Source organism: Aotus nancymaae, unplaced genomic scaffold, assembly GCF_030222135.1.
Source record: "Aotus nancymaae isolate 86718 unplaced genomic scaffold, 86718_ANA_hifiasm-v0.15.2.pri h1tg000072l, whole genome shotgun sequence".
Taxonomy (NCBI): Eukaryota; Metazoa; Chordata; class Mammalia; order Primates; family Aotidae; genus Aotus; species Aotus nancymaae.
The window spans coordinates 19,397,811-19,541,307 of record NW_026988487.1 but is presented as its reverse complement, the minus strand read 5'-3'; the positions used below and the strand labels follow the sequence as shown (position 1 = coordinate 19,541,307).

Here is a 143,497-nt window from a genome sequence, read left to right as displayed (position 1 = left end):
GAATTTGTTGTTGGTTGATTCTGCTGACTCTCACTCATAGTGGTTTATTTCCCTACACAGTTGTAGTCTTTGTGTATTCATGTCTGGCTGCACATGATGAGTGAGAATGTGAGGTGCCTAAATTACAGATTTTTCTTTTTTCCAGAGAAGACATTTTCTTCTTCAGGAACCAGGGGAATGTTATTGTTCTGGAAGGAGTTTAACCTTTTTGAGAATCCAGATAAAAGTAGGAGCCCTGGCTCAGTTTGTCTACCTCACCACTGCTCTTGGGTTTAATATTCCTATCAGTTGAAGCACTGATATTGGCAACTTTCCATAGGGAGGGCTTGTCCTATATATATGTATATATATATTTGTGTGTGTGTGTGTGTGTGTGTGTGTGTGTGTGTGTGGGGCAACATATAGTAACTGTGGCAAAAACTTAAAATTTGCGATTTTAATCATTTTAAGTGTATGATTTCGTAGCATCAATTACATTCACAGTGTTGCGCCAGTATCACTATCTGTAACCAACCCCCTAAACAGAAACTCTTTGCAATTAAGCAATGACTTCTCATTTTCTCCTTCATTCAGCCTTGGCAACTTCTGATCTACTTTTTGTCTCTACAAATGTACCTATTATAAAAGTTTCCTATAAATGGAACCATATAGCATTTGTTCTTTTGTGTCTGGCTTATGTCACTTAGAATAATGTTTCCAAAGTTGATCCTTGTAGTATATACCAGAACTTCATTTCCTTTTTTGGATGAATAATATTCACATTGCATGTTTATACCACATTTTACTTATCTATCTGTTGATGGACTTAGGTTGTTTCCATCTTTTGGGTATATACCTAGTAGTGAAGTTTCTGGATTGTATGGTTATTCTATGTTTAGCTTTTTGAGGAGCCAGTACAGTATTTTCCACAGTTCGCACCACTTTACATTCCTTCCAGCAATGTATGAGGGTTCCAATTTCTCTGCATTTTCAACCACACTTGCTGTTTTTCACTACTATTTTTATTATTGCCATCATGGTAGGTGTACAGTGGTATATTACTGTGGTTTTAATTTGCATTTGTGTGATGATTAGTGATACTGAGTGTATTTTCATGACCTTATTGGTTATTTGTATATGCTCTCTGGAAAAAGTCTCTTGAAATATTTTGTCCATTTTTAATTGGATCATTTGTCTTTTCACTATTGAGTGTAGGAATTCTTTATGTATTTTGGATATCAAGCCTTTATCAAATGATATGCAAATATTTTCTTACATTTAGGAGATTGTCTTCACTTTCTTGATAATGTCTTTTAATGCACAAATATTTTTAATTTTTTTTAAGTTCTCTAAATCAGCTTTTTAATTTAATTTAATTTTTTTATTATACTTTAAGTTCTGGGGTACATGTGCAGAACGTGCAGGTTTGTTATGTAGGTATACACATGCTGTGGTGGTTTGCTGCATCCATCCCCCTGTCATCTACATTATGTATTTCTCCTAATGTTATCCCTCCCCAATCCCCCCACCGCCTGCTATCCCTCCCCTAGCTCTCCCACCCTCTAGCAGGCCCCAGTGTGTGATGTTCCCCTCCCTGTGTCCATGTGTTCTCATTGTTCAACACCCACTTATGAGTTAGAACATGTGGTTTTGGTTTTCTGTTCTTGTGTCAGTTTGTTTTGATGAAGTCCAATGTGTCCATTTTTTCTTTTATTGCTTATGCTTTTGGTATCATACCCATGAATACATTGCCAAGTCCAAGGTTATGAAGATTTCCCCCCATGTTTTTTTCCAAGAGTTTCATATTTTTATTTCTAATATATAAGTTCTTGAACTACTTTGAGTTAATTTTTGTATAGTCTCTGAGATAGGAGTCCAACTTCATTCTTTTACATGTGGAAGCCAAGTTGTTCCAGCACCATTTGTTAAACAGATTCTTCTTTCTGTATTGAAAAGACTTGGCACCCTTGTAAAATAATCAGTTGGCCATAGAAATATGAGTTTATTTTCTGGACTTTCAGTTCTATCCCATTGGCCTATATGACAATCCTTATACCAGTACTCCATTCTTTTGATTACTGCAGCTTTGCAGTAAGTTTTGAGTTTGGAAAGTGCAAGCCTTCCTACTTTGTTTTTCATCAAGATTATTTTGTCTCTTCAAGGTCTCTTGCAATTCCATGTGAATTTGAGGATTGGCTTTTTACTTTCTACAAATAGAAAAAGAAAAGACATCTGTTGGATGTTTTTGATAGAGATTATATTGAATCTGAAGATCATTTCAAGTAGTGTAGGCAATTTGACAATATTGTCTTCCCAACCATGAGCATGGGATGCTTTTCCATTTATTTATTTAGGTCTTCTTTAATTTCTTTCAACAATGTTTTCTGGAGTTCACTGTGGAGGTCTTTCACTTCCTTGGTTAAATTTATTCCTAGAAGTGTTGTTGTTTTAGATGCTATTGTGAATGATATTGCCTTCTTAATTTTCCTGTCCTCATTGCAGATGTATAGAAACACAACTGATTTTTGCATATTGATCTTATACCCTGCAACATTTTTGAATTCTTTTATTAGGCCCTGTAACTTTCTTGTGGATTATCTGGGATTTTTATATATAGGGTTATATCTTCTATGAATAGAGATTGTTTTACTTCATGCTTTCCAACTGGAGGACTTTATTTTTCTTGTCTCATTGCTCTAGTACTACAGTGATGAATACCAGTGGTGAAAGTAGGTGTTCTTGTCTTGCTCCAACACCTGCATGTTGAATTGCCTTCCCACCCCCTACTCCTTTTCCTAGTTTTAATAAATTTGGGAAGATGGGTGGGATTATTATATATCTCTCTTATTTACATTGAACCAAGAGATATACTTAAGTTTCTTTTAGCAGAAGCTAGATGTTTTTAGGTAAAAAGAGCATTTAAGTTATCTAATCTACAATCACTGGAAGGAATATAAGATGACCTGTTTAAAAAATCTGACAGAAAGATAAGAGGTTAATCCTTATGGCCTGTCTTGATGGCCCCCTCTCCACCTTACCCAGAATAATAAAAACAAGCTGTGTTACTATGATAGGACTTGAGTCTCAAAGAGAATCTGGAAGTTAGTCAAACTTATAAGGGTCTAGTGAGAAGGGGGGCCCATGGGAAGCTGACTTGAAGGATGGGAGATAAATATATCTCATATCCCATATAATAACCAAGTTTTTTCTGTTTCTCAGCCAGGTGTCAACTCTAGGTGTTTAATCATCCAACATCTTAGAAATGTGTCATCAGTTGCTAGGAAACTTACTCTTGTGACATGAGTCATACTTTATCTGTGCATCTGTGTATGCATATGAGAGAGAGAAAGAGAGTGGAGAGAAAGATGGGAGAGAGATAAAGATATGGGAGAGATGCACTACTTATCCTATGTTGTGCTCTAAAGAGAGAAAGTAGAGAACACGTTTTTGGCTCTTCTTCTCTCATCTTTTGCCTACACTTTTCCATACGATTCACTTTATTTTGCTTGAACCATCCCTCATACAGAGACCTGGAAAACTGGAGTGGCAGGCATTCTCTCTCTCATCCTCAGCACTGTCTTCCATTCCCTGATCGCTGGGTGCAGCGCATCCTCAGTTCCAGTGGCCCCAGGTGTGTGAAAGCAGTGCTCTCCCCTGCCCAATGAGCTGTTGAACGCTGTGACCTCCTGCTAATGCCTGGGGGTTATGTTGCCCAGCTTTAGTTGCTGGGAGAAACTCAAGTTAGAATTTCTTCACTTTAGGATGTGTAAAATCTGAGTCACCACAGTGAATTAGCTGCTTTGTCCTGGCTAAATGTGAAACTCATATAAGTGTCAGCTCCTCAGATGATTGAAGATACAGTGTTCCTGTTTGGGCACTGTCAATCCCTTCTCCCTCACTCTCTCTAAGTGTGTTCAGCCTGCAGAGCCCATGTGGGAGTCATGGGCGACACACAGATAAACTATTGCCAGCCCTCCGAGAAGCCCCTACCAGATGACAGATACATCCAGAGGAGGCTTCTGATGATGGAATTAGTCCTGTACTGAAGAAGTGCTCAAGTTGATGGCAAAGACATAGCCTCTATCCTAATGGTGCTCCTAGTGTGATGGGGGAGACCTAGGTCCTGCTTAAAGTAAATTCCTAGTGTGATGTGGGGGACTAAGTCTCTGCCCTGGAGGAACCTCTGGGCAGATAGAGGAGGAACTCCTCCTCCATCATATGTAAACATAACAGATATGTTTTACAAATATTCCCTCCTAGTTTGTGACTAGTCATTCATTTTCTAAACTGTTTTTGATGAGAAGTTTTTAATTTTTATAAAGTCTAAATGATCATTTTTTATTTTGTAAATATTATTTGCCTCCTATCTAAGAAAACCTTGCATAAGTCATAAAGATATTCTCCTATATTTTATTCTAGAAGTTTTATAGTTTTAGCTTGATGGTGAGATACATGATTCATTTTTAAATTTTATATGTTATTTAAGATAGGGGTCAAAATTCATATTTTTCCATATGGATAACCAGTTGTTCCAGCCACATTTGTAGAAAAGATTGTTTTGCCTATAGGATTGCATTGGTTTCTTATTGAAAATCAAATAATGATGTAAATGTGGGGTCCCTATTATCTCCCATGGAATTACGTCTCCCTTTATACTACCATCCTGTCTTGGTGACAGTATACCAGCTTTACAACAAGACTTGAAATTCGTTGGTGTTAAGTCCTCCAACTTTGTTTTTCTTTGTCAAGTTTGCCTTGGATATCCCATTACTGGGTATATACCCAAAGGATTATAAATCATTCTATTATAAAGACACATATGTTTATTGTGGCACTGTTCACAATAGCAAAGACTTGGAACCAACTCAAATGCCCATCAATGATAGACTGGATAAAGAAAATGTGGCACATATACACCAAAGAATACTATGCAGCCATAAAAAAGAATGAGTCATGTCCTTTGTAGGGACATGGATAAAGCTGGAAACCATCATTCTCAGCAAACTGACACAAGAACAGAAAACCAAACACTGCATGTTCTCACTCATAAGTGGGTGTTGAACAATGAGGACACATGGACACAGGGAGGGGAACATCACACACTGGAGCCTGTCGGGAGGTGGGGGTCTAGGGGAGGGATAGCAGGGGATGAGGGGATAGAGGAGGGATAGCATTAGGAGAAATATCTAATGTAGATGACAGGGTGATGGATGCAGCAAACCACCATGGCATGTGTATACCTATGTAACACACCTGCATGTTCTGCACATGTACCCCAGAACTTAAAGTAAAATAAAATAAGTTAAATGGACATAGTGGAAGTGGACATCATTGCTTTATTTCTGATTTCAAGGGGGATGTGTATGATAGTTTATCATTAAATATGATGTTAGCTGTGGGTAGGTGTTTCATAGATGTCTTTTATCAGATTGAAGAAATTCCCAGTTTTCTGAGCTTTTCTTCCCAATTTGCTCAGTTTGTTTTTTAAAATGATGAACAAGTATTACATTTAATAAAATTAATCCATGATTTTTCTGCTGCATTAATGTAATGAATTATATTAATTAGTTTTTGGGTGTTCAAATAATCTTCTATTCCTGGGATAAACCTAGGTGATTATAATATATTATTCTTTTTATATATTGCTAGATTTGATTTGTTAATAATTTTTTATTTACATTAGTGAGAGATATTGGTCTGGCATTTTTTTCCCTATTTTTTTGTAATGTGTCCATTAGATTTTACTATCGGGTTAATCTGGCATCATAACGTTCTCTTCTATTTTCTGAGTTTGTGTAGGATGGGCATTATTTCTGTCTTAAATGTTTGATGAAATTCATAGTGAAACCATCTATTGTTGGAATTTTGTTTGTGGAAAGGTTTTTTTTTTTAATTAAAAATTTATTTAATAGATACAGGGCTATTTGAATTTTTTTTTTATCTTGTGTCAGTTTTAGTTACTTATATTTTTCAAAGAATGTGTCCAGTTTGTCTAAGTTGTTAGTATTGTTCTCTTATTATCTTTCTTATATCTCTAGGGATGGTAGTAATAATCTCTCTCTCATTCTTGACATTAGTAAGTTGTGCTCTTTCTTTCCTTCATCAACCCAGCTTGCCTGCTGTCCCTGCCCCCTCCCATTCCTTTTTTCTTCATTTTAACTAATGCCCTTGTTTCTGGCTTTTATGCAAAAGTCAAGGTGGATCACCCAGGCCTATTAGCTCCTCACTCCCTGCTTTAAACTGTCTTTATCTCTTTTTCCTTCTTTCCCTTGTACCTTAAAGAAAGCATTGTCCTTGATTTTTCCCAACTGAACTCTTCCCTTATATATTTGACTTTAAGCCCATGTCCTGAACTCTCATCTTCTTCCTCTTTAGGGGTCTAACACCCCCAACAAAATACTCTTGATCCTTCACTCTTTCATATTACAGCCCATACTGCTGTTCATGCCATGGTTCCTTTATGTATCTCCAGCCTCAGCTCCGGCTCCAACAGCCCTGAGTATCAGTGTGACTTGGAAGTTTCCAACATGTCATACTTTTTCTCTCATTGGTATTTTTCTCATGTTTTCCTCTCCATATGGAGGATATTTCCCCCCTACAATCTCCCTGGAGAACATCTGCTCAGTTCATGAGTAACTTCCTCCATGAAGCCTGGTGAAATCAATCACCTCCTTATTCTGCAGTCTACTTGGACAGATACTGTGGATAAAAGCATCTGTTATCCTTCGTTGCATGCATTTGTTGATGTCTTTGCTTCCACAAAGTCCCTGAGAGCAGGAACTATTGTCTGTTCATATTTATATCCTTATGCAACCTGATGCACTGTCGGTGCTCAGGATATGTTTATTTATTGGCTGTATAGCATTTGCATTTTGTGAAGATCAGGGTTTCCATGTGGAATCACTCAGGCTTTTCCCCATCAGTTCCCTCTTCTGTTTTCTCACTCACCCTCTCTTCCTTAAAAGTGTGGAGCCACTGGTGATTCCTTGCTCTTCCGTTAGTTACCAACTTCTCCTCTGCTAGGTCTTCCTTTGGGTTGCACTTCCTTATCTTTTTCCTTGTTTTGGTCTTTGCTGTCTCTACTACATTTTGAAGCAGCATTGCCTTGGTCATGAACCATTGTCTCTAAACCAATCTCTTGGCCTTCCCCTTTGTCCCATTCCAATCCATCTTTCCTATCACTCAACGATTACTTTCCCTGAAACATATCAGGAAAAGGCTTCCCTTGGCAAATCCCCTGGACCTGCCCAAGGTTGTGCAGTGGAATGGGGAGCTGAGGAAGTTGCAGCATTCTTGGGAAGAGATGCACAAATGTTGTGGGTCTTTCATCTCAAGTGGTTTCTGATCTGTCTGAGTGATTGCCTGGAGCCACCCCTGTTGAACATTCATTCATGAAGATTCTGGGCTGGGCTATTGCAGGAGTAAATCACCCTGCTTGCCTTCACCCCCTACCCAATCCTCAGCCCACCAGGACAAGTAGTTCCATGGTCTCTGAGGCAACAAGGACATCTGTTTCACATGGCAACCCAGGCCAGGGGAAGTTCATTCTGTCCTAACTCTAACAGGCAGTGCAGAAAGAAGTCCAAGAAGGAGGGGGGATAGAGAGAGGAGGTTGTGCTTTTATGGTTCCTTCTGGTCCCATTGTCATTTTGGGTGGTCATTGATGGAACAGCCCTCAGAGGTCTGCTGACCCAACACCTTCATTTTATGTGTAAAAAACTGGGTTCTAAGAGGAAAAATGGTAGTCATATAGCACATATAGCCTCAGAGGAAGGTTGAGTGGGAAACTGATAAACATTTGTTGAATGAATAATAGAATCATAAAGAGTTAGAGGCAGCCAACACATTGTGATAAAATTTCCATCTCATGTGGGGAAAGTATCCAGAAGTTATACTCTACAAAACATGGTCATCCAAAGTATGCCTGGATGCGTCTGGTGACAGAGAGATCATTACCTTAACTGCTTCTATTGTCGGGTACTTTGAATACAGAAAACTCTTCTACATACTTCTACAGTCAAGAGTTCCTTAATGACAGGGATATGTTCTGAGAAATGCATCATTAGGTGACTTCATCCTTGTGTGAACATCATAGAGTGTACTGACACAAACCTAGGTGGTATAGCCTACTACACGTCTAGGCTATCTGGTATAACCTATGCTTCTAGGCTACAAACCTGTACAGCATGTTACTGAATACTGTAGGCAACTGTAGCACGATGGTTAATATTTGTGTATCTAAACAGAGAAAAAGTACAGCAAAGATACTGTGCTATAATCTTATGGGACCCTGGGGTGCATGTGATCTGTCGTTGACCAATCACATGCACCACAGGAGTCCCATAAGAAATGTTGAAATGTCCTTGAAATGTCGCCTGTGGCACATGACCACACATCTTTCACAGCTTGTCTCCCTGTGATTTTACCCATCAGTCCTGGTTCTGCCCTGTGGAGCCACAGAGATTCAAGCCCTTCACATATATTGTCTTGTTGACGTCACTCTGGGAAAAGCCTGAGAAGAGATGGTTCTCCCTCTTACAGGCATCTGGAGAAATGAAGTAATTGACCAAGGCTCAGAGCTAGGTTAAGAGCCCAAGTGCCTGGGTGTCTTGGTCCATAGTTGGGGTGGGGATGGAGGAGGAATATTGTCTTAGCTCCTCTGGGTGCTCCCCGTCTCTTCCCGTCAATCATGCTGACATGGTTTGGCTGTGTCCCCACCTAAATCTTATCTTGAATTGTAGTTTCCATTATCTCACATGTTGTAGGAGGTACGCAGTGGGAGATAATTGAATCATGGGGGCAGTTTTCCTCTCATACTCTTCTTGTGGTAGTAATTCTCATGAAATCTGGTGATTTTATAAGGAGTTTACCCTTTTGCTTGGCTCTCATTCTCTCTTGCCTATTGCTGTGTAAGTCATAACTTTCACCTTCTGCCATGATTGTAGGGCCTCCCTAGCCACGTGGTACTGTGGGTCCATTAAACTTCTTTTCTTTATAAATTACCCAATCTCAAGTGTGTCTTTATCAGCAGTGTGAAAATAGACTAATACACATGCTCTAAGGGGCTCACTTAGCCCATTTCTTGCTCTGTGCCATCTGAGCTGCCCGTTTTACCTGCCCACTCCTCCCCAGCCCCTCACCATGGATCTATGTCTCTGTAAGGCAAGAAAGCAGCTCCTCTGCCCAACTTGAGGCCCAGGCCTTGTGGGTGGGCAGAGATGGTTCCTGGGCATGTCTCCCCAACGCAGCTCTTGCCTCTCATCTCCTTTATCACTGCTAGAACAGCCTCCATGTGCCTGGGGGGTATGCAGGCTGGGGAAATGAGGAAGAGCAGGGTCTCTCTGATGTCCCCACTGGGAGAAATTCCATCCTACAGCTTTGGGGAGGCTACTAAGCTTTCCACAAACATTTCTGCTTTCCATCCCCAATGCCCCTTAGTGGGTCTTGTACTTTCTACAAAATCCCCAAGTGGAAGGGGGAGGATTGTGTGGGATGGGTCACGGGCATGGTATCTAAAGTGTGGTCATCTGGAGGTACAGGGCCAGAGGAATGAAGGTTTGTCAGGGCAGGAAGCAGAGTTAGGGCTGAGAAGGGAGCAGAAGATGGTGTTTGGGAGACAGTTCTACTTTCTTCCTCTTTACCCATCTTAAACTCTGCCCCTCACTCCTTTATTCCAGTTAGGCTGAGAAACCCAGGATGGTTTTGCTCCACTCAACACACCATCCTTCCTAGTCCTCCAAATGAGCTGACTGCCTGTCACTGGGTAGATGGTCACTCGTGCCCTCTGCCTTAACTGGGAACTAGTTTTCTAGTGCAGGTTGAAGCAGTTTAGCCAATCAGTGCAGGCATGCAAATAAGAGAATCCTGAGTAGCCTTTTCCCTGACCACTCATCAGCAGAGTTTTAACCTGTCTATCAGAAGACAGCTTGGGAGTTCAGGCTCAATTATCTTCTTTAATGGGCCAGTGGGCAGGGGAGGGAATAAAAGAGTGGATGTTAGACGAAAACAACACAGTTTTCATTCACTTGGGAATGCATTATATCAAAATTTTGCATTATGTTTGACTTCAAATACTTTAACAGTTAGTTGACTCCTGCTGAGTCAGATGGTATGGGGAGTGGGAAAGCGTGTGAGAAGGGCAGACCAGGACAAACATGGATGGATGTGGTAGCTATCCCCCACAGCGGACACTTCCCCACATCATACCTTGTCTCCTTTTTGATTGGTGTCAGAGCCCTCTCTGTTGCCCCCTCTCTCAGACGTGTTCACTGGACCTCTCCAACATTTAGCATCAAGGCCCCTGGGTGTGCCCAGAGCAGGGTTCTGTGTGCACAGACCAGTCATGAAGATGGATTGTTCCCTGCAATAAATATCGACTGATTCATAAATCTGGTTGCCAGATTCGATCAAAGTTGCTGCCTGCATAATCTGGGAGCAGGAAGACGCCAGTTAATTCTGTACTGGGCTGGCTGTTACTCAGTGGAAGATGTATAAATGTCGATGCCTCTTAGCTCCCTGCAACTTGGGGGCTGCGTGATGGGGTTGGGGAGAACAAATCCTCCCAGCCGAGGGGGCAAGGCTCTGAACGGTAGTGAAGACTAGGATGATCCAGGGGACAGAAGGTTCCACAGGGCAGGATGCTGTCCTTTTCCCCTCCTCAGCCCCTGATCTCCTTCACACTTCGACCCCCACACTCAGGCTGCAAGTAGATTATGTTGAACATCTGGATGAAAAGCAGAATCAGCCAGTCCCTCATCCAGATGTTTCTAAATACCTAGAGCTTTGTACAGAGAAAAAAGTCAATGATGAGCTTCCATAGTTTATCCAGATAGTGAACATCAGGTAAATACAGTCTTGAGGGTCCTTAGTTACTCTTTCCTAGAACCCGCTCTTTTCCGCTGGGGTTCCCACAAGCCCCTAGTGAGGGAAGGCAGGAATTCTTGCTGTCACATTCCCCTTGGATGCCTTGGGGAGGTTTCTCCTTATACTGTGGCCAGCTCTGTGGCTAGAACAATAGGATTTTGTTTAAGGCAGGAGAGAGAAGGAAGCTGCCCCTCACTCTACCTCATTTCTTCTCCTCAATCCCTCTGGCCCTCATACTCATTTCCCTGCTCACCTTCTCTCTCATTCATTCTCTCAGTCATCCTTTCATTTTCCTAACAAATACTTGCTGAAGGCCAGGCACAGCGGCTAACACTTATAATCCCAGTGCTTTGGGGGGCTGAGGTGGGAGGATTGCTTGAGGCCAGGAGTTCAAAACCAGCAAGACCCCATCTCTACAAAAAAAAAAAAAAAATCTGCTGAGTGTGGTGGGGTGCACCTGTAGTCCTAGCTACCTGGGAGGCCACTGAGAAACAGCCAGCCCAGTACAGAATTAACTGATGTCTTCCTGATCCCAGGGCTCAGGATCAACAATCCAAACTGCTCCCTTCTGTAGTAGTGACTCCAAGAAACCTGGGCAGGGGGTGGAGTTCCTTATGCCGCTTAACTGAGAGGCACAGGAGCTGAGTGTGGCCAGCCTGGAGGCTTGGGGAGGGCCTGAAGTAGATCCAGCTGCTGAGGACATGGGCTCTAATATCCAGCTTTCCTATCAGCTCTGTGGCCTTCGGCAGGTCCCGAGCCACTGTATCTTTGCCAGTGGTACCAGTAGTAATAGTATCTGCCTCACAGGATTGCTGTAGGATAAAATAAGTTAATACATATAAGAGTTTGTGGGGATGTTCCCCCCTTCATCCTACTGATTCTCTAATTCTCTAATATTGACTGGATGTCTTGGAATTCAGTTCAAATCTGATGCTAACTATCTGGAGTTAGTGTCAGACTCCACAGGTTAAGGACTCAGTCCCATAAGACTGCCTGCACTTCTCCTGCCAGTCTCAAGTATCAGGTTCTCAGGTTATCCTCACTTCTGTCCAACTTGACTGCAATATGAGCCACCCAATGGGTTCATTTTGCCCACTGGCCAGATAAAGCTGATTTATCAGGATAGGGAAATTGCAACAGAGAGTGTAATGCACCTAGGGCTGGCAAAACGAGAGACCAGAGCTTTATTATTACTCAAGTCAGCATCCCTGAAAATTCAGAGGCTTGAGTTTTTCAAGGATAATTTGATGGGCAAGGGAATGGGTGCTGCTGATTTGTTGTGGATACAATCATAGGAATGTGGAAAATGGTCCTTGTGTACTGAGTTGGCTTCTGGGGTAAGGGCTACAGGACCAGTTGAGTTGTGGGTCCAGGTGAAGCTATCAAACATCAGAAATGCAGAAGCCTGAGAAGATATCTCGAAAGACCAATTTTAGATTCTACAGTAGTGATGTTATCTGCAGGAGTAGCTGGGGAAGTTGCAAATCATGTGGCCTCTGTAATAATGGCTGGTAGTTGTTTATGTCTACATCTTAGCAGAATTCAGGCTCCTCTCATCCTTCTAACATGGTGGTCTTTCATTGTTTTACAAAGGTGGTTTAGTTTTGGGGAAGGGCTATCATCATGTAAACTATAAACTAAATTTCTCCCAAAGATGGCTTGGCCCAAGCCCAGGAATGACTAAGGGTAGTTTGGAGGTCAAAGGCAAGATGGGTATTGGTTAGCTCAGATCTGTTTCACTGTCATAATTTTCTCACTGTTATAATTTTTGCAAAGGCAAAATTTTGCAAAGGGCAAATTTCAGGGGTTCCCACAATCCCTCTACCAAAAGTTCAATAATTTGCCACAATAATTCGTAGAACTCAAAAAAATGCTATACTTGCTATTACGGTATATTACAAAGGATACAAATGAACAGCCAGATGAAGAGGTTCATAAGGTGAGGTCCTGAAGGGTCCTGAGCACAGGAGACTCTGTCCCCGTAGAGTTGGGATGTACAATCTTCCTGCCATGCAGACATGTGTACCAATTTGGAAACTCTTTGAACTGCATCATTTAGACATTTCTATGGAGGTTTCATTACATAGGCATGCTTGTGACCTTTGGTGATTAACTCAATTATCAGCTCCTCTCCCCTCCCAGGAGGTTGGGAAAGGTGTTGAAAGTTCCAAATCCCTCTGGTCCCATGGCTGGTTCCTCTGGCTACCCGCTCCTATCCTGAAGCTATCTGGGGGCCCAAATATTACCTCATTAGTATAAATTCAGGTATGGTTGAAAGGGGCTCTTTATGAATAACCAAAGATGCTCTTATTACTCAGGAAATTCCAAGGACTTTAGGAGCTCTGCGCCAGGCACCAGGGACAAAGACCAAATATACTGATGGGGTTTGATTTCACAATTTTTGACTTTATGATAGTGCAAAAACAATACTCATTCAGTACATTCCTTGCCTTACCATGGAGTTGTGTCCAACAAGCCTATCATTAAGTTGAGGGTCATCTGTACTGTATTTTTCATTATACCTCAAAGCTGGAACAGTGCCCAGACAGTGGATGTGCTCCAGTGTTGATGGTTATTTCTACCCTGGACTGGAGTCCTTGACATCCCATTCTACTGAGGATATATTTTAATTTTTTAATTTTTAATTTGATTTGTAGAGATGGGGTCTCACTATGTTACTGAGGCTGGTCGCAAACTCCTGATCTCAAGCAATCCTCCTGCCTCAGCCTCCAAAAGTGCTGGCATTATAGGTGTGAACCATCATGCCTGGCTTCATTCTAACAGGGATATAAAGCACCTTCTGTGTTTTATAGGTCACTTGCTGGTGTGTGGAGGGTACAAAAATCAGTCAGAGATAACCGCTGACATGCCCCTCCCTGATGTCCACAACAAACACAGACAAAGGGCTTTGGGGCTGGACGGGGTCAAATGTTCCAATTGTTTGGAGAGTTATGGGAAGTTTACTGGAGAGAGAGGGAAATGGTCTTTGACTGGGTCATTGGAGGATGAATAGAGTAAATACTGGGGCTGGGAGGGTGTTCTAAGAGAGGCATTAGCATGAGCAAAGATATGGAGGTGGGAAAAAACTTGGTCTGGAGAAAGGGGGATGAGAAAGGGAGCTGAGGCTGGGAAAGCAGGGAAGGGTGATGTCACATCGTGGAGGGTCTCAAATGCTGTATGAGAGACTGAGGCTAATTCTCTAGGCAATAGGGAGACATGGAGGGACTTGCAGGAGGGGTAACATCATCAGAGCTGAGCTCTATGTGGTCTCTCTGGCAGTGACGTGGTGATGGTATTGAAGAGGGGCGAGACAGATGGAGAAGGCCGAGGCTACTCCTGAGTCTGAGTGAAGCTATACAGAATGGACAATGACCCCACAAAAAGTAAAGGGTAGAGTGGGACACACCAGCAGTAAAAAGAAGGGGCTGATCCCTGGGGCAAGGCGATGTGGCTGGATACACCATATCTATTCTGGTAGTACCTCAGTTTCCCTCTAGGTAAAAGGAGTAGCTACCTCCATTCAGGAAGGGGCTCGTGAATTTGGAATAAAATTCTCATAAATCCACAGAATATTAAACTTGGATACCCTCTGAGAGATGATATAGTATAAGCATTTATTTCATGGATGATAAAAATGAGATCTAAAGAAGGCAAGGGGTGTTTTCATTGACACATGTCTGGTAAGGGGTATAGCCTGGACGAGCCCACCATTGGTGCCTGAGGGAGCTCTCAAACACACCCCTTCCCCTCGCCCAGCCAACTAATGAAAACCAAGTCAATTTCTCAAAACTGTAGCGAGCACCTATTGTATACACACCAGACAACCAGTTAGGCACAGGAGGGTGAGGCACAGTTAAGCATAGAATGCCACAGTGTCTCCACCCTCAAAGAGCTGTAGCAGGTGAGAAAAAGAGACAAACACACCAATAACTACATACAATGTGACAGCGCAACAAGAATCCAACAGCATGAGTTACTGTGCTCAAACCACCCTGCAAGATACTCTAGAGAGCTCTAGCTCTCCCTCTCACCATGCTCATCTCATTTTCTGTCTGCGGCTATCTGTTGGCTCTGAGTATCTTTTTCTAATTTTTTCTTTCAACACACACACACATGCACGCACACATGCACACTCACACACACCCCTCAGCGTTAGCATAGATCCTCCTGATTGAATAGAAGCATATGCTGCAATGGAGAGAAATGTGGGGCTGTAATTGCCGTAACAGTTGGAACTACTCATTGGAAATGTCTTCCCCGGCCTGGCTTTGCATCCTGGTTTCCACTGCCCTCTCTACACACTCGATCACAGCTGGGTGGCTTACAGGTACCTGGGTGTATTCTTGCCATTTTGAAACACCTACTTGTCTATGGCCAAGGTGGTGCTAGCTGAACTGAAGACCTACCTCATTCGATGATGCACTTCTGCACTAGGCACTGCTAGAAACTGAGGATCGAGCATCGAACAAAATAGACAAAATCCTTACCCTCATGGAGCTTATGTGGAGAGACAAACAGGTACATACAAAATAGATTAGATGGCCAGAGGTATGAAGGAGGAAACGTGAGACCATGGGACTTAGGCGGTGGTAGGGCTGATTTGAAATTCTAGTGTTGCTGGGGCAGTCTCTCTAGTCTCTCTGAGAAAGTGATATCTGAGTAAAGACCCAAAGAAAGTAAGCCAAGCATGAGATATTGGTAGGGGGTTGGGGGTGATGCGAAGGCAGAGGGAGATGCAATTGCAAAAGCTGGGAGGTAGGATAGTGCCTGTGGCCTTTGAGGAACAGCAAAGCTGCTGATGTGGGCTGGAGAGGAGTCTGCACTGAGGACAGACGCAGGAGGTGACATCAGTGAGATCAGAGGGCCCGGGTCACACAGGGCCCTGACAGTCATGGCAAGAATGTTGGTTTTACTCTGGGTGAGCACCAATCCCATAGGAAATCCTCCTAAGACTCAAGCTTAAAGGAGAGAGCAGCTTCAATTTTTCATTCTTGGCTGTGTCAGGAATGGGTGCAGGTGGGCCTCCATGGCCCTGCCTAGTCAGCTTTCATGCAGCCCCACTCTGATGCCACCCATGGGCCAGGGTCACATCCTTTGTCCTGGGAGCTTACTGCTGTCTTGGCCTTGGAATGGCTGGTTTGTCCTCTTGGGCAGAGCCAACCTCAGAGGGAAGTGAAGACAGGTCTGTTCCCCATTGAGCATCTAAGCTGCTAGTGTTACCAATGGGCCTAGCGAGGCTGGCAATGAAAGCAGCCATCTGCTGACTTGCTGGCCTCTGGCACTCCTGACAGCATCCTCCAGCTCCCAGCCATGTATATAACATTCCCTCAGACCTTCTCATGTCTCCCTATCAGGCTCCTTTCCAACCTGCAAAATTAAAAAAAAAATCTCATCTAAGGGCAGTATTGGGAAGAGCTTGGGCTTTTGGGCTAGATGGCTTCTGATCCTAGATCTGCTGTGTGATCTTTAACAAGTTGCTGAATTCTTCTGAGCCTCAGTTTCCTCACCCATAGAGTGGGCCTAGTGGCACTAGTGCTTACCTCATGGGGTTGTTGGCAAGACTGGATGTGATGATGCATGCAAAGGTCCTGGCATGTCACCTGTCACCAGCCCTCAGTGAACCTGGGCTTCTATTATGGGAGCAGCCACAATGCTGGGTAGATCCTGGGATCCCTGCCTCCCTGGGTGTCAGGGGGCCAGAGGCCCCAGAGCCTCTATTTCTCATGTCCAAGTCCCGGTTCAGGGCCCAGGGATCTCTGGAGGCAGCTGTGGTTCCGGCCCTGCACTCTGGGCCCAGCCCCTAGTTTTGCAGTCACACAGGGACTGTCCTCATAATTTTGCCAGTCTATGTTGGAATCAGTTTGGCTTTGATTCTCTCTAAGGTGATATTTGCTGGTCCAATCCTTTCCTGTTTTTCTCTTTGAGTGCATGGTTTCTGCAAGTATTAAAATATGACCATGTGCAGCAGAGTGAGGGGGGTGCAAACAAGGGAGTCAGGAAATATGGGCTCTCACCCTGCTTGAGCTGGGGACCTGGGGCAGGCCACTTCTCCTCCCTAGGTCTGAGCAATCATTTCTGTAAAAGCTCCAGTTTGGCCCAGAGGATCAGGGGGTCCCGCTGGCTGGGAAAAAAAATCTATTCTGAGGATCAAAAAAACCCCTAAATCAAACCCAGATTCTGGTGCCAAAGTCAAAAGCTTCTCATCTGTGAAAAGAGGGTTTAAATTACCCTGTGTTTAAACAGAAGGAGAGAAGGAAAATATTAATGGAGTTTTAGAATGGAAAGTCCAAATGAGACCCTGCTCTTCCAGCAAATGAATCGAGGGAGGGCGTGATTATTATCTTCAGCCTTGGAGCATTTTGATGTAATCTCTGATTTAAAAGGTTTTGCAGGTGTGTGTCGGGGGGTGGGTAGAGGAATAACTCCCCCTCCCCAATCTGGAGATTCGGAGTAGGTGTCAGGAAGGGGAGGGGAAGATGGGTCCCCAGAGTGGGACTCTGGGGAGGATGGTGGGGCAACTGGGGATATCTGGCCTAAAAGCGTGATTTGAGGGTGGGGGCTGTCCTAGAGACTGAGTTGGGGAGTAGTCAGAAGAGGGAAAAGAAATTTTTCAAATCTAGAGACAGTCACTTTTGCTTTGGAAAGCCTGGCATCACCAGGCCCATGGGGTCTTCAGAATTTACACTTGCTTTTTCCTTGTCAATGTGTTTGAGCATCAGTGCTGGATACTGGGGTGGGGGTGGGGGAAGTATGTTGTGCCAGTGCAAATTGGGGCTGGGCAGGACCAAATCAAGGTGTACCAGGGGAAGGGCCTGAGCAGGCCATGAGAGCATCATTGGATGGGGAAAGAGGTGGGGAAGGGGCCGTCTAAAGGCATTTGGAGGGTGGGAATTGTTACCCAGTTGGAGGCCTGGAGAAATCAAATGTGGACAGAGTGTTCCAGGTAGAGGGGCAGCATCTCAGAGACTGGCAAGTAGGGATTGGCTTGCAGGACAAGAGGTGCAATGGCAACCACGGCTTCTAGGCCCACTGTTCATTCTTAGAGACCCAGGGCACTTAGAAAAGGCAGTCCCATGTGCAAGGAACTCCATTCCTTGAAGGCACAGCTGATTGGACCAGAGTGAACCTCTAACCTATGCTGAGCCAATCACAGTCCTGCTTCTCATAATTGCAAATTTGAATCCTGAGAACTAGTCAGATGGATGACAGTGAGCAGGTGAGGTGACAGGAGACATAGCGTGAGAGTGGGAATTGGTGCCAGACAAGGCAGAGCCACCTGCCACCTTGGCGATGGGGCTGTGAGCAGGGAAAGCTGGTGTGCAGCAAGGAACAGGAGAAGGAAGTGGGGCTGGGGAAAGCCCTTGGGACCTGGTATGAGTTGTCCTGTTGGGTCCTTATGTTAGCACGAGTGGGTTTCTATTCCTGGCCACCCAAAATCCCTGGGCTAAGATGCCTGGCTTGCTACAGGAGCGAGCATGTGTGCTGGGGTGGTGTCAGGTCTTTAGAAATAAACCTGAGGAGTTTAGAGCCAGATTGGGCCAGGCTTTGAGATCACATGTACATTTGTAGGTAGTGACGGGTGGGGAGGAGTGAGTCACTGAAGTTTTTGAGAAGATCTGGAAGCCCAAACGTAGAAAGAAAGGGGTCTAACCCTGAAGTTTAGGCTCCAAGTATCCCCAGCCAGAGAACCCAGGGGCTGGGTGACAGTTCAGTCTTCTCGGTGCTCCATGCAAGGTGTGGACCTGGGGCTCCATGGATGAAGGAGGCACCTTCTGCCAGAGTCCCTATGACACCCCCTCCTCCAGGATTATCAGTCTTGAGTAACCTCCCACCACCCCATTCCCTCACCACATACCCAATATCACCAGCCATCCACAAGTTCATCCCAACCCAGCTCATGAAAACAAGATCCTTCTGGAGCTCCCAGCATGGTGGCATCAAAAGAGCCCAGGATTTGAATTCTGATAGATCTGGGTTCAAATTCTGACTCACATTTACAGCTGCATGACTTTGAGCAAATCTCTCAACCTCTCCAAGGCCTAGGGTCCTCATCTCTAAACCATGCATAATGGTTTCCTCCTTGGTTTGTTGTGAGGATTAGCCAGTGTGATGAATACGAGAGACCTATTGCATGCCTGGCACATCGTGCAGACTCAGGGAGTTCACATCCTCCCACGAGAAGGTGGGTCTGGTCAAGTCTACACTCCTCTCACGTCCAAGAGGGTAGGATTCAAGTGTATCTTGGCCACTTTTCTATTTCCAGTGTTGATGCCATGCCTGGTACCTTGTGGGTGTTTAACGGTGTTTAATGCATGCTCACTGAATAAATGAATGAATACATAAGTGACTCCGAGTGGCCCAGGTCCTGGACTCCAGAGGCTAAAGCCTCTTACCTAACTTTCCCTTCCCCCACCATGAGCATCCAATCTGTAGAGCTGGTCCCTCCACACATGTCCTGGGATCCCAGTTTCTTGTCAAGGTTTTCAGGGCCTTTCCTGACCTGGCAGACTGATCCAGTCTTCTTAGGGTCCCCTGGGACCAGACAAAGGCTTCCAGCAACTCATCTTCCTGCCCAGTGGCCTCTTCCATCGGCTTCTAAATATCCCTTCCCCTGGCCCCACCCCAGGCATCTGGCTGAAGCCTTCTGCCTTCCCAGTGCTGGGCCCCTCTGAGCCTGTGAGTGGCCCCGGGTCTGCCTCCCACTCTTGTACCGTGATGTCCGCCTTGCTGTCCCCAGTCCCTCATCCTTTCTTCTTTCACCCTGCAGCACTCTCTCTTAGGGATAACCACCAATTAGAGTATAGCAGGTATCCTTTCAGACCTTTCTCTACACAAAGCTTAAAATCCTCCCATAACATCCCCTTATATGTAACATAAAATCCAAATTCCATTCCATAGTTGACAAAGCATTTTGTGATCTGGCCCTGCTTTCCTCTCTGACCTCTTCCTCCCCACGCACACCCCAGGCTTCTGTCTGGTCTTCAAACACTGCAAGCTCAGGGCCTTTGCACAGGTCATTCTGTTTGCCTGACACAGTCTTGCCCTGATTCTGACTAACTCCTCATCACTCAGGTTTCAACAAAATGCCACCTTCTTGGAGAGGTCTTCCCTGGCCACATCATTGAATGTTATGCCTTATATTTTTCACAGCACATAGTATTATTTAAAATTGCCACTTGCTGATTTTCTCACATGTGATCATCTCTCCCTCTGGAATGCAAGGCCCATGAGGACAGGACCGTCTCTTTTCCGCCACCGCATCATCCCTATAACTAGACGAGAAACAGGCACACAAAGCTCTCAGTAAATATTTGTTGAAGGAATGAATCTTTCCATATATGTGAATAGATAGTGTTGATTTACTGGAAAACGGGTTGCACTGTAGGGTTTTGTGGCTTTTTCCCCTGGTCGTGTGGCAGGGTCATTTTCTCCTTTCCGTGTTTACTGATCACTGTCGGCTTACTTGTCCTTCACTGCTGTGCTCTGAGAGTTCCCAGAGGGCAGGGCTCTCGCACAGAAAAGGGAATGGTCTGTCCTTTGTGTCTGACAGATCTGACTTCCTGTCCTGCCCCATGCTGGCTCTGAGGCTGCAGGCAAGCTCCCTGCAGTTCCTGTTGCCCCAGCTGGGATATTAATGGCTCCCACTTAGAGGCTGCTGGGAGTGAGTGATGGTGTGTGTACAAGCCTCTGCCCTGTCAGCTCCAGGCACCAGTGCCGCAGACAAGAAGTTTAACTGGGTCTTTAGCAGCCAGATCGTGGCTGTGAGCACTATGGGTGTTCCTCTCCTTGGCCCCTACAGACCTGACCTGGGGCTTCGAGCTGTGGCAGCCTATGGACCCCAGCTTCTATCTCCTGTAGGGTGACAGGTGGGAAGGGGATCCAAGGGCCCAGATGGGAGATTAGACAGTCCTGAGCGGCCACCCTGGTCCACTCCGCAGCACCCACCCCTTTTCTGAGAAGGAAGAGAGCAAAAATAAACTTCACTGTCATCAAGCAATTAAGTGGAAATGAAATAATCCCAAGGACAGAAAAGGCAATTAATAAAGGAGCAATGAAAACTAACAGAACTGCGGGGGCTGCGAGGAAATGCTAAGCAAACACAAACAGGGGCAGCGGTGGGAGGCTGTTGGGAGAGTGCTCTGGGCTGCAGCTTCTGAGTGCAAGGAAGAGGCCCCTGCAGGCTGGGAGAAGTTGGAAAGGGGCATCTGCTAGTCTGATGGGGGAGACACAGCTTAGCATGAGGGACTCCTAGACAGACTGAGGATGCAAAGCTCCTGCCCTGGAGGATTCGGGATGGAAGTGTTTTAAACCACTGTTGCACGTCAGGCCTTGCACCAGGTGTCTTCACACAACATCAGTTCCCAAGAAGTTACTATTTTCAACTTGACCATCCCATCCAGCACCAAACCCAAAGTCTTCCCTTCCTATGGCTCGTAAGGACTTAATATGGCTCCCATCACCTTCGAAGTGTTCATCTATAACCTGCTTCCTCCCCCAATTCTGATCACCCTCCTGCTTCTCAAACACTGCAGGCACACTGCTGCCTCAGGGCCTTTGCTGTGACGGCAGGCCTGCCTGGAACGTCCCTCCCTTAGAAATCCACAGGCCTTGATTCACTCCCTTCCTTTTGCTGGAATGTTACCTCTTCAGAGAGACCTTTCGTGACCACTCTTCCTAAAACAGCAAGCTGCCCTGTCCTTTGGGCCTCATATCCTTTTCCTGATTATTTTTCTCCATGACAGTTATCCCCCACACTGGACATTTTATATGTTCATTTGGGTTTTTCCCCGTCTTCTTCTTGCTAGGATGTAATGTCCATGAGAGACATTATCCTTCTCACGTCTGCTTTGTCAGTTTCTAGGCATAGTTGTCGAATGACTAAAACAACTCAGCACAGAGAGGTTAAGTCACTTGCCTAAGGTCACCCCAGCCTTAAGTGACGGGACAAGAGATGAGCTCAGGCCTCCTTTCCCCCAACTCATGTCCTTTCATACTCATCACGCCCCTGGCTTCCCTGGCATAATGTGCTACGCAGAACAATAGCCTCCTAGAGATGCCCGTGTCCTAAGTCCCAGAAGCTGTGACTCTGTTGGGTTGCATGCAAAGGGGAATGAAGGTTGCAGATGGAATTACGTTTGTTCATCAGCTAACCTTAAGATAGGGAGAGTATCCTATATGGTCCAGGTGGGCCCAAAGTAATCAGAAGCGTCCTTAGACATGGAAGAGGAAGGCATGGAAGGCAGAGAGGATGTGATAGCAGAAGCAAGGTGGGAATGATGCAATGTGAGGAGTGATGCAAAGCCAGCTGCCTCTGCTGGCTTTGAAGGTGGAGGAAGGGACCTCTAGAGGCTGGAAAAGTCAAGGACAGATTCTCCTCTGTAGCCTCCTGAGGGAACACAGCCCTGCCGATTTTAGCCCAGTGATACCCATTTTGGACTATGGTCCCCAGAGCTATAAAATGATAAATGTATATCATTTAAGCTGCCATGTTTGTGAATTTGTTATAGCAGTGATGGAAGACTGATACCTATGATGTTTGGAAGCTGCTTGATCTCTGAGTAGAAGCCCTGGCCCAGGACATCTTCACAACAGAGGGGTGGCTGGACTTGGGGAGAGTACAATGCACAGGCCCTCAGTATCCTGGACTCGAGACTTGGGGTCTAGAGAGGATGGATAACCTGTGGACTGGGTTCAGCAGGAAGGACCTGGTCATGGGGAAAGTTGGAAGGGGAGGAAGTCTCAGGTCTGTGCCCTTGGCAATGGGCAAGGTTTCCCCTGCTAAGGTCAGGGCAAGGTCTGGGGCTAGTGGTAGGGTGTTGGGTAGAGAGCTTTTGCCAGAGTACCATAAAGTCACACCCCTGACCCACAGTCCCTCCGCCAGTGCCCTGCAATTCTGCTCCCTCCATGCCTGCCTTTGGCTCACAATAAGCATGCATATACCCCCACAAGTACCAAGGTTCGGCCTGTTGGCTCAGGCTGTAGTGGATCTTTGATTTTGATCCCTTAGTGAGGTCTGGAAGATGAGGGGCTGTCCAGGGAAAGGGTCTAGGCTGGAAAGAGAAGCCAGCTAAAAAGGGAGGGAGGAGCTACAAGGGCAAATCCTGTGTTCCCGAGAAAGTCACTCTCCAATCTAGAATTTAATGCCTCATTCATAGAAACCAAACCTTCCCTGTTTGTCCCTCAGGGATTACAAGGATCAAAGTAGAGACTGAACATAAAAGCACTGGGTAGCAGGCAAGAGGCAAATCTTATACTGAGTGGCCAGGTAAAGGCTCAGGTCTTGGATGCAGGCAGACAGACAGACTTCAGCTCCAACTCCGCCCTGTTCAAACTTGCTGGGGGTTCTTGGGCACATTGCCTAAGCCCTCTTGGCTTCCGTTGCCTCATCCATAAAATGGGGACAATAACTCAAGGTCCACATCTCTTACCTGCAATTCAGAAAACAATCCCCCAAAACCAAACTTTTTCAAAACTCATTTGCTGACAAAACTTGACTTGAATGGACACGAGGCTGTAAACATATAGGGTTTATTTGTTTTGCTTTGTGTGCCGCCACGTATTTCACTGCAGATACATTCATGCCTTCGATTACGGGGTGCACCCATGGAGGCATTATGAAATAAACAGAATATGCACTGAATTACCTTTCAAAAATCTGGTTGCAAGAGCTTCTGAAGATGGATGTGGACCTATAGCACCTGCTCTATGGGGCTGAAATGAAGCAGTCCTCCTGTGACTCCCTAGACACAGTCGCCAGATGGCCAGATGCGCCTGTAAGGAGGCAGTAGTGTTCCCATATTACACATCAGAAAATAAAGGCTCAGAAAGGTTAGGTAACTTTCTCAGGATCACCCAGGAGGCAAGTGGCAGAACTGCATCCAAACACACAATTCACAGTCTTAGTCACTATATGGGTCACTAAATAAAAATATCCAACGTCAGGTGCTTTGTTTTTCCCAGAGTCAATCCAGGATGAATTCTATTCATGACTTGTTCCCCTCCCGCCTCCAGCTTGGCCCTGGCCTCTGCTGGACACAGGACTCAGGGAAAGGCTGGCAGAGTCCTGGGCTCTTTCTCTCTCGATTTAATGCAGGTGGAGTTTGGGAAGCCACAACTACCACGTCTCTGGGCAATCTTTGGCCTTGCACAGAGAGCTGGGTTTTGTTTTGTTTTGTTTCATTTTTAGAGAAGGGATCTTGCTTTGTCACCCAGTGTTGTGACAATAGCCCACTGCAGACTCAGCCTCCTGAGCTCAAACCATTCTCTCGACTCAGCCTCCTGAGTACCTGGGACTACAGGTGTGAGCCACTGCGCCTGGCTTACGGAGCTGTTATATGTCAGCACTGGGAAATGGATGTCCAGCCATTATCCTTCCCTCCTCCCCTGGGTTATTCCCACCAAGGCCTCTGGGCATCGGAGGGGCAGGATCTTGCTTAATTGCACCTGGAGCTGGCAGGCATTCAGGCCCCCTCTTTGCTATGTGCAGCCTTCATGGGTGGGTTTAACCTAAGCCCTAAGGTCAAGGAACTGTGGGGCTTGGGTGGGTGGGGGGTCAAGGAATGCTGACTAGGGGAGCCCCAGCACCACTGGACCACTTTGGTGTGGGAACATGGCCCATGAAGCTGGGGAGCCCAGTGGGACTCTCTATGCAGCTGGGCGATTGTGTGCAGCATGAATAGAGGGCTTGGTGGCAGCCCACAAGGGGATCAGCCCTGAAGAGTCAGGGCAGACAAGAGTCCCCTGTCCCCAACAACACTAGTGTCCCCAGCAATGCTCTGGAGCCCAGCCACCAAAGGCTGCTTAGGAACCAGAGGGGTGGTGAATAAGCCCAATGATAGAATCAGGATCCAAGAGGATCTTGGTGATTGGAGCAAAGTCCAGCATCTAAGATGAAGCTTAACAGGAATGAAAGGCAAGTCCTGCTTTGGGGGTCTCATGAGTCAAGGCTGGGATCAGCAGGAATGACACAGACCTGGGGGCTTCAGCAAACATGGCTGACATTAGGCAGCAGTTATTTTTTGGAGGGGGAGATATAGATAACCAAATAACTGATATTTTCCTGGGCTCTATTAATACAGCAGCCAAAATAAAAGGTAAGAAAAGAACAATCTTGCCTTTTATTTTGGCTCCTGTATTAACAGCATTTGGAAGGACATTGACAAAATGGAATGTGTCAAGGGGATGGCCAGGAGGGGCCCTGAAAGTATCACATTTGGAATAAGGGCCTGGGGCCAGCTCTGAAAGTTGGGTTTAGAGTCAATGATTTGAAACTCCTTATTTGGGAGGCTGCCCAGTCTATTTTAATTGCTTATTTAAAAAATTTTTGAGACAGGGTCTTGATCTGTCTCCCAGATTGGAGTATAGTGGCACAATCAAGGCTCACTGCAACCTCCACCTCCTGGGCTCAAGTGATCCTCCCACCTAAGCCTCCTGAGTAGCTGGGACTTCAGGCACATACCACCATGCCTGGTTAATTGTTGTATTTTTTTTTTTTTTTGGAGATGGAGTCTCACTCTGTTGCCCAAGGTGGAGTACAGTGGTGCAATCTCGGCTCACTGCAATCTTCGCCTCCCGGGTTCAAGTGATTCTCCTGCCTCAGCCTCCTGAGTAGCTGGGATTACAGACATGTGCCACCATGTCCAGCTAATTTTTGTATTTTTAGTAGAGACAGGGTTTCATCATGTTGGACAGCCTGGTCTTGAACTACCGACCTCAGGCAATCCACTTGCCTCAGCCTCCCAAAGTGCTGGGATTACAAGTGTGAGCCACTGTGGCCAACCTAATTTTTGTATTTTTTGTAGAGATGGGGTTTTGCCATGTTGCCCAGGCTGGTCTCGAACGCCTGGGCTCAAGCAATCCTCCACTTCAGCCTCCCAAAGTACTAGGATGACAGGGTGAGCCACCCTGCCCAGCCCTAGTCTGTTTTCACACAGCTGTAACTGGTGAAATGGCAGGTCTAAAGGCTGAAGGACATGGAAGCATGAGGAACTCTCGCTAGAGATGAAGAAGAACTTCCTAAATGCTTAGGAATATCAGCTAAGATTTCACCCTCTCTCAGGTTTCTGTTAAGAAAAAGACCCTCACTCACTGTGGGATCAGAGCAGGGGAAAATGGCTGAGATGCCCCAGGGTGTCCCTCCCAGCTCCACTGAGCAGGGAAGAGAGGAATATTGGGGGGAGTGGGGTGAAGGGGTCCCAGCAATCTCATCAGCGGGATCCGTGGCCCCAGGTGGGAAGGAGGCAGCAGGGCTAGCCCGTGCACATATTCTCCGTTTTAATTATCCCCACCGCCTAATTGGTCTTCCAGCCTCCTCTCTTCCTGGTAGGGAGAGGCCTTGTTTGCTGCCTGCATATTTACCAAGCAAATGGTTTTTAAAAGCTTTCACAGACACAGAGAACCCATTTAGGAGCCTAGGTTGGTAAAATTATTTATAGAGATTAATGGTTATCACTCTCGCGCCTCTAGGAATCAGGAGCCATATGCCGCAGCGTGTGATGGGGCTGCGTGCGGGTGGGGGTGCTGGGCCCCTCTGCTTCGGCTCCCTCCAGGCCCCACCTCCTCCTGCGGTCCCCCCTCAGCTTCCTCTCTCCTTTCTTCCTCACCACCCCCTGGCTCTGTCCCTTCTCCCCTGCACCTGGTCTCTACGTTTAGTTTGGAATTTCGCTTTCTGTCAGATTCCCCGCCACACTCCTTCCCATCTTCTTCCCTTTTTCTTTATCTGTTCATTTCCCTGTTTTCTCACTGCCTGTCTTCCTCAAGGTCTATATTTGGATTTGTGGATTTGTTTCTCTGCGTGGTTATTGGCCTTTGGGACATCCTCTGGCTCTCTCTCTATCTTTTCCTCTCGTTCTGTCTTGGTAACACCCCCTACATCTCTCTGTCATTTATCTCTCTCCCATTTCTCGATCTCCGTCTCTCTCCCATGTGTCCTTTGACCTTCCTCCAGACAATGCCCTCGGGCAGCAGCGGGTGGCCTTCCTCATGAGCCTTCCACACTTTCACCCTATGCCAGTGCAGGGCCATGTGCGTGGGGATGGGTTTCTGAGTGTCCTAGGCCTGGCTGTCTCCATCTGGTGGGGACTCTCCTGGCTCCATGTGTGCGGAGACTTGAGGTGGGACCCTCTGCTCCCCTCACACATACAAGGTGATATGTGTAAGGGTTATTGCCGAGTTTAAAATGAGGAAACTGAGGCCAGCACAAGAAGATCCAATGCGAATTTATTCAGCTCCCAGGCAAGGTTCTGTGGTCCGACAGGAGGGGCCAGAGAAGTCACACGGACTCCTCTCAGACGTGGGGTTTTATAGGGAGTGGAGGCGTTCCGATTGGCTGTGGGAGAGCAGGATGTGGGTGGGGCACGCTGCCATTGGCAGGTAAGCAGGATGCACAATACTATTGGGCAGATTTACAAGGCTTCTTTTGCATTTTGGGCGGGGTTCAACGGCTGGCTAGGTGCTGAGTGCAAAGCCTAGTGCCGAATGCAGAAGTGGGCGCGGGGTGATGACGTAGTTTCTAGACGTGGAGAGGGATGGGCGTGGCCGAGCTCCCGGAGTGGGGGGCGTGCCCGAGATCCTGGGGAGGCGACCGGCCTTACAATATGGTTTACAGAATTGTCCCCTCCAGTCCTCAGGTTGAAATGTGGCCCCCAGTGTTGGAGGTGGGGCCTGGGGGTGGTGTTGTGTCATGGGGTGAATCCCTCATGAATGGCTTGGTGGCTTCTCCAAGGGTACTGAGGGAATTGTCTCTCTGTTAGTTCACATGAGAGCTGGTTGTTTAAAGGAGCCTGGCACCTCCTCCTCTCTCTCTTGCTTCCTCTTTCACCATGTGACACTCCCGTTCCCCCTTCACCTTCCGCCATGGTGGAAGCTTCCTGAGATCCTGGCCAGAAGAAGATGTGGCCACCATGCTTGTATGCCCGGCAGAGCCATGAGCCAAAGAAACCTCTTTTGTTTATAAAGCACCCAGCCCCAGCTGCTCCTTGATAGCAGTGCAAGATGGATGAACACACAAGGACACACAAGGCCCAGGGTGGAAGGGCCCTCCGTCCAGGGCCACCCAGTGCTGGAGAAGGGGAACAGGGGAGTCAAGACTGGGAACCAGTGTGCCACGCAGGTCTCTTGTCCTCCTCAGGCTGAGGGCCCCAGGACAGGGGGTAGGTCCCAAGGGAACAAGCAGGGCTCCCAAGAGTCAAGGATTCCTTGGGAAGCTCTTGGGAACTGGATGGAATTTGAAGTTTCTCTGACATCAGGTCCACCAAGGCCCTCTCAAAACAGGTCCCCACCCACCAGCAAGCCCACCAAGTGCCCCGGGGCCCTCCAGTCTCTGATGCAGGCCTTCCAGGGAGGGATTTTCTACCTGTGAAGTGCTGAGTCTGCTTTTAGACAGCTGTGCTCGAGGAGGCATCTTCTTACAGTGAGCAGACACCTAGCTGGAGACGGTAGATGTTCTGGAAATAGAGAGTCCCTTATTCTGGAGGTGCCTGGCCTGATGCGGAAGATGTAGCCTCCCATGTGTGGAAGGAGTGTGTGGTGTCCTGGAATGTGGAGACAGACAGGCTGCGCTCCAGTCCTGATGAACGTGGCCGTGGTTACTAGCCATGTGCCCTGGGCGAGTCACTTCACTCCTTGGCTTCTTCCTCTGGAAAATGGGATTGGTGATCATGCACCTTCATTTCAGGGTTGATGGCAATGTGACATGGTGATCATGAACTCAAACTTGTGGGGAGGGTGACTAAAGAGCCCCTGTGTTCTAATTCATACTCTTCTACTTTTTCTTTTCCTTTCTTTTTTCTTTTCTTTCCTTTTTTTTTTTTGTTGGCGTCTCACTCTATTGCCCAGGCTGGAGTGCAATAGTGTGATGTCAGCTTACTGCAACTTCCGCCTCCTGGGTTCAAGTGATTCTCCTGCCTCAGCCTCCCAAGTAGCTTGGCTTATAGGCACCTGCCACTACGCCCAGCTAATTAAAAAAAATTTTTTTTGTATTTTTCATAGAGACAGGGTTTTGCAGTGTTAGTCAGGATGGTCTCGATCTCCTGACCTTGTGATTTGCCCACCTTGGCCTCCCAAAGTGCTGGGATTACAGGTGTGAGCCACTGCACCCAGCCCATACTGTCCTACTTTCTAGCTGTGTGACCTTGTACAAGTTACTTAACCCCTCTGAGCCACATTTTCTTTCTCTGTAAAATAGTGATAGAGATAGTCCCTTATACCACATAGAGTTGTTGTGAGAATAATTCAGTGAGGTTCTGTACACACAGTGCTTGGCTTCAACAAGTTACTTAACCTGTCTGTGCTTCAGTCTCCTAATCAGTAAAATGAGGATGATAAGAGTGCTCCCTTCTAATGGTTATGAGGACTCAAGGAAATAATAGCACAGTAAAGCATTTGGACCAGAGCCTGGTACAGAGGAAGCATCACATGAAGGTCACCTATTGTCATTGGCACAGTGCCTGGTTGAGAATAGGATGTGATCTACCTAAGCCGCACCCCCTTGGACTCTGATCTTCTCCTCCTTCGGATCCCTTCACCCTGATCCCTGCCAGGTCCACCAGGCCTGAAAGAAGAGAGTGTCTTGGTTATCATAAATGCCTTCCTGTTCCTCCTCTCTTCCAAAACTACATACAGAAAAGTGAGGGTACAGCCTGGGCCACAGCAGGGGGAGGTGGGGCTGTGGTCTCCTGGGAAGATCCCCCTCCACTCTCCTGTTCATCCATCCGTCCATCTGCAGGGCTGCAGTGGAGCCTCTCATAGCTCTTTAATGAGCTTCCATGAAGTCTTTCACATTACCTGCCTCCCAGGACACCTGCTTGCTGCTCCCTGTTGGCTGGTGAAGCCCAGAGAGTATGGGATAGGGACAGAGATGGGGAACTCCACATGGAGAGACCTCTCACCCCTCATATCCCCTGGTGGGAGTGCCTGGAGCTCCAAGCTGCAGTCCCAGGAGGACTGTGCTGCCTATGTGACCCCTCAACTATTCCAAGAGGGATACAGCAAACTGGGCATAGGACTCCTGGGATTTGGGGTGCCCAGGCCTTTGTGGCCAGCCTCATCCTCCTGCCCCAACTGCCCATTCAGTGGTCCTATCCTTTTATCTTCCCCAGGAATTGGTGAGGGGAATTCAAATTGGTGGTAGTGGTAGGGGTAGAGGTGGGGTGTCCCCAGGTTCTTACTTTCTGACTTTGCACTTGACCTTACATTAGAGACATTTTGGAATCTCCTTGTCATCTTGACCTCAATTTACTAGTTCATGAGACATTTAACAGCCCTGACCTCAGCCAATCTGCTGGGCGGGCGGATTACTAATTAATAATCTCTATAATAGCAGCCAGCGTTTATTCAGAGTTTTCTGTGTGCCGGGCCCATGCTCAGATGTTTCACGTGGACCCAGTGAATGTTCACAGCCTTATGAGGTAGGGGTTATTGTATCGTGGTCCCCATCCTCCATATGGGAAATTGGAGTGGTCACACAGCGAGTAATTGGTGGAAGAGGCAGGATTCCAACTTTGTTCCCACCCAGTTACTGAATTATTATGGGAGACTATAAAGACCCAGGAGCTTTGCTGAAAAATAAAAAGCTCATCAGAGTTAGTGGGGAAGCAAATGGAAGGCCAGGTCTAGGAGGCTGGGGATGGAGAAGGGGGAGGAGCCCTGGTGGTGGTGGAAGGGTGGGAATCTCCTATGGGTGGTTCTAGTAGCAGGCAGGGGAGAGGGGAGAGAGGAAAGGTTTGCAGAGAGTGAAGGAGAACAGGGAGAAGAGGCAAAGAAGGGAGGAAAGGGGGAAAAACAGAAAAGCAGCTCGATCTGAGAGCGGAAGTCCCAACCCGGCAACCTGGCCTTGGTGGGTGGAGCCCTCCTGGGCCTCAGCCTCTTACTTGTAAAGAAAAGGTGAGATGAGAAAATGTGCATATTTCCCATTAATTCTAGCTTCTCCGTGGGTCTGCCCGTACGTAAGAGCCTGGTGTTCCTCAGACCCACCAGGCACTCCTATGCCTCTCTGCCTTTGCACCTGCCTGAGCCCTGAGAGTAATACCCTTCATCCATTTCATCACCAAGCTCCAGGCTTGGGGCCTATTTCTCCAGGGAGTAAATCATCACCTTCTTCCAGCAGAGCTCCTAGGTCTTTAGAGTCTCCCATAATAATTCAGTAAAAAGAAGACTGGGCGGAAGCAAAGTTGGAATCCTGGCTCTTCCACAAATCACTCGCTGTGTGACCACTCCAATTTCCCATATGGAAGATGGGGACCACGATACAATAACCCCTACCTCATAAGGCTGTGAACATTCCCCTTGATTGGAATGCCTTTTCTCCGTTGTCTGCCTGGAAAAGCCTTATTCACCTAGCAAGGTCCATCCCTGTCTGAAAGTCACCTCAGCATTCTCAGGTCTTCCCAGGCATACTTGGTGGCTCCTCATCGCTCAGCTATGGCCACGGTATAAGGTGGTAGTGAAGAATAAGGGGCTTCATGCCCGACAGACGGGGTCTGAACTCTGGCTCTGCCCCCATCAGACATTGCCACCTTGAGCAAGAAATAGCCTCTCTGAACCTCAGCGTCCATATCTCATGGGCCAGACTTACTTGCTTTATTATAAAGTTGGGATGTGAATGACAGCAGGGCAAGGATCCAGGGAACGGGGAGGGGTATCTGAGGGACCCCGTGTTTTTGTTTTTGCACTGATAGCCTCTGCCCAGGCTTGGCTTGCCCGCCCTCAGTGTTAGGGCACAGCCCCACCGTGCAGGGCACTGCATGTCTGTAGTGCACAGATGTGCCGAGATGGTTCAAGTGGATGATGCTTGTAAATCCCTCTGCTCTGTCCCTGGACCCTGGGAAGCACTCAATACATGTTGGCTATTTGTATACACCTGTAAGGAAGCACATCTTTCTGGGCTTGCTGGGGGTAGATTCTGACCATATGCCCCATGGAGCTGGGCTGTGTCTCATTTATGTGGTATCCCCGTGCCTCGTTCAGTGCCTGGGCCTTAGCAGCTGTTGATGAATCCCTATTAGATGAAATGATTTTGGAAACATGATGACAGGTGTGGAGGAGGAGGGAAGGAAAGAGAGGAGGAGAGACTCAGCTGGGCAAGGTATGGAGGCCTGAGCTGCCAGGAGGAGCTGCCAGGGCCAGTGATAATTGGCATGGGTAGGGGTGTGGGAGCCCAGCTGAGCCTGGCTGCTGGTAGGGGAGCTGGCCTCTGGCTGGGGACTTAGCTTTCCATACAGGAGCCCTCTGGACTTCTTCCAGAACTTGGGAACCCTCCCTGGAAGGATGGGGATGGGAGGTGGAAATCCAGCCACCTTGATTTCTCTAAGGAAAAAAAGGAAAACTTGATGTTTGCTAAGAGGCGCTCTCCTTTTTCTCTGAGATGGAGTCAGGGAGCATTATATTAGCTCTGACCTAGTGCTGCCTCATATAAACAGAGGCACAGAGAAGGGCAACACCTTGGCTAAGGTCACACAGTAAGTTGGCTCATGTGTAAAATGTATCATCTTGAGTGGTCTTATTTTACAGTTGCAGAGTTGTGGGAGATAGGACAGAGCTTACTCTTTCCTTTTTACAGATGAGAAGAGGGGAAGCACCAGCCAGGTCCAAGGAAGCTCCAGGGAGGGAGCAGTGAATTTAGGATGAATACTCTGTCCTGCCTTCTCTGTCTGGGGGTGGGGGCTGTGTTCCAGGGCCACTTGGGATGGTATTTGAGAGCCTGGAGCTTGGTGATGAAATGGAGGAAGGGTTTTACTCTCAGGGCTCAGGCAGGGGCACCTCTGCCCACCTGTGGCTGGCTTGGCAACATCCCAGGCTGCTCTGGAAACAGAGGGGCTGGGGGCTGCCAGGACTGTTGGCAGCGTGGTGGCCACACTCTGGGAAAGGGGAGAAGATGGGCCTTGGAAAGCGGCTCTGGGCCCTGGTCCAGCATCCTGGGCCTGGTCCTGGCAGTCTCCACCTGGATCCCAGCTGCTCTGGGCCTATTCTGCCACCACACAGGGTCCACCCTAGCAGCTGGCTCTGAGCCAGGATGCTGCTTAGAGCGGCCACCTCTTCCTACCCTCAGGCATGTTACAGCTGGGGACCAATTCACCCAGTTGCTCTGCCAGCCAGGGAGTCTAGGGCCCTGAGCCTTCAGCTTGTCTCTGTCCCTCTGCCTCTCTGTTCTAGCTGTCTATCTGCTTTGAGGCACCCTGAGCCCTGGATGCAGAGGCTACAGAGCCAGGTGAGGGTGGACAACTCTTTTTTCAGCAGGTCCTGGGCCTTGCAGACAAATAGGAGAGGAATGTGTGTGTGTGTGAAGACTAACCCATTCAGTGTTTGTATGTGCTTGTGGACGTAGCTAATCTTCACAAAAATGGTATGAAGTAACTAGCATTGTTCCCATCATTCAGAGCAGGAAACAGACTCAGGGATGAGAATTCACCTGGGAAAACCCAGAGAGCTTTGAGGTGGTAGAGCCAGGCCTCAAATGTAGGCCTTTCCAGGCATGGTGGCTCATGCCTGTGATCCCAGCACTTCAGGAGGCGAAGGCTGGAGGATCTCTTGAGCCCGGGAGTTTGAGACCAGCCTGGGCAATATAGTGAGGCACCATCTCTACAAAAAAATTAAAACATAAAAAATTTGCTGGGTGTGGTGGCATGTGCCTACGGTGCCAGTTACTTAGGAGGCTGAGACGGGAGAATCACATGAGCCTGGGAGACCAGAGCGGCAGTGAGCTGTGATCGCGCCACTGCACTTTAGCTTGAGCAACAGAGTGAGAACTTGTTTTGAAAAAAAAGCAGGCCTTAAAGCACATCACCTTTGTTCATTCCTATACCCACATACCAGCGACCTCTCAGTGGGAGGGGCAGAGGCAGAGGCAAAGGTGCCCACCTAACATGATACACAGGATAACAGGGGTGAGAGGATAGTGCTAGGGGAACTCAGGGGAAGGGGAGGCAAATGACAGGGTAGGCTTCTCAAGGTGACACATTTGCAGCCAGACCTTGCTGAATGAATATGGACTTCTGTAGGTGCAAGAGTGAGAAGGGCATCTCTAGCACCGAGGGCAGCAAGAATAAAGGCTTGAATATCAGTCACGGAAATTTGTGCTGGATCCTGTAAGTTTTCTCCCTTGTGGATGTGACTATTCGATTAATATCTGTCTCTTCTGCTAATTTGTAAGCTCCATGAGGTCAGAGGGGATGTCTTTTAATTTACTTTGTTTCTTATTGTAATCCTAAAACTTAGCACACTGTGGGCAGATACTAGATGCTCAATAGAGATTTGTGAATTGAATGGGTAGTGCCAGCTCAGCTTGGCACCCCAGGGCCCCTTCCTCTGACCCGCTCTCCCAGGTCAAGTTTCTGGGCTGCAAGGTGGAGGCTACTCTGCAGCCCCAGCCTCTGTTCCTCTCTCTCCTTGGCCAGCCATGCCTACCTACCATCTGTGGGGCCCAGGGCGAAGTGCAAAAGGGAGGCTCACATACCACACGTCTAAATACCTACAAGTTATTAATTCAGCGAGCAGATGGGTAAACAGAATATGTTTTATCCATCTCCCTTGGCAAGTATACCTTCATAATGACAAAATCGAGAAATATGTATAAGACTTTGGTGGCAAATATTGAAGATAACCGAATTAAATTTTTCTTGCACATGTCCTGGTGTCCTGTTGCTGAGCTGCTGATGTTTAGATGCGTGGTAATAGAAAGGCACATAAAAGAAGCCAGACCCAAGAGAGTAGATAATGCTTGATCCTGTTTACATGAAGTTCAAGAACAGGCAAAATGAATCTAGGTGGATGGAGATCAGAAAAGTATTGCCTCTGGGAGGTGAGTTTAACTGACAAGGAGTATGAAGGCGCTTCCTGGAATGATGCAGTTTTCTTTTATCTAGACTGGGGAGTCGGCGTGGTGTATACACTGAGCCAAACTCATCCAACTGTATACTTAAAATGAGGGCATTTCACTGTACTAAATTATACCTCAAGTACAACAAAAGCCTTAATGGCATCAGAATCATGAGAAATTTAAAATAAATCAGTGTTAAAAATTACACAAAAATTGGCCAGGTGCAGTGGCTCATGCCAGTAATCTCAGGACTGTGGGAGGCCAAGGCAGGTGGATCGCTTGAGCCCAGGAGTTAGAGGCCAGCCTGGACAACATGGCAAAAACCTGTCTCTACAAAAAAATACAAAAATTATCTGAGCATAGTGGTATGTGCTGGTAGGCCCAGCTGCTGTGGAGACTGAGGTGGAAGGATTGCTTGAGCCTGGGAGGTCAAGGCTGCAGTGAGCTGTGTTTGCGACACTGCACTCCAGCCTGGGTGACAGAGTGAGACCCTGTCTCAAAACAACTACGCAGAAATAGATGTACTTAATGCTTAAATTATTACTCCACAAAATTTATTTTTCTTGCCATTATGTTAGCAAAATCACCAATTTTGTTAAAATGAGGATCCCCATGTAATTTGTGTTGTATTAGCAGTAATGGTCTGATGCAGCCCTATCCAGTACAATTATATGAGTCACAAGTGTGGCTAGTTGTGACTCACTTAGAAAGTAAAAAGAAACAGGTGAAATTAATTTTAATAACATTGTATTCAATCCAAGATGCCCAAAATGTTATTATTTCAACAAGGAATCAATATTTTAAAAAAACTATTAATGAGATAGTTTATGTTCCTTTTTTCATGCTAGGTCTCTGGGATTTGTGTATATTTTACTCTTACAACTCATCTCCGTATGCCTCGCCTCATGTCCAGTGCTGAATAGCCATATGCAAACAGTGAATATTGTATTGAACAACTCAGGTAAAGGATTAGAAAATAAATTGCAATCTTATTCAGTGTCCAAAATTTGAAGGTGTTTTTCTTAAACATTTAAGTTCAAGTATAGTATGAAAATGAAACATTAGACTTATCTCATATATGCTTTCAAGAAAGTATTCAGAATCACCTATAAAAATTAAAAGGTATAATTCACATTATGATGAACAAGCATCAAAAATTTAAACAAAAAACATTTGAGTATAGCTAAAATTTAATTTTTTTGGAAAAGATAACTTATTAAATATGTCATAAAGATAAAACTGTTCACAACTGTAACACTAAATGTGCCAGTTTTTGTTAATGTAATCAATCAGCATCGTACTTGTTACATGGAGACCTACATATGTACCATATGATTAATACGAATTGCTAATGTAGAAAACGTTTCTCAGCTGCCATGCCAACCATAGTAAATGCTACAAATAATAATTTGACAACCTGTGAGTGCCTCCAGAACCATTCACTGGAACAGGAAGGCAGCTAGAGAATGGACACTTGGTAATACTTGGAAACGATACCTTTTCAGGAATCTATTGCATTCATGCTGTCAAAGAGCAAGGATTTGAAAAGCGAATTAATTATCTCCTTTCTTATCTAAGAGGTTTTGCTGTGCATACCCTTCTCCACATTCTGAAGTAGATCCCAGGAACCTCCACAGCATTCTGACTCTGTTGTCTTGTCTTTTGAGAACCTAGAGCAAAAGATGTGGAAAAGCATTTCCTTGGGGCCTGAGCAGTGGTAATCACGAAAACAGACATTTGGATTAGGGGCTGCATCACGACAGTGCTGAGCATAATAATTCTGAGTGACAGGAGGTACCCCGTGTTCTTTAAGGCTGCGTGTGTGTGTGTGCGGTGTGTGAGCTCCAGCAGACAGCAGCCTGGTTTTAGAAAGTTGTATTGGAGCACAGCCACACCCATTTGTCCAGGCATTGTCTATGGCTGCTTTTGAGGTACGAGGGCAGAGTAGTTTTAACAGAGACTGGTTGGTCTGCAAGTCTGAAATATTTATTTCTGGTCCTTTGAGAAAGTTTGTTAACCCTGGGCAGGGGCCCCTTTTGCCTAGATCTGAGTAGTTCTCCTCCTTGAGCCCCCTTGAACTGAGACCTGTGTGCAATGGGAAGTCCAGTCTGTCTAGACTTCTGCTGTAGCTTCAAGCTCCCTAAAGGAGGAGACCCAGGGAGCTGGGAAGATCTCCCAAAGCAGCTCCTCCAAATGCACTCCAAGGGCTTCAGTTGTTTTCTCTAGTGAGTTTGCTGTCCCCATGGCATTTGGGTTAATATCCTCTAACTAAAGTAAGCCAGTGGTCAGGGGCAGAGCAAGAGAATGGTTCTCGTTGCTTCCCCCTTTTTGCCAGGCCCCTCCCATCCTTCATAAGAACAGCCAGTCTCCTCTCAAGGAGCAGAGCTTGCGCTAAGCTCTCTCTTCTGGCCCCAATGTTCTGGAGAGTGGTGGTGATGATAGTGGTGGAATCTAGGAGAGCTGGACCCCTCATCTGCCTGGGTGGGTGGTGGGGCGGTGCTGATTCAGCTCTAGAGGGTGTGGCCAATGTAGCTGGAGTTGTGGGTAAATGAATAAAGAACACAAGATGGGGTCGGGGCTGCTCACCTTGTGCTGATGGTCACAGCGGCATTTTTTGGGTTTCTGCATCTGTCACCTCCACTAGATGTATTGTTCTTAGTCAGCCCTTTGGGCCTCCACAGTGCTGGGCACATAGCGGATCCCCAATCAGCAGAGGCAGTCAGCCATCCACGGCACATGCTGTGTGCCAGCAGGTAGAGAATTATAAAAATGAATCCAGAGGGTGTGTGCCCTCAAGTTGCTCCCAGCCCGATAGGGGAGAGAGATGCCAGAGCTTAGGCCCTCACTCTGAGATCAGAAACCTCAGGGAATTGTTCATTCTAGGACTTTCAAGCAGGGTGCCACCATTCAGCTTGGATGCTTCAGCAAAGAGGTGACAAACTGAGCTCCTTGTTGAATGAAAGCTCGAACAAATGAGTCTGATGCTGGGGCCGTGAACTTTAAAGATGTGGAAAGGGATTTCTTCTGAAGTTTTAAATTGAATTCATGTAAAATGTTCCTGGGCTGAAAGTGGGATGAGAGGAGAGGGCTTGAGGGAGGGGCTGAGTAGTGAGGAGATGCTGAGAGCAGGAGGACCCAGGCAGACTGCCAAGTTGGAGGGTGGTCTCCAGGGTCCTTCTCAGGCTCTCACCAGCCACACCTGCTGAGAGCTGGGGCCGAGAGAGATGAGCTGTCCTCGCTGGAGGACAAATCTCTTTTAATTTTGTTCTCTGGAGGAGGGGATGGGGTTGGGTCAGCGCTGGAGCAAGAGATTGGCACAGTGAGTAATGGCCCTGCCGGCTCCACTAACACCCCACATGAGGGATGAGAGGAGAAACACCCCTCCCCTAGTCTGTTCCAGGGCTGGCTGCCAGGGGACAGGGAGGGACTGCTCTTTCTTGGCCTGTTTGGGGGATGCAGAAACTGGAAAGGGCATCTAAAAGTGGCCTCCCTGGAGCTTTAAGGGGAGTCCATGGTCAGGAAGTGGTCCGTGCGTCAACCCCCACCGCTGCATGGTGTGTAAGGGGTCCATGACCCCTCCCCGAGTTAAGATCTGGATGCTTCTCTCTTGCTTAACAGACGGGGGGGCGGGGGGAAGGGGCTTGTCCAGTGTCACATGGGTTTGGGGGTGAGCCCTGGGGGCTGGGTTGGGTTGGGATCATTTTTATCTTTGTCTCCCCATGGTCTCTGCAACCTAAGGGGGTGCACTGAAGGAGAAAGATTGATCCAGGCCTTTTGATTGTCCTCTACCATGCCCTTTATCCTTGTGGACGGTGGGGCAGGAAGGCTGAGGGATAAGAGGTGGAGACAAGACCAGGGTTTCTAACAGAGTCTGTCGGAAGTGTATGTATGTCGCTGGATGGATGAGTCGTCCTTCCCACTTCCTCAGAGAGTCCTGGAAGTGGGGAGGGCTCTGGTCTTCCATGGGCAGACTGAAAGCACCCGCAAGGGCCACCCGTCTGGGGTGGCATAAATGTCATCTCTGCACTTTCCTAAAGAACACCTATAGGAGGCAGGGGAAAGGGAGGATGACAGCCTCCTTGAGGGGTGACAGGATCAGAGACAAATGAGAAAGATGGCTCTGCAGTTAAAGGCTGTGAGTGGGGAGAGCCGGGCAGGGAGGCTGGGTAGGAGGGTGACCTTGTTGTCCTGAGGAGAACAAGGGGTGGGGAAACAGAGTAAAAGAGCCAGCAGGGGCCTTACGCTGGTGCTAGGAACATTAAAAATGTGAAACAGGACTGCTTCTGAAGTTCTGAATTGAATCCACCTAGTCTTAATCCTGCGTTGCCTTCTTGTCACTTAGGGCAAGACTCATCTCTGCACTGGCCTCAGTTTCCCCATCTGTAAGATGGGAAATCATCATAGCAGCAACCAATCCTTCTTAGCCAATGAGGCCTGAGCAGGCATGAAAGTGCATTGACATTGCAGAGAATAGACGGAGGGACAGTTGGCAAGGACAAGGAAGACGTGATGGTGGGGAAGGGAGGAGGTGATGGGTACTGTCAAGAGATGAGCAAGCCAACTCCCCTGGAGGCGTCCTAGTTGCTTTCCTGGAAGCACAATGCATTTATTTGACAAGAGCATTTGACACAGGTCTTCTAGGAGGCGGCCTCTGATTTGGGAGGGGAAGGGTGAGCTTTGGCTTTCTTTGTGTTCCAGCCCAGTCCTTGATTGAGCTGGAATGCAGATAACTCACTATCCGTGAAGCTGACAGGGAGGAGGTTCAGAAATGGCTGTAGGAGGTGGAAGTGGATTAAAAGCTATTCAACTTTTAGCCCAATCCAAAGGTACGAGAACCACCAGGAACACTGAGGTCTGACTGGGAGGATCTGGGAAGGCTCCTGGAGGAAGTGACTTGTGGGCTGGCCGTGAGAAGGATTCCAAGACTGATGTGGAGAGAGGAACAGCCTGAGCAGAGGGGAGGGCTTCGGGAACCTCAGAGGATCCCAGCCATTCTTCTCTGGAATCCATCTGAGAGGCGAGATTGAATTGGATATGGAATCATGGCCCACCTGACTTTCTAACTTTTGGTTCTTGGAGGTGCACGTGGCAGCACTGAAGGCTCCCAGCCAGTGGGTCCTCCCCCAGGAGCCCTGCCATCATGGGCTGAGGGACTTGGGTCCAGTGCTTTGTCCAGCCTCCCAGCCCTGTAGGAAGACTGCGAGCTGGGCTGGGCTCCAGGCTGCTCTCTGCAAGGCTTGCCTGTTTACCACTTCGCTGCGGAGCAGATGGATGACACGAAGGCCACATTTTTCTCCCATAGCAGTGGGAAAATGAATCTCACCAAGTGCTGCCGACACCATCCTCCCCGGTTCCACATCCATCGTGGACCGGGGCTGCTGACAGAGCACAGGCCCATTCCTCAGCCCTGTGCTGGGGCCCAGGGGAGAGAGTGGTGACAGGGTGAACATTTAGCATCTCTCCCTTCCTCCGTGAAGCCCTTTCCCTCCCCAAAGATCTGCCTACTCCACTGCACAGCCCCAGCCCCGTGCTGCTCCTCCAGGCCTGTGGGCATTGAGGGCACTTGGAAACAGATGCTCCCAGGCAAAGAGAAGATGAGGCTGTGATCTGGGGAGAGGTGAAGAGAAGGCACTGGATACAGACCTGACGTCCTCACAGTCTGAAAGCACGATGAAGGGTGGTCATTTCACTGAAGCACCCAAAGGCCAAGTCTGCCCGGGAGTGAGGTCACTGGGAAGATGGAAGATAGAACAGTGGTTAGGAGAGGTGGATTTGAACCCCAGCCCCTTTATTAACAGAACTCTAGGGCTTTGGAAAAGTCACTCTACTGCTCTGGGTCTTGTTTCTTCCAATATTGGAATGGATTCCTCCTGGTGCTAGGGATTGGTGATTCCTGACTAACAAGCACATGCTGGGAATTTAAAGTCATGGTACTCTCATGTTCACTATTTATTGAGCACTTATTATGTGCCTTAGACTGTATGGAAAAGATCATTGATCGTCCCAACCATCTTGAGAAAAAACCAACTTCGGTCCTATTTTACAGATTAGGTAACAGATACTGACTCAAAGTCACATGCAAAAAATAAGGTGCAGAAGGCAGATTCAAACCCAACCCTGTCATGTTGAACTTCAAAGTCCTTTCTTCTTGCTAGATGACATGTCTGTCCCAGGGCACAGAGACTCTTGGAGGCCTGCATGTTAGGAAGTCTTGTTGAAGAATTGAAACGAGGGATTTGGGAACCTTGAGAAAGCTGTTTGGGAGAGTGTTTCCATTCCTGGCCTCACTTAACACCTAGCATAGCTTCATCTCATTTAGTCTCTGTCCTTCCTCCTTTCTCCTGCATCATAGCTGTCATTCTAAGACCTGTTGGTCTAATCTTCTTGAGCCGCTCTCTTTGGAAAAGTCTCTCCTGGTACACACTGGGTCAGGATAAAGTCCGGGCACTTAGGACCGCCTTGCCTACCTGCCCTGTCTCTCCTCTCCTGTTGCTCCTGGCTTGCTCACTGAGCTCAGTGGGAGAATCCTTGTGATTTTCCAAAATTTCCCAGGCCCCCTCTTGCCTCTGGATCTTTTCTGGGGTGTAGATGTCTCCCTTTGCCAGCATGAGTTCTCTGTATGTTGTTCAGAAGAAAGTTTTGAATGCTTACTAATTCCTTTCCCATCTATGTGCCCATCGGACTTCATTCCTTCCCTGCCCCACCCCCACCCCTGGAAAGCTGTCCAGGTGAGAAGGTTGAGACTCTTTTTGTAGGAGACTGAGACAGCAATCAAAAGCAGCGGTTCTCCCAATCTGGGTGTTGAGCTCAGCTCCTGCCACGCCTGCCTGGTGAGTGCGGGTTGTGGGCAGGTTAGGATATGGAGGAGTCCTTTACTGCTTTGGTTGGACCCTGCAGGAGCTGCCTCCCAGCCTCTGCAGGTTCCCAGCAAAGGATAAATAAAGCTGTTGCACATTCATTCCCTCCAGCAGAAGGACAGGGAGTACAGAGTACCCCAAACAGAATCATCATGCTCCAATTCATATCCACATTGTGTGGGAATACATTATGGGCTAGCTGGGGTTAGAGATTTTATTTCATTTTATTTTGGTGGTAATTCCACTGCCTGCTGAGGCAAGTGAGTGGCCTTGTTTACTGTTAAGAAGAGCCCCCTTCAGGTGTGACCCAGGGCGTGATTCCAGCTGGGACCCTGGAGAGGGGAGGAGTGGTGGGGAGCGCCTGGACTGTGACTTAAGCACTGTTCTATACCTTACCTCAAGTTCTCAATATGTTCGGTGTCAAGGCCACTTTGAGAAATGAATCAAATTCAGAAAAGCCAGTGTGCAAGTGCACACACCCACATTCTCTTTGTGAATCATTTCAGGAGACTGTGGACTCCCTGATGTCCTTCGTAAACCTCCCATTAGAGCCCTGCCCCTGGGCTTGAATTCAGACACCATACCCAGTACCCTCTCCTTGGCCATGCCCTCCCTTCCCAGTGCTTCTGACCAGTGCAGAGTCTCTGCCCGTGGGTCCCCCACCCCACTATTCTCCCCCTGACCCCAGCTAATGGCTGACTGTCATTGGATCACTGGCGATGTGGTGGTGGGCCCTCTTCAGCCTGGGAGTGCCCTTAGCTACCTCATAGGCCCAGGGCAATCCAGGATGAAGCTGGCATGCTGGGCTGGAGGCCTTGGGCCCCAGGAGCTTGCTACGTTGGGATCCCTTTCCACCTGAGAGGGAGATACTCCCTGATGGTGCACACCAGCCTGTGATGCTCTGTGGGGCATCCAGCTCCCTGTGAGTGGAGCCTCTGCCCCTGCTCACAACCCCACCAACTCAGAATCAAACACATGTATGAAGTCCCTCCTGCGTGCCATGCTCCGAGCCAGAAGCAGGGATATGGTATTGACTAAACCAATGTATCCGTCATCATGGAGCCCTTCATCCTAGCGGGGGAGGCACAGAACATTAGCAAAATTGGACGTCAGGTGGGGATGGGCCCAGGCAGGACATGGGCACAAGCTGGAGGTATGGAGAGTGACCCAGGGCCACTATTTTGGGTAGAGGAGTCAGAAGAGGCCCCTCTGAGGAGGGGATGGTCAAGCAGAAATTGGATCACTGGCTTTTCCCACTGGTTCTCTGGTCCTGGATCAAATCTTCAGGCTGTGAGTTTCCACAAAACTGACTTCAGGGGCCAATGGGTCTGGGAGGAGACAAACAGAGGACAGCTTTGGGGTCCTGCCCTGGGATCTGGTGTCCTCAGCCAAAATCTGTGTGTCTCCTTTAACATACGATGAACACCCCTAAGACCAGGGGCTGCAGCCCACACAGGAGACTCATCATCCTGAAGTAGGGGGTGGGACTTGACTCTGGAGGTAGGGCTCGGACACTGGACCAAATTGAGGCCTAGCTAAAACAGGAATGGGGAGGGGAGGAGGTGGTAAACTGGCATGGTGGAAAGGGAGGCACCTTTTCATAAGACATGCCCACCAGTGTGCCTCGCCAGTTTACCATTGCCATGGCAACACCCAGAAGTTACTGCCTCTCTTCGTGGCAACGACCCAATGTCCTGGAAGTTACCATTCTTTTTCTAGAAATATCTGCATTATCCTGCCCTTAATATGCATATAATTAAGAGTGGGTATAAATATGACTGCAGCTCTGCCTCAGACTGCTTCTCTGGGCCCACTGCCTGTGAGGTCGCGCTGCTTGGCAAGGAGCAGTACCTCTGTCGCTTCAATAAAAGTCACCATCTAACACTACAGGTTCACCCTTGAATTCTTTCCTGGGAAAAGCCAAGAACCCTCCAGGGCTAAACCCCAATTTTGGGCCCGACTGCCCTGCATCAATCCCAAGGAGTGAGCATTTGCAGATGAGGCACGTGAATGAGGCATGCTGCTCCCAGGTGGTGTCTTGCCGTGGAAAGAGAGTCTCTGCCATCAGAGACAGTGGCAATTTCTAGTGATACCCAGCTCTGAGAAGGGGCTCCTCTCTCTTCTCTTGCTCTGGCTGCCCCAATGGCAGAAGCTCTCCCCTCTGGAAGGGGCTCAGGCTGGTGTGTCTGGTAGTCCCTGTCCCAGGGCACAGCCCCTTCAGGGGGACTAAGATGCAGGTCTTGGAAGAGGAGAGGAATGGAAGGATGGAGTGGGGAGAGGTGACAGCCAGCCAGCCTGTGAACACAGCCCAGAGAAAGGCTAGCTGTGATAAGCTCCCTGCTGTAGGGCCCAGGCTTTATCTCCACCCTGCAGATAGGTATCTCTGCTGGGCTGGAAGCTGAGGCCCACCATGATCCTTGGAGCTCTGTGTCTGATTGAGGAGTGGGAGTGGGGCCGTGCAGGGCCTGTAAGCTCCCTGGCCTGCCTTAGCCAAGGGCCTGGTTCTATAGCTGAGTGTCCAGGGCCTGCCCCACCTAAGCACTCCTATCCCCAGTTAGTGTTGCCTGGACCAAGAAGACCCATATATTGTGCCCCCTCCCCTCTATACAAAGATTCAATTCAGACCCCTTTATTTCAGAATAATTCCAGGAAAGAACCCATCTCAAAGGATGCTTTAAATGTAGCTACCTTTGACATCACTTTAGAGTAAGCTGTCTTTTGAATTGTCAGACTGATGGCTTGAACTCCTCCTGCCCCAAATTAGCAAGACATCAGTATCTTTCTTTGGGGTACTTCTAACATCTCCTCAAAACTACCCATGAGAGATGACTTATTTCAAGAAGGAAGTCTTGCCTCTGAGCACCAAACCAAAAAATGAAAAATTTTTTTAAAATTAGAGTATCAGATGGAGGATCAGATCAGATCTCCCTGTCACATCCCTTTAGAAAATTCATCTTCCTTTGGAAAATGATAAAATAATAGCTTGCATTTACCGAGGTGAGCTGTGGGCCAGACATTTTCTGTTATTCACAGGCAATAACTCATTTATTCCCCACAAGAACCCTATGAGGTAGCTGCTATTTTATCCCCATTTCATACACAGGGAACTGAAGCTCAGGGAGAAATCAATTCTACTGCCTTCCACAGCCAGGCCAGATGGAACCTGAGTCACCTGAGGTGGCCTTTCGCCCCGACCAGCCTCAGACAGGCCTCTCTCCATCCACAGGATGGGTCTTAATCATCTCTCCAGGATCTCTGCCCCTTTCCTCCTGGAAGTCCAGGGGCACCCCCTGAGGTGGGGCCTCTGTTCCCAGGTTGTACCTTGCCTGGCACCAGCCCCAAATAAATAATTTCATGAGAGTTAATAACACAGTCCCTTTAACTGCAAAATGTTTTCACATAGAGGGCCTGCTAGTCTGCTTTAATGAACAGATAAGAATCTTTGTCATTAACTCAGAGTTGGCTTGCATGCAAATGGCTATTCTTCTGAGTGCCATGAGACTGTTTATTTATTGTTCTAAGTATGGAGTAGATATGCTCTTGGTCACCCCTCCCTCTGAGAAGCTCTTATACCAGTAAGGACCTCTGAAGGCCATTTACACAGATGGGCAGCAGTTCCCCTCTGCAGAGACCCCATGGGTACACTAGAGTCTAGAGGGCTGCTGTCTTTACTCCAGCTCTTCTCTGCTGGGCCCACGCCAGGGTTTGGCCACCAACCCTGTGACCTCTGGCTTCCCATTAGCTACCTCCGGTTACCACTGCAGTAGAGCTGTGTGGCTCCAGTAGCCAGTGTGCACGTGCATATGTGCAAGTGCGTATGTGTGCCTGTGTGTTTGCGCCCTGTGAGTGTGGCAGGTGTGTGAGCAGAATGCTGAGTGTGCCTTTACAATGTGTGCCCTGCGAGCATGCAGAGAGAGTGTGTGCATGCGTGTGCCCTGCGTGCCCAGTGCCACAGAGCCCGTTTCCTGTCTTCTGACAATGGCTGCACTTCTGTCACCAGGTATGACAGGTGCTTTGCTGTGAGTGGGGTTTTCTGGGGTGGAGGGTCGCCCTGTGGCCCTGGCTGGCATCACTAAAGATCTCCTTGAGGAGCTGCAGTCACTGGAGTGTCTTTTCCTCCCCTTCCTCTCCAATCCCTGGGGAAAGTGGTCCCTGCCTAATGGACTAACAAGATTCTAGCTCTTCCACCCCCATGGGGCCTGCCCCTTCCTTGGCAGAATGCCATCCCACAAGGGATGGTTCTGGAACTGAGCCTAGAGAGGGAGGGACTTTGGAAGGAGGACTTGGTAGGCAAGTGTGTCTATGTGCAGCGGGGGTGGGCACAGGCGGGCCCACCCCCCACATCTTCCAAGCTCCCATCAATGTTGATGAATTGCATCCCACCAGGGGAGAGGTGGGCTAGGCTCTCTGCCTCTTGGAGTGGCAGAGTGCATTGAGATGGAGGTTGTGGGTAGTAAGGAGGGCAGAGGCAGGAAAGAGGGATGCTTCCCTTTCCACCTTCCACCAACTTCAGTCTTCTAAGCTCCCTTCTGTCCTCTTTCCCCTTTCCCCCTTCTGTCTTTCTCTTCTCTGGAGGTGGAAGGGTCTGTCAGGTGGGGTCAACCCTCAGGGCAGGGATTGGGTCACACAGCTCTGCTACAGATAAGGGCATGGAGGTTGGCTCCCAGGACAGGCTCACTTTATCTTTGCTCCCTGTCAACTCTTCTCGCTGGCAGCCTCCCTCACCCCACACCTTGCAGGAGAAGCTACAGAAGCAGCCCCAGTGCCCCTGTCCCATGAGAACCACAGGAAGGCATTTGGGAATGTTTGTAACGAAGGAGAAAGAAAGCCATTGTAGAATTGCAGAAGGTCAAGAGGCAAAGGGCCCTTCCAGCCCCACAGTGGGGCCCAAAAAGGGGTGGAGGGCTATCTGAGGTCACACAAGAAGGCAGTGGCAGAGCTGTGGCTCAAATTCTGCTGGCCTCATCCTCAGGGGACTTTGCAGCTACTTGCCTTATGCTCAAGAGCTGGGATTCACATGGGAGGGGCTGAGGTCCACTCTGTGCTCTAGCCCTGCTCAGTGACCAGGGAGGGCTGTTAGACATCTGTGATGGGGATGTTTGAACCCGCTTTGCAGACAAGTCATGGTTGGGCCCTGAATGGGGAGAATGCTCAGAGAACATTTAGTCCAGACCTATCTCACAGGAGGGCAGAGACCCGGGAAAGGTCACACTGTGACTGGAGGTGCCCAGGCCTGTTCCAGGCTCTGGGATATGAGGGAGGGTCACCTCCCCGGCCTCCCCGCACCCACCCCTCCTCTCAGCCAGGCCCCCCAGGCTCCATCCCTCCAGCCAGGCTAGATCCATCCCTCTCCTAACCCTCAGCTTGTTTGTGACATCCCAGCTATCTGGTGGGCCTATTCTAGTACTTCTCCTCACACCATTTCCACGCTTCTCTGGGCTACCTCTCTGATAAACTGCCTGGCTTCTGCATTTGCTCCATTTCCTCTGCTCAAAGTACATGCGTAGGTTACTGTGCACTTGTTTGTATATTTCTCTGCATGACATCATTTCTTCAGGGTATGGTTAGTCTCCCCCATCAGACTGGGTATTCCCCATGGGCCAGTGTCTTGTTTCCCCACTCAGCCTGGGAGCTGCTGTAGGATAGATCCTTTTTCTCTTCTTTCAATTAGGCACTCCCTGTGGGCAGAGGATAGATGACTTGAACTTTCCAGCTCTGTCTTAATCCTGAGACTCACTGCCTCTCTGGCACACACAGCAAAGGGGTAGTTACCATTCCCATCCTTCCTTTCTCCTTCACAATGCCCAGCCCCCTCTGACACAGCAAATCCCAAACCCACAGGAGCAGCTGCCAATGGCAGCATCACATAGAGGAGGGTGAAGCTGGCAAAGCTTGGAGGACAGCTGAGGACCCCTGACTCCTGTTACTGCCCACGTTTGCTACCTCCCACCACACAGCAACTGTCCAAGAGGGTGGATGAAGGGAGGATGTGAACTGGCAGGTCCGGGTGTGCCCAGACTTCATACCATGAGGCCCAAGAACCTCAAGACTGAAGGGATGGCACTGGAAGGACCATCTGGCTCCTGGCCTCTTGTTGAGGGTCTCGGCTTGCTCCAGATGTGGGCAGTGCCAGGCTCATGGCCACATAACCAGTCAATGGCAGAGTGAGAACCCCCACCAAGCCCCTGTAATCCAGCCTAGCACTCTTGCTACTTCATCAGAATGATTCTCTGACTGCCAGGCTCCACTGAGGTGAGCAGTGTGGGCAGCAGGGAGACCGTGGGATTTGGAGCCAATATAACCTGAGTTTGAATCCTGCCTCTACTATGTATTTGCTGGGTGGCATGAGACAAGGCATGTAACTTCTCTGAGCCTCAATTTTGTCATCTGTAAAATGGGTATAATAGTACCTACCTTACTTCATTATTGTGAAGAGTCAATAATATGACGCCTATCCAGTGGTTAGTATGTAACGAGCTCTCAGTGAATGCTAGTGGTTAATACTCTTACTTCCTCTGTGCTTGGGACTCTGTCAGATCCATGGCAAGGGTGTAATAAACATTCACTGAGCCAGTGCGGCAAGGGTGAGGGCCATAGGGGATGGCCTTCACTTCCCAGTTTCTCTCACTTAGCGCCAGAGGTTGAAGGAACAGCCGATATCCCAAGGGAAAGTGCAGGTGTTGGCTCCCGCTCATCTCGCTACGTGAGGCATCTTGGCTTGTGCCACCAGCTCTCCAAACAAGTGGAGCTCGGCACCTTGCTCAGGAAGATCTTCTGGTTCTCTGCTTTCAGGAGTTGATGGTCGTCTGCTGTGATAGTCAGCTAGGGATGGAGTTCCCAGTGGGGGAGGGAGTGTGGTCCCTCTAGCAATGGCAGAAAGGCCAAGCATCTATGGTATATTTGTAGTCTTCCATCTGCCCCAACACTATCCACTCTCTGTGACTTAAATGGGGGTCCCAAGCCTTGCCCCCATTACTGAGCACATCAAATCCTTAGAGGCCCTTCCCTCTTCTTCTCCCACTTGCAAATCTTTTCAACCTCATTCACTTCACTTTCCAACATCATCAGGATGCCTCAGGATGTAGCGGAAAGCACGTGGGTTTGGAGCTGCCTGCCAGGTCACTTCTAAGCTGGAAGCCAGTTACTTGCCCTGTCTGCGTGCTTGCCTCCTCATCTGTAAAACAGCCATAATTCCTATCTTCCACGACTCTTGTTAGAAATACAAGTGTTGTCAGGCACGGTGGCTCACGCCTATAATCCCAGCACTTTGGGAGGCTGAGGCAGGAGGATTGCTTGAGGATAGGAGCTCAAGACCAGCATGGTTAACACAATGAGACCCCATCTCTACAAAAAATAAAAATAAAAATGTAGCTGGGCATGGCGGCACACATCTGTAGTCCCCGCTACTCAAGAGGCTAAGGCAAAAGGATTGCCTGAGCCCAGGAGGTCCAGGGTGCAGCAAGCTGATTGTGCCACTGTACTCCAACCTGGGTGAGAGTGAGAGTCTGTCTCAAAAAAAATCAAAAAAAGGAAAAATAAAGAGAAAAAAAAGAAACACAAGTGTTTAACTAGCAGGGCCTCTTCAGGGAGGCCAGTGGACACTGCCTAGAAGTGGTGATTCCCATGTTTTTACATATGGGGAAACCAGGACTCAGAAATAGTGACGTATTGGCTGAAGGTCACATGGCAAATGCACTGTCAGACCCCAGGAGTCCCTGCCAACCTATCTTAGAACGTTTTGTCCCTTCAAATGAGAGTTTCCTTCCCTGGTCCACTTACTGTGTGTTCTTCCATTTTCTCAACTGCATTCCAACCCCACTCTCCATCCCCCACTCCCCGAAGCCTTCTCTTAAGGGGAGTACACTGTGCCGAGGTCAGTGTTTGTCAAAGACAAGCATGGAGGAGCGTCCAGGGCTGGTGTGGAGAGGACAGCAGGCAGTGTGGGGCTGGGGGTGGGGTAGGGTGAGCTCCAGGCAGTTATTCTGAGTTTCCTGGTCTGCCTTCTCTGGCCCTGGCTGTCTGAGAAATCTCATTTTGCTAGCAAGCTGATTCATGGGCCTGGCTCCCTGGGGCTCCCTGAGCAGCGCTCTGTCAATAACTATTCTTTACAAGGTCCCTTGATTCGTTTTTGGGGTTGAAGACAAATTTTTAAAGAGGAGTGCAGGACCAGGGCCATTCCAGAGGGACTGTTAACTTAATGTCCTGCTGCGTTCCCACCAAGCCAGCTCCCGCTCAAACTCCATGAGGGTCAGGAGTTGACGTTTCTTGCAATTGCTTCTGAGTTCTCACATTTGGACAGGGGGTGAGGGATGAGGAGAGAGAGACACAAATTACAGAACAGGGCAGCAGGCATGGCTCTGGCTTTGTTCCGAGTTTGTTATGTGCCTTAGGCCAACTGCTCCTCCTCTCTAGGTCCTCGTTTCCCTGTTTGTGAAACTCTGGGTGGCTGCAAACAACATTCCACTTTCCTGCCTGGGGCAGCCTGGTCTCTGAAGTTCATCTGGGAAAGAGATCTCTGCAGCCAAGCAGTTCATGTCTCCTCCTCATCGTCCTCGTGTGGGATGTGGAGTGGGTGGATTCTGTAGCTGAATACGAGTTTGCTCCCAGCTCTCTGTTCCTACTGCCCTGGCTCAGGGCCTCATGCTTTCTGCTGCAGCATCGTCTTAACTGGTCCCCTTTCCCCTCCAACCTCCCTTCCTTCACAAGCGCTGAACAAGTCTGAGCCTGATTCCCATCCTTGCTGGACCCGTCACCCTCTCTGGCCTCCAGACCTCTGCATGTGTGTTCTGTGCCTCCCCTCTCACCAGGGACTCATGTTCCAGGCACAGGGAAAGCAAGTGCAAAGTTGGGCAGCAAAACACAGGGTGTGGAGCCTGTAGCCTCTGTCCTTACTGGACTGTCCCTGGCCTTGTCCTCAGCAAACTCAGCTTCAGTTGTCTCCTCTCCTCCTTTGTGCCCTCTCAACCCAGGGTAAAGGTTGGTCATCATCACAAATGACAGTGGGCAGCTGACTTGTCCATCTTCCCTATGGGGTTGGGGGTTCCTCGAGGACAGAGCCACAGTTTTGCTTCCCAGACTCCTGTTCAGGGTGCAGGGCATAACAGGAGCTTAATACGGAAGAAACAAATGGCTCCATGTTCCAAGTTTCACACCAGCAACCCACCCCACCCAGCACACACTCCCAACCTGGGGCATTCTTCCGGATTCACATCTGTGCTCTCCTCAGCTCTCTTATAAGAATCCGAAGGGGACGCAGTGATAAACCTCAAGTAAGGCGGTAGACTGTGCAAAATCCCCCAACACGGATAATGAGCCATTTATAGTTTGTATTTGGACTTAATTTGGTAGGCAATGATTTGAGCATTTGCTAATTCCAGGGACCACGTTAAGCACAAGGGGATTAAAACATGACTGAGACCACCATACCCCTCCAGGAGCATGTGGTCAGGGCAGTGTTTGAAAGGCAGATGTCTGTTGTTCTGGGAACTCAAGGAGAGCCCCCCTGCCAAGCCCCCCTGTGGTTCTGCTTTGGGCTCAGCTTTCTGGTAGCTCCTGACTTGCTGCTGAGCAGCACCCGTTCTTTGTTGCCAAACATACCTTGGGCACAGCTGGTCAGTCTCTAGTCTTCCTTTCAGATCTATGCCTTGCCTGAAAATTAAGACCTGGTTGTGGCAAAGTCCATTCATCGATACCCTCAATGCACAGCTATCTGTACTAGGAATCTGTCTGCTGTTGGGAACTGTGCAGAGTGCTTTCCACACATGATCCTATTTAATCCTCACAACCACCCTGGGCTGCACCATCCGCTGAGCAGATGACTGTGGGAGGCCAGGCTTCCTTCCACAGTGGGCAACAGCAAGTCTGGGCAGGTGCCAGCGTAGCCCCAGTTCTGCTGCTGGCTGCTCCTGGGACACATGCTAGTTACTGATCCTTTCCTTTCCCAATGTGGCTGCCAGAACCACCTGTCTATGTGCACTGGAGGCTAGCCAGGTAGCCTTGGCTGAGCTCCTGTTCCCCCTAGGTTGCTGCCTGTGCTGGGGTGTGGGCTCCCAGGGACTCATTAGAGTCTGCGTGCACACTCATAGGTCAAGTGTGGCATGAGGTGCAGCTAGCCCATGGCCCACTGGTGGGGAGGGGCACCCCAACACGCCTGTGCTCTCTCCTGTCTGGCTTCTAGCATGTAGGTCCCCAGGCTTTCTCCATCAACCCCACGTGGGAGAGACGATTCCCTGAGAGGTGGTGACAGAGAGGGTCCCCCTCTGAGAGGTGGGCTGAAGGCAGCGAAGGAAGCTGGAGTAACTCAGGTGGGCACACCAACCCTCTCACCTCTCTCATTTTTCTGTGCCCCCCAGAAGACCTTTATCTGCAGATCCTGAGGCCGGTCCTTTCCTCCCCTGAGTCAATCAGGACAGAGCCTTAGAGGAGGCATCTCTTTGTAAGGGCACATTTGTGGGTCAGCAGATTCTTCATCCCTTGGCCTGGGCATCCCAAAGCACCAGAGAGTCTGAAGGGACCTGCATGCTGAGGGAGGAAGAAGAGCAGGACCACAGCCTGGTCTAGCCGAGTTTTGGTCTCATGTCACATAGTGTGCCCACAGCGTGTGTGTGTGTGTGTGTGTGTGTGTGTGTGTGTGGTTACCCATGTACACAAGGAAGAGACAAAGCCAGCCACCACGTACTGTCTGTTCATGGGAGCTGCTGCCCCCACCTCCGGTCTGACTGCTTCCATTTATTTAAGAAAAATCTGACACAGTGGTGGGTAGAACCCAAGAGAAAAATGGCTGTGGGATGGGGTAGGGGCGACACTGGCTCCCTTCTGCGTTTGCCCACCCTAAAGTCCCTCACAGCATTCCCTAGTGCCCTCTACTGCCCTCCCAGGTTCCGTCCTGTGGGGAATAGGTGGCTGCCTGCCCTGTGCTGTCGAGGGAAGGCGCAGTCAGCAGGGTGTGGGGTGGCTAAGGCGTAGTAGTGTTGACCTTGCTGTGGGGGAAGGGGAGGCAAGGAGGTCCCCAGGCCTCTGGCTCTGGGGTGTGATTTGGCTAGTGATGGATCCAGGACTCCTCCCCCTTTAGGTCCCTGCCCAAAGCCCCTGGGGCAGAGGTGGGAGTCCTGAGAACTCAGGAAGGTACCTGGCTTGACACCAGACCTCTCTGTAGTCAGCTCCCCTGTCCTGGGAGGCACCCGAATGCCGGCAGATGCTACAACTGTCCCCCTAGCCCCCAAAATATTTTGTCCACAGCAAGATCCTTGGCAGGGCAGGCAGCCACCACCTCCGCACCCTGCAGGACAGAAATCCCTGAATATTGGTTTGAGGAAAGTCTTTGTGCAGCCTGTGACACAAGACCCCCACAGGACCCCCTGCACAGGGGACGACAGGGGGGACGGGAGGCGGGGCCGGGGCACAGCGTGGGCCCACCTGGCTCCAAGCTGGACCTCCTTGCCTCACTCCTGCGGCAGGGGGTTAAGATGGGAGGAGGTTTGGAAAGGGTAGAACACAGGCTGGGGTTGCTTTCCTCCTTGAGAGCCACTGGAGGAAGAGCGCTCCACCTGCAGGGGGCAGACGAGGGTAACGGTGTGAGGCAAGGGCAGGCCCAGACACGGGAGTGGGGGCCTGCCCCGCACAGAGCCAAGCTGCAGGGGCAGGGAGTACAAAATCAATTCAGCCGCCCAGAGTCAGTGTGAACCGGGAGTCCCGGCTGTGTCCTGCCCCGCGCAGACCCCGTGGGGGAAGTCCCTGCTACTCCGGCTGGCGCCTCTATGCAATCTCTTTGATTCTGCGCATGTAATTGTGCAGGTCCGGGGGTGCAGTGGGCCGCGTAGTGCCCGCCACATCCGGGCAGCCCCAACCCAGGTCCTCTTCCTCCTCCTCGTCCTCTTCTCCAGCGGGAACCGAGTCATAGGCCAGCTCCTCTGATGGCAGCGTGGTGAAGGTGGTGAACTTGACCCGCTTGCGCTTGGAGGTGGGTGAGCTGGCGGGGTCCTCGGCTTGGTCCCGGGCCGAGCCTCCCGAGGAGCCATCGCCCCGGCCGTGCACCTGGCTCTGGACGCTGGTCTGCGAGCTGCCGCTGCTGTGATGATCACCGTGGCAGCAGGCGGGCACGGTTTCCAGCGGGTTGCCTGCTGGCGGCGAGAGCTCCCCTTGCACCCGCAGCGGCTGCCCATTGCCCAGGAACACCCAGTGGTGAGAGTGGTCCATGCTGGTCTGGCCCTCGGGTGGGATGCGCTTGTGCCGGTAGCGCAGGACGAAAACGATGCAGTTGATGAGGAAGACGAGGATGGCGAGGCAGAAGACGCCCAGAAGCGCGTACATGCCGATCTCCAGGTCGGTCAGACCCCGTGGCATCTGCAGGAAGCCTGTGGGCAGCGGCAGGAAGTCTTCTGTGGGTGGCACGACGGGGCTGGCGGTGCCTGGGCCTGGGGCCTCCAGTGCGGGTAGTGCAGAGCCTGGCGGGCCAGCTCCCCGGGCCTCATCCTCGCCCCCGCCAGGCCCTGGCTGGCTGGGGCCTGGGTAGTCGTAAGTGGGGTCCTCCTCGTCCCTCCCAAAGTGCACCCGCAGGCCCACAGGGGTCGTGGCCAGCACACTCTTGCGTCTGGTTTTCTGGCAGCTCTCAGAGATGGTTAGCTCTGCGCGGAGCAGCTCCCCTGCCCCCTCGGCCTCAGCCACCACCAGAGGGAAGGCCCGGTCCTGGGTCACAGTGGCCACACGCTCATCCAGGCTGCTCACCAGCAGTCCGTAGTCTCGGGGGCTGTAGAGGGAGAGTGGGGCTGTGGTGCCATCACTGTAGGAGAGCCAGAGGCTCAGGAGGGCTTCCTGGAGGAGGAGAAGGAGGGGACAGGAGTCAAAGAGCTTGTTCAGCGGGTTTCCTGCTAGATTCTGGGCTCTGTGGACTCAGGGACCAAGGATCTCTGGCTCCCTGCTGTATTCTCAGCTCTGGAACTGTGTCTGTCTGGCCTGTGATGGGCACTCAGGAACTATTGTTCAAGCGAGAGTCCTCCTCACAGGTTGTGGGGAGGGTAAACCCCAGGCCATGGCATCCAGGCCTCATACTGCTCTGAGGATGCCCTTGTCTATTTCACCCCTATCCCCTTGAGGAGCGGAAGGTAAGTTTTGCCTTAGGTCTATCTCAAGTCCCTTCTGCTGCTGGAAGAGCTCGTGTCTCCATGCCTGACCTTGGGCTTACCCCCATCAGACAACTGGCCATCGAGAATACACACTCACTCCCCACTTCTGCCTGTTGGCTAAAACCTTCTGAGAATTGCCCTCCCTCCAGATGAGGAAGCAGGGCTCAGAGAAGTGATTGGCTTGGGGTGACGGAGCGAGTTAGGGACAGAGGACCCCTATGTCCTGACTCTTAGCTCAGTATTTGATGCTCACTCCTTACTCCCCAGGACTCAAACCTATCACCTTTCTACTTTCGTCCTGTGGCTATGCCTATGGTGTGTACTTGGGGCTCCAGAGATGGATGAGGGTACTTCCTGGGGGTGACAGCTGTCTGTGAATCCCGGAGGGAGACCCTCAGAGGGAACATCTCGGGTGGCAAGAGCAGCAAGACCTTGCTCAGACCTCTCGTGTAGATGCAGCCGCGGGGTTGGCAGGTGCGTAGGGCACGGAGGGCAGAGATCCTCCATTTCCTAAAGCCCTAATTTGGGGACTCTCGGTGCTAGGGCAAAGCAGAGCCCCGAGGTCTTCCCTCCATACCACCAACTCCTGGCTGGTAGGCCGAGCAGCCAGTTACCTGCTTGAGGAAGCTCAGCGTCTGCTGGGCGGCTGTGGTGGCCAGGATGGTGTGGCTGCTCCCAGGGCTGGGCCGCAGGGAGAGGGCCAGGCTGGCTACCACCTGGGCCTGAAGCTGTGTGATGCTGACCTTCTCCTCTGTCACTGTCAGCAGCGTCTCCCCGAGCACAGCCTCCGTCAGTGGAGACACCACCTGAGACAGAGTGGGACTGGGTGGGAGAGAGCCAGGAAAGCAGCACCCCGCCCTGCCCAAGATCCCCAGCTAGGGAGAAATCCCAGCACTGCTGGAAGAGGGGCCCGAAGGGTGAGGCAGGCTGGGAGGCAGGACTCCTCAGCTCTGCCTTAGGTCTGCAACCAGGAACCAGTGTCCAGAGGTCATGAGAGGGTCAGAGGCTCACAGGAGCCAGGCAGGAACACAAATGAGAGAGGTGGGCCAATTCGAAGGAAAACAACTCCTGCACAGTGATAAGTAGCAACTGACGTGCAACCTCAATGTCAGGGAGACAAAAGGGAGTGGTGAGCACTGGAAAATGAGGGAACTCATTCTCCTGTAAAGGAGGCACCAATGCTGGCTTCAGCTGATTGTTGCCAGATTCATCTTTTGTGAAACCAGAAATCTATATGTATTTTTTAAATGAGAAATCTCCCAATTTAAAACACATTGGATCAATTGAACAAAGAAAATACACAAAGAAAATATGTCTGCAGGCAGATTCTAGCCCATGGATCATAACTTAACAATTTCTTAGGTAGATGATTTCTACCCAGGCACTCCATTGTAAGGGTAGAAACAAGTCAGGAAAGGTCCAAGGTGAGTTCCTAGATCACCAAATGCACCTTCCTGGACTCTAGACTGGCTGACTCATACCTGCTCCCCTTCTGCTCTCAAGGAGGGGTCTGCTTGAGTCACCACGCTGAGGACTCATAAAGGTTGATACAGCCTGGAGTGAGACTTTTACCAAGATGAAGCTAACAGAGCTTGACCTTTGATGTGGAATTTCAGACAAGAGGCAGGCAGGGAAGAGTGTTCCGGGGGCCAGTTGGGGTTGGGAACATCTGAGTTCTGTACCCACAGGTAAATAAGGCTCCTGGCACTGCCCCTTTGTGCTGGGACAGAGCCCATACCTACCTTAAAGGGGGTGGTGCCTGGCTCCAGCCCTGCCAGCGTGCTGCTGTCCACCATGTGTGCCACTCGGGGGTCGCCCACCCGCATGAAGTCACTGACTAGATCGGTGACCTCCACCAGCCAGTCCGGGCCTAGCATGGTGACCACCTGGTCGGTGCCCTCAGACGATGTAGTGTGGAACTGGGTGAAGACCTGCAGGGTAGCATGCTGGTACTGAAGGGTGCAGCCACGGCTTGCACTCTGCCGCCGCTCTTCCTCCTCCTCGTCCTCATCCTCGCTTTCCCGGACTGACCTGGGGTGGGGACGTGCCATGCTGAAGGCTTCTCACCTTGACTCTGACCTGCACAGTTCACACCCCTCACCCTTGCCCTGTTGGGTCCTCCCAGCTCCCTATGGTGGGAAGCTCTGCAAAAGCAAGCCTCCTCTGTGGCTCATGCCTTCTATCTAAGTTTGGAGCCAGGAGTCCCAGCCTTTTCTCTCCTAGAAAGGCACCTTCTTGACCCTACCTCTTGTCCCTCTCTGTCTCTTCTTGGTTTAACCCATGCCTGGGAATAGCTGGTGTCAAATCCTAACAGCAACTGCTGTCTTTGCCTTTTCTTCAGCACTAAGCTTGTGCCTGGCACTGTTCTAAGCTCTAACCTGGAGCAAAAGTGATCCTTCTTATGAGATGCCAGAAATCTTAGCTGAATTGTGTCCTGCAGTTGTGTGGAAAGCAGAACCTGTAGGTGATGAACTTGGACAATTAACTGAGGAGATTTCCAAGCAAGGTGTGGAAATTGCAGCCTGGTTTCCTCTTGCTGCTTTTAGTCAAATGTGAGACGAGAGAGACACATTGATACACTGTGAAGTAAAACAGAACCTGGACTTGATGATGTGGGAAATTCTCAGTCTACGCACATTGCAAAAGATGCCAAAATTGAGAGGTTTACTGCCAGGAAGGTGTGCTTTGGCAAGAAAGCCAAGTTTTTTTCTCTGTAGCTAGTGCTCTGTTGGTGTACTGGAGGATCAAGTGACCAGAATATTCATTCAGAGGGTTCTTTTACCTGGGGTAATTAATTTAATCCTCCCAAAAATCCTATGTGGCAGCTGTTCTTGTGTCCATTTTACAGATACAGAGATGGAGGCACAGAGAGATTATATAAATAGTCCAAATGTACGCAGCTAGCAAATAGCAGAGGCAGAATTTAAACCAGGCTGTCTGGCTTCAGCGTCCATCACATCCTTGCTACTCAAAGCAGTATCGCCATCACCCAGGAGCTGGTCATAAATGCAGAATCACAGGCTTTACCCCAGACCTGCCCAGTCAGAATCTGCATTTTACTCAGATCCCCAGGTAATTCGTGTACACTTTAAAGTTTGAGAGGTACTGGTCTACACCCCTTTGCTCTTTCAAATCTCTCCGAGTTGAACTCAGCCCAGTTCTCTCTTGGCTGCCTGTTTCTCTCACCACCTGCTTCTCTCTCCAGCCCCACCTGCCTCCTGCTCTTAGCTGCCTGTTACTTTCCTGTCTTCTCTTCCCTGCTGGGGTTTTGTCTCCAGCAGCTCTGAGGGGGTGATTGGAATGCAGTGAGTACACTCGTATATGCCCCACATATGGGCACCCAGGTGCATGACCCTCCAAGCCCGAAAGGGAGCCTGGGTATGAGTGTGCCTGCACTCACGCACTTGCTATTGTGGCCTTGGCATGTGCCCAGGCTGGGGCACATGTGTACAGGTGTGTCTGCCTGACTGCTCTCTTACCCTGTCTCCCCAGTCAACTCCTTTCAGTTCATCCTTTAAGACTAAGCTCAAGAGTTGCCTCTTCCAGGAAGCCTGCCTTGACTTATCCTGGAAGAAAAGGGGGTTCTCTCCTTGTGTCACTTGATTCCCTACACACAGGGCTTCCCACCCACCACCATGCTCTGTGGCATTCGTATGCCTTTCTCCCCTGCTGGGCTGAGAGACTGGCAGGGTTAGGCACTGGCCACACTCACCCCATCTCTCAAACGCTTGCCAGTGCCTAGCACACAGTAGCTGCTCAATGAAAGTTTGTTGACTGCACATCCAACCTACAGACTGTGTATACCAAGGGCCTTATGCCCATATGCAGATCAGACTGTGGGCTGAGGCTGTATCCACCCATGAGTATCCCAAGTATCTGCCATAAGAGGGGGGCTTTACCTCCGGTCGGGGAGGATAGGTACCCTCCAGCCCTTCACTTGGCTGAGGCGGGCATCTGAGAGCTCAATGTGCAAGGGCAGCTTGGGGACCCAGACTGTCATTTCCAAGGGGGCATTGAGGACGTCGTAGCGGAAGGTGACCCTGGCGTTCATGGACCCTCGAGACTCTTTTCCGCTCACAAACACATAGTCGCAGCTGCTGGATACCTGGGGGAAGGGAGGAACAGTTGGCACATCTTGCCCTCCTGTGAGGCAGTGCAGGGGACTTCAGTCTGACAAAAGGAGGGAAAGTCCCGGGAGAGGGAAAGTCCCAGGAGGCTGAAGGGGAGGAGGCACTGATTCCTCTGGGAGTCCTGGCTTCCATCACTGCCTCTGCTCTTTCTCGAGATCACCCCTTGGTGCCCTCTGTGGGAGGCTTTTGTTCCTTAGTGAGGATCCAACATGCAAATGCTTTTACAGGGGCTGTTCCTGACCTGCCAGAGCCACACTTTGGAGGAGGCTCCAGGGTGAGGGGCCTCTCAGGGCTGGCTCCCCTCCCCGAGCAGGACTGACAGGGCTCTGGAGCCAGGGGTCTGGCAGGTAGAGTCCTCTACAATGCAGAAAAGGACATGGGCACTTGACTGGGCAGGATGGAAGCTGAGGCGGAGGGGATGGGGACGAGGGGCAGGCTCATGTCTTCCATGGCCTTTCTGGCATGGCTGCCCCAGGAGAGTGGGTGGGCAATTTCCGGCAAGGGGGCCTGCTAGGCCAGGTGTGGAGGTGAGGGAATGGGAGAGGAAAACTCGGGACCAGAGAACCCCAAGCACAGATGGGTGGATGGCTGCCACCAATGGATGTGGCGGTTGTAATTGCCTGCCCACCTGGATACCCACTTGCATTCCTAGAGGTTCCCTGGATAGAAACCACATGCTGCTGAGTACATCTTGGTGGATACCAGTGCCCACTCACAGAGGTGTCACTGCCAGTACTTTAGGGCAAATGCAGATGGCTCTGTGTTTTAAATATGCCCACGCACACACCTGGCACCCTGGATCCTGTGTGTACATGCACATAGGTGCTCATGCTGGTACTCATCCATGGGTGCACGGCCTTGAGTTTAGTGGGAGGTCTATCATTCAGCTGGTGGGCTGAGGTGCCCTGAAGGCCCTGGAAGGACCCAGGGGCACTGGGACTACGGCTCATCCATGGAGATGAGCCCCCGGGGCATCCTAAACCCTGCCGGCTCCCATCGTCGTCTCAGAGGGGTGGGTGGAGGGATGGGACAGCAGCCCTGCCAGAAATGCTCATTTCCCACTTTGGAAGACAAACAATTCCATCTGCAGACCTGCAAATTCCAGTTAGAATGTGGCAAACTCCATACGGACCTGAGTATATTTCATCGAGATTTGTAACCAATTTCATTTAGAATCTTCTCCAATTCCCTTTGGTATCAAAGCCAGCATGACTTGGTTCTGGTCTGCTCTGGGGCTGGGGTGGGGGAGTCTGAGTAGCAGAGAAGGTGCCGGGTGAGGGCCCCTGGGAGCAGGCATGTTTCTTCCCATCCCAGTCTGCCAGCAGTGGACAGCCCCACAGTTCCGCTGAGGCTTCTCTGAAGACGGTGATACAGTGGCGGGGCGGTGGGGGGTGGTACCATACCACCTGCTCTGGCTCCCTTGGAAGGCATCCTTCCTGGATCATCGAGAGATGAGGTGAGCCCCATGCTCCCCAGATTCAGAGGGACCCAGAGGCAAAGCATAGAGAGAGAGAGCAGGAGGAGGATACCTGCATCCCAACTCTCCTGCTCTCCTTCAAGCTGAATTATTTACAGGAACGAACAGATTTAGTTGTCTAATCATCTGATTTTGGTGCCTGCTGGAGGGTGGCACAGTGAACAGCTGGCCCATCCCAGAGGTACCAGGACTGGACATCCACTCACACCACTGCCCACTCCACTGCCTCCTCTTCCCAACTCACTTCTCATCTCTGTTCAAGGAGTGAATCTGGAGCCCTCTTGGGGAGGTGGCCTAACTGGGTCATTGAGACAGATGGTTGTCATGTGGGCTGGGCTGTGGAGGACCTGGGGTCAGAGCAGGTCCCTGGGGAGGAACTCAGGGGTGGGGGGGTTTGGGGGTGGGAGCTCCCAGCTGAGAGGAGCTTTTAGGAGTTGGAGAAGCTAGGCGTGTGTGCTGGGAGTGGGGCCTTCAGTACACAACCTTCCTGCCTGGCCTAACTCACGTGCATCTTGAATCTTCTCCCTGAGCTCCATTGCCTTCATTCGATCACTCGCACTCTGGGTTCAGGGCAGGTCTTTGAGGGATCCTCTCCCTCACCTGCCTCCTGTTACCTTGCCAAGTGTCTGCCACACACTAGGGTTCAATAATGTCTTGCTAGATTGAGTTCAAGTTGTTCACACTGCCTTCTCCCCTCTGGCCTGTTTCATGTTCCTACAGGAAGCCCTCCCAGAATGGTCAAAGCAATATCCAGGGGCAGGAAGAGGGTGTACCGTGGGAGTCAACAGACTTGGGAATGAACCCTTTCATAGAGGCATGGTGAAGCTTGGGATGCAGTAAGGCCAGTGCTGTGGGAGGGAAAGGATGGAGCAGCTGCTGCAGCAGCAGGAGTCCCAGCACAGGGAGACATGAGTTCAGTCTCAGAGGATGAATAAGATTCAGCCACCTGGACTCTGGTTTGAGGTTCCACTCTCCTAAAGACCTAGGGCTTCCTCCCCAGGGTCCCCACCTTCCAGGATGCCCACCTTGATGATGTCTTCATTGTCAGACTCGCATTCCACCAGGGCAGAGACGTCTAGGACGAGGCCAGTCACCTCGATGGCAATGACCTTGACAGGGATGGCGACTGTCCGGCCCGTCAGAATGGCTGTGTTGATGATCTCTGTGTCCTGCAGGGAGGAGAAGGGGTGGGGGCTGTGCTTGTGGTCCCCTTCTGTCCTAGGACATACCAGCCATGGCCCCCCCCGGCTCCTGGACCCCCCACTCCTCAGATGCACAACCTTCCAGGGGGACACTTGCACATGTGTGCGGGGACAGGCCTCCACCCTGCCTCGCACTCCTTCTCAGATGGTCTGCTCACTCGGGCTTTTGCAGGAACCTCAGGGTCCACCTCACCGTGCAGCCAGGAAACAACCCTCCCCCAGGCCTGTGCCATCTCCTCTTAAACAGCTTCCAGGCTTCTCAGGACTCACACAGTAATGTCTAACACACTTGCCTGGCCGTTCAAGCTGCCCTGGGCTGGCCCCAGACAATCACTCCAGCCCTACCACTCCAGGACACTCTGAAAATCTGTTGTTTTGAACAAACTGCTCAAAAAGGTACAATTCAAATTGTACCTTTGCCCAAGTAATGCGCTGCCTAGGACATACCCTGCATCTCTGAGAGCCCTTCCTCCCAGGTGACCTCCGAGACTCAACTGCATTGCTACCTCTTCCTGCAAACTTCCCATGAGTGGTCCCTCCACGGTGACATCTCCCACCTCTCTCCCCCTGATTATCTGCTGTCCTCATGGCTCCACAAATATAGCACAGATGCATACACCTTCTCACACAGGCATACCTGGGCGTGGCAGGAAGTGTCACACATACACACGTTAGTTTGTACATATATTCAGTGGTTCACATTCTTGTCACACAAATGTGCATGTATGCATCGACCCAGGCATCTGCTGGGCCAGTCACCTGCCCGCTCACCATGGCCAGGGGCAGGATGGCTTGCACATCTCGTTGAATGACCGTCAGCTCGGTGACTGCCCGCTCCAGCTCAGGCAGGGCGCCATGGCCACGGTAATCGATATGCCACATGATCCTCCGCTTGACCGACTGGCTGGTGAAGTTCTCCATTTCAAAGTCCAGCTGCAGGATCTCCAAAGGGCCCTGGCCCTCCCTGCCAGGGTAGGGGAGGGAAGAAGAGCAGAAGATGAAGGGCTGGGTGCAGCCCAGGAGCTCAGAAACCCTTAGTGTGGACCCCAACCCTCCCCGGCAGCTGCCGGATGGGACCCTCTGAGCCTTCTCCAGCCCATCTGAGGTGCTCTAGCCCCAGGATCCCATTGAGGGGCCCGGACTCAGCGACCCTATTGACCAAGCCCCAGCCCTTTCACCCCCGCAAGCCCAGCCTCCTCCTCCAAATCTTCCCCACCCCTCTCAGATGGCTGCTCTGCAAAGAGGGGGGTAGATGTGCCACCTCGGGCTCACCAGGGGGGGAGGGGTGTGCCCTGAGCCCAGGACACATCCACAGTGGCTGTTGAGTGCTTTGCCCCAGTCAGCAGCTCCGAGGTCACATGCCACTGGCCACTCCGTGACTTGGTACCTAGAAGGGTCACACCCTTCTTGGCCTTCACCCTGGGACAAAGTGGGAGGGAGAAGAGGGAGAGGGTCAGGCTATGACGCAAAGCTGCCCACCTGGCCACCACCGCTAGGCTGCATTGGCGGGAAGGAGAACAGATGAGCCAAGTTACCTGAGTCCTGGATGTTTCAGAAGAATGCTTCAGATGAATTTGGGGAATCTGGTATCACATAGCTGAAAACTCTGACCCTCACTGAAAGCTGCAATCTCTTCTGCCATATCCCTGCCAAGTCTTTGCCTAATCTCTACTGGCATACCTTAGTGACAGGGGACTCGCTACTTCTGCACACATCCCATTCCTTTTTCAGGAAGCCAGTGAAAACTAGAAAGATCTTCCCTGGATATAGTTGAACTAAAATAGCCACAGGTTCTGCTGGGCAACAGAGAACAATTCCCCTCCATCTTAACTGTAGTAGTTCTTCAAAAAGCTGGCGAGGTGAGTAGGTGTTCCTGAATCTTCTTTCCTTCAGTTCCTCCAATTGTTTTTTGCCATAGTTCTAAATCACCTCACAGCCAGTCACTCTCCTCTGGACACTGGACATAAAGTGTCCCATACTAAATACAGTACTTCGGCTGCACTCTAACGAACGTTGGCTAAAGGTGATTGCCACCTCTCTAATTCCGCATGCTCTACTCCTATTAATGCAACCCAATATCTCTGATGACTGATTTCACTTATGTTCACATTCTGGTGTCACTGAATTAGGCATGACCCTTTCCAAGAATATTTAAACTTGAAGGTAGGACACTGAGGAGAGGAAATATTTAAACAAGTTGCAGGCTAATGGTGATGTTTCAGGTCCTGCACAGAGTGCCTGGGTGTGGGGGAGCATTTTGGTGGGTGTCCTCAGAGTCACCCAACATAACTCAAACCATAGAGTCCTACCGTGAAATATTATGTTTTGGGGGGATGTGATACAATTTAAGGCATTTTTGAATTTGCAAACTGTGTCTTTTTCAAGGTGTAGAAGGACAGAAAGAGCTGGGGATTCTGAAAATTTTTCTCCCAATTCTAAGACTGGGGCAAATGTCCCAAAACACCACACACACACACACACACACACACACACACACACACGCACGCTCCTGTTGGCTCCCACCCAAAAGGCTCCCCTTGGTCCCCATTTCTCTTCCTTGGCCTCAGTCTCCTTGTTTGTAAAACGTCTAAGGGTCCTTCTAGTCCCAGTTCTCCAGTTCTATTATTCTGGACATCTACGCTTGTGAAATTGATATTTCCTCTTTACCATTATGCCATTTCTATGAGATCCAGAAACAGGGGCCGGAATGTTTGTTGCCATTAGATAAGAGCATGGAGGCGCCAATCAGTGAGGTATCTTCCTGAGGTTGCTCAAGTGCTGAGTGACAGACCTGGGATTAGGATGCTGGGCAGGGGTCCAGCTGGGAGGTCCCCCCACCCCCAACCACAGGGAGTCAGGGATGCATTTGATCTAGGAAGGGAAGCCAGACCCCCACCCATCTCCCCTACTACCTGAGTGTGAAGTGCTCCACGCTGGGGCTGGAGGGCGAGGAGGAGTTGGGAGCCAGATAGAGGAGGATGCTGAGCACTTCCCCGGGCTTGAGGGGCCGGTCTGGCAGGCGGATAATCAGGTTGCTGTCCAGCCTGTGCTCCTGCAGGGTCCTCCTGGGGGGCGGGCGGAACAGGCTGATGCTCCCGATGCGCAGCAGGGGGTGCTGGGTAGGGCTCTCCGCCCGGGCCCCCACTCCGGGCCCGGCCCCCCGGCGGGAGCCCCCGCAGCCCCCCGACGCATCGGGAGCGTGGAGCGTGTAGTAGAGCTCGGCCTGCTGGCTCTCCCCCACCGCCTCGGGCTCCAGCCCGTCCGGGGACTTGCGGCGGGCCGTGGGCGGCGCGGCCGGGGCAGGGGGCCCAAACCAGGCCAGAGGCAGCTCTGCCCGCACGAGGCAAGTGGCCAGGCCCCCACTGAGGCGGCAGGAGCTCTTGACTTCCCGGGCATCCCTGAAGGCGTGCAGCCGGACACAGGGCAGCCGCTCGGTGACGCCGAAGTCGTCCCAGTCCCGGCCGGCCACGTAGAACAGCACCTGGGCCACGGGCTGCGAGGCGGGCACGCGCGCGCGGACGATGAAGGCCCGCACCTTCCAGTTGACGGTCAGGCGCTCGGGGATGTCGAGGGTGCTGGACGGCTGCAGGAGCTCCCGCGCCACCACCTGGCTGGTGCTGAAGGGCCCCAGCGAGACGTTGAGGACCGGCAACTCCTTGGTCTGGAACACCACGAAGGGCTCGGAGCGCTGCAGAGAGCCATTGGCGACTGCCGGTGACGGGGGCTGCGCCTCCCGCAGGAAGAAGGCCAGCCGCGTGTGCGACAGGCGGTAGCTGACAGGCAGCACTGGGCTGGTTTGTGGCCCGGGTGGGCTGGGGCTGGCTGGGTGGGAGCGGCCGGAGGCTGGGGACAGACAGAAAAGAGGCCTAGGGTGGTCAGGAGAGGCCACGCTGGGACCCCAGAGTGCCCCAGCCTCCTCCTTCCCACCCCACAGAGGGCTGCCCACTCTCCCAGCAGGGCAGATTCAGCCTGGCTGTCCATCCTGCAGTGGGCCCCGAGCCTGGCTCCGGCCAGGCTTCCCAAGCTCCAAGCCTGGCACTCCCTTTGGTGGTATGTGAATTACCCTCACACCACGGCTTCATTTATTTATCTGTGACAAAGGGGTAAAACTAATACTATCGCCTTCACGAGGTTGTGAACCTTCACGAGATTCTATTCCCAGCATCCTCACTTGTAAAACAAGTATACAAATTGTTTCTGCCTCAAAGTGCCATTGTGAGGACTTTCAAAGTCATGTGCATAAAGGGTTGAGTGGACTCTGGTGCTGAAGAGTCCCTGTGATCCCTGTTTATGCTTTACTGTGCTCCGTGCAGGACAGGCGTTAGCGTATTCCATCCTCAGATCAATGCTTTGGGGTAGGTATGATTTTTAATTTTATTTAGTTTTTGAGACAGTTTCACTCTTGCTGCCCAGGCTGGAGTGCAGTGCTGTGATCTTGGCTCACCACAACCTCCACCTCCTGGGTTGAAGCAATTCTGTTGCCTCAGCCTCCCAAGTATCTGGGACTACAGGCATGTGCCACCATGACTTGCTAATTTTGTATTTTTAGCAGAGACATGGTTTCTCCATGTTGATCAGGCTGGTCTCGAACTCCCGATGAGGTAGGTATTATTATGATCTCCATCCACACAACCAGTTTTCTATCAGTAACTTCCTTTCTGAGTGCCAATCCTAACATCTTACAGATAAATGAACTAAGGTGCAGGGCACGTAAGTAACTTGACCAAGTCACATGGGCAAAGGGGCCAGCAATGGGTCTCGAACCTGGGGTTCCCTGACTCTCAAACCCAAGCTCCTTAGTATTGCACCTGCTGTCTCAGCTGGTGTAGGGTCCCCGGGGATCCAGATCTCCCTTCTTCCATTGGCCACACACGACATAAACAGGGAATTTTATCCTCAGTCTCCAGCACCTAAACATGGGCCTCCTCCCTCCTCTTAACTTCCTCTCCCCACCCACCAAGGAAGCTGCCAAGTTCTGGCAATTCCACCTCGGGCTGCCCCCTTGTCCTCCATTCCTGCCCCTGTTCCAGCCTTACTCCTGTCACTATGGCGACGTACCACTGGCCAACAGGGTCTTCCCTCCTCTCTGGCATTTCTCCTCCCTCACACAGCAGCCAGAGTAGGTTTTCTCCTAGACACAAATCAGACCTTGTTGCCTGCCTCATTCCAAGCTCAAAACTTGCTGGACACTGCCAAGGAACACGAAGGACCCAAATGGAGGTTTGAGGTTCGAGATCTTATTTTGGATCTCCCCAAGAACCTCCCGAGTCACATTCCTCAACTCTAAAATCAGGACAATGGTAATAATAATGCTGGTCTCGCAGGCTGCTGTGTTTTTGGGAATCAAATAAGAAAGTACTCTATAAATTGTGCAACACAACACAAATGTGTGTATTATCAAAGAAGCTCTCCCATCTGCTCGCAAAATAAAATCCAAACTCACTTTGTACCCGAGTGTGACATTCAGGGCCCCCTACACATGGTGTCAGAATCCTTTTTCTCCTAGGACTCCTCCTTCCAATCCCCTGCTGATGGCTTAACTGGACAACTCACTGTCCTTCACACTCACGGATGCTGCCTTATCTCTCCTCCTTTGCTCATGCTGCACCCTCTGCATTAGATTCTCTCCTATCTGTGCACATCAAATCTGAATCTTCCTCCAGGGTTCCACTCCAATGCTACCTCCTCCATGAAGCCCTCCAAGATGGGCCCTCAACTCCTGGGAGTTTCCTCAGAGCGTTGCTCTTCTCTGAGGGGACCTCCCATCCTGCCTTCTGTGGGAGTTAGTTACCTACCAGCCCTTGCACCAAGAAAGCCTTCAACAAATCACGGCTGATCTACACTGAGTTATCTGCAGAGACCTATGTCCCAAAGAGAAGACTCCTAGTCAGTTCTAGACATTAATTGCAGTTAATGCATTTATCATTTTACCACTGTCAATTAAACTTTGGCAGTTTCACAAACATTCACATCTAGTTCCTCGCAAAAGCGGTGAACTAAAAATTCCCTGCTCTTGAGGCTCTGGTCTCAATATCCTTCAAAAAAAAAAAAAAAAAAATCTGCAGTTGAATCTTTCTCATTCAAAAAATAAGGCAACAGGTTTGGGGCATGACAAAAGCCTTTGGGGTCAGTTAAGAGGCATGGCATGTGCTCTCACCACTCCTCCTGTGGCACGCTCCGCTCGGGAGGACCTGAGCAGCCCTTAGGACCAACCAGGGAAATCACTGACAAGAAACGCTGGGAGCTGATGGTGCATTGGCAGTGTGCAGCAGAGTCCAAATGAGGACAGGAAATTGTTTGTAGAGATGGGGAGAGCCTTTCTGGCTGGTGCCTGAGGTCTCAGAATGTGTCCCTGCAGCCTGGGGAATGCTGGCCCCGAGGCCGACGTGTGGAAATGCAGGGTCCACACTTGGACTCTGCTTTGGAAGCAGCAGCAAGCAAGAGAACAGGCTTTGGGACTCAAGTGCAAGGCCTCTCCCTGCGACAGACCCACTGGGCAAGTTGCTTCCCATTTTGAGCCTCAGTTTCCACCTCTAAAATTGCGGTGGTGACATCAGTCCCTCCCCCTCACAGGGACGTTGAGAGTAGCTGAAAGACCAAGGAGAGGACATCCTCTGGGACCTGCAGAGCAGGGCAGGGGCACTGCTGCATGTATGAGGATGTCCAGGGCCTTTGAGTGCTGGGGCCAAGGTGGGGCCCCATGCTCATCCCTCTGGGCTGGGAGAAGAGCAGCTGTGGTCAGTGAGCTGTCAGTATTCACCATCCAGGCTGGAGAGGGACAGGGTGCAAGGGGCGATCCATCCCCTGGAGACCCCAGAGCTGCTCTAAGTGGCATTTAGTCCCCTTTGCCCTCTCTCATTGTTCCAACTTCACAGCTGACCATCTGGATTCCTTGGAAGCACGGCAAGGGCAGAGACCACCAGATGGGCACCGGACTCAGAGGGGCATGAAGGAAGGGACTGGGGAAATGTGACTGCATGCCCCACCTGAATCCCCCCATGCCCTTGAGGGAGGAGCTGGTCTGGCAAAACCAAGATCCTGGATCATCCAAACCATCTGCTGTTCTTGGAATATACTGAGAAAATGTTTCTACCCCAGGGCCTTTGCACTGCCATTCCTTCTGCCTGGAATTTTCTCCCCTTGATAGCCACATGTTTCTCTCCCTCTCTCTCTTCTCTCTCTCATCAAGCTTTGTTTAGGGACATCTGTCTGATCATTTATCTAAAGTAGCGCTGCCTCTCCCTCATTCCGCCACTAATCTCTCTCTATCCCTTTTCCTGTTTCATTTTCTTCACACCACTTACCACCACCTAACTCTAGATTGTATGCATGTGTCTGTTTCTGCCAACTAGAAATTAAGTTCCATAGAGGCACAGACATGGCTTTGCTCCCTGTTCTATTTTACTGCTTACAACACGGCCTGGCACATAGCAGGCCCGCAATACATTTTTGTTGAAAGAATGAAATTCTCGGAATGAGTAGCCCAATACTGACTGGTATGCTGTGGGGGTAATGAGTTCCTTGTTAATGGGGCATCCAAGAGGAGACTGGCCACTGAGGGGAGGGCTCCTGGCACCAGGTCTAGGGGCTCTGGACCCTGTCAGCAACCCTGCAGATAAGAAAGCTGAGTTTCTGGAAGGAGAAGTAACCTATATCAAGAAAACAGCTGGCATTCAGAAGAGGGCGGCAGAAAGCTGACATTAGGGCATTGCAATTTTTGTATTTATGTCACTGTGGCAAACAGCAGCCTCTCCCATCACCACCATGAATCACTCCATCCTGCTGCCCTGCAGTCTCCTCAGCGGTGGAGCAGGGAGGGTCCCTGAGACCCTAGCACTAATCTCTGCTCTCCCACTCACTTATTCTGGAGCTTATTCTGGGGTCAAAACAGGGCTGAAGCCTGGGGGCACAGTGGGGCCAGGGTTCAGAACCAGGCCCACAGAACTATTGTGGGCAGCCTGCTCTGGAGGCGAGGGGCAGGCGGGTGCCAGCCTGTGTGTGTGTGGTGTGTGTGTGTGTGTGTGTGTGTGTCTATGGTATGTGTGCCTGTGTGTGCATGTTTGTGTGTGTTCACAAACAGCTTAAAGGAACCTGTTTGATCTCTCTGGATCTCAGTTCCCCTGGGAGGTGGAGACGGCCCTGGAAGCCTTCCTGTGAGGCTGGAGAGGGAGGAAGTAAGACTGATGGAATGAGCGGATCACTTGATCTGTCAAGTTTTCAGAGACGCTGTGTGCTTGAGTGTACACACACGTGTGTGCTAACATGCATGCTGGCCCGCATCTTGGCACAGAGCTCTGACTGCCAGACATCGTGGAGCATGGCATGGGAGGAAAAGCTACTGGAAGTTTCCTTGAAGGGAGATAGATGCGGGGTAGGGAGAAGGGAGGCTGATCAATACAGAGACAGGTCAGGCCAGGACCGGACGTGGAAGAGAGGAGAGACCGGGGTGGAACGCACTGCTTGGACCCACCTCGGATGCACAACACTAAAGGGTGCCCATGCCCTCCAGACTGGCCTGGGAGGACACAGGCACACACACATATACACATACATACGTGAACACACACATACATGCACACACAGGCACACATACCATAGACACACACACACACACACACCACACACACACAGGCTGGCACCCGCCTGCCCCTCGCCTCCAGAGCAGGCTGCCCACAATAGTTCTGTGGGCCTGGTTCTGAACCCTGGCCCCACTGTGCCCCCAGGTTGCAGCCCTGTTTTGACCCCATTTTGCCCTGCAGACCATTCTGGGTGCTGACTTCCTGTTGACGGCCTGGGTTCTGACTTGGGTCTCAGGCATTTGGGCCTTACTCTGAGACCCTCTTCCTTGCTGCCGTCTCCTGAGGGAAGGGGCTTCATGTCTTCTCTGACTTATGATGGGATGTTATGGGCTGAACGGTGCCCTGCCCTTGAAATCCTAACCCTCAGCATCTCAGAGTATGACTGTGTTTGGAGATAGGGTCCTTAAAGAGGCTGCTAAGTTAAAATGAAGCTGTGAGGGTGGGCCCTAATCCAGTATGACCGGTGTCCTTATAAGAAGAAGAGATCAGGATGCAGACGCACACAGAGAGATGTCGTGAAGACACAGGGAGAAGGCAGCCGTCTATGAGCCAGGAAGACAGCCCTCACCGGAAACCAATCCTGCTGACGCTTTGACCTCAGGCTTCCAGCCTCCAGAACCGCAAGCAAATATATTTCTGTTAAGCCACCCAGCCTGTAGAACTTTTTCATGGCAGCCCTAGCAAACTGATACATGGGGATTGGCTATTTCTGCCCCTCCTGGCCTCAGTTTCCCCAGTAGAATGTAGAGACACCATACAGGGGGAGGAAGACAGGCTGGGGTCATGCAGCTTTTGCACATGGGGATAAGGATGATGACTGAAGTGTTCCCAGCTCTCCCTAGCATCCCCAACCCCTGACAGACTGTGCCTAGCAAAAGATCCTTTCCATATAAGCTGGACCAGCTCTGTTCTTCTCACAACCCAAAGACACAAATACATGAATAGAGGCTTGATCAGTCCTGCAGTAGGTTATCCAACTCAACAGGACCCAAGAGAAGACTTGCATGTGGGAGGATGTGGTGGTCCCCTCATCCTTTCATGCCCAGCTCAGGCATCACCTCCTCCCTGAAGCCTTCTTGGATACCTTTCATGGCCACCATCCTAGGCAGACAGCCCCTCCTCCTCTCTGCTGCTGCTCTGTGCTGGTCGGCTCTGGCTCTGACAGATCAGGAGGAGCCAGGCCCGGGTGTGAGGGAAACCCATGTGATCCGCGAACTCTCTCATTACTCACTTCTGTATTGCTCCCCTGGGGCCGTGAGACACTGGCTCCCGTGACCCTGTGCCTGCACAGAGGTCTCTCAAGCCATCCCCACCACTAGAAGGCACATAGTTGTTTCTTCATACCTCTGCCTATCCAGCTGGACTGGGGTATTGGTAGACGTTGGGGCTGGCCCAGCTTTGCATAGTATAAGGTGTGGTACATAGTGGGTGCTTAACAAATGTCAATTCCATATCTCTCTGAGGTTAGGGATACTCGCTCAGGCTTGCCTTAGGTGTCTGAGAGCACAGCAGGGGCCCTCTGCCTTTCCCAGACAAACTTCTCCCCAAGTGCAGAGGCAAGACCCTACCTTACTGCGCATGTAAATGAATCTCTGTGGAAGCCAGGGCCAGGCAGGCTGAGGGTGGGGGTTCCCTTGGCCATCTCCCCGCTTCTAATCAAGATCAGATGCCTCCTGCTTCTACCTCTAATTGTCTCCAAATTAAAACTAATCTCTTGCAAATCAGAAAAAACATTGTCGTTAGCTTTGGTGAGTTTGTGTTTCAGGGCATAGCAGGTGGGCCAGCAGGGCTCGGGGGTGCTCACCTGTGTGTGTGCACACGCGCATGCATGCATCCACACTAGATGCCAGTGTTTAGGGAGCCTTTAGCACTTGCTCCTGGATTTGCCTGAATATAGGAATCAGCCAGAGCAAACAAAGCAACAGCAAACAATGCCCAAGGAAGGGGCCAGGCTTATACAGTCAGAATTTCCAGAGGAGAGGCCTGGTATCTGTATGTTTATGAAGCATCCCAGGTGTTGTTATCATGGATGTTTGGCACAAAGCACTAAGTAGAAACGGCTGGTGAAGAAGCTGAAGAGTCTGTGACTTGCACAGCATAATGCTGGCATTGCTGATAGTTAATGATGACAAGTACCCAGAGCCTAGAACAGTGCCTGGCCCATATGGATGCCAAACATATCTTTTTTTTTTTTTGAGACGGAGTTTCGCTCTTGTTACCCAGGCTGGAGTGCAATGGCGCGATCTCGGCTCACCGCAACCTCCGCCTCCTGGGTTCAGGTAACTCTCCTGCCTCAGCCTCCTGAGTAGCTGGGATTACAGGCATGCGCCACCATGCCCAGCTAATTTTTTGTATTTTTAGTAGAGATGGGGTTTCACTTTGTTGACCAGGATGGTCTTGATCTCTTGACCTCGTGATCCACCCGCCTCGGCCTGCCAAAGTGCTGGGATTACAGGCATGAGCCACCGGGCCTGGCCAAACATATCTTTTTTTTATCAAATCTATGAATGAGTGAATGAATGAGGGGGGCATAAGCCATGATTAGTGCCAGTGGTGAGAATCCTAGGCACCATGTGGTCCATGATGAAGAGGCCAGAAATGCACTCCACCCAGTGACCCCACTCCAACCCAGACCTGGAGGACCAAGAGGTGGTATGAACTAAGGGGGTGGGGGGAAATGGCCCTGGGAAAAACTCCCAACGCAGGAGAGCTACGGTGGAGGAAGCTGAGGCCAAGGGTACAAAGAAGAGGGCTCTGAACTGGGAGGAAGGATGCCGGGGTTCCAGGCCTGCTCTTCCTTGGTTGATTGGCAAGTCTGACCTACCGGGTCATTTCTGCTCTCCAGGGCCATATTTCCCCATAGCCAAATGGAGAATTTTTAACCCATGATACCAGACAGTTCCTGTGGAGCAGAGTGTTGCAGTGGAAAAAACCTAGGTCTTGAGAAAGATGTTTTATTTTTTAAAAAATCAGTGATACCCAGTGTTACCATGGGGCTAAAGAATTCATGCATTCCTCTGCCCTGCTGGTGGAAGGTAAACTACGCAAGCTTTCTAGAAAGCAATTATAAAATATGTTTTAAAGATAAAACTGTTCATGCTCTTTAACCCAAGAAATCCCCCTTTTGGAATCTAATAAACAGAAATGTGCCCAAAGATTTACAAATGTTGGCCGGGCTGGTGGCTCAGGCCTATAATTCCAGCGCTTTGGGAGGCTCAGGAGGGAAGATTGCTTAAGACCAGCAGTTTGAGACCAACTTGGACAACAAAGCAAAATCCTGTCTCTCCAAACAAACAAACAAAAAAATCACCAGGCATGGTGTGCACCTGTGGTCCCAACTATTTGGGAAGCTGAGGCAGGAGAATCACTTGAGCTCAGAAGTTCGAGGCTGCAGGGAGCTATGGTCACATCTCTGCATTCCAGCCTGGCCAACAGAGTGAGACCCTACCTCTAAAATAAACAACAACAACAAAATTACATAGATGTTCACTGAATGCTATGTTTACTAGTAAAAAATTAGAAACAACCTAAATAAATGTCAAAAGCAGAGTTAAATAAATGCAAACGCATAAGAATGGATATATGCAGCCATTGTAGATCAAGTTTTTAAAAAATATTTACTTGAATGAGAAAATGTTTACAAAATAGTGCGAATTAACAGAGCAGGGTATCAAACTGGCTATACGGCGTAACACCAATTTTATGTAAAAATATGTAAATACTGCAAAGAAATGCATCAAAATGCTAATGGTGGTTATCTCAGGGGGTGGGGATTATGGATAACTGTTATTTTTTACTTTATGTTTTTATGTATTTTCCAGTTGTCTGCAATGAACACACGTTGCTTATAAAATTAGAAAGAAAACAATAAATTCCATTAAAAACAAACGAAAAGTGTTTGAAGTTGTTCCAAGAATTTTTTTTAAAAGAGGAAATTCTAAACTGCAACAAAACAAAACAAAATGAAAAAGGGAAGAAAGAACCTGTTTGGCTTTGAAGACACATAAATTCTCACTCAAATCCCAGCTCTGACATAGCTGTTTGTCCTTGGGCAAGTTACTTAACCTCTCAGAGCCTTGATTTCCATACCTATGAAATGAAGATCTTAGAACCTATTTCATAGATTTGTGATTAAATAAGCAAATTGCTTGGCGTAGTTTCTGGAACAGAGTTGGTGCTCAATGTTCATTTGTTCATGCATTCATTCATTCATTCATTCGTTTTTAGTTCTGAGAGGAGGGAAGTGCTGACCTGTTTTTTCTCTAGCACTTGGTGCATTGTCTGGCTCATGGCCGGTCCTCTGTCAAGGTCAGTTAAGAAGGACAAGTACAGAGATGACAGGCACACGGAGCAGTGTCTCAAGAGCCTCCAAAAGGCACCAAGGCTGGAAGGAGTGCCAGCTGTTGAGGGGCCCTAGAATTCAGCCTAGAAAGCTCTGCCACTGATCTGCTTTGTAACTTTGGGCGGTTCCTTTCCTCTCTCCGAGCCTCAGCTTCTTTCTTTGGGAGAAGAGGATAGTTCCTGCTCTGCCTGCCACATGGGTGACCTAGAAGTGGGGAGGGGCTGTGACTGCAGGGAGTCCTGGACTAGGTGGCAGTCAGGGATAAAGGAGAGTTGATGCCTCCCCTATGCCTTACAGATGAGAAAAAAGGACAAAGATGCCCAGCTCAAGAAGCAAGCAGAGGTTAAAACCCAACCCCGGCTCTGCTGACCAAGCCCAGTGCCTAGTGAGGGGCTGCTTCTGTATCTTTCTAAGTTGCACAAAATACCATCTAAGCTGGTCCACACAGGTATTCCCCTACCCCAGGCTGGAGCTGCAGTAAACTACACTGGGCCAGAGGGGAGAAGAGAAGCCCAGCCCAGAGACAGAGGAATGGATGCCTCCCTGAGATCTGGGTTCTGAGGGAGAGGTCCACCCCATCCTCAGCCCTGCAGCACCTCCCTTCTCCAAAGCAGCTGAAACCCCATCCCCACCACGAAGCTGCAGACCCCATCTCTAGGACCCGCCTGGGTGCTCCTCTGACACAGGCTAGTGGCTCCTTCATCAACCTGGAGGCTCCACTTGCCTCTGGGTGACTGCAGCCTGGGCTGGGCTGGGAGCAGCTGGAACCCCAGAGCAAGGATATGCAGCCCCTGAATACATAATCACTGACTCCATGCTGTGGTTGCTCCCCCAGTGGGTGGGTGGGAGGAAAAGCCACTGAAGCCACCAGCAGCCAGCAGCCCCCAGATGGCTCTTGCCCACTCTCTGGCAGGCTGTAAATCCTGGAGAGGCAGCTTCCCAGTACTGTCATCCACCCCACCCCCATGCCTGGCTGGAACCCAATGTTGGAATAAAAGTCAGCTGTGGGGAGGGGCCAGCAGGAGCGGTGCCCCTCCTCCACTTTGCCCTAAATCCCCTCCCAGGAGACCTCCAGGCTGCCTGCTGACTCCCAGCAGCTCTGGTTTCCTGCCATCTGCCTGGGAACTCCCCATCTCTTAGCTGAAGGGATGTCAGGGTCCCTCCCCTACGCCTTTACAGATGAGAAAAAAGGGTCAGAAAGGTGGGTGAGGCTGGCTCTGTCATTTATTAGCTGTGTGATCATGGGCAAGTGACTTCACATCCCCCTACCTCCTCGGTTTCCTAAACTGTACAATGGAGTGAGAATAGCCCCTTTTTCACTGACTTGCTTTGCTAACAAAATGCCTATGTTATAAGATAACCTGTGAAATGTTTCAGTGGTGCCTGGCACACAGGCAGCCCTCTTTAAATGTTAGCTGTTCTCTGAGTTTATTATTATCATCATTAAATGGATCTCCACATGGGGCCTCCTGAGTCAGGACGAAGAGATCCTCCAAGACCCAGCGATCAACTCCCCTCTCTCCTATGTGTGAACCTGACGCAAATCCTCTTGTGCTCTGGTTGGGGCTTGACTTGCCTGCCGCTAAGGGTGGAGACCCTGCTGTTTTTTCCTTTCTTTTTTTTTTTTAATCCCTGGCACCTAGCACAGAGCCTTGCACATGCTCTGTGCTGAACAGAGGACTGTCGAGTGAATGAATGAGTGAAAGAATGACTGGGATGGCCCTGAGGGGTGGTTATGGTTGTGCCTGCTCTCTCTCTCTCTCTCTCTCTTGCTCTCTCTCACACACACACACACGTGCGAGCACACATCTGTGTCAGTCTTCCCCTTGCGGGCACCCCTGCTGTACCCATCCTGGACATCTATCCTAAATTGGCCACTTCTTTTGCTCCCTCAGCCTAAAACCGGACCAAGGCTGCTGCTCAGTGTGGCTTCCTCCTCTTTGAGAGGAAGGAAGGAAGGAAATCAGAGACCTCAGCAGAGGAATGGGGGAGAGGTATTACACTACAGACTGGTGAATGAAAGAACGAAGCAAGCTCAGCTAACCTGGGGGCTAGGTCTGCTTCCCGAGAGCCCGAAGGAGGACCAGGGTACCAGAAGGAGAGGTGGCCATGAGATCCCAAGAAGTTCCCACCAGAAAAGCCCTTGAACTGGCCTCCTAGTCCTGCTCCTGGGGAAACTGAGGCCCCGGGAGGGAAGACTTGCTCCAAGCATATGGCAAGGTAGTAAGAGAGACTTACTGAAAACGAGGGCTCTTGTTTCCCAGTTCCCTGCTTGTCTCAGGGGTTACCTTCCTCTGGGCCCTGGAGCCTGGCCACCTATGGGGAAGCAATCCCAAGAGGAGGCCCAGGAAAGGTTCCCTGGTCCTGGGAGCTCAGCTGGGCCAGAGTTCCTCCCTTCCCCTCCTGCCTCTGCTCCCATGGGATCCTGTAAGCTGCACATGGCACTGAGGGGCAGTGCCTCAGGGCACATGATAGAGAAGGAGGGTGAGAGGGAGTAGCGCAGGATAGGATGATGTGGGCCTCTGGGCAGGGACTACAATACGTACAACTCAGGCTGGTGTCCCTGGGCTGGAGGGGTCCCTGGGCTGGAGAGGCTTGGAGTTTGGAGGCCTAGTTGTTGCACAGAGGGTTCAGGCAGAGGAGAGAGAGATATCAGATGTAGGGACAGAAGCTCTGGGCCCTCTGTGGTACCTGCTCTGAGACTGCCCTGCAAGGTGCGAGCCTGTCTTTGTCTGTCAGTCTGTTTGCATCTGTGATTTCAGGATTGGGATCAGAGACATCCACAGGCTTATGAAGACAAGAAAGGCTTTGTACCTCCAGTCAAGCATCGCTTACCCCTGGGAACAGCTCCTTTATTTCTGAAACACTGGAGGGACCCCATCCTCACCCTTAACCCAGCAGCGACCTGCAGGGCAAACCCTTGGCCCTAGGCCGCAGTCTGCCCAGCTGTAATAGGCTCTGATGTGAGGTCCCTTTTGTGATGGAAAGGGCTGAGTGGGGGTCTCAGGGATGGACGAATAGGGGTCAGGAGGTTTGTCATCAGGTCTGGAGTCGGCCAGTGGCTGTGTAGCTAGACACAAAAGGACACTGTTGAAGAGCCTCTCGTTCCTAGTGGAAAAGATACTCCCACCACCCCACTGCTCCGTACCAATCCAGGCCACACGAAACAGAGGGTTACATGCTCCAGGCAGCATGATAACAGCCCTCACCTTCACCCCCAAGCACCCCAGCCTCCTGTGGGGCCCAATTTCTTGGATCTCAGGATGACCATGAAGGAATGAGGGAAGAAGGCAAGGAGGCCACACTGATGTCCTTGTGGGAAGGGCCTTTTGGAGACAGTGGCCTGCCTTTGTCAGCCTAGTCCTTAGCCAAAAAGAGTGGGTTGTGGTTGGGGGTGGGGGGGTTCAGGGAAGGCAGCAGGAAGGAGGACACCTCCAGGAGAGGAGGCCCCAGAGAGAGGGTCCAGACCACCCCCCATAGTCAAGCCAGAAACAAGAACTGCCACCAACTCTGTCCCCTCTCCCAGGGCCTAGAGCTCAGGCGTGACCTGCTCTGCTGGGCTACCTACCCATGGAGGGCTGGGGGATTGAGAGAGACCCCTGAAATAAGGCAAGGGTGCAGAAGCTGGAGGGAAGGGCTGAGAACAGGGGAGAGGGAGAGAAAGCTAGGGTTCAAATAAAAGAGATAGAGGGAGGCAGAGAAAGAGGACAGAGAGAAAGAAAATAGGAGGTAAGGCTGGAGACAGAAAATAGAGAAAACCCTATCCTGGTGTTGGGGGAGGCGGTGGGGGGCTTTAGGGGCAGCTGAGGGAGAGCCAGGGCCAACTGAGGAGAGCCAGGAGGAATCTGAGCAAACCTGCAGAGCCCTGGCCTGGGAGCCCAGCCAGCTGAGCAGGAGCAGCGGGGGAGGGGAGTGCGGGGGAGGGGGCTGCTCTCGGAGTTACACTAAATGACTAATGTGCATTATCCTAATTATAGCGGAGCAAGCTGAGCCTTCCCACTGGCGCAGCCGCCTGCATCTCCTAATAAACAATTAGCCGCAAACAATGAAAAAAGAATCTAAGAACGTGTGTGTATGTGTGTGTGGAGAGAGAGACAGAGTGAGAGAGTGTGTGAGCGCCACCACAGGCCTGCAGTGGGTGGAGGAGGGTTTGCAGCTGGGCCTTGGGAGGGGGCTCTCGGGGGAGCTAGGGAACTACATCACCCGTCCAGCCCTGGGCAATGTAAGAGCTGCAACAAATAGCAGCTTAGAGGCATAGGGTGAGGGATGTGGGGTCCCTCTAACATTTAGAGGCTGCCTCTGGAGTGCTAGGTACTGGCTGAGTGTCACCCTAACCTCACAATAAATAACCCCAGGGAAACAGCATCTTTTTTTTTTCCTAGTAATGGAGCCAAAGCTGAGAGAGGCTAAGAGGCTTGCTCAAAACACACTGCTGGGGTTAGGCCCCACCTGCCCTCCTGATTTCCCAGGCCCTGGGCTCATCTCCTGGGAGCAGAGAGCCTGGGAAGTCAGGGACCAGGCGTGGAGACTCCCTGAGGTACGTTCCCAGACCTGAGCTGGAGGTGGGCTTGGTCACGAAGGTGGGACTTTCTCGCTGCTCTGCCGTGCGCTTGTGTGTGAAAGATCTCTTAGGTTTTGACAACATTCCTGAGACTTGAACCATCTTCTGATCCCTGTTTTAACTGAGGCCTAGAAAAGGGAAGATATTTGTTCAAGATCTCAGAGGTTTAGTGGCAGAGTGGGCTCCGGAACTCACACCCCCTGGGTGGGCCTATGCCAGGGCTCCACAGCTGGGTCACATAAGCCAAGACCCCTCCTGGAAAAGCCAGGGCATTTCCAGGTAGGGAGGAGAGTGAAGCAACAGCAGAGCACATTCCAAGCCCTTCTGGGCACCTGCACCTGGAGGAGGAGTCTGCTTCCCTGAGCCCCCAGTTGACCCCTTCCTTTCTGCACTTAGAGTCTTAGCCTGGTTTCCCTGGCTCAGTTACATGCTCTCTACTTTTCTATGTCTTCAGTGGCCTCCAATTCAGGGCCAGGTCACATGAAGCCTTGAGAATTAGGAGGCTGGGAAGGAGAGCCCCCTTCCTGAACTGGTCCCCAGGCTGCAGGTGTGTGTGTGTTGAGAGTGGGCACACTTTCAGGGCCTAGGGCACTGCCACCTGCCAGGGGTGACTTGGGCCTCAGTTTGCCACCTGTAGAATGGGTAGGCTGAACAACTTGCCCTGGTTTGCCTGAAACTATTACAGATTTAATAGTAGACCCTCAGTCTCAGGCCAATGGGGACAGTTAGTCACCCTCAGAACAAGGCTAACCTCCCTTCTCTGCCCCATAAGGTGGTGACAAGGCCCAGAAAAGAGACCTGCAAAGTGTGCAGGGGTGACAGGGACTGGGCCAGTTTCCTATGTTGGGGGTGGAGTATAAAACCCCGGGAGGCAGGGCCCTCTCTTCGGAGTGGGGAGAGAATCAGAGGGCGGGAATCATCACCTTGAATTCAAGACACTTAGTCTTTGGACCTCAGCTTCCCCATCTACAAAATGGGGGTAATGAAATCTACCTATACACAAACGTTGTGAAGAGTGAATATGGGAATCCAGGCAGAGTTGCTTCTCATGGACCCTGGCTCACACATCACACCCCGCTGCCTAGTCTCCCCCACAGAGCCCCCCTTGGCAGGCTCTTCCCTGTTCTAACCACCCTCCAAGCCTACGCCTTATTATACTTGGCTTCTCTTAGCACCATATTGATTGACTGACAGTTGTCTGGCTGCTGCGTCATCAGCACTTCTAACTTAGTGCTGGAAAGGGGCCTTCAAGACTCTGGTTCAAACCACTCATTTTCCAGAAAAGACTCAGGTCCGGAGAGGAGAAAAACCCTGCCCAAGGTCTCACAGCTCCCTCCTCTCCCGTCCACCACTCTGTCTCATGGTAGCTCATTTCTCATCTCTGAGGGATGCTTACCTTCTTACTTCCCAATCCAACTTTCCCACAAGCGTTTCTTTTGTCCCACAGTGCTCGGTATCATCTGCCCCTGCCTGTTCTTGAGTTCTCTTCTCCCACTCCCCAACCCACACCCCTGGATCTGGGCACCTCCAGCCATATTCTTTCTGCCTCTGTGCCTTTGCACATGCTGTTCCCTCTGTCTGCTGTGTTTTCCTCCTACATTCCACCTGGGTGTGTAGACAAGAATAAAACATTCCAGGCAACAATTTCACATGACTAGAGGCTATGGGCTGATAAGACCCTGAAAAACAGGGTGCGGACCAAGTTGGCTTAGACCAACTAGACCCAATATGGCACTGGATTGGATGTAGGTTTCACCTAGGACCCCACTGTCCACTTATTAACACACTGAAGCACACACCCACCAGTGCCATGACAGTTCCGAGATCATCTATATTTGGCGTAAAAATGAGTAGCACCACAGCTCCAAGAAATCTCCACTTTTTCAGGGGTTTCCATGAATTTTCCACCCTTTAAAGAAACTCATAAGGGTATCGGCCCCCACCCCCTTGCATGACTCTCTTGAGTATGCCCCCACTCCCTGAGTGTGGACTTCTCCCTTTGCAATAAATCTCTGTGATTTCACTATTATTTGACTCATCCTTGAATTCATTCTTGCAACAGTGTCAGGAGCCTGGACACCAGCTGGTTTCCACCGGTATTTGGGGACCTCCCTCAGCCCACCAGTATCAGTGCCACGTGTCCTTTAACTTCTCCCAGCATCACCTCCTCTTTGAAGCCTTCCTTAACCATTCCTTGACGACTCAGCAAGGCTGGCTTCTGAGCTGCTCACATCCATCATCCTGCCTTTTTTCTCTGTACTCTGTCAGTTTGCACGTTTTACTTTCTCTTAGATGGAGGCCCTGCTGTGGGCAGAGACCAGGCCTTTCACCACGCAGCCTCACTGCCTACTACGACACCAGGGTTTGTAACTGACACTTAGTAAAGATATTCAACCAATAAATATTTATTCGGCCCCTTCTCTGCACCAGACCCTGCTGGGAACTGCCAGGGAGACAGAGACAAAGAAGATAGTTTCTGCCCTTAAGGAATTTGCTGGCTAACGGGGAGACCAGAGAAGTACATAAATAACCGTGCTAAAAGGTAGGAAGCGCGGCTAGGCCTCGGAGAAGTGCAGAGCTCCCTGAGCATTCTAAGAGCCAGATGCCTACCAAGAAATGCTTTCAGGAAGAGGAGTCATTTGAGTCATAAGATCTTGAAGTATGGGTAGAAATTCGAGGACTGATTGGCGTGGTGAGACCTGGGTGGGGTCAGGGATGGAGAGAACAGAGTGGCAAGTGGGGGCCAGGGATGAAAGGCAGGTTTGGATTCAGTGGAAGAGGGAAAGCAGAGGGATGGGACTGGACCAGCAGGTCGGCACCAAGAGAACAAAGGGGTTTGAATACTAGGATCAGGAGTCTGTGGGTTTTATCTCAGGGGTTTTGAAACTGTACTCCTTAGACCCCGGGGGCCCTGCAGAGGAGTCCCAGGTCCCAGGGTCAGCTTTTGTTGTCATGATTTTTCACATAGACTGTTGCAAAAATAGTAGATCCTACACCTTTAAAAGCTTGCGCATCATGCCATGGGCAATGGGGAGCCTTTAGGGTTCTTGAGCAGGGGAATGAGACCCCGAGGTGGTGCCCGCCTTTTGCCTCCTCCACATCCACACACCACACACACTTGGACGCTGTCTGACAGCGTCCTGCCAAGGCAGGGGAGGCAGACAGAGCTGCCGTTCCGCGGGGCTGGTGCACAGGGCGAGAGGCAAGTGCTATAATTAAGTTCTCTCAGCTTAAGTTATCTCAGCAATCGGTCAGGTCCTGGGGAGGGAGAAGCTCCCTGCCTGGCTCTGCTCAGGCATCCCCAGGTAAAGGGGCAGGCCCGCTCCCCTCACCTAATGGCCTCATCTGCTCACAGTTGTGTTCTCCTTCCTCCCCACCCCTCCCCATCTTGCTTGCTTCGTGTCCATCCATCTCATCCTCTTTCTCACATTCCTCGCCCTTCCTGGGGCCTTACCCAAGCTCTGTGATGAAGGTTCAGGAAAAGCTGGGCACCGGAGGCTTCTCCTCCAGGCCACGTGCAGAACTGAGCACAGGACCTTCTTCAGACACCCCCCAAACTTCATACTCAAGACACGCTTTCCTCACATCTGCTTAATGTGATTCACCCCTATTTTATAAGACTCTGAAATCCCGCCTCCTCCAGGAAGACTGTCCTGACTGCTGTACAGCCAGGCTGGCTAAAAGGTTTTTCTCTCTCATGCCAAGGAGTCTAAGATGAGAATGATTTGGGATGTGAGTCCAAACTCAGAGGACGAAGAGAACCATGACTGATTAAGGCTGCCTGCTGCGAGTGCCAGCTGGGAAACAGGGGCCTCCATGTCATAGCTTTACTGTCCTTACCCGTCTGATGACAATAATCAGATGGGGTAGTTGACCAGACATTTTTGAGGTTCCCTGTGAGGTCGCACAAGAGCAGATGATATCTTCTTCAATGCTAAGGCCACCTGCTCCCCTGTCTCTGCTAAAAACATGTCTTATGAGCTCTCAACAGTCCACGGCTGAGTCTTGCTGCCAAGTGCCTCCATCCTCATTTCTGAGAGGAAAAGACAAGAAGGCAGATAACAGTCATATTCCCAACAGTTCTTTGTAGACTCCAACGTGGGGTAAGTGGGCAGTCCCACTTGGAAAAGCAAGGTTTTAACTTCACGAGTACAGACGTGCTAAGTACTGATTCCCTCCTGGGTTGCATAATGAACGATAATAATGGCCACAGCATCATCACTGAGTCCTTGCATGTGCCGAGTGCTGTATGTATTCTACCTTCCATTCCCCCATGAGAATATGCGTCCATCATCCCAACTGCATACAGAAGGACACTGCAGCCTAGCCATGTCCAAGATCATTGCTAGTAGATGACAGATCTGGAACTCAAACCAAGTCTGAGTAGCACCAAGGCCTCTGTAGAGCATCCTGAGCAAATGTGATATTGTGACATAATAAGAAATATATATTTGGTTTTCATCCCTGTTCCTGACACAGAGCTCCTAAAACCCTTGGAATTTCTGAGTGACAGGGGTGAGAGCAGCATCTTTTGTTATTCATGATAAGCCCCTTTCAACCAAACCTGAGTTTATGCTAATGGAGTGACTCCAGGAGGTTGTAGCTGGTTGCCAGGGGAACCAGCTTGTGATTAGAAGGTTGAAACCTTCAGCCCCACTCCCTGACCTCCAAGGAGGGGACAAGGGCTGGAGACTGAGCCAACCCGCAATGGCCAATGATTGAATCAATCAAGCCTACATAATGGAACCTTTATTAAAATCCTACCTAAACTACGGGGTTTGGAGGGCTCCCAGGTTGGTGAACAGCACATCCGTGTGCTGGGAAGGTGGCACACCCCAACTTCAGGGGGCAGAAGCTCCTGCACTTGGGGCCCTTTCAGACCTCACCCTATGTACCTCTTCATCTGGCTATTCATTTGTATCCTTTATAATATCCTTTATAGTAAGCTGGTAATAGTTAAAAAAAAAAAAAAAAAAAAAAAGGGTTTCCCTGAGTTCTTTGAGCCACAGTAGTAAGTTATTGAACTTCAGCAAGGGTCCTGGTGTGACATGGTAAAAGCCCCATAAAACTGCATACCTCCACAGCTCCTGCACGGCGAAAGAAACAGTCAATAGAGTGAATCGGCAACCAACAGAATGGGAAAAAATTTTTGCAGCCTACCCGTCTGACAAAGGGCTGATATCCAGAATTTACAATGAGCTAAAAAAGATTTACAAGAAAAAAACAAACAAGCCCATTCAAAAATGGGCGAAGGATATGAACAGATACTTTACAAAAGAAGACATACATGAGGCCAACAAGCATATGAAAAAATGCTCATCATCACTGGTCATTAGAGAAATGCAAATCAAAACTACATTGAGATTCCATCTCACGCCAGTTAGAATGGCGATCATTAAAAAATCTGGAGACAACAGATGCTGGAGAGGATGTGGAGAAATAGGAACACTTTTACACTGTTGGTGGGAGTGTAAATTAGTTCAACCACTGTGGAAAACAGTGTGGCGATTCCTCAAGGACCTAGAAATAGAAATTCCATTTGACCCAGCAATCCCATTACTGGGTATATATCCAAAGGATTATAAATCGTTCTACTATAAGGACACATGCACACGAATGTTCATTGCTGCACAGTTTACAATAGCAAAGACCTGGAACCAACCCAAATGCCCATCGATGATAGACTGGACAGGGAAAATGTGGCACATATACACCATGGAATATTATGCAGCCATTAAAAACAAGGAGTTCACATCCTTCGTAGGGACATGGATGAACCTGGAAAACATCATTCTCAGCAAACTGACACAAGAACACAAAATCAAACACCACATGTTCTCACTCATAGGTGGGTGTTGAACAAGGAGAACACATGGACACAGGGAGGGGAGCACTATACACGGGGGTCTGTTGTGGGGGAGAGGGGGACAGCGGGGGGGTGGGGAGTTGGGGAGGGATAGCATGGGGAGAAATGCCAGATATAGGTGAAAGGGAGGGAGGCAGCAAATCATACTGCCACGTATGCACCTATGCAACAACCTTGCATGTTTTTCACATGTACTCCAAAACCTAAAATGCAATAAAAAAAAAAAGTCCAAAAAAAAAAAAAAAAAAAAACTGCATACCTCAACCATACCTCAGCTTTCTATTGAAACTGCTCTCTGTAACCCAAATGTGACAGGCAAGCAGCCCAAACCCACGCCATCTTGGCCCCTGCGACTTGTAATAAGTAATTAAGGACTGTAATTTCCACCCTACCCAGACAATGTGTAAACAAATGCTAATCTTAACTTTTGTGAACCACTTAAGTAACAATCAGAATGTCCAAAGTCCCCTGACCCTCAGCATGTCCAGAGCCCCTCACCCTCATCTCCACCCAGGAGGTGATTTACAGAATCCACTAGCTCTCAGAACGTCTGAAGCCCCTCACCCCCGTCCCTGCCCCTCACCCTCACTCCCGAGGTGGTTTTACGGGTATAAAAGGTCTTGACACCCACCTTTCGGGGCCACGGGTTGGAGAGACGCGAGTCCTCCGTGGACGCCGGCAATAAAGACCCTGCAATTTGGCATACTTTTGTGTTGGTGTTGACTTTCTATGCTCGGGCCAGTACAACACTGGGAATGCCCATTGTAGCTGAGTCAGACAGAAATGTGGTACCCGGATTGGTACCTCAATCCTGGCAATTGGCATCTGAAATGGGCAGCAAGTCTTGTGGGACTGAGCCTTCAACCTGTGGAGTCTGTACTAACTCCAGGCAGTTAATATCTGAACTAAACTGAATTGTGGACACCCATTTCGTGGTCATAGAGAACTGGAGAATTGCTTGGTATGAAGAATAAAATCCTGCACATTGGTGTCTGAAATGTTGTGAAAAGAGAGCAGGGTTTTCCTTTGGGAAGAGACTTGTTTCTTGCTGCAGGAAGAATAGGGGCCCTCCCCAAGACAACCCTGGTTCCCCGTCCTTCTCTGCCCAAGCCCGTGTCACCCAGCACCATGTTGCTGTGTCTGTCTCCTCCTGTGGTCTGTGGGCACTCGAGGAGGTGCACAGTGACCCTAACTCTGTAATCTTGGTCCACAGCTTTTACACAGTAAGTTTTCCCTAAATATTGGTGGAGCTAAGATCAGTGAATGGAAATTTTGGGAAGGCTGTCTTGGAACCAAAAGTGGGTTAGTAATTCTCAGGGTCAGTGCTGCCCAGTAACGGAAGGAGCTGCCTTGTAGCATACTGAGCTCCCTGTCCCAGGAGGGATCCCAGCCACCTGAAGCTGACTGGTTCCCATCAGGGACGCCGAGCAGGGCCTTCACCACTGGCAGCTGGTTGGCCTGGATGATTTTCCAGCTGTGGGATTCTGGGAGGCAGCCATTCTTTGGAGTTGCTGCCTGCTGTGTGGAAGGCAGAGGAGGAAAAAAGGAGGCCAGGAAAGGAGGAGAGAGGGAGTGGGTACGTGGGGAGAGGAGGACCCCTGTACTATGTTATGGGCAGAGGAAGTGCAGTCAGGCACGGCACACGGGGTTGGAGCTGGGAAAACTGAAGCAGCCACGTCTCTTTGCTCATTCGTGGAGGTTCTGGGTTCAGGAATGGCACACCACCGCCCCAACCCTGGGTGGCCCAGCTCCTCCAACTTGCCAGGGGACCTACGTAAGAACCATGGTCTGAGTATGAGACTGGGCTTATACCTCGCCAAGCACCCTTCGTCCAGGGACTGGGCCTTCCAGAAGTCCCTGAGGGTGAAGGAGAGGTAAATCTGTGGGGCAGAACGCATCTAAAACTCTGAGCATGTGTGGTTCTCCTAGCTCTGCCCAGCTCTTGCTGTGTGACTGGACAAGTCTCTTCTCCTCCCTGGGCCTCAGTTTCTATGCTTGTGAACTCTCAGCCCGTTTCCAGTTCTGATTTCTGGAATACTCTCTTCCTGTGTGGTAGACTGAACTATCCGTCTCAATTTTTTTTTTATTTTATTCATTTATTTATTGAGGTGGAGTTTTGCTCTCGTTGCCCAGGCTGGAGTACAGTGGCACGATCATGGCTCACTGCCACCTCTGCCTCCCAGGTTCAAGTGATTCTCCTTCCTCAGCCTCCCAAGTAGCTGGGATTACAGGTGCCCGCTGCCATGCCAGCTAATTTTTGTATTTTTAGTAGAGACAGGGTTTCACCATGTTGGCCAGGCTGGTCTCAAACTCCTGACCTCGTGATCCACCTGCCTCAGCCTCCCAAAGTGTTAGAATTACAGGGGTGAGCCACTGTACCCGGCCCGGTCTCAATTCTTCCCACTGTTCTGGAATAGTAGGACATAGCCACGCTCCTGCCATGGCCCTATGTTGGGTGGAATCTACTTCTCCACCTCCTGATTTGAGGCTCAGTCATGGGACTTGCTTTAGGCGATGAGATTTTAGTGAATGGGATGAATGAAGAGGTTGAAAATGTGCTGGCACAGTTGAGCCTTTTCGCCACAAGAAGAATACATCTCAAGTAGCACTGGCTCTAAAGAAGAGGAAAGAAGCATGAACAGACCAAGACCAAATCAGCAGCTGGGAGTCCAGACAGCTGAACCCAGCCTAGAGCAGCCAAACCCCAGACATCTGGTTGACTCATGAGAAATAAATGCTCACTGTTTCAGGTCATGGGATTTGGGGATGGTTTGTTTTGTGGTATTATCATGGCAATAGCTAATAAATCTTTTTTCCTAGATGCTCGGAATCCTGGTGCTGACGGTGGTGGGGGGTTTTGAAGGATAATCTCAGCCTTTCCTCTGCCTGTAGGCAAGGCTATGGCTTAGGAGAGCCACAGGTCAGTTCCGTCTTCAGCCCAAGCAGGACAGCAGGGTGGGGTCAGGATGCTGTGATGCTGGGGGTACATGGGGGATGCTGGCTCAGTGGGGCCTGTTCTGCATGGGGAGGGAAGGCCTTCCATAGGAGCTAGCTTAGAAGGGGCCACCCCTCCTGGCTGATCCCACCGTGAGGTGGGTGCTGAGCATACATGACCCTCTTATTCCAAAAGAAAATGCCTTTCCTGGGCCCAGCTTTGAAGCATCACATGGTTCTGGAGCTGGGCTGAGCCTCACTCATTACACAGTTCATGCTCTGAGGGCCCCAACAGTCCGTGTGACAGTTGGTGACAAGGGACCTGAATCCACTCACTTAGGACTTCATGGCCGATTACATAAGAAAATACAAGCAGCTCTTCAGGAAGTGGAGGAAAGACGCCTCCCTCTCAGTGCAGGCTATGCATCCACAGACCCCATCCAGGATCACCCAGTTATTCTTGACAGCTTTGGCAGGTGGGTTACAGAAAGAGGACTCCAGCTTAAGTTTTGGACTCAGATAAACCTGGCTGTGAGGCTTTGAATCTCAGTCCTGCTTCTTTCCAGCTGTGTGACCTTAAGAAAGTTGCTTAACCTTACTGAGCCTCAGCCACCTGTCCTTTAAAGTGCTGACAACAGTAACATCCAGCTCATGGGGCTGCTGTGAGGAGGAAGTGCAGGCGCCTGGCACAGAACGGCTCAGTAATAAATGTTAGCTGTTGCTATTAATAATAAATCATTCTCGTTAGACTGTGGACTTCATCTTCCTCAAAATGCATTCTTTCCCTTTCTTCAGTCCCTCAAGGGCTTACTGTGTGGGGGAGGGGCACAGAGAGGTCAAAGTTGGTCTCTGAGGGGGACAGACCCACAGGCCACTAGTAGAGATGCTCCAGGCGCAGAGCAGGAAGCCTGCAGGTCCTCAGCTGGAAGAGTGGCAGGAGTCAGCCAGGCAGAACAAGGGGCCAGCAGGGATGAGGGGCTCTGTGAGCTCAGGTGCTGCTGGTCATCTGAGTGGGGGAGGTCAGAGGGTGCGCAGGTGTTTGGAGGGAGAGGATGAGATGAAGGTGATGACACAGAACAGGCAAGGTCAGATTGCAGGGGCCTTGGATGCTGCCACGAGGAGCTGGGAGGATCTCATCCTCCACACAGGCAATGGGAGATGGAAGCTATCAAAGGTGGATGGATGCTGGTGACATGGTCTGATTTTCATTTTGGAATGGGCTCTCTTGGTGGATGGTGTGAAGGGGAAGGACTAAGACTAGGGGGTGCACTCAGGACGCAGCTGTCGTGGTCCAGGAGAGAGATGCGGAGGTCCGAACAGGCAGGAGCAGCAAAGAAGGAGGGAACCCTCCCTAAGAAGCCATTCTGAAGAGCTCAGACCCTGTCTGCACTTGGCTCCAGCCCAACTGTCATCAGTGCTGTGTGATGTTACGGCCTTCTCTGAGCTTGTGAAGTGAAGACAGTATAAGGACTATTGTTGTGAGGATTAAACAAAGCCCTTAGAACAATGCCCGCACTCAGGAAGAGGCTTCCTGTTGCTGTTACTCTAAAGCAGCACAGTCCAAGGGGCCTCCAGGGCAGGAGGGAGAAGAGCAGGGTGCAGCTGTCCTGCTTTGGCCTCTGGGTGGAAGGAGGTCGGCTCCACTGAGGGAGGGAGGGGGATGAAAGAAGGGAGCAGGTCTGGAGGGGGAGGGGGCTGATGCCCACAGGAGATGGTGGATGAGTGGCCAGTTACAGCTCAGGCAGTATGGCTGAGATGGCCAGGGATGGGGGCCCACAAGGGCACATCACTGAGGGTGGTGGGCACTGCAGAGGAGCTACCGTAAGGCTGAGAAGGCAGGGCTCAGGGAGGGGAGGACAGGAACACCCAGGGGAAAGAGCTGGCCAGAGGAGGACGCTGCCACTGCCCACACAGGGAAGGAATGGCCTCTGAGGGTGCCCTCTAGGGTCCAGACCCAAGCCCTCTAGGGCTGACACCACTATGTCCTCTGTCTGCTGGATCCCCATACAGGAGCAGCTATGGCACAGAGCCCCTCTTCCTGCAGTCGCTGGCAGGGCATGGAGGTTCTGAAGTATGACTAGGAAAGCAGTGCTCAGTTGAGCCTGGGAGTCATACTCTAGGCTTTGTGGAGCACATCTGCAGAGTGTGCTAACTGGGGATGCGGGGGAGCCATCTGGCCTCAGTTTCCCCACCAGTAATAATAAAAGGGGGTTGGGCCAGCCTCTCCTTCAGGTTCCTTCTAGGGGTCCAAGTGGTTTATGAGTCTGTTTACCCTCCAGGCTCCTGCCCTAGAGACCCTGACATTGCAGCGGAGGAATCTGAGGTTACACACATCTGATACAGACACTGACTTATACCCCAGGAGGATGGCTAGGAGGTCGGGGTCTCCTCCAGGCATCACTATCTCACAGCCTGACGCTGCCCATCCCACTTTCTGTCAGACTAGATGCAGCGACGAAGATGACTTACTGCAAGTGACTTAACACCAGGAGATAACCCCCTTCCTGTGTAAGACAGACCTAGGCTGGGAGGACACAGCTTCTGCCCTGGTAGGCAATGCTACCTCCCAGTCCCACGCAGCTGGCTCTGGTGTTTGACATCAGCACCTCCAGGAAGATCTCGAAGAGGCGACTGGCATCTCTCTTTGCAATGACAGTCCACTTATTTCCATCCCACTTGGACCTGCTTTTCCAACTTCTGCCCTTGGCGCCAATGATCCGAGTCACAGATGGGCTAAGGAAGTCATCTTGTGGAGTTTGAAAGGGAAGCTCAGCTAATTCTGTCTTTGGTGGACACTAATCCTTCTCTGTGCTCCTGGGTTCTCGTCCCCAGAAACCACAGCTCCTTCCTTTTGACCCCACTGCCCTGGGCAAAGCCCTTCCTCTGCCAGATTGGCTCTATGGGGGTGAAATATGAGCTGCAGCCTCCTGCAGAGGATGCTGAAGCTACGGGTCTTCCTGTCCTGCCAGTTTCCAGTGTGACAACATGTCCCACCTGCTCTCACCTGTCAAGAATGGAGGCAGAGAGAGAGCACATCTCCTAGGCTAGAAGGGACAAAAGCCTCCTTCTCCACTCTGGTCCTCTTCAGGCCAAGTCTCCAGATGTAACAGTGCAGAGGTCTAGTGCAACCTTCCTCTTCAGCCCCTGTGATGCCAGAGATGGGTAAACTGAGGCCCAGAGAAGTGAAGGGGCCTCAGAATGGACAGAGCCTTGTGTCAGCCTCGTCTCTGACCTGTGCCCAATAGGCTGCTGTCTCAATCTCCTTTGCAGGCTGGGCCAGGTCTGGGGGCAGTGGAACACGACAGCCAGCTTAGAGGAAGCACGATTGTTCGTTTTAGACTCTGTCCTCTCCTAGACTGGGAAGCCACACAGAGGCAGCTGTCTCTCTCTCTGGAGATACCATTTTTTGGTCCCTGCCTCTCCTCTTTTTTGGGTGCCAGATGGAGCCTAATAGGCTGAGGAATTGGTTTTTAAATGGTGTTCCCTGGAACCCTGCAGGGGACCATGGCAGCAGGAGTCCCAAGGGGCCAGACCATGGACCCAGTGCCTTGTGGAGATTGGAGAGGTTAAATGGTACAGGGAGAGGAATACCAGACTGTGATTCCAAATGATGGGTTTGGATCCCCCCTCTCCCACTAACTTGGAGTAGCACCTTCTCTGGAGGAGCCCTAATTGCTCATCTGTGGCGTGAGATTAACCCTGAAGCATCTGCAGGGATGACAGCTGTGGAGGCCCTCCAGCGGGACAATGAGAGGGTCACAAGGTTGAGGAAGGTCCCTGAGCCTGGGGCTTTGGGGTGGGGAAGGGAGAGGTAGCCATGTAGCCAGAGGACTGTCTCCTCCCTCTTCTCTTCCCTCTGAAGCCCCAGAGGGGCCCGAGCCATTACAGAGAAGAGACTTCAAGTCAACAAAGACAAATTGGCTTAATTGACCCAAATTAGCAGCAGGGAGGACCCTGATGGCCCAGCTGCTGGTGCATTTAATCACTGTCACCCTGTGTGGTCAGGGACAGCCCCCTCCCCCAAGGCCATCAGGGTCATCTCCCTTGTGAATGGCCCCCTCTCCGGAGAACTCCATCAGTAAGAAGTAGGGCTGAGACTTTGGGGACAAAGACAGCCTCCAGCCAGAGGCCAGAGTTCCCTGCAGAGCTGACAGCCTGGCTTCAGTACAGACAGCCCAGCCTGGGACAGGGCAGTCAGGGACTGGGGGGTCTCCTCCAAGCCCCTCACACTGAGTTCAGTGGCTTCCCCAGGGAGAGGGAGGGACTCACTGGAGTAGGCTGACTGTAGTACCCCCATGAGATGCTGTCTGCCTCTTGGGCTTTCCAGAGGCTCACAGAAGGGAAGGCTCTGCCCAGGCTTTCAGACCCACCCTGCTTCTCTCTCTTTTAGCTTTTTACCTATTTCTTCACTAATGCTGGCATGGGGGCAGGGGTGGGGGGAGTAGGGGGTGGTGTTAGGGTTGTGGCAAGAATCAGATTGAGATCTCCTGAAATCCTCCTGAAAACTGCACCCCCTGGGATTACTGTTGGCTGTTGCTGCCCAAATTTCACAATGTGAGAAGGCAGGAAGGCCATCTGTCCAGCCCAATGCCCTCCTGGATTTTGCCTGCTCCCAGTGGAGACCAGCCCTTCTTCTCTCCCACAGCAAACAGAGAGAGAGAGAGTCTGCCATGAGCTGGCTGGGGCCTAGGGGGTCCAGGCTGCCAGAGACCTCCTGGTTCCCATGACCTCATGGCCTCTGTCCCACAGCTCTGCCCCTCCAGCTGCATCCATCACTTTCCTGCTTGGAACATTTGACCTGCTGGGTTGCCCTTGCACACCTCGGCAAGGTCATGTGCAAGGCGCCCTGATGCTCTGGGTACTTCACGGCTCCATCCTGGACCCCTAGCTCCCCTAGAGCCACACTCCAACTCCTGGCCCTGTTGCCCTAGACCTGTTAGCCTTCTTTGGCTTCTCCCAGCTGCTTCTTTCCTTAGCAGTCACTCAGGCCCTCCTTTCCTAACCTTGTTCTGCTTTGCCATCTCCATAAATGCCCCACTGGGAATATCAATCCAGGTGCCTCATGGCAAATCTCAGGGCAGATCCCCAAAGGCAAATCCCCTGCTGGGTTCATCCAGAGCAGAACTCTCTCTCCCGCCACCCTGCCCTCTCCCTCTCTCACATACACGCTCAAACTTAACAAATGGGCTGCTTATCAACAGTTCATTGGAAATTGGCTATTAGAGCTTGGAAACACACTTCATCACTCTTCCACATAGTTAAGTAGTAGTAGCAGTTATCAGTAGTTATGTTTCCAGGATAGCCCACCAGAGTTCACCCGTACCTCCTTCAGTCAATATTTATTGAGCATCTACTACGTGTCTAATAAGACTAAAGAGTGGTTCTAAGAGCATTGTCTTGGATTCTGGGTCCAGAACAGGAAACTAAGCGAGTGGGAGGAAGAAAACAAGATAAGAAATGAATAAAGGTTCCCTTTCAAATTATTTAAAAATAGGACATGACCATCTTCCACACCTTTTCTACGTTCTTCTTCCTTCCTGGGGCCCTGTGGCCTTCCCACCAGTGCCCCCAGCAACAGGGCATCCAGTCTAGGCCTGTCCCAATGCTGGGAGGTGCCACACAAAATGCAGGTGCCCAGGCCCCTCCCAGCCATCCTAATTCAGAGGGTCTGGTGTGGGTGCTGAGAAGGTGATTCTGGTCCCCTCTCCACTCCCCCACCACACTTGGGAAGCTGAGTCTCAGTCTTGATTTCCCATTAGAAGCATCTGGGACCCCTGGCTATGCCCAGATTAGCGAATTCAGAAATCTCTAGGGCTAGGATCCAGGCACAAAATAAAAAGAAGGTTGGGGGATCCAAGATGGCTAATTAGGAGCAGGTCAGGATTGCAGCTCCCAGCAAAAGTGTGGAGGGTGAGTGGATGCCGCATTTCCAGATGGATTTTTATTGCCCACAGACCAGGAGATTCTCAGGCAGAGGAGCCCCATGGGTCACCAGCGCAGCTGTTTTGGCTGGCGCGTCGGGTCTCCGCACAAAGTACACGGGTCTGGGTACCATTTTAGCTGGTGATTGGAGCTCCTGGGAGACAGAGTCGCCCATTCAACTGATAAAAAGGGGACTGAAACGGGGCCAGGCCAGGAGATTCCTGGGCAAAAAAGTGCCACGAATCTCCTTGAGGCTGTTTCTGCCGGTGCAGTGGGTCGCTGCATGGGAAATCACACAGATCCTGGCGCCTTTTCAACAGGCGACTGGAACACCTGGGAGACAGAGTTGCCTGTTCCACTGAAAAAAAAAAGGGGGTCTGAGGCAGGGAACCAGGTGATCAGGCTCGGCCAGTCCCACCCCCACAAAAAACAGCAATCTGAAATGCTCTGGATTGAGAGTTTCACAGCAAGCACAGCTGAACCCAGGTCAGTCCAGCTCTGCGGGGGAGGGGCGTCTGCCATTACTGAAGCAGTCCACCACTACCCAGGTAGTCCACCGTTGCCGAGGCAGCCCGCCATTACAGAGAGTCTGCCATTACAGAGGTGGGCTGCCACTGCCGAGGCAGTTCTAACTATACCCCTATAAACAGGATTGCAGGGAAGTTCACATGGCAGCTGGGCGGAGCCCACAGCAGCTCAGCAAAGCCTCTGCAGGCAGACAGTGACTAGGCTGCCTCCTCGCTGGGCAGGGCAGCCCTGAAAAAAGGCAGCAGCACAACAGAAACTAATCAATAAAGCCCTAACTCCCTGGGACAGAGCACCTGGGGGGAGAAAAAGGCGTTTATGAGTTCTGCTGCAGCAGACTTAAACGTACCTGCACAACAGCTCTGAATGAACAACAGAGCTCACAGCTCAGCACTTAAGCTCCTATAAAAGACAGACTGTCTCCTCAAGCAGTTCCCTGACCCCTGTATATCCAAAGAGTCACCTCGTAAAGGAGACATCGGGCGGGTATCCTTCTGGGACAAAGATAGCAGAAGAAGAAACTGGCAGCAACTCTTACTGTTCTGCAGCCGCTGCATGTGATCCCCAGGCAAAGAGATTGGAGTAGACCTCAGCAGTCCTACAGCAGAGGGGCCTGACTGTTAGAAGGAAAATTAAGAAACAGAAAGAAATAACTTCATCATCAACAAACTGGATGTCCACTCAGAGATCCCATCTGAGTCAACATCTACAAAGATGACAGGTAGGCAAATCCACAAAGATGTGAAAAAACCAGTGCAAAAAGGATGAAAACACCCAAAACCAGAACACCTCTCCTCCTCCAAGGGATCACAACTCCTCACCAGCAAGGGAACGAGGCTCGATGGAGAATGAGTCTGATGAATTGACAGAAACAGGTTTCAGAAGGTGGGTAATAAGAAACTTCTCTGAGCTAAAAGAACATGTTCTAACCCACTGCAAAGAAACTAAGAACCTTGAAAAAAGGTTTGATGAAATCCTAACGAGAATAAATGCTTAGAGAAGAATACAAGTGAACCGATGGAGCTGAAAAACACAACACGAGAACTTCGTGAAGCATACACAAGTTTCAACAGCCGAACTGACCAAGTAGAAGAAAGGATAGCAGAGGTCAAAGATCAACTCAGTGAAATAAAATGAGAAGGCAAGATTAGAGAAAAAAGAGTAAAAAGAAATGAACAAAGTCTCCAAGAAATATGGGACTATGTGAAAAGACCTAATCTCTTTGATAGGTACACCTATCTCTTTGATAGGTGTACCTGAATGTGACGGAGAGAATGAATCCAAGCTGGAAAATACTCTTCAGGATATTATCCAGGAAAACTTCCCCAACCTAACAAGGCAGGCCAATATTCAAGTCCAGGAAACACAGAGAACACCACAGAGATATTCCTCAAGAAGAGCAACCCCAAGGCACATAATCATCAGGTTCACCAGGGTTGAAATGAACGAGAAAATGCTAAGGGCAGCCAGAGAGAAGGTTGGGTTACCCACAAAGGGAAGCCCATCAGACTCACAGCGGATCTCTCAGCACAAACCCTACAAGCCAGAAGAGAGTGGGGGCCAATATTCAACATCCTTAAAGAAAAGAACTTTCAACCTAGAATTTCATATCCAGCCAAACTAAGCTTCATAAGTGAAGGAGAAATAAAATCCTTTATGAACAAGCAATTACGCTGAGATTTTATCACCACCAGGCCTGCTTTACAAGAGCTCCTGAAAGAAGCACTAAACATAGAAAAGAACAACCAGTACCAGCCACTCCAAAAACATACCAAATGGTAAACAGCATCAACACAATGAAGAAACTGCATCAACTAACGGGCAAAACAGCCAGCTAGCATCAAAATGACAGGATCAAATTCACACATAACAATATTAACCCTAAATGTAAATGGACTAAATGCCCCAATCAAAAGACACAGACTGGCAAATTGGATAAAAAGCCAAAGCCCATCGGTGTGCTGTATCCAGGAAACCCATCTCACATGAAAGGATACACAAAGGCTCAAAATAAAGGGATGGAGGAAGATTTACCAAGCAAATGGAGAGCAAAAAAAAGCAGGAGTTGCAATTATAGTCTCAACTTTAAACCAACAAAGATCAAAAGAGACAAAGGAAGGACATTACATAATGGTAAAAGGATCAATGCAACAAGAAGAGCTAATGATCCTAAATATATATGCACCCAATACAGGAGCACCCAGATACATAAAGCAAGTTCTTAATGACTTACAAAGAGACTTAGACTTCCACACAATAATAGTGGGAGACTTTAACACCCCACTGTCAATAGATCAACGAGACAGAAAATTAACAAGGATATCCAGGACTTGAACTCAGACCTGGAACAAGCAAACCTAATAGACATTTACAGAACTCTCCACCCCAAATCCACAGAATATACTTTCTTCTCAGCACATCACACCTACTCTAAAATTGGCCACATAATTGGAAGTAAATCACTCCTCAGCAAATGCAAAAGAACGGAAACCATAACAAACAGTCTCTCAGACCACAGTGCAATCAAGTTAGAACTCAGAATTCAGAAGCCAACACAGAACCGCACAGTCTCATGGAAATTGAACAACTTTCTCCTGAATCTTGACTGGATAAACACTGAAATGAAGGCAGAAATAAAGATGTTCTTTGAAACCAACGAGAATGAAGACACCACATACCAGAATCTCTGGGACACATTTAAAGCAGTCTCTAGAGGAAAATATATAGCAATAAGTGCCCACACGAGAAGAAAGGAGAGATCTAAAATTGACACCCTATCATCAAAATTTAAAGAGCTAGAGGAGCAAGATCAAAAAAACTCAAAACCTAGCAGAAAACAAGAAATAACTAAGATCAGAGCAGAACTGAAGGAGATAGAGACACAAAAAACCCTTAAAAAAAAAAATCAATAAATCCAGGAGCTGGTTTTTCGAAAAGATCAACAAAATAGACAGATCAATAGCCAGATTAATAAAAAAGAAAAGAGAGAATAATCAAATAGATGCAATAAACAATGATAAAGGGGATATCACCACAGATTCCACAGAAACACAAACCATCATCAGAGATTATTACAAACAACTCTATGCACATAAACTAGTAAACCTGGAAGAAATGGATAAATTCCTGGACACTTGCATCCTCCCAAGCCTAAACCAAGAAGAAGTTGAAACCCTGAATAGACCAATAACAAGGGCAGAAGTTGAGGCAGCAATTAATAGCCTACCATCCAAAAAAAGCCCAGGTCCAGATGGCTTTACAGCCAAATTCTACCAGACATACAAAGAGGAGCTGGTACCATTCCTTCTGAAACTATTCCAAACAATCCAAAAAGAGGGAATCCTTCCCAAATCATTTTATGAGACCAACATCATCCTGATACCAAAATCCGGCAGAGACTCAACAAGAAAAGAAAACTACAGGCCAATATCCATGATGAACATAGATGCAAAAATCTTCAATAAAATACTGGCAAACCGATTGCAACAGCACATCAAAAAACTTATCCACCATGATCAAGTAGGATTCATCTCGGGGATGCAAGGCTGGTTCAACATATGCAAGTCTATAAATGTAATTCACCACATAAACAGAACCAAAGACAAAAACCACATGATTATCTCAATAGATGCAGAGAAGACCTTTGGCAAAATTCAACAGCCCTTTTTGCTAAAAACCCTCAATAAACTAGGTATCGATGGAACATATCTCAAAATAATAAAAGCTATTTATGACAAACCAACAGCCAATATCATACTGAATGGGCAAACACTAGAAGCATTCCCTTTGAAATCTGGCACTAGACAAGGATGCCCTCTCTCACCACTCCTATTCAATATAGTATTGGACGTTCTAGCCAGGGCAATCAGGCAAGAAAAAGAAATAAAGGGCATTCAATTAGGAAAGGAGGAAGTCAAATTGTCTCTATTTGCAGACAACATGATTGTATATTTAGAAGACCCCATTGTCTCAGCCCAAAATCTCCTGAAACTGATAAGCAACTTCAGCAGTCTCAGGATACAAAATCAATGTGCAAAAATCACAAGCATTCCTATACACCAGTAACAGACTTAAAGACAGCCGAATCAAGAACGAACTGCCATTCACAATCGCTACAAAGAGAATACAATACCTAGGAATACAACTAACAAGGAATGTAAAGGACCTCTTCAAGGAGAACTACAAACCACTGCTCAACGAAATAAGAGAGGACACAAACAGATGGAGAAACATTCCATGCTCATGGTTAGGAAGAATCTATATCGTGAAAATGTCCATACTGCCCAAAGTAATTTACAGATTCAATGCTATCCTCATCAAGCTACCAAAGACCTTCTTCACAGAACTGGAAAAAACCACCTTAAACTTCATATGGAACCAAAAGAGAGCCCGCATAGCCAAGTCAATTCTAAGGAAAAAGAACAAAGCAGGAGGCATCACGCTACTGGACTTCAAACTCTACTACAAGGCTACAGTAATCAAAACAGCATGGTACTGGTACCAAAACAGAGATATAGACCAATGGAACAGAACAGAGGCGTCAGAGGCAACACAACATATCTACAACCACCTGATCTTTGACAAACCTGACAAAAACAAGCAATGGGGAAAGGATTCCCTGTTTAATGAATGGTGTTGGGAAAACTGGCTAGCCATGCGCAGAAAGCAGAAACTGGACCTCTTCCTGACATCTTACACTAAAATTAACTCCAGATGGATTAAAGACTTAAACATAAGACCTAACACCATAAAAGCCCTAGAATAAAATCTAGGCAAAACCATTCAGGACATAGGCATAGGCAAGGACTTCATGACCAAAACACCAAAAGCACTGGCAACAAAAGTCAAAATAGACAAATGGGACCTAATCAAACTCCACAGCTTCTGCACAGCAAAAGGAACAGTCATTAGAGTGAATTGGCAACCAACAGAATGGGAAAAAGCTCTTGCAACCTACTAATCTGACAAAGGGCTAATATCCAGAATCTACAAAGAATTAAAACAGATTTACAAGAAAAAAACAAAAAAGGTCATTCAAAAGTGGGCAAAGGATATGAACAGACACTTTACAAATGAAGACATATATGAAGCCAACAAACATATGAAAAAGTGCTCATCATCACTGGTCATTAGAGAAATGCAAATCAAAACTACATTGAGATACCATCTCATGTCAGTTAGAATGGCGATTAAAAAATCTGGAGGCAACAGATGCTGGAGAGGATGTGGAGAAATAGGAACACTTTTACACTGTTGGTGGTAGTGTAAATTAGCTCAACCATTGTGGAAGACAGTGTGGCAATTCCTCAAGGACCTAGAAATAGAAATTCCATTTGACCCAGCAATCCCATTACTGGGTATATATCCAAAGTATTATAAATCGTTCTACTATAAGGACACATGCACACGAATGTTCATTGCTGCACTGTTTACAATAGCAAAGACTTGGAACCAACCCAAATGCCCATCGATGATAGACTGGACAGGGAAAATGTGGCACATATACACCATGGAATATTATGCGGCCATAAAAGACAATGAGTTCGTGTCCTTTGTAGAGACATGGATAAACCTGGAAATCATCATTCTCAGCAAACTGACACGAGAACAGAAAATGAAACACCGCATGTTCTCACTCATAGGCGGGTGTTGAACAATGAGAACACAAGGACACAGGGAGGGGAGCATCACACACTGGGGTCTGTTGGGAGGAAATAGGGGAGGGACAGCGGGGTTGGGGAGTTGGGGAGATAAAGCATGGGGAGAAATGCCAGATATAGGTGATGGGGAGGAAGGCAGCAAATCACACTGCCATGTGTGTACCTATGCAACAATCTTGCATGTTTTTCACATGTACCCCAAAATCTAAAATGCAATTAAAAAAAACAACGAAAGTCTTGAATGTGCAGTAGCCGAGATTGCGAAGCACTGCCTGAGTTCTAGTTTTCACAAAAATGTTTCATTTCCCTGCAACTGAATCCACAGATTACCAAATTCATACCTGCCCTGTCCCCCTACTCTCCCTCCACCCACTGCTTGGAGAAGCAGTGGCATCAGCCATTTATTTTGCACGTGTCATCAATGAGGTTGGTATACCCTAAAAGCCCCAATGCAAAGGCCACCATCAGAAAAAGCAGCTCTGAAGGTGAGGACCGGATGCACCCCATGATGGTGCAACTGCGCTGACAGCTAGACAGTAGGGCTGAGCAGCATTAGCAGGCGCCCCGTGGTGGGGTGTTCCTTATGTAGGTTTCTAGAATGCTTGCTAATGTGAGTCATTCATCTTCTATGCTCTGATTCTCCATATATCCTTTTGCTGTGCATAAACCCTCACCTCAGTTTCTTCTGAAGAGACCCAATCTGAACAGAACCAGGAACCTAACTCCCACCCATCTTGCAAGATTTTGCCTGAGGCTTGCAACGCTCCAGTTGGGGCCCTCCCTCTCTGCCTCTCTTTGGGACACCTGTCTTTACCTCGACTGAGCTACTTATTTTCATCTGCCTGGACTCAGGTCTGCTCCTGTGAGCAAGTGTCTGTGAGCTCTGGAAGTGTCAGTAAAGGGTAGCCGAATGTGAATATCTGGGGCTGGGGGCCAGGGTCTGCAGCAGCCAGGGGCTGGACTGGATTGCCCAGCATCTCCCCAGGCAGGACAATCAAGAGTTCTGTCAGTCAACACTTCCCCACCCCAGGGAAACCCAAAACTGCTAGGCCAGAGCCAAGTCCCATCCTGGGTCTCAAAGGCTTCTGCTAAGAGTAGGCTCACATCCCCAAATTGGTGGAAGGTAATTTCAACATTTGTAACAATTATTCACTTAATTGGGTTCCAATTACATCAGAGAGGAAGCAGAGGGCTGTGTCTGTGTTTGTTCTCCTCCTTCCACCTTCTGCACATCTAAGGGAGTGCAGGGAGGATGACAAAGGGGCTTTATCTCATCGGGAACAATCCCGCCTTCTTTCAGGGGCGGGCAGGGCCTTCCTGGGTAGGCCCCGCCTCCACTTGCTGAGCTTCCCCGCCACCACCATCCCCCATACCGGGGCCTGCATTTCTAATCATGGGCTGGACTCATTCCAGTACTAGAGGGTGCTGGGTATCCAGCAACAGCCAATCCTTCTCCTAGGCTTCACCCCTGCTAGAAAGCAGAGGGGAGCCCAGGGAATCAAGGGGCAGGCAGATGATGAGACTGTCTGATGGGACTGTCTCCCCCACCGTGCCATGTCTCCCTAACTGCCCCATCACCTGATGGGCTCAATAGTACCACCCAGACCCCTCTCCCCATGGCACAGTGGAAGTGGCCTTAGGAAGGGATCAAGCGCACCGACGACTTGCCAGCTGGGCTCTCTGGGGGTGTCTCAAGGTCTTCCATGGGGTGACAGGGGAAGGTGGGACAGATGAGACGTTAGGGAGGTACCTACACTCTCCCTTCAACCAGCAGTTCTGCTTTTACTAGTATCCTCTATTATGTGCATTATATATAATACATGTATTACATGGAATGTACACTATGTATTGTAATGCATTAGCTATTACATATGTACTTTACTGGCTAAAAACGTTTTAGAAAATCGCTGATTTAGTCCAATTCTGTTGTATCTCAGACAGGGAAACAGAGGCCCACAGGGAGGGAAGGGACTTGCTCAAGGCCACATCACCACTTTAGGGGCTGAGCTGCTAGGACTGAGGTCTCTGGACAGGATCTCAGTCCCCAGTGGCCAGGACATGGCAGAGCTCCATGGGCAGGAAGTGGGGAGGAGAGTATGAGTGGAGATTATGGATGGAAAGTTCAGCCAGGCCGGAGGCTCATGAAAGCCATCTCCCTAGAGCTGGTGGGGCCCTCCTATCTCTGGTCTCTGCTCCCTGGCCCACACTGGAAAAAAGGCTGTGGTCATGAAGGTCATGACGGTGGCCAGGAGCTGAGGCTGGGTTCACCTCCATGGGGGATGCTGCCACAGTGCCAGCCCTCTGGCTGGATGCCCTGTCCCAAGAAGAATCATGGCTGGAGTCTCTGGCCAAAGGATCTCCTCAAAGGGACCACAGCTGCAGAAGGACACATATCCAGTTACTAACTGGCACACAGTAGGTATTCAGGAAACCTTTGTAGAATGCAATGAATGAATGAATAGTTGACTGAATCAATAAAAAAGATCCTAGGATCTTCTTCCTAGGAATCAGGACCTAGATTTCTAATCTGGGGCAAAAGAAATGAGGCTCTATAAAGGAACTGGATGCGGAACAAGGCAAGTTAGACTCAGAGGGGCTTTTGAGTGCCCTTGGAGCCCTGCCAGAGGGAATTCCCTGTCTGATGGGGTAGGCCAGCCTCTCCTGGAGAAGCCCCTCATCTGAGAAGGAGGCAGTCTTCTCTGGAGGAGTCCCCAGACTGATGTGGGAGGTGCAGGTCTCCCTGGCGAGAGTCCCCAGTCTGGTGGTGGTAGGGGAAGGGAAGGGGAGGATACTACTGCCCTGGAGAGCTCCCTGTCTGATATGATGACTGTAGCCCTGACTTGGGCAGCCTCCTGCCTGAGGGAGGAGGCAGGGCTCAGGCTGAGGCATAGCTCCCCCTTCCTAGCTTTGGAGAAGAGGGGCGGCATGTCTGGATGCTCCGTGGGAAGGAGCCGGGAGGTGCAGCCAGGAAGGAGGAGAGCCATCGACATTCCGGTCAGGCAGTCAGTCGCTGAGTTATTATTATTTCTTTCTTCTTCTTCTTTTTTTTTTTTTTGAGCTACTTAGAGCAATTTACAGAAATCATTTAGGGGCCGTTTAGGAAGAAGAGAAAAGATGAAGACTTTTAAAGGCAAAGCCCAGGGATGGTTTTATGCAGATCAGCTTTGCAGAGATGTGGAGGAGAATCTGGATTCTGAGAAGCAGCCGCAGGGCTCTGTCCCAGACACCAGGGCTGGGAGACCCCTTATGAATAGCCAGGGACCAAGGAAAAGGAAGTGAATGTTGGACCAAGGGCTGAGACACGTGAGGAGAAAAGCAACTGCCAGGAATGAGTCAGCCATCCCATGCCTCGGTTTCCCTTTTTGTGACTGGGGCACCTGCATGGGTGAATTTGATGACAATGGGACCAAGCTGAATGAGTGTGACACATCCTCTGTCACTAGGGGCTGAAGGAGTGGCCTTGAGACCTAGAACCCCAGAGTCAGGGTGTTAGGGCACAGGAGGAGTAGAGGACACTATCTTCTGAGCTAGAGTCCTGCTCTGCTAATTCTGTCTCTGTGACCTAGAAGTCCCTTCCCGTCTAAGCCTCAGTTTCCTCATCCATATAATGGGAGTCATGATTGCCAATTTCATGGATGAGGCTTATATGGCATATGATGTTTAGCCATTTTTAAACTGCCAAGGGCTCCAGACTCCTTGGTCATGGTGGGGAACAGTGGTGAACTTCAAGGGGCAAGAACCTGATCTTCAAATACCCACTCCTCTCACCAACACCCCAGACAGGGGAACTCTCTCTTCTAAGGATGGCCTTCGCTGCGCTGGGATCAGAGGCCTGCACTGATTGCTTGAGGAATACAGGTCATGTGTGTGTGTGTGTGTGTGTGTGTGTGTGTGTGTGTGCATGTGTGCGTGCATGTGTGTGTGTGTGTGTCAGAGACAGAGAGATGGGAGAGGGAGAGGGTTGGGGTCCTAGGCAGGGGAATGGAGGGAAAAATAAGAAAACCTGTCACCCATTTAGCAAAGCCTTCCCCGTTGTTCACATTTCATGCTGTTTGTGATGTGATTATTGGAGACGGAATCTGGTTACTTGATGTAAACACCAGGCCTGCTGAGGCGCCTCCCCACATACAGCCCCTAGGGAAGCCAGAGGTGAGGGTACCCACAGCTGCGACCAACCAGCTTCCTTCAGCAGTTATTGGCCTTGCTGCCCCCATCAATACCCTCATGTGAAACTAAAGAAGACACAAGGAGGAACCCACTGGACTGGGAGTCAGGAACACGGGTCTTAACCCCGGCTTTGTAACTCCTCCCCTCTCTGGACTTTGGTCTTCCCATCTTTAAAACAGAAATGGGTCCCTGCTAGGTCCTGTACCATGTTTCTTTGACTTTAAAGATCACACCTTATTGGGCAGCCCCCTGTACCACAGTCCAGAGAGGAGTTCGGAGTACAAACAGGCTCTCAGTGCAGGCCCACACACTGATCTAGCGCCAGCTGTATGCAAGGCACCCTGTAAGGAGGCCTTCCCATTGGCTGGCACCAATAATGAGGATAATTGGAGTATCTCGTTTATTGAGCATGCAGGCACATGCTGGTACTTTACATCCAACAGCTCATTGAATTCTCATGATCTAAGAGGTGGGCACTGTTCGGTATAGCCCACCTTACTAGTAAGAAGACTGAAGTTTAGGGAACAAAAGTGACTCCCATCAAGTTGTTGTCAGAGCTGAGGTGGCCTAACTCCTAGGCTATACTCTGTTCAGCACACTGCAGTGGCTGAGTGGGCAAATCTCTGGACAAAATGTTACTCCATGGTGCTGCTGGACCTCAACTCACCAGTTCACATAGATCTTGGCAGTGTTTGCTACAGAATGACAGGAAGCCACACCTGGCCCTCTCCAAAGTTCAGGGAGGCCAGTCGCTGCTCTTCCAGCACCCTGGCGTCAATCACACTACGCTGAAATTATTTGCATCCTAGTCTCATGTCAGCCAGTAACTGTGTCTTCACCTCTGCATGCCTGGAGATTGCCACAGTGCTTGGTATGTGGTAGTTGTTCAAAAACATGCTCACACCTGTAACCCCAGCACTTTGGGAAACTGAGGTGAGCAGACCACTTGAAGCCAGAAGCTTGAGACCAGCCTGGATAACATCTCTAGAATTCCGTCTCCAAAAATAAAACCCCAAAAAACCAATTAGCTGGGCATGGTGGCGTGCACCTGTAGTCCCAGCTACTCCTTGGTAGGCTGAGCAGGAGGATCGCTTGAGCCCAAGAGTTGGAGGCTGAAGTGAGCTATGATCATGCCAGAGTAAGACCCTGTCTCTAAAATACAAAACAAACAAACAAAAAAACATGTGCTGAATGAAACAATAGCGAGTGTCTATTTGAGAACCTCCTACAAGTCAGGCGCTGCTCCAAGCACTTTACATGCATTAACTCATTTATTCATTATAACAACTCTATGAGAAAGGCACTCTTACTATCCCATTTTGTAAATGTGGAAACGGAGCCACAGAGAATTCAAGCAATTTTTCCAAGACCACACAGCTGGGATATGGCAGATGAATGTATTAATGAGTGAATGAAGGAATACATTTTCTTTCTCTGGTTACTGCCAATCATGCCACCCAATCTGTCTTCACAGTGGCTCCTTGGGTGGAAAGCGTGAGCAAATGGGAAGCAGCAGGCTCCTGGGTTCATTCATTCATCCCACAGATAATTACTGAGCATCTCCTCTGCCCCAGGCCCCAGGGGTTGGGGATACAGCAGTGAACAAAACAGAGACGGCCTCTGCTCTCAGGGGCTTCCATTCCAATGGGACACATAACCATGTCATATGTCAGGTGAAGGGAAACAGAGCAGGATGAGGGGACAGAGTGAGGGTGGGCAGGGCTGCTTTAGATAGAGGGTGACCAGGGAGGGACTTTAAAGAAATAGGAGGTAAGAGGCAGGGAGTCATGCTTATTTGAGGGGCAGCAAGGGCCAGCAGAGTCCCTTAGGCTCTGTGCCTGGCATGTTGGGGACAGAAAAGAAGCTGGCGTAACCGGAGCCAAGCAGGTGAAGGGGAAGATTAGATCAGAGAAGTAGTGTCGGGAAAAGGGACAGATCATGCCGGTGGTGTGAGCTGCTGTGAGGACTTCGGCTTTCACTGTCAGCGAGGCGGTTCTGAGCAGAAGGGTGATGATTTGACTTGTGGTTCACAGGATCTCCTGGCAGAGGGGAAGGGAAAGTGGCCTTGGGAGGCAGCTGGGAGCTACCTACCCCTGCCCTGGGAGCTGCTGCCTCTGAATGGATGGGAGTCATCATCGCTGGCACAAATCATGCCAGAGCTGAGGAAGGGCTGAGCGGGCACTCAGCTGGGCAGGGGATTTCCAAGATAGACAGCAGGAGGGAGAGTGGGCTCAGCTCATCAGCACCAGAGCACTGACTCTGGGTTCCTGAAAATGCCTCCAATGGCAGAACTGGGTATAGATAAGCCCAAAGGCAGCGTCCAGCCCTATACTGTCCTGTTCGGTGGCCGCTCACCACATGTGGCTGTGGAGCAACTGAAATGTGGCTAGTTGGCATGGACATGTCCTGCTAATAAGGGCAGAATGCACAAGGGATCTCAAAGATTTAATGCAAAAGAACAAAATATCTCATTCATAATCTTTTATACTGATTACATGTTTTAATTTTTTATTGTTTTTTATATATATATATTTTAAATGTAGAGATGGGGTTTTATTTTGTTGCTCTGGTGGTCTTGAACTCCTGGCCTCAAGGGATCCTCTGGCCTCAGCTTCCCAAAGTGCTAAAATTACAGACATGAGCCACCACGCCTGGCCCTGATTACATGTTGGAATGACAAGTGTTTGGGCATATTGGTTAAAACATACTATTAAAATTAATTCCACCAGTTTCTTTTCGCTTTTTCATATGTGATAACTAGACATGATTAAGTGAAACACGTGGCTCGTGCTGTATTTCTATTGGACAGTGCCGATGCTGCTCAGCCCCCTCTATTTCAAAGACAAGAAAACAAAATTCCACTGGGAGGAAGGTTTGTCACGGGGCATGCAGTTGGCTGAGAGAACGGCGGTGGAAAGAGCAACAACACCAAGGTGGGAATGTGGGGAGGTGGGGGGCCCTCTGGGTGGGTCAGGCTTGTCTGAGGTGACTCCTAAGGGTTCCTTGATGCCAACGATACCCTTATGAAATAATGATTATGGCAACCATTTACTGAGCCAGCACTGACAATGTCAGGCGGAGTGCATAACTGCAGTGGCCCCATCCTCAACAGCCCTGCAAGATGGGTAGGTTTTTCTTCTTATTGTTTGCACATAAAGAAACTGAAACTGAAGAGTAATATGCCTATGGTCACCCAGCCATCCTGCTAGGAGTGAACGAAGCGGCTCCTGCTCCAGGATCTTCAGGGTTTGAGCCTGTATCTGTCCCCATACACCTTTAGGCTGCAGATTAGGGACGCCTGTATTCCTTGTCAGAAACTCCCTGTAACCCTAGACCTGCTATCTGGAATGGCAACACTGACCTGGTAGTGTGTAGACAGAGTTCATACCCACCTTAAGGGCCACCATTGGGTGGCCGCAAATTTCAGGAAGCAGTGGCCTTGCCAGCTGGGTACAACTTTGGCATTGTGGTGGGGGCCAGCTGCCGGACTGAGGAATGCCTCCTCCACCCCAGGTGGGCTGCAGAGGCACTGGGAACACGGGGCAATGCCTGTGACTGCTTTCCTGGGAAGGAAAGGGGGAAGGAAGGGAGCCAGCAGCTGGCCACTGCTGTTTTTAAAACAAGCAGCACGTTGCTAGGAAGCATCAAGGGTAAAAAAAAAAAAAAGACCCCAAGCAAAACAAAACAAAAAAAAGCAACCACCAAAAAACAGCTCTCCGGGAAGTCTTTGGGACTGTCTTAATCATGCTTCCCAGCAGTAAGGCCTGGCTCTAGGCAAGAAAGGGTGGAAAGATCCCAGATTACCGAGCCCCTGCAGCAAACACATAGCATTCATTCTGGATACTTCCAAACACACCGTGGGATCTCATTTACGTGGCAGCCCAGCCTGAGAGAGGATATTATTCCCATTTTGCAGATGGGGAAAGGGAGGCTCAGGGAGATGCCAGGCAAGTGCTCCTGGGTCACCCAGCTATACTGCAGCAGGGCAGGCAACCCACACCATTTGAACCTACGTCTGTGTGACTTGAAGACCCACCACCATTCTCTGGCATGACTGGTTCCTAAGGCCTTCCTGGGGCTCAAATGCTGGCAGTAACACCTGTGTGGATCTGCTCCTTCAGCCGCTGGCTGGCTGTTGGGTGAGGAATGAGGAGGGAGGCTGGCTCTCCATTAACAATAGTAAGGGAGCCCAGATGTAGTGGCTCATGCCTATAATCCCAATACTTTGGGAAGCCAAGGCCAGAGCATCACTTGAGGCTAGGAGTTTGAGGCCAGACTGGGCAACGAGGGCAAGCCCCCAGGGAGAGAAAAAAATTAAAAATTAGCCAGGTGTGATGGCACATGCCTGTAGTCCCAGCTCCTTGGGAATGTGGAGGTGGGAGGATTGTTTGAAACCAGGAAGTTGAGTCTGCAGCCAGCCGTGATCATACTACTATACTCCAGCCTGGGTGACAGAGCAGGACCTTGTCTCTCAAAAAAAAAAAATAGCAAGAGAGGTCCCATCTCTCTCTAGGTTCTCCTACTTGGCCATGTTCTTCAGAACTCCTGACTGGACCATAAAGATGCTCCTGTACCCCAAGGGGTCAGAACTGGCCATGAAGTCACAGGCATGTCCCTTCTGCTCTCCGGGCCTTGGCTGCTAAAATAATAAAGACGTTTCCAAGTACTGAGCCTTCTTGCCGTGGGCTCTGTACCTTCAATTTGCCATCCAGTCTTACAGAGCTGGAAACCAAGGAGTGGAAACCTAAGTCAGGCTCCTGGTAAGCAGCAGAACCAGCACTCACATTCAGACACATCACTCTGGTTCTAAAGGTGAGCTCTTTGCTGTGTGGTGGTGCCTTGGATGACTTCTAGTGCTCATTTCTCATCCTAAGACCCCCACTCCCAGATCAGATGCTGCAACACTTCCTTCAGCCTTGCTCCCATCTGCCAACTGTTCCCTGACCAAGTCACTGTTGAGAACCCTGCTTTGATCATGTCACTCCCTTATTCCATAACTCTCTACAGCTCCCAGCACTCCATGGAACATTGGGCCATAGTTCCGAGGGGTCTTTAAAGATCACCCAGATAAAGAGTTACCAATTACATACCCTGAATTTAGTATCATATCTTGCTATTTCTTCACAGGCAGCCTGGCTCTCTCCCACCAAGACTCTGAGTGTTAGTTAGCCAGTGACTATTTTTGCCCTGTGTTTTTATCTTACCCAGGGTATCAGACAGTGGATGCTGACTGATTAGTCTTCAGAAGGAGAATTCTTGAACTTAGTCAAGGGCTCCTAAAGTGGCACTTCTTCCATGAAGCCTCCCTGGATCCCTCTAACAGTAATGAGATTTCTCCCTCTTCCTCCACAATGCTCGGTATCCTTTGCAACATGTCTATGACTCTGCATTTTATTACAATCTGTGCAGATGTGGAAGTGAGGAAGACAGAGAGTTTGGTTTTAGAGTTGAGTGTAGGGAAAGGGTGAGAGTAGAGGAGGAAAGCTATGAGTGCCGCGACCAAGCCGCCAGAACAGAGTCCACAGCCAGTCCCAGGGGGAAGATTCCTGGTGTCCAGCACAGGGTGTGGCTCATAGCAGGTGCTCAGTTTATAAGTGACTATTGAGATAACTAGCTAGTTCGGTAACTGCTCAGACACAGTGTGTGGTCATTGGTGGCTGGAGGTGGGGTGAACTTCCCAGGCAGGAGGGCTGACTATGCCCCCGAAGGGAGCCCAACCCTCTGTACTATGCCAGTCCCCTTGTCTCTCACCCCACCAACTCCCACAGCATTTCAGACCTCTCCTGCACGGGGCTGGCTGATGGCAGCTTTTCTCCTGCCGAGTACAGTCATAGAAAATTGAGATCATTTCTCTGCTGTGTTGGCGCTGAGAAAATGGCCATTTTTCCTATTTCCAATCCAACACTTCCTTCTTTTTGGACAAAGACCCCATAAGCCAGACTCTCCCCAGGAGGGACAGAGCAGGGGACAATGTGGGTCATCCTGGGGCGGGTCACCTCCTTGGCGAGGAGGCGTGGGCTGCAGCAGTCGTGAGGTGGCAGGGCTCCAGTGGTGGGCAGAGGGACCACCAACTAAGGCACTGGCAGACATAGAACGGTGACAGGCAGTGAGGTCAGAGCAACAGGTAACCCAGGGCCATTGCGGGCTGCTCAGGGACTCAGAAGTTGACTTTGCAGTCCCTGAACGCAAGGGTCCCTGGACCTGCCACTGTCACACTTCCCAAATCAGAGTGGTGTAAGATCAGACAGGCCAAACAAGTGCATGTAATCACTGCCCCTGAACTGTTTTTTTTTTGTAATGGTAGGTAATTAGTAAGAAAATCCAAATCTGTGAAAGCAATTGAAGGTTGCTTAGCATCCTGAATGCCCTGGGGAGATGAGAGCACCCGGCCTGTGGCCTCCTTCATGACAGCTCCCTATTTCCCTCAGCCTGCCAATCACTGTCCTACCAGGGTGCCCCCAGCCCCATCTCCTCCTCCTTCCCAGTCCATTGAGGTGCTCTGCCCCACTGGCCTCCTTACTGCTCTTTGAATGGTCAAGCACACTCCCCCTAGGGCTCTTATACTGGCTGGTCCCTCTGCCGCGAAGGCTCTCGGGTATTTACCTCCTTAACATCGTTGCTGAAGGACATTCTATCAAATGGTCATTGGTATTACTGCTGCGCATCCCTCTTCTACTCACACCCACCTTAGAATTCCCAATTTCCCTTACTCTGCTTCCCTGTCTTAATATGTGTGTGTGTGTGTGTGTGTGTGTGTGTATATATATATGTCACTTGCCTACAATCACAGAACTTTGGGAGGCCAAGGTGAGTGGATCACCTGAGGTCAGGAGTTCGAGACCAGCCTGGCGAACATGGTGAAACTTGTCTCTACTAAAAATACAAAAATTAACCAGGTGTGGTGGTATGCACCTGCAATCTCAGCTACTCAGGAGGCTGAGGCAGGAGAATCACTTGAACCTAGGAGGCAGTGGTGCAGTGAGCCGAGATGGCACCACTGAACTCCAGCATGGGGGACAGAACAAGACTCCATCTCAGAAAAACAACAACAGCAACAACAAAAACCACTTGTTGCCTTTCAACATATATAATTCACTTATTCAATGCATTTATCATTTACTGTCTGCCTTCCCCACCTCCAGCATATTTAAGAATGTATATTGCACATCCCTCCCCTGACACACACACCCACCCACCATTTGTACAGGGATTTTTGTTGTGTGCACTGTCTACAACCAAGTGCCTAGAACAGTGCCTGGCCCGTAGTAAGCACTAACTGAATACTTGTTGAGTGACGATGTCTCTAGGTACATGTATGTGTACAATGGTTCATTCATTGATTCATTTGATAAGTCATTGACTGCCTAGTTTATTCCAGACATCCCCTCCCAGACAGACTGGGACTACAGAGACAGGGAAGAGACCACACATGGTCCAGGTCCATCTGAGCTTTCAGCCAGCAGGAAGCCAGGCAATGAAGAATTAAAACCATGGCAAATCTGCAATGAGTTGCAGTGAGTAGTGGGTCCTTGTTCTTCTTAGAATAGGGATGGGCTTCCAGGAAGAAGTGGTGGATATGCTCTGGCCTGAAAGCTGAGTAGGCAATGGAGAGAAGAGTGTTCTGGTGAGAGGGAACAGCATGTACAAAGACTGTGACATGCAAAAAGAGCATGTCTTATTCAAGGGACTGAAAGCAGCATGGCGGGCGAGGGTAAAGTCTCAGGAGGAAACTGGAGGGGTCAGTAGGCCCTGACAGCATGGGGTAGAGCTCACTCAGGTATATGGAACCACATGGCTGCCCACCTGCATCTGTGCTGATTCTGTTTGCAGAAGACAGAGAGGTATGACAAGAAGACCTCCGAAGGCAGGGTCAGAACACCTGACTTCAAGAGCCAGCGTGACCAGGACTCTGTTGAGCCTCAGCTTTGCCCTTCATAAGAAGGGAATCACAGTGCTGCCTTCAGATAGCAGCCACTGTGACAATCAGATGCCATCATGGATATGAACTGGAGAAGTGTTAGAATGCTCGTGTAGCAGTGTGTGACCGTGACTGAGTGGGTGTGCACATGAGTGTGCACCTGCGCTCCTACCTCCCACCGACACCATCCTTTCACCATGACAAGGCCACTGTGTCCCCTGTACCAAGCCACTAAAAATACACTGGTTTCTGGACCAGAGCCAGGCTCCCCCAGAACCCTGGGGACTGAAGTGGGGAAAGGGGAGACCAGGAGGGGCTGAGAAGGCTGTGGGGTCCCACAATCTCTGGGCAAAGTGGTCATCATTCACTATCAGACCCTCATCATGCAAGGAAGAAAGGCTACCCCTGAGGTCTGGAGCTGTGTCTCCCCCATCATATTGGGGCCTCTCTGGAGATGGGACTGTGCCTCCCTTGTTATACTGGGTGCTCCCCAAGTCCAAGAACCATTTCCCCCCTCCTCTTTTCTTCTTCAGAAAAGGAGAGAGGTTGCCACTCAGTGTGACTGTCACTGATTCTGTTTAAGGTTTGGCCAGCTCCAGGCCTGTGTGCCTGGGGAGGGGTTTGGGGGTAAGAGTGGGGTATCCTAGCTGCCTGTTCTCTCAGGGACAGGGCCCTGTGGGGTCTGAAGTTCAGTTCTGGGATTCTTGGATGGAGATACTGCTGAGAACCTGGACCATTTTAAGAATAATCCTCTCCATCCTGGTAACACTGGGTACATCATTCTCCCAGCTCCAGTGGTCACAAAAGACAGGGCCAGGGAAACAGAAAATCTGAGAAATTCTGCCAGCAAGCACATATCCTGCCCACTGCCATCAGTTTGAACTGAACAGAAAAAGTCATGTAAGAGAAGAGAATAACCATTTGCTCATTCTCACAGGCCAAAAAGGCGTGGGTGACAATGCAGCAGGAAGGATTAAAGTTTGATAAAAAGCAAAACTTTTCAAGGGCAGGCAATAACCTAGACAATTTAGGCAAAAAAAGATTTTCTTCAATTATCTTTTCTACTTCCTTATTTTTTTGGCATTGAATTATTCATCCTTGCACTCATTCATTCATGCAACAAGCACTATCTAGGTAACTGCTTCCATTTTCCACTTCATCTTGCTGGGTTGTCTGCTAGCCCCCAGGGTCTGGGGTGGAAGTGTGTAAAGGAGATAATGATGCCTGGACTCGGATCGTGGGTCGTGAGACCACTCTAATGGCTTGCTTGTCCCCACTCGTCACGACATTGACCTCACTTGTCTAGGTCCGCCCTTTCTCTGGGCAGTCCACTTGTTCCCCAGAGACCCATGCAGTAGCTAGCTGAGTGCTGGAGCTCTGTGATACACTGTCCCATCCTTGGGAGATGTGTCCTGCTGGAGTATGGCAGAGCCAGCTGAATTGGTGATAGGAAGGCCTACTTTTCTTTTTCATCTAAAAAGACAGAGAAGGAACATTTTTAAAGAAATTTATGTTCCTAAACACACACACACACACACACACACACACACACACACACACACAACTGGTTCATTAATCTCTTATTAAAATTCTGTGTTAAACACGGGCAAGGAAGAAGTAAGGAAGACCCTGGGGAGGAAATGGGGAGGAAGAATCACATCCACTTGTTAGCATCTGCTGCAGGCATCAGGGGAGGGAGGCGTGGGCTTGGGCAGAGGAAGATGAAGGAGGTAGGAAGGGGCTTCTCCATCACAGAACAAAAGAGTGGGAAGGGGGCTTGGAGAGCACCACCCTCTCTCATTTGGGAGAGCAGGAAAACAAGACTCAGAGAAGTAGGTGAAATTCCTGTGGCCACACAGCAAACTGATAACAAAGTGAGGGTTTGAACCCAGAGATCCTGTATCCTGAGGACTGTGTGATTTCAAACTGCTTTGAATTTCAAGACTTTGGACCTTCGTCTCATCCCCGGCAATTGGACTTTGAGCTATTGAAAGAGAGCTGGGGATCAGGTCTGGAACCCCTCACATTTCTTTCATAGCTCTTGGTAAGGTTTATTAAGGAATGCTACTGGTGATTGATGATCACGACTGCTTACAACCAGAGGCTGGCTTGAGGCTAGAAGCCCATCATTGGAAGAAGTTGCAGAGAGGGGATAGTAGAGGTGGTGGAATCTGTTGAGGAGTCTGGGGCAGACAGCCAAGCCAGGAGCCCCATTTGGGCTCTGGTGCTTATTCTGATTCCAGAACAAACTTGCAGAGTGACCTTGGCCAGTCCCTTTCCTATGTGTCCATTTCCTCATCCACATGAGGTTGGATTTGGTGGTTCCTCTTTCAGTGTTGTGAACATCACTATATGCAGGGCAACAAGGTGAGACTCTGCTCCCAGTGCACACTCCCCTGCCCCAGGTAGGTGGGCTAGACCCCAGTGGTGGGAGCTGGTGCCTCTCAGGGTTTCAGTTTCTGCAGCATCGCCGGCACCCACTACTAATCTGAGGTCCAGGGTCTATCAGCTCCAGACAGGCCCCCGGCAAGGGCCTAAGAGACACCCAAGTCCAGCTCTGGTATTCCACAGTGGCCTTATCTCCCACGGCGAAGCACCAGCCGTCCTCAGAATGGATTCCAATAAAGCTCATTTTCTGCCACCAAGTTTATAACATATCCCCACCTACTGGTCTTAAACATTAACAAGGCTGTGTTGTGGAATACGGCTGCGTGTGGCCAGAAGGAAGATGGGTGTGGGAGAGGAGAGGCAAGCATCATCCCTCACGCCTCCCAACGGCTGGTGCTTACCCTGTCCTGCTGTGTTCCTCCTGCATCTCCAAAAGGGCTCAGGGCTTGGGTGATCGGGGGACTGGGGGTCGGGTGTGTGGACACAACCCATAGAGGAAACTCGAGGTTGCTGGGCTGGGGATCACAGAGGTGAGGACACATGTTTTGAAATCATGTCTTCAGAATGACCCTGGACACTACACTTGTATCCTGTGAGACCATGTTGTAACATGTCACCTGAGACATGTGGATCTTGTATGGGGCATGGCGTGGGCCTGCTCCACCCTCTTGCTCGCTTATGTGGTATCTCTGCCTGTCTCCTCCCCTGCCCCTCTTCTGCCCTCTACCCCGGAGCTCCCTTTTCAACTAATGCTGAGAGGGTCCCTTGATATAGAGCTGTCCTCCCACTCCATCCATTTCTTCTGAACACCTGCTATATGCCAAACACTGGAGAGTCATGCAAACACAGAGAAGACATGGCTCCTGCCCTAAATGCAAGAACGTGGGGATCAGGAGGATTACACAGGTAAGCATGCCCATGTATAGGCTTCACACAGCAGCCTATGAGGAAGGAATGCTAGAAAAGTAGCATAAAGTGCCAAAGAAGTCCTGGAAAAAGTTCATTTATTTCTACTGGGGTATGGGGGCTGCCAGTGAGAAGCTAGGGGGTAAACTAGGGAGGCTTCCTGGAGGAGGTGACATTTGAACTCAGCTTTGAAGGTTAAGTAAGGATTTCTGGAGGTAGAGTATTCTAGATGGAGGGGCTGGTGGATGCAAAAGCAGAAAGGCAGGAAGGCGAGAAAAGCAATACCTCACAGGGCACAGTATCATGGAAGTGAAGATGTGGACTGGGACAAGATCATAAAGGGCTTTGGATGCCAGGGCAATGATCATACCCTTGATCCTATAGGTAGTGGGGAGCCAGTAAGGGTTCCTGAGTAGGGAGCTGACATAATCAGCTTTCTTACCAGATTTATCCATCACCCTGCCCCCCAAACTCCTATTCGAACTAACAAGGGGGCTGGAAGTCTCCCCAAAGATGACATACAAGAAAGTGGCATTCACAGATGTTCCCTGGAAGACAGCTGGAGACTGGGAACAGCGCAGAAGTTCCCAGACACACCACTCTGCCTACCTCATGGGCTGAACTGGGCCCTGTAAAGGTGGTGGGGCTTCATTCACACATGGCCTCTGTCCAGGAGTCCTGGCGCAAACTGTGAAGGGGAGAGACGGGCCAGAGACCACACTGGCTGTGGAAGACGGGGAATGTGAGGGAGGCAGTCCAAGGTCACCCTGCCCGGTGGCGCCAGAGTCAGACAGAAACAAACCCAAGCTACTTGGCTCCCAGTCTGGCTGTGTGGTCAGAACCCTGTGGCCTCTGTTGCCTGCCAGGCACAGCAAACTGCAACTGTCCCTCTATCTCCCAGCATTTTAGAAAAGCCCAGAAACCCCAATCAAGAGTGAGCTTGAAGGGAGATTAAGTCCCTGTACCCTGTTCTTAACAGAGGGAAGGGGTGGCTAGGTGGGCATCAGGCAGCCCTGGAGGAGGGAGGCCCAGGGCAGATGGGGTTTTATTGGGGGATTTCTATCATGCTGGCCTTACTTATCTGGGGGATCCTTTAAGTATGTGCCGGCACCCGTCTCTGAAGTAGGGGAGCCTGAGACATGGGATGGAGAAAGGAGTTCAGGACTCAGCGAAGGAGCTTGGAAAGGGAGCCAGAGAGTCAGGAGGGGAAATGTCTGCTCAGCAGGGGGACCATAGGGTCCTCAAATGCCTTCTTTCTGCTCAGACAGCCAAGCCCTCTGCCCTTATGTGTGCTGTCACTGTGTTAGGCGCTGGCTGTGTGGAGAGACAGGGAATAGCCCATGGCTCTGCCTCCACCAATCCAGGACTAATGGAGCACAGAGGGTGCACTGGTGCCTAAGGGAAAAAGCAGGCCAAGGCCAAGACCAAGACCAGGGGAAGGCATCCAGGACGCAAAGGCCCAGCTAAAGTGCATCTTAGGAACAGGCAGGATTCTGGCAGGTGAGGAAGGGAAAGGGATCCTTAATTCCAGGCTCAGGATCAGGAAGGTGGGCAGAGGGGCCCTAATGACAGAGTTTAAGCTGCCTATCACTAGCGTTTGAGGTGAGGCCATTGCTGGGTTTTGGGAAGGGAACTCAGAGCAAAATGTAAGTAGAGGGGAAGAACCCACCTAGACCCAGGCCTCGGTTTCTGGGCTTCCTCTTACTGGGCAGGGAAAGTCCTCGCCGGCCGGTGCTAGGTCACAAGTGAAGCCCATGCGGCTCCAGTGCGCAGACAGGCAGCCCACCTCCCTCTCCCCCACCCCCATTCAGGGTGGCACACAGAGCCTAGAGATTTTTGGTTCCCCCGCTGGCACTTCCACCTTCCCCCACCTCACCCTCGCCCCGCTGCTGGCACGCTGGTCTGCCCATTCCTCCCATAAAGAACTGAGGTTAGCTGTCTCTGGCGAACTGAACGCAAAACAACGCCGCTGAAGTCACCCGCAGCCGGGAATAACCAATCCATCCGTAGACGGAGGTCGGCCTGCTCCCCCCTCCCCGCTTCTAGCCCCAAGACCCTACGATTCCGAGAGCCCATTCCTTTTCTTATTCTTTCAACCTCGAGAATGCGCTTTGGTCAGGGTGAGAGAGGCCGCTGGTTAGAGTCCCTGGGCACACTCCTGGCGAGCTTGGGCAGGCTCTTAGGGACTGGGCAGATCTGAGCAAGAGCTGAGCTCGGCACATCGAGGGCGCTCCACCAATGCGGGGAGTCCACTAACCTCTCCATCTAAGCGCCCTCCATCCTTCCTGAGACTCATCCCTCAGCGTGCGGCATCGAAACACCACGCCCGCCCCCCAACCCCGCCACGCCTTGCTGGTTGGGAAAATGTATCCCAGGTCTGTTGGTTTCACGTTGGGTGGGGGCAGAGGGCCCCGTTTCTCCATCCTCCTCTCGGAGCTCTCTCCCTCCCACCTCGATCTGCGCCCCTCGCCTCGTGGAGCGTCTCCAGCTTGCGGAAGGCCCGCTGCAGCCTCTTTCCGTCTGGTCTGAGTTCCCACTCTGGGGGGGCTGTTCAAAGACCCGCTACCCCCCACCCGTATGCCCGCTGTCCCACCGCCACAGCGCGCCAACCCCTGTCTCTCCCTCTCCCACCCCCTTTACCGCGGAGCCCGGGGCGAGCCTGGGGAGCAGACGCAACAGATTGCAGAACGCGAGAGCGCGGAGCCCGCTCCCTCCGCGCGCCGCCAGCGGCCCCGGCCTGTGCCGGTGCCCAGACCCCCGCCCTCCGGGCTCGCCTAAGCCGGCCATTTAGATGCAGCTCACAGGACCGCGGGCGGGCGAGCCGCGGCGGCTCGCGCGCCCCGAGTCACTCCACTTCCTTTCCCGAGGACCGCCGCAGGAAGCAAGGCGGCGGGCGGCGCGGCCCCGCACCGGCCTGCGCGCCCCGGGCGGGGAAAGACGCGATGCCGGCGGATCCCAACAGCCCCCAGCCCGGCCGGCCGCAGGGAGAGACGGGGCCGGGAGTCTGCCGGGACGCGATCCGGAGGATCCCTCGGATCCCTCTAGATTTCCGTGGGCGGACACGCCCCCAGCCCCTCGGGTTGGAACCTTTCTTTATAACCCGGAGAGGACTGGAGCGACGCCCTCCCCCCACCCTTTTCTGGCGCCGGGCTCGGTCCCCTCAGCGGGGCTCGCCAGAGGGCTCGGGGGCTGGCGGTAACTCGAGCTGCAGCCCGAGACGCCAAGCCCTGAGTAGCGGCTGCGAGTCCAGGGGGTGTGGGTGCTCCTCTCCCCAGTCTTCCCCGTGCCCCTCCAGCGGCGCCTGCCGCATCCTCACCCCGAGTCAGCGCCGTGACACTTACCGTGGGCTAGCAGCGCAGAGAGGCAGAGCAGGGCGGCGCCGCCGCGGCCCGACATCCCCGGGGCCATGGCCGAGGCGGGGGTGGGAGGGGTCCGAGAGGGCAACAGTCGACGACGACTTGGCCCCAGGCTGGGCTTGGTCACATCCAACTCGGGGCGGCCGTGGTGCCCGGCTGTCTCAGATGCAGCTCCGGGGCCAGAGAGTGCAATTCGGGGACACTTTGCGGGGAGGGGGCGTCCCAGGCGCTGGCGACTACACCCTCGGAGCCGGTGGGGGCGCAGCTTCGGGCAGGAGGAGCCTCCACCTCCCCCAGCTGGTGCCCCCTGCAGGATCTGCGAAGCGCGGGGGGAGCCGCACGTGCGGTCCCGAGCCCGGTGGCTGCAGGCGTCCCGCCTAGAGCCCAGTGCTGAATCCCCGGGCCCCACGGCCCAGCTCGAGTCCGAACTCGCTCGAGGGTGCAGACTTCCAAAGCAAGCCCCGGTTTCCTCCGCTCCAGTAGTAACCCCACATAGATAGCGCCGCTTTCTTCCTCCAAGCCCCTGCAGCAGCCCAGCATAAAAATCCCAGGTCAGGTGCAAATGAATGCTGTCTTTCTCAAAGAAAGAGAAAATCCAGGCAACTTTAATCCATCTGGAGAAGGAAAAGTTTCTGTGCAGTGCTGAGACCGGCGACGCAGGTCGCCACTACCCTAGGCGACGCCCAGACCGGATGCCCGAGACGGGCGGCCAGATGTTTGTCCCCTCGCAGGGCTCGCTCCTCGGCTCCAGCGCGCTTTCTCCAGTCAGGGCCCGGGCTCCACACAGGCCGGCTCAGCGCTGCCTGCCGGGGCAGCAGCTCGGCGGCTGGGCAAGGGTGGCGCGGCCGGAACGGACTGCCCCATGGAGATGGGGCTTGCAGAAGCGAGGGAGAGAGAAAGCTGGCTAATGCGCCCCGACCCAAGCCCTTCCTGCCCAGGGCGTCGACTCCAGCTGGATGACCACAAACGCTGTAGGATGCAGAGGGGCTCTGCCAGCTCGCGACAGCTCCGGGCCACCCCTCTCTCCGCTCCGGTCTCGCTGTCTCAGCAGAGGGGCGCGCTACCCCACCTCGCTTTTCGTCTTCCCTGGGGGGACCTGCACGAACCTTGAACTTTTCTGGGGTTCAGAGTCTCCGACGCTTTCTTCTTCCCGCCGCCCCCGTCCTGCCCCCGGACGCCCGCTCGCCCGCTGTCTCGGTGCGGCCGGGCATCGGCTCCCGCTTTCTCCGACTCAGTTTGGGCAAGCGGATCGCCGCGCCAGTCCGGGCTGCGTGAGGCGAGAGGCAGGCGCGGCGCCAGGGGCCAGGGGAGCCTGCACCCGCGCAGCCTGCGTCCAGAAAAGCTGCAGCTGGTGCCTACGGGGCCAACAGGAGAGGAGGTGCCGGCAGGGGAACCGGCTCCCCATGGACGTGTGTGGGGGGAGAAGAATCGAGGAGCAAAAAGGAAGAGGAGGTGGGGGGAGCCACAGTTGCACGAAGCAGCCGCCGCCGCTGTCGCCGCCTCCTCGGCGCTCGCGCCGGCTGCTCCGCCGTAAATGACTCGAGAGAGACACACACACTCGCGCTCGCCCGCCCTCCTCCTCCGTCCGGGATTCAGCGCCCACCCGGACAGAAGCGGGCGCGGAGCTTGGCGCGCTCGCTCCCCTCCCCTCTCAGATTCCCCGTGGTCACGTGGCCCCGAAGCGCGCGGCCAACTGCTCGCGCGCCACGGAGACTCCCCCGACTCCTACCTCCCCCTCCTCTGTCCACGTGTCCATTCCGCATTACCAGCCTGGGGGCGCGCGCGGCTCCTTAATGAGACACGGGCAAGGGCCGACCTCGCGATTTCGCTCGCCCCTGTTTTAGGTTTGATTTTTTTTCCTTCCCATCGCCGTCTGGCGCTGGGGCCCGAGTGGGGCCGGCCAGCTGCAAAGGCTGCGTTTCTCCCGGGTAGACGCCACCGCAGTCACTGATGTCCGTTTTCAAAGGATGCTCGTTCCCCACCGGGCGCCGGAGGTGTTTTGCAGCCGCTCTGCCAGAGGCGCGGGTAGGGGGCACCCTACCCCCATCCCCATATTCCGCTGGTCACTGGCTGGGAATCAGCCTCGCTGCCGGGCCCAGCTCTTCTCGGGCCGCGGCGGCCCTGGGGCTCAGCTTCGTGCGGGATGGGTCCGGGACGCAGCTGTGGGAGATCTATTTATTCCGCTGCTGGGGAAGGAAGACGGAGATGAGGAGGGAACGTGCTTTCCTACAGGTTGTTTAGCAAGCCTTTAAAGAGGCATGAGATGGGGGTGGGAAACTGCCCCTCTTCCACACTCACCCAGGCACCTGCTGACTAGGGGGAGGGGTGGCTGGAGTGATATTCGTTCCTACCATCAGGCCCTTTCCATTAGAGTGCAGCCTGGATCAGACCTTCACCCCTCATCTGTCACCCAGGCATTGGCTCCAGGGCAATGATTTATAGCTTCATTGAGTATCAGCTCCAATCCCCAGAGGGTGAATTTCAATCCCACCCTACTCTGGAGGGACAGGGTCTTCAACCCCATAGACATGTCCCTACTGGGGGGGATCTGGATCTTGAGGGTCACCCCTCCATACCTCTGTACTCAACTAGAGTGAGAGTGTGGGGCCAGGTCAGAGCAAGGCCCTCTGGGGTGCTCAAACCCTGCCCTCCATCTGCCTGACTCCATTCTAGCTCTCTTGACCCTGAGAGTTTCCTTTCATCCAGGACAGTGACATTTTGCTTTTGGAAAATGTGCTTGCGTTTCTCCTGGAAGCCTTCCTCCTCCCTGGCTGCTGGCTCTTGCTGCCTCGCTTGGTACTGGGGCCTGCAGAGGGTTGCTCTGGCCCTTCCCCCACCCCCACATCTGTCTGGAGCTGGGAGGTGCAGCCAGGGAAGAGCTGGCCAGCTCTTGGAGGCCCTGGGGATAGAAGGTGCTGGAGTCGTCAAAGAAGATGATTCTCATTAGGCCTCTGATGCCTGATGGCAATTAATGTCACCCAAGGGCTTATTCACCAACCCACTGAGAAGCAAGCTAGCAATCAGGCTCTGTGTGGGGGAAAAAGGGGGAAAGGACCACCACCTGAGGCAGGGGAGGGCTTCAGGAAGAGGAGGAAGGAAGCAGGGAGGGTCCTCCATCCCGGCCCAGCACCCCATCGGAAGGGACATGGACCCTGAGCATGGCCAGAGAGAAGACATGAGGTGCTTTTCTGAGCCCAAGACACACCTTCCCTTATGAGGTGGATCAAGTTTCCTTTCTCCACAAACGTTCCCAATTGACGCTGGGGTCGGAGGGACAGCAATATCATCCCTCTCCCAGCCGTCTGTGGAATTAGCACAGTGTTCTGGTGAGGGTGAGCACAGACTCAGATACCGGGTTCTTTTCTCTGCAACCCCATCTCACCCACCTCATAGCTCTTATGTGATGGGAAAATAGACCTCCCTTTGCCAATCAGTTTCTCCCCTTTCCTCCCTGTCTCTGTTCCTCCCTTTCACAACAGTACAGTAAATATCTATCTCCAGCATCCCAGGCATTGAAGGTACAAGGGAGAGCAAGAAAAAACTAGCCCTTGTCCTCATGGAACTTACTTTCTAGAAGGGAAGGCAGACACTAAACTTCTAATTGCTTGCAGTTGTGGTGTGATTTGGCATCATGCACTTTGCTCATCTTATGGAGAAGACTGAGGCCTGTGGTTGAAAACGGGGAGGGAGCATCCTGCTATCTTTAGAGAATACAATTTCAGCCCCAGGTTCTTCCTGTACCTCTGATATGGATCTACCCTTCATGGACAGGAGCCTCTGGGCAAGTCCACGTGCCTAATCACCCTCTGACTCTCCAAATGCCAGATTTTCCTCCTTGCCTCAGGAAAGTGAAGGGCAGCTGATAGCCCATCTGGGGAACAAAATATGACTCCGACCTCTGGTGCTCCATGGACCTGTCATTCTCAGCAGTGTAAATCCTACGGCTCAGAGAGAAAGCAGTTGGCACAAGGTAGACAGCCAGTTGCTTCAGCTATTCCAACCCTGCATGTCATTTACCTGGAAAGTGGTTCATACATTCTCTCTGCCTTTCCTGCCACCCCAGCAGACGGACCTCGGCCTCACCTGTGAGTCTTAGTTATGGATTCCCAACCAGCAATGCTGCCAGAGCCTAGATAAGGGAAAGTCAGAGAAACGACCCCAACTGGAGCACAGGCTGGAGAGAGGACCTGGCATGTGTGTATGTTTCCGTCCCAGATGAGCACCTTATCAACTTAAGGTGGTAGTGTCTCTGCTGTTTCCATTCTGTTTGTGTCTTTCTGGACAGAGGATAGGCAATGGTTGGAGGTTATCTCAGTCACCAGTGCCCAGGTGATGCCTGGAACAGCCCTGTCCTCCTGCCAAGGAGCCAGGCAGCAAGTGGAGTTCTGTCCCAAGCCCTAGTGCCCTGCATGGATGCTTCTCAAGGACCCATACGTAAATTGGCACCCACTTCCTCCCCTGCCTGTCCTTCAGCATGCCCCTGTTTTTCAGAATACCTACCAAAGCAAACAGTAAGACTGGCCAATGTGGAGCATCACAAAGATACGTTCCTGGGATCATCCTGGAATCCCACTCTGTCTCAGCTCAGGAGGGTTCAGAGATATCCTAAGCTAGCCCTCTCATTTTACAGCTGCAGAAATGGCAGCCTGTTAATTCAGTCATTTTATGAAATCCTTTGAAATTTTTATTAAGCTCTAATTATGTGTGAAGCATTATGCTATGTACTGGAATGCATAGGTTGAACAAGACAGATAAGGCCCAGATGGCAGATGTTCAAGAGCTTCTGCAAACACATACAGAGAACCTAGAAATACTAATGGCTAATGTTAATGAATACGTGCCTTCTATGTGCCAGTCACTGTGCTGGGCATTTTGCATGTATTATCTGAGTCCTCACTACAACCCTGTTAAGTAGATACTGTTGTTACCATTTTCCAGATGAGAAAACTGAGGCTCAGTGAAGGTAAGTTTCTTGCCTAGGGTTATACAGCTAGAAAGTAGAAGAGTCACAACTCAAAACCCCATGTATGTGATTCCAAAGCTCAGGTATGTAACCCATTTAGCCACTTTCACTGTGATATGCAAGGGCCCAGGATCTCATATGTGGCAAAGTTATCATTTCTGGTGGACGTGTTTATGGGCAGTGGGGTACCAGGCATAAACAGGCCATTCAACATGGGGAGGGCAGTGTGTGAAGGAGGCCAGCACAGGGGCTCTAGGAACGCAGGCATCTCTGATGAGAAGGTGGTGCTCTTTCTGCAGCACTGTTCTGAGCAGCTCAGCCTCTGGCTCCCCTTTCCCATCACCCAGATTCACACCTACATGCTGTTAGACATTCACCCCATTTAGTACACAGTTACGCAAACACATGGCTATTGTAGCAATCGTCCAGCCTTCACCTGCAGCTTGCTGCTTTGCCTTCCCCTGCAGGTTGAGCTCCCAGCTCAGATTCCAGGATCAATAGCGATTTGTGGGGCAGGAGAATGTCAGCAGTGAAGGGCAGCATGGCACGATGGTCAGCATGTGGCTTTCCCAAGCAGAGTCCTGGGTTCCAGTTCGAGAAGGCAAGCAATTGTATTACTTTGCATAGGTTGCTGTAACAAAATACCACAGACCGAGTGGCTTAAACAACAGAAATTTTTTTTTCTCACAGTTCTGGAGGCTGGAGTCCAGGATCAGGGGCTGGCAGGGTTGGCTTCCCTTTAGGACTCTTTCCTTGGCTGGAAGATGGACACCTGCTTGCTGTGTTTTCACATGGTCATTTCTCTATGTTCATGAATCATGGTTTCTCTCCCTCTTTTTAAAAGGCCACTAGTCATACTGGATTAAGGCCCCACAAAAATGGTTTCATTTTAACTCAATCACCTCTTTAAAGATGTTAGCTCCAAAGATGGTTGCATTCTGAGTTACTTGGGGTTGGAATGCCAATGTATTAATTTTGGAGGTAGATGATATATTTGAGAGTAAGAAGGGGTGCTGTTAACCCATTTATGCCTGAGATTGCAATTTTTTGAAGTTTTGCAATCAGATCTTGGCAATGACCTTGAGCGGTAGGATATAAATAATTCCCACCTGCTTAGCATTTCGGTAATGGAACACTAGGCCTAAATGGGCTAATAATTACTTAGAAGTCTTAAGTGGACCATTTAGGGCAAACTGAAATATATGGACACCCTAACATTCTGGCCCCATCACTAATTCTACAGCCTTCTCTTAAACCATCGCATCTCTCTGAGTCTCAGTTTCTTCATCTGTTGAATGGAGATAATCATACCAACTTCCCCAGGCAGACACTTTTAAAATACTAGTAAAATGTATACCGATTATCTGACGGTACACCACTGCATGCTCTGTAAAGGTTAACCGCTGCTATTATTGAAACCAAACTGCTCGCTGAAGTCTACAGGCCTATGTGATTTGACCCCTAGCTGCTTTTCCAAATTCATTTCTTCCCCCTTCCCCCTTCTATTTTATTACACTGGCACCACAAAGGCCTCCCTGCAGTCATATATCAAGCACATTCCTGCCTCAGGGCCTTTGTCCCTGTTGTTCCCTCCACCTGGAATGCTTTTCCCCTAACCCCTTGCTCCTTTACTTCATTCAGGTTATTGCCCACCTGCCACTTCCTTGGAGGTACCTTCCCAGATGAGCTGATATAAAATAATGGAACTATTATTCTACCTCCATTGCTTTATTCCTGTATGCTACTTTAGTTGGATTCATAGCAGTTGGTATTTTATAATTTGCCTGTTTATCTGTCTCTTCTGATAGAATGTAAGCTCCCCGAAGGCCAAGATTCTACACGAACCATTCACCAATGAATACAAGATTCTACATGAACCATTTACCAACCATTCTGGGCAATGTATCCCCAGTGCCCAGAATGGTGGCTGGCATATGTGCTCTACAAAATAGATATGACAGGATTATTGATCCATATTCACTTATTTCAGTAACTGGGCCTTTGATTTTACCCAGTCCCGATAACTGGATCTTGGATCTCTGTTCCCATAAGGGCCCTGCCTAGCACCTCACTTCCATGATCTTCCAGAGCCTCAGAGACCACAGTCCATGCCCCTAGTGCTTCTCTTGGCTGTCCCAACTCTTACTATGCCCTTTTCCTTGCTGAAAGTGGAGTTCCTCCACCTGCCATGCCAGCCTCACGTTGACTGGTAGGGCTTGGGCTGGGACCCCAGAGCCCTGATTCCTCCCTCTGCTTCCCACCACCATGTCCTGGAGGACAGAAGCATCTGCATCTCCAGCCATTCCCCAATGTCACTCCTCTGCCCCAGCCAGGTCAAGCTGACCTTCCGGCCACCACCACCACCACCAGGGAGGCTCCTCTTCATGACAGGCTCACTCTTCCCTCCCCACCTATGTTTCTGCTGTACCCAGCTTCCTTTGTGCTCTTCTCCACCGACTAAAATCGTGCCCATCTTCTTGTTACAGCTCAGGAGTCTTCTTTATGAAGTTCCCAGACACATTGTGAAACAGTTATATGGCCTTATGGAAAAAAGGAACAGATTTTGGAATCAAGCAGGGTTCAAGTCCTGACCACATTTTTTTCTGTTAAGTTTCTCTCTGTGCTCTGAGCACCTAATCATCACTACACAGTAAATTGCCCCTGCAATGGGGTCATGTTCTCATTAAGATCATTGCTCAGAATCCACTCCCTTCCTATTTTTATAGATAAGAAACCCAAGTCCGGAGAGAGCTAGTGACGGGCCCAAGTCCACACAGTCAGTTACTGGTACAGGCAGGAATATAACTGCATGTAAGGATGTGCCTGGCTCCCTGCCCCACGGTGTGCCCATCCTCAAACTTTCATCACTTGGCTCAGCCCTGCCTTGGACTTGGAAACCCAGCTTTTCTTTCACGAAGAGAATGAGGTCCCCTATTATTTTAGGGGTTTATCCCTGATGCAGTGTGGATGCTGGACTGAACTAGACCTTGGACTCCAGTTCTAGTCGTTGCATTTATATTCTCATCCAGTCATTCAGCCTCACCTTGCACATTTCTTTCTCTCTGACACCTTCCCTGACACTGCCCACACTCCATCCCTCTTCAGTGCACCTGTAAGGCCCTGCGTCTCCCACATCTAAGTAGCTTTCAGATTGTATTGATTTGCCTGTCTCCTCCCATAAAGGGGAGACCCAGGAAGGCAGGCACTATCTGTGTTGACTCTTGTGTGCCCCTTACCTGATGTCTGTTGAGTACTCAGTTAATGGCTATTGACTAAGTGAATTATTAACCACCTACTGTGTGTCTGGAGCTATTCTAGATGAATAAGATGGCCTCTGCCCTCAAGGAACTTGCCATTGTGTGCGAGAGGTAAGTGGGCACAGAGGATTATGATGCACAGTGGCAGTGGGTGCTGCCCTGGAGGGAAGCACAGGAGCCCTGGGGCTGGAACAAGGGGCATTCAGTTCAGCCTGGGACATGGGTGCTGCAGGATATGGGAGAACTTCTTGAAGAAGGCGACTTTTGAGCTGTACTGAGGGAAGGACAAACTGGTTTGGGGAAGTGGAGAGAAGAAAAGGGAGGAGAGGAGGCTGCTGCAAGAACAGAAAACATCTTAGAGCCTAGATCCACGGAGGACATGGTGTGATCAGGAGACTGAGTGTTTCTGCATGGCTGGGGCATTTGAGAGCTGTGGTGAAGCTAGGAAAGGGGCTGGAGAGGCAAGCAGGCCCATTTCCCTTGTGCCCAAAGATACCTGCCTGTGGTGATGTGCAAGCACATGCTTACCATATTTAGTCATACAAATATATATGTATATATTTGTATATACAGCTCCCAAATCTGATGCACACGTATGGGGCCAAAGACACTGGGATGCTTATAAAGCATTTTTTCGGTGTGTTTGTGCACAGTCCCTAACCCCAACCCCACACTAATACCCAACATTAGACGGGCAACTCAACTCTCTGCAAAATGGGTTTCCCTCTGTACTGTCTGCTTACAGATCTTTTTATGGGAGCATTCCCTAGAATCTCCACCTTTAGTTCCTCTTCAGGCAGCACACTTCCTCCAACCCCCACTCCACGGCCAGCCCTGCCTCTAGCTGTGCCCTTTCCCTTCCTCCCTCTGGCTCACGTGGACAGTAAGCTAGGACCACCCTGGGCACCCAGCCAAGGGAGGATTTGGACTTGAGCCATGCAGGCTGGGCTCTGCTGTCCCTTCCCCCTCTTTTCCTCCCCACCCCCATACAGCTTCATTTAATTCCAGGGCAAAGCATTGGCCTGATGTGAGCCAGAGAAAGAGAGCAAGAACCAGAGACAGAAATACAGAGACAAAGAGAGCAAGCACACTTTTTTTTTTTTTTTTTTTTTTTTTTTTGCCACAGCCCAGCAGCTAAATGGCAGCAAACTCTGATGTGGCTACAAGCTCCTCAGCTGCTTGTTTGTTGGCCAACTTGGCTGCCAGGTGCAAGTGGGAGAGGAAGAACCAGGGGTCCAGCTTCTCCGCATGACCTCCTGATCAGCGGCCCATAACCTCACGGTGTTGTTGAGCCAGCTCTGCCTGGCTCCTGGGGTTGGCAGTGCCCAATATTCCTGAACTGGGCAGGTGGGCCAATTGGGCCTGCTGGGAGGGTGAGAGAAGGAGCCAGGCATGCTGAGGACTGCAGAGGAAGCCGGGTCTGATCTGAAGAGGGGAAACCTTCACATCATAGACTCGTATGTCCAGATGGACCATCAGAGGCCACCCTGGTAACCCGTGAGCATTACAGGGGAAATGTGAGGCCAGGAGCAGTGGGTATCTTGCCTGATTTCAGAGTTGGGATCAAAATCCAGGTTCTCTTTCCAGATCCTTTAAGATGAGAATCCTGCTTCAAGTTCTGCCCACCCCCCAAATCTGATTCTCAGCTCCCTTACCACTTCCTCTTGCTAAAAACCCATATATTGCTCCACACTGTCCACAGGATTAATCCCAAATTCTCCAGATTTGCGTTTAGGATTTGACACATACCTTCCAGCCTACTCTCCCCATTTTTAGCCCTTCTTCCCCAATAAGCTGTGCCTTTCTCTACTGTGGTGCCCTTTTGCTCTGCTGGAATGCCTGTTCCTCCTTCCCCATCTCTTCCTGGGGCCCTTCTGTAAAGTCTTTTTCATCCACACCAGGTGGAATCAATCACTGTCTGCCTTGTAGTCTGAATCCACCTGATCTTCGTTTAGCCCTCCTCTCGTTCACTTATAAAATCTTTAGAGACTAATGTGGTTTGGATGTTTGTCCCTTCAAATCTCATGTTGAAATGTAATCTCCAGTGTTGGAGGTGGGGCCTGGTTGTGGGGAGGTCACAGGGGCGGATCCTTCATGAATAGCTTGCTGCTGTCTTTGAGATCATGAGTGAGTTCTTGTGAGATCTGATTTACACGCAGTCTGATTGTGTAAAACTGTGGTACCGCCTGCTTTTCTCTCTCATTCCTGCTTTCACCATGCCTGTCCCTCCTGTTGCCTTCCTCCATGATTAGAAGCTTTCTGAGGCCCTCACCAGAAGCAGATGCCAACGCCATGCTTCCTGTGTAGCCTGCAGAACCAGAAGCCAATTAAACCTCTTTTCTTTATAAGTTAACCAGCCTCAGGTACTTCTTTGTAGCAATGCAACAATTGGTTAATGTGGGGACACAGATTATATTTTGTTCATCTTTAAATCTTCCATAACATGGAACACGAACACAGCTGTACACATGTAGTAAATGTTCCTAGACGTTTACTGAACAAATGAACGTATGGCAAAAGAGGCAGTAGTTCAGACACCATGGTCCTGCACTGTCTCAGGTACTTTCCATCCAACACCTCTTTGAAGCTTCACTATCATCTTGAGTGGTGTGTAAATATTACCTACATTTAGAGAGGAGGAAGCTGAGGCTCCGACAGGGAAAGTCACTTGTTCAAGGTTATGTAGCTAGGAACTGGCAGAGCTGGGATTTGATCACAAGTCTGTTTTTTTTTTTTTTTTTTTTGAGACGGAGTTTCGCTCTTGTTACCCAGGCTGGAGTGCAATGGTGCGATTTCGGCTCACCACAACCTCTGCCTCCTGCGTTCAGGTAATTCTCCTGCTTCAGCCTCCTGAGTAGCTGGGATTACAGGCACGTGCCACCGTGCCCAGCTAATTTTTTGTATTTTTAGTAGAGACAGGGTTTCACCGTGTTGACCAGGATGGTCTCGATCTCTTGACCTTGTGATCCACCCACCTCAGCCTCCCAAAGTGCTGGGATTACAGGCATGAGCCACCACGCCCGGCCCAAGTCTGTTTGTTTTTAAAGCCTGTGTTCAATTCACTGGCTCACAGCACATCTGATTATAGATGCTCTCTGAGGCTGATTTTCCTGGGACTTCTCGTGTCCACATCAACATCCATCAGCAGGGGATCCTCAAGGGGATTCTGGGGGTACCTGCAGAATGTTTTCCTCACTTGGAAATCCCCCTTCCCTCCCCCAGGCCAAGTGAAGTAATGTTCTAGGCTTGCAGAACAGAGCACAAAAATTAACCCTGGTCTCACGGGGGCCCTGTCCTCCTTTCCATCTCACCATCTGTCTCTCAGATACTCTCAGGTGGTCACCAGGGGCTGTCATTGGGTGGTTCTGAACCCAAGTCCTAGAGCCAGGCTGCCTGAGTTCAAATCCTAGCTTGGCTATCTACTAACTATGTGACCTTGGACAACTTACTTAACCTCTCTGTGCCTATTCCTCATCTGTAAAATTGAGATATTAATAGCACTCACCTTGTAATGTTGCAAAGCACTTTGGAGCAGTGACAGCCTCATGGTAAGTGCTCTGTGCACGTTTGCCATCGTTGTTACCCACATCATGTTCTTCCTCTGAGATGCAAGCCTCAAAGGGTTTGTTTTCTCTTCCTGCGAAGAGTCATCTCTGTTTCTCTCTGTGTGTTCTGGGTAGGCCTCTTAAATACTCTAGGCCTCCCTTGTAAGACAAGGAAGCAAAATTGGGCAGAGAGAAGAGCTCCAAGGAAAGCCAAATCAAAGTGACTTTTGTGGTGACAAATGCTTAATAATAACTTTACAAATCCAGTTGAATTACTATGAATAACAACCCTCTTTTTTTTTTGTATGGATACCGCTCCCATCTCTTAGAGAGCATCCAGCTACAACCCTGAAATCCACCCAAAAGAATCATTACTGGCAAAACAAACTAAAAATAACCCCATAGGAAACAGTGCCAGCTCTGAAGCAGTTCTTTGGAGGTGGGGGCGTTCAAGGAAACTCTTCTGTTACTTCTGGGATAATAGATTCTAATTTTTAAATCTGGAGTTGCCTTGGGGATGAGTCCTGGCTCCTGCCCCTACAATTTAGGTCTTCAGGTTGTCTTCAGTATGCTTCCTGGGCATCTGGCCTCTGTGCCACCTTCTGGTGGTCCAAAAAGGAGTGTGTCAGTTGGGGCCCCACTCCTGGTCCCTGATGCTGACTCGGTTCTTACTATGTGAGACCTGGGTTGCTCCCTTTTCCTGTCCTGTGAGTTGGACTCACTCAGAGTCCACTGTCTTCCACTGAGGGTGTCAGTGTGTCAGACGTTCTGTTTCATATACATGAGCTCACTTCCTTCTCAAGGTGGTTCCCATTTTTCTGGTAAAGAGGGGAGGCTCAGAGAGGTTGAGTCACTGGTTCAAGGACACACAGGGAGGAAAGCATACAGTTAGAAGTGGAACCCAGGTCAGGCCTGTCTGATGTCAAAGATTACAAACGTTCCTCTAGGAAGCCCTTCACTGAGGGTCTTGGCTTCCCCAGGCCCTCCATGGAGGAGTACAGGGGGGATACCCACGATGTGTCACAGGCCATGTTTCCCCTTCAGATGGAGTATCACAAGGCAAGTGCTGTGTCTCTGCAGTCAGGGAGGGGCCATGTCTTCTCTGTGTCTCTCAGACTGGGCTCTCCTCAGGAAGGGCTGTGTCTCCTCATCAGAAAGGAGCGTCCCAAGGGCAGGACTCCCTGCTCAGCCTGGGACTTCTTCCCATCAGTCTGGAAGAAGCGTTCCATCAGTCTGGTAGAGGCATCATCTCCCCTCTGCCTCAAGGAAGGGCTGGATGTCTCCCATGAGGCAAGGGCACTCCCTGAGGGGGGCTGTCTCCCAGCTCTAACCAGGTTTCATCAGCCCTGTCCTTGGTCGCCCTTTTCCCACGATCACCACCTGGGACTCCAGAGTTCCTGGCTGGATGCTGACAGCTGACTAATGGGAAGGGCAGCAGGATAAACATGGGGCTCCCCTTAGTGGGGACCAAGGCTGTTTCTTTCCTCCAGCAGAGATGAATGCTTGTCCCTGGGAAGGCTGATGGCTTTTCTACCTGAGAGTGCTGCTGCTGCAGTTCCTTTTGATTGAACTGTGTCCCTGTGGTGATGAGGCAGCTCTGGGGACTAGTGGCTGCTAGTTTCCCCTGCCTGGCCTATAGACTCTGTCCATCTAGGAAAGATAGATGACGTTATTCCAAGCTGAGATGATGCAACCAAGGTCAGAGTGAAGCGTTTAATTGGAATGTCAGGGGCCGGGGCCTGGCTCTGCTGAGAGTGATTGATTCCCAAGCGGTGCTTGTCAAAGATGCAGCCATGGTGTGGGGAGGCGGTGCAGGGGAGACCAAGGCAGTAGGAGGCTGCCAGCCCCTGTCTCCCTCTGCACGGAGGTCACCCAGTAGGCTTCTGCATCTGTCAGAGACTATGCCTTCTATAAAAGGGAGACTGAGTCACAACAGATGGGAGGCATTACAAGGATGAGGACACTGGAGCTCTGAACTGCAGCCTTCAGTTCTGTCTGACAGCTGTTTCCCTCCTGCTCTTAATCCCTTCAAATCCCGTGACTGGTCCTGATCCTTTCTCTGTGCTAAAGAGAGGGCTATGGGAAGAAACAGTAGTTGCCCCGTGACACAGAGAACACCGCCCATCCTACAGCTGCCCTCCTTTAGCTCCAGCCTTCTCTGGACTGGAAGGGTGACATCAGGGGTTGAAAGCCACTGACCCTCCATCTATGCATGGCAGGAAATTCTCATAGTCTCCAGAGACTAAGGGGTCACTCCCATGTTGGGGAAACTGAGGCTGAGGATTGAGCTTAGTGCCACCTTGTGAGCAACCCTTGCACATCCCACAGTGGTCTTGCTGAAGAAGTCAAGGAAGAACTGAGTGTGGGCATCAGGAAGAGCTCTGGCTGTCCTGTATTAGAAAGCTGGCTGCAGGGTGGTGCTGAATGGAAGGAGGCCGAGGCAGGCACACATGAAGTGTTCCAGGTATAAATAGCTATGGGGACTGTGTGCTCTCCTTTCCTGGGTGTAGGAGTGAGTCCAGGGAAAGAACAGGCTGTGGACATGGCCAGGGGAAAGCAGCTGAGGTTGCAGAGACAGAGGTAACACACGTGGGCTCAGCATAGAGTGGCACCTGCAGGGAAGGGGCTGGAGGAGATGGGAAGGCTGAGGGGTCTGGAGCCTGGATCAGGGGTTTGGCGTGGCATGGAGGAAAAGGTGTGATTGGAGGCCTGGGTTGGTATGGGGTGGGGAGAAGTTCTTGGGTATGAGGTGGAAGGAGTACTGATGTCTCCAAAGCATGCTAACTGTTTTATATGTCAGTCTCAGAAGGCTGGATCCAGGGCATTACAGGGCATTACATTTTGTTATTGTGAATAAAATCACCATCGTCACTATTGTCTTCCTCATGTCAACTTTCATCACCGCCATCACCATTGTAACCATTATTACCAGCATCATCATCATCATCATCACCACCACCATCACAAACAACACCATGATCACCACCATCGTCACCAATATTACCATCATCATAACACTCATTATCATCATCACCACCACCATCACAAACATCAGCATGATCACCATCATCATCACCAACATTACCATCATCATAACTCTCATTACCATCATCACCACCACCATCACAAACATCAGCATGATCACCATCATCATCACCAACATTACCATCATCATAACTCTCATTACCATCATCACCACCACCATCACAAACATCAGCATGATCACCACCATCATCACCAACATTACCATCATCATAACTCTCATTACCATCATCATCACCATCACAAACATCACCATAATCATCACCAACATTACCATCATCATAACTCTCATTACCATCATCTCCACCATCATCACAAACATCAGCATGATCACCACTGTCATCACCAACATTACCATCATCATAACTGTCATTGCCATCATCACCACCACCATCACAAACATCAACATGATCACCACCATCATCACCAACATTACCATCATCATAACTGTCATTGCCATCATCACCACCATCACAAACATCAGCATGATCACCACCATCATCACCAACATTACCATCATCATAACTGTCATTGCCATCATCACCACCACCATCACAAACATCAGCATGATCACCACCATCATCACCAACATTACCATCATCATAACTCTCATTACCATCATCTCCACCATCATCACAAACATCACCATGATCACCACTGTCATCACCAAAATTAACATCATCATATCTCTTATTACCATCATCACCCTCATCATTACAGCTCTCACCACCATCATCATGAACATCATCACTGTCACCATCACTGTAACTCTTATTACCAGCATCACCATTATCACTACCATCATCAGTAACATTATCATTATCCTCTCATAATACCTCTCATCATCCTCATTACTGTCATCACCAGCATTGCCACCATCATCACAACTCTTGTCACTAACATCACCATCATCACCACCATCACCACCGTCATCAACCTTATCATCAACATTATCATAACCGTCACGACCATCATCACAACTCTCATTGCCAGTATCATCATTCTCGTTACCACCACCATCATCATCACCACTATCATTGCCATCACTGCTGTCATTATCAGTCATCAGTCATTGTCCTTGTCCTGCCCTCCATTCCTGCTTGATGCTGTACAATGTGTTCCAAAATGCTTCCACATCCTTTTTCTAATAAGAAATTAATCAGAGACCTTTGAAACAGGCAGGATTGCCCTAGTTATCGCCATTTCATAGAAGAGGAAACTGAGGCTCAGGGATGGTAAGTGACATGCCTGAGGTTAAGCAGCAGGTTCACTTACTCTTATTAGACCTGAGTTCTTATCTCCTGGTTCAAGCCTCTTCCTACTGCACGTAGCTGCTATAGAATCACCATTGCCTTCCTAATCCCGTTTCTCCTCTTTGTACTTGACACTAGTACAAACTGGCATGAAAGACTCTAGTTTTGATAAAACAAGGAGGCTTTAGTCATAATAGTACAAAACTGGATGTGTGCTCATGGGTAAGTCCCTTCCTCATGTTGGGTTCCAGTTTCCTCATTGACACAAGTACAGGCTTGGGCCTGATGAAGTCCAAAGGTGTCTCTACTCTGCTAGTCTATAACGGTCCAACAGAAAATGAGTCATATAAACACAGAAAAAATAGAAAAAGACAGGGCGACAGAGACACAGATGCACACAGACCAAGGCAGAGACCCAGAGAAACCTAGGAAAACCTAGACGGAAGATTCATTAAGATCCAGGAAGATCCAGAGAGCAATAGAGACAAAAAACAGCCAAGAGACAGAGTGCACGTTGGAGAGGAGATTTAAGAGGCAAAAAGCCCAGGGAAGAAAAGTAAGTCTTTGAGCAGGACCAAGGGACAACTGATTGGTGTGGTGGTCTCTGCTCAGAATCCCTACCCAGAGTTTTTGAGGGAGAACTGGCTAAAACCTTTCAGATATACCTCCAGTGCAGCCTGGAGGTACATATGAAAGGTTCTGGCTGAATTGGCAGCTTCTCTGTGTGTATTGTATGTGTGTGCTTGTCTGCGTGTTTGAATTGTGGACTTCAGAATGCTTTTTTTTTCCAGGTACCAGAAATGATGTTGGGGCTTCCTATCATGTATTTCTACCTCCATACCACCCGGCTTTCACAGCAGCAGGCTTGCTGATTTGGCTGCCTGTGGCCTTGACACGTTAGTCCAGAAAAATAGGATGTGGAGGAAGTGGGGTGACAGGTTTAGGCCACATTCATAAAGGAGCTGTGGTGGGGGCTCCCAGCTGTTTGTAGGGAGTTAGAAATGGCTTCTTCCCTTCTTTAAGGTGAGGAGGCTCTCGGGCACAGAAGCCGTGCAACACTGGATTAGACACTGGGCTCAAGCTCAGCTTGGACACTCATACAATGACCTTGAGCAAGACTCTTGCTCCTTATCTACATGAAGAAGTGAGAATGGGTGAGCTCTGCCTTCTATGAGTCTGGGAAATAAACTTTCTTTAGTGACTAGCTCCCTTTAGTGCACTTTGTACTCCAGAGCCTCTGATTTACGGGCAGAAGGGCCAGGGTTACCGCCCCCGTGAATGTTCTGGCCCACACTGCCAAGCACTTAGAGCATCTTCCCATCATCTGTTCAATTCACAAATCCAGCTTTATCACTTTCCTCTTTGCAACCCATCTATGGATTCCTACGGCCCTCAGAATAAAGTCCAAGTGCTTCCTCTAAGGCCCCGTGGACCTGTGGCAGTGCTAGACCTGGAGATGGCTGGGCTACTCAAACTCCTCCCTTTCCCCTATCAATCTCATCTGTGCAAATTCCCTAGTGAAGGGGTAGCCACGGGCCTCCCTGGGTTTCAGCTGGCTTAAATTAAGAGCAGGCAGCTCAAAGCCCCAGAATTACTAGAGTTCATGGAAGGGTCCAGGAAAATAAAGTAGAGTCAGGGCCTTAAGAGGCCATGGCCAGCACAAGCTAAGAGGTGGTATAAGCCAAGAGGAAGCAGGAGCTACAAGGCTAAAGGAAAGGACCTCCCATTTTTGGCAGGTTTTGTTGAACCTGGACTCCACTAAGGGAGTCCCCAGTGATCCTAGAGATCCCTTACACACTGGTGAGACACACACACTTGTCCTGTGAGTACGCCCCCCATTAGTAGAGGGAATCTACTATCTATTCTCAGGACATAGTGAAGTGACACAAAAATACTTGTCTCCTGCTGACTTTTGCACTCAGTTACCCCCACTCACTCCTTTCCTCCAGTTCTGCACCTGGTGCTTTAGCCACAGACGGCTGTGCTCTCCTAATGTGCTGTGCTGTTTAGCTGCTCTGCACTTGCTATTCCCTTCACCTGGAATGCACCTCCCACCTGTTCCCAGGACGTTCACCTTTCAAGTTGCCTTTTCTGAGAGGTTTTTCTAACCACTTCCAGCCTCACCTGCAAAGTCGGTTACTCTGTCTTCTGCCCTCACATGTCCCTGCAATTGCCTCACCGTGCTGGGTCCTCGTCTGTCTTTCCCTTTAGACTGAGAACTTGCCAAGGACTGAGACCATGTCCTTCATTTCCGTATCCCCAGCTCCTGGCACAGGGTCTGCTAGAGAGAGGATATTAAAGTTGTGTTGAACAAATGGATGTCTTCAAGTGTTCATGCGATGACATGGGGAATGTAGAGGGAAGACCAGGTCGGGGTAGTCTGGGAGAGAAGATAAGTTAGGTTTGGACAGGCTGAACTTGGTGTGTCTGTGGACCTGGACATGGAAATACCCAAGAGGCAAGGAGAATATGAGCCTGGAGCTTGAGAGAGGAGTTTGGGCCAGAGAGCAATTTGGGAGCTGCACACTTATGGGTGGCAGTTGGAAATATGAATGTGTAAACATGCGCTTGGGAGAAAGAATAAAGAGAGAAGACAAGAAGGCTGAGGAAGTATGGGCTTGAAGAAAGCAGACCCCCGCCCCATCTTCTCCACCCACCTGAGCTGGGGGATGCCCACCTGTCATGCTCACCAGAGGCAGCCACAGTTTTGGGGAGAGGGAGATTCTCAGGGTGAGGGTAACTGTGCTACCTTGGAACATCTTTTCTTTGTCTTCAAGTCCCTAGGTTTCGGGGAATAATTGTTTTCCTCATTAATGAGCATGCATATAAACCACTGAAGTTTTCCTTGGCTCACTCCTTTGCTGGGTAGCCAGCATTCCTCTCTCTCCTTCCATGGGTAAGGGATGTGCCAGCATCACTGCAAGTCATGACAGGACTGCAAACACCTGATGACAGCAGGAGGCTGACAGGGTGGGATAGACTGAGAGGTAGGCAAGGCCAGGCTCAGAGGCTGGGGCCAGGGTGGAGGATAGGTGTCTTCAATGCCTTAATCCTTGGAGAATAATAGCCCCCATTTCTGAAGCACTTGATATGTGCCAGGCATGGTGTCTAGCACAATATAGGTGCTATCTCCTCGACATCTTTTTTTTTGGTAGGGATCTTACCCTGTTTTGCAGATGAGCAAACTGAGGCTCAAAGAGGATATAACCATCCACAGTTACACACAATTGTTGCAAAACCAACTTCCAAATCCAGATCTCTAGGACTCCATGGTCCATGTCTTCCCTGGAACATCACCCTGGGAGGGAAGTTTTCACAGGACCAGGTGTGCCTGCCACATCAGGCAGATCCACCCCAGCAGTTCTGGCTGCAGAGCACAGTGCTCCCCTTGTGTTGGGCCATAGCTGCTGCTTTTTTTCTCCTTGTGGCCATCATCAGTGCTGCTATACAGCTATTTTCAGCTGTCCCTACCTGCCCCCATCTACATGGTAGGATTGCTCTGCCTGGCTCCTTTGAGCAGGGTTCTGTGTTAGTTCTGACTCCTCACTTTGTGAGCAAAATTGGCATGTGTCACTTCCAGGCCAAGCACGTAATTGTCAAAGTGAGACCCTCCAGAGCAAACTTCTTCTGGTAGAGTGACTGGCAACATGCAGGATGTTAGCCACTCCATCAGTCTGGGACCCAGTGATGACCCTGAGCAAAGCCTCCTGCTAAATGGTGATGGAGATTTAATGATAACAAGATGATTTGGGGGTTATTTGTTACTGCAGTGTAACATAGCCTATCCTGAACTGAGATGTAACTTTTCTCACTGCTAGAAAAAGTCGTGTAGGTCAGTTTGCTCCCAAGCCTCTACCCTTGCCGGCCCCAGGACTATCTCTCTCTGAGCACTTTCTTCAAAGAACTCTGGCACTTGTGAATGTTCCCAAGAAAACCAGACAGATATCCAGATGCTTCTGGATCTCTGCAGTTCCTAGATCCATGATACTGCTGTCAATATCTGTAGATAGTTTCATAGTTTACAAAGACCATTTATGCTTGCAAAGGTGCCCAGTTCTAGAAACAACCCCTCTGAGGGAGATACAGTTGTTCCCATTTCACAGATGAGCAGAAGGGAAGTCAGAGGAGTTAAGGCTCCTTGGCTAGAGCTATGTGGTTCTTTGGATCACTCCCTATGCAATTTGGGGCAAGTGACTTAGCATTTATGTTCCTCAGTTTTCTCAACAGTAAAGTGGAGATAATTGTAATGCCTATCTTATATGAGTGTTATATATATTAAATGTGATAGTATACATGAAAGCATCAAAAACAATGCTAGACTCTTGTAAGTGCTAAATAAGTATCTGCTGTTATATATCATCGCCATCACCATCATCATCATCAACATAATCACGGCCATCATCACTATCAATATCACCATCATCATCGTTGTCATCACCATGGCTACCACCATCACCACCACCATCATCATCACCACAATTACTACCATCATCATCAACATAATCATCACCATCATCATCGTCACCATCAATATCACCATTATCACCATCACCACCATCATTATTATCACCATCATCACCACCATTATCCCTACCACCACCATCTTTATCATTATTCTTATGATTCTGGACATATCCTTGCAATCTCTGGGCCTCAATTTCCTTGCCTGTGAAATGGGAACAGTAAAAATTTGTAAACTGTGTAATAATTATAGAGTTTATTGAGTGCACATCACATGCTTGATACCATTCTAAGTTCATTATTCATTATCTCATTTAATTCTCATGAGTGCCTTCAAAATTAGATTATAAATAGCAGAACTGGGATCCTAACCTAGGCCATCTGACTCCAGAGTAAATCTCTTAACGACTGCCATATAAACTTTATACTTGTAGTAGTGTCAAGACTCCTAGGTGGTGATAAGTGGTATCTACAAGGTAGCATGTGATGCTGCAAGATGTTTCTGGGGCCTCTGAAAAGTAAACTAATATGTGAGCTATGTGAGTTCATAAATGTTAAATGTCTGTGTGTGCGCACTTAGGTGTGAATGTGGCATACTATTTAAAGTAAATGCAGTCATCTGTTGCTTAGTGATGAAGATACATTCTGAAACATGCATCGTTAGGTGATTTTATTGTTGCGCACACATCGTGGAGTGTGCTTACAGAAACCTGGATGGTATAGCCTACTAAACACCTAGGCTATACGGAATGACCTCTTATTCCTAGGCTACAAACCTTCACAGCATATCACTGTGCTGCATACTGTAGGGAATTTTAACATACTGGTATTTGTGTATCTAAACATAGTCAAGCATAGAAAAAAGGTACAGTAAGCATACAATATAGAAGATAGAGAATGGCACACCTGTATGGAGCACTTACCATGAATGGAGTGTGGAGGACTGGAGGCTGATCTGGGCAAGTCAACAAGTGAGTGGTGAATGGAGGGAAGACCTAGGATGGTACAGCACACTGCCGCAGGCTTTATAAACACTGCACATTTAGGCGACTTTAAATTCATTAAAATATTTTTCTTCCTTCAACAATAAACTAACCTCAGTTTACTGTAACTTATTTAGTTTGTGAACTCTTTTTAGTTTTGTTAACTTTCAGACTCTTGTAATAACAGCTTAAAACACAAATGTCGTACAGCTGTACAAATTGTTGTTTCTTTATATTGCTATCCTATAAGAGTTTTTTTGTTAAAAATGAAGACACAAACACACACATTACCCTGGGCCTACACAGGGTCAGGATCATCAATATCACTGTCTTCCGCCTCCACAGCTTGTTACACTGGAAGGTCTTCAGAGGAAAGAACATGCATGGAGCTGTCATCTCCTGTGATAATGACGCTTTCTTCTGGAATTCCTCCTGAAGGACCTGCCTGAGGCTCTTCCCGAGGTAGTGTCACTCTTTTCAGAAACATGTCCATGGTGGTTTGCTTGGTTGTTTTCTTTTTTCCTCATATATTTGATTGTAAGCAGATAATACACCATGAACATTCCTCTCTATTAATGCAAACCTTTTGGTGTTGGGGTCTACATTTTCAAACGTTTCACAGAGTTAGTTGCGGTGTGCAAAAGCTTCTGCTAAACTCACTGTGAATTTTCTTCAGGGTTCTTCTTTTTCTTCTCCTGCAGTTTCCCTTTATTTGCCTCTTCTTCAGCTGTATGATCCTGTTCCAGTTCCAACAACTCCTCCTTAGTCAATTTCTCATGAACCACCTCCAAGAGCTCCTCAGTGTCATCTTCATCCACACCCAGGTTTAAATTATCTCCCATCTCAACTACAGTCTTGTTGATTTTTTCAATCTCCTCATCCTTGGAAAAACCTTTGAAGCCTGGATAAACCTCTTGAGTGTTTTCTTCCAGATACCATTCATACACTCATTAATGGCATCACTTAAGTACAAGCAAGGTTCATGATGCAGTCAGAGATATAATTTTTCCAGAATTGCATCGGTGTCTTCTCAATGCCCTCCCTAGCTGTAGCAATAGCCTGAACAAAGATCTTCCCTGAGCAGTAGGTCTTACAAGCTGCTGTAACTCCTTTCTCCATTGGTTGGATCAAAGAGGTGGTATTTGGAGACAGGAAGACCACATTGATATTGAAATGAAGATCACCAATAAAGGAGGGCTGTATGGGAGCATTATCAACAATAAGCAAAATCTTGAAGGGTATGTTATTCTCCAAACAGCACTTCTCCATTTTGCTGGCATAGCAACTCAAGGGGGCATCTTGGAAGAGGAGCTGGGTCATCCACGACTTATTATTGTTCCTGCAGTACACTGGCCATGTGTGCTTGTGGATATGCTTGAGGCCCTGGGGTCCTCACTGTCCCAGATCACTAAGGGTTTCCATTTGTGGCCTGCAACATTGCCTCCAAGCAAGACTGTCATCCTGTCCTTAAAAGTCTTGAAATCTGGCATTGACTTGACCTTCTTATGGATGAAAGTCCTTTCAGGCATCCATTTCCAGAATAGGGAGCTTTCATCCATATTGAAGATTTGCTCTGGCAAGTAATTTTCCTCTGCTATCAGCTTGCTAGAGTTTTCAAAAATTCTCCAGCTGCCATCACATCAACACTTGCAAACTCATCACTCACTTACACAGAATGTACTAAATAATGATTCTTGAATCATTTAATTCACCCAGGGCTAGCAGTAAATTCAACATCATAGTTGGATCCAGCATTTTCTTTCAACATCACAAAATTTTCGCTTTGGCCATGATCACCATGGTGCTGGGTGGGATAGGCTTCTGTGTCTAATCTTCAAACCAAGTCATTAGAAATGTCTGCCTATCTGATATGGGCCCTTTTAGAACTTTTGTCAGTCTCATTGCCTTCAGCGAAGCAGATCCTCTAACAGCTTCAGTCACTTTGCTCTTGTTCTTCAACATCATAGCTGTGGTAGAATGGGACATGCCTGAGTGGCGAGCAATAACCATCACTGATTTTCCACCTTCATAGTCCTTAATCACTTTTAATTTTGTTTTCCAGGACAATCGCTTGATGTGGCCTCTTACTGGCAACATTAGCAGTGGATTTTGTACACTTTGGGGCTATGATAACAAAACATTGTGAGGTTAAATCAAGCACAAGAGAAAACAATGCAATCAAGAAGTGCAGTAAGCACGAGATATATGAGGCAGCTGCTGGAGTGATTCGGCGTACTGTTTTACAGGAAACCTTTTTTTTAATAAGTAGAAGGAGTAGACTCTAACGATAAAAAGTGTGGTGTAGTAAATAGGTAGGCCATCACAATAGTGCTTCGTTATCATTATCAAATATTATGTGCTCTACATAATCGTATGTGCTAGACTTTTATACGATTGGTAGTGCAGTAGGCTTGTTTACACAAGCATCACTATAAACATGTGAGTAATGTGCTGTGCTACAACATTACATCTCTAGGCGACAGGAATTTTTCAGCTCCACTATAATCTTATGGGACCACCCTCAAATGTGCAGGCTGTGGTTGATTGAAACATCACTATGCCGAGGATGACTGTATTCGATTCCTGTTTGAGATCTGGCAGGCTTTCTATGTCTGTACTGGCTCACTTGTAATATTGTTTAATCTGTGATTACTGGTCTCTGTGTGTTTCAGTGTAAGTCACATGCACATTTGTGGTTGTGATGTCATGTGACCAAGTGTGTGAGTTACCATGTGAGATCTATGGGCCACTGTGGATGTATTTGTAATGATATGTGAGCTATGTGGTCTGGTTGGGTATGTGATACAGTGTGACTGATGTGTGTGTGTGTGTGTGTGTGTGTGAGAGAGAGAGAGAGAGAGAGACAGAGAGAGAGAGAGCTGGCATGCAAATCTGGCTGTGAATCTGTGTGTGGTGTGTATCTGGGTGCTGTGAGTATGTGTTCACTTGTGCATCTCTGTAGGAACCAGTGAGCTGTGCATGTATGTATGTATGTCTAGTTATGTCCCTGTACACAGGATATTGTTGTATGTAAGTGTGTGTGTCAGTAAGCAGAGTGCTCTGTGTCTCTGAGAGCCAGAAGGCTGATACAGAGTGGGCTGAGGGAGCTGTGAGTCAAAGGGTTTAAACAGGCTTCTTGGCTGGCCTGGGTCCAGCTCTCCCCTCCCAGCCTCTGCAAACACTGCCTAGCAGATGCACTGAGTTTTTATACACGTGGAAACAGCCCTTTAAATATTTACCCATCAGCCTGGTGGAATGGCCTGCTTCTCTTCCCTGCCCTCCCTCCACAGGCACTCAGCTCTCTTGCTGCTCCCTGGGGCTTAGCTTGGCAGGCCTCCGCTGCCCCTGGGACCCATTCTGGTCTCCCAGGAGTCAGTGAGGAGGGAAACCCTAGGAAGGCTAAAGCCAATACAGCTCTAACCCTGGGT

General features: G+C 50.0%; 1 protein-coding gene across 1 annotated transcript; it reads right to left on the bottom strand.

Moving 5' to 3' along the window:
• Positions 1–52,186: 52,186 nt before the first annotated feature.
• Positions 52,187–120,105, bottom strand: TMEM132E (transmembrane protein 132E). Its single transcript, XM_012449240.2, has 9 exons — positions 118,551–120,105; positions 64,354–65,284; positions 62,714–62,860; positions 62,213–62,405; positions 61,265–61,408; positions 58,532–58,737; positions 56,375–56,663; positions 55,247–55,438; positions 52,187–54,321 (listed from the first exon to the last, which is right to left on the bottom strand). Exons 1-9 carry the CDS (start codon positions 118,615–118,617, stop codon positions 53,266–53,268), a joined length of 3,225 nt encoding a protein of 1,074 aa, XP_012304663.2. The 5' UTR covers positions 118,618–120,105; the 3' UTR covers positions 52,187–53,265.
• Between the last annotated feature and the right edge of the window lie 23,392 nt (positions 120,106–143,497).

Bases quoted from the DNA above. Each gene is read 5' to 3' on its own strand.
- TMEM132E (XM_012449240.2), bottom strand. From the start codon at position 118,617: ATGGCCCCGGGGATGTCGGGCCGCGGCGGCGCCGCCCTGCTCTGCCTC. The intron at 62,406-62,713 runs GTGAGCCCGAGG...CTACCCTGGCAG, and splicing joins GGCACACCCCTCCCCCCCTG to GGAGGGCCAGGGCCCTTTGG. The intron at 56,664-58,531 runs GTAAAGCCCCCC...TCCCCACCCCAG, and splicing joins CCTATCCTCCCCGACCGGAG to GTCAGTCCGGGAAAGCGAGG.